This window comes from Triticum aestivum, chromosome 1A (assembly GCF_018294505.1).
Source record: "Triticum aestivum cultivar Chinese Spring chromosome 1A, IWGSC CS RefSeq v2.1, whole genome shotgun sequence".
Lineage (NCBI taxonomy): Eukaryota > Viridiplantae > Streptophyta > Magnoliopsida > Poales > Poaceae > Triticum > Triticum aestivum.
In genome coordinates, this window is record NC_057794.1 from 18,445,075 (window position 1) to 18,589,253 (window position 144,179).

Here is a 144,179-nt window from a genome sequence, read left to right on the forward strand (position 1 = left end):
TAATCTAGATTATTGACTCTAGTGCAAGTGGGAGACTGAAGGAAATATGCCCTAGAGGCAATAATAATGTTATTATTTTATTTCCTTATATCATGATAAATGTTTATTATTCATGCTAGAATTGTATTATCCGGAAACATAATACTTGTGTGAATACATAGACAAACCAAATGTCACTAGTATGCCTCTACTTGACTAGCTCATTAATCGAAGATGGTTATGTTTCCTAACCATAGACATGTGTTGTCATTTGATTAATGGGATCACATCATTAGGAGAATGATGTGATTGACATGACCCATTCCATTAGCTTAGCACCCGATCGTTTAGTATGTTGCTATTGCTTTCTTCATGACTTATACATGTTCCTATGACTATGAGATTATGCAACTCTCGTTTACCGGAGGAACACTTTGTGTGCTACCAAATGTCACAACGTAACTGGGTGATTATAAAGGAGCTCTACAGGTGTCTCCAAAGGTGAATGTTGGGTTGGGGTATTTCGAGATTAGGATTTGTCACTCCGATTGTCGGAGAGGTATCTCTGGACCCTCTCGATAATGCACATCGCATAAGCCTTGCAAGCATTACAACTAATGAGTTAGTTGGAAGATGATGTATTACAAAACGAGTAAAGAGACTTGCCGGTAACGAGATTGAACTAGGTATTGAGATACCGACGATTGAATCTCGGGCAAGTAACATACGATGACAAAGGGAACAACGTATGTTGTTATGCGGTCTGACCGATAAAGATATTCGTAGAATATGTAGGAGCCAATATGAGCATCCAGGTTCCGCTATTGGTTATTGACCGGAGATGTGTCTCGGTCATGTCTACATTGTTCTCGAACCCGTAGGGTCCGCACGCTTAAGGTTTCGATGACAGTTATATTATGAGTTTATGAGTTTTGATGTACCGAAGTTAGTTCGGAGTCCCGGATGTGATCACGGACATGACGAGGAGTCTCCAAATGGTCGAGACATAAAGATTGATATATTGGACGACTATATTCGGACACCGGAAGTGTTCCGGGTGATTTTGGAGAAAACCGGAGAGCCGGAGGGTTACCGGAACCCCCCGGGGAGAAGTAATGGGCCATATGGGCCTTAGTGGAGATAGAGAGGGGCAGCCAAAGGTGGGCCGCGCGCCTCCTCCCCCCTGGTCCGAATTGGACTAGGAGAGGGGGGGCGGCGCCCCCCTTTCCTTCTTCCTCCCCACTTCTTTCCGCCTCCTAGTAGGAGTCCTACTCCTACTAGGAGGAGGACTCCTCCTTGGCGCGCCATAGGGGCCGGCCGGCTTCCTCCCCTTGATCCTTTATATACGGGGGCAGGGGGCACCCCTAGACACACAAGTTGATGCACGTGATCATATTATTAGCCGTGTGCGGTGCCCCCTTCCACCATAATCCTCGATAATATTGTAGCGGTGCTTAGGCGAAGCCCTGCGACGGTAGTACATCAAGATCGTCACCACGCCGTCGTGCTGATGGAACTCTTCCCCGACACTTTTCTGGATCGGAGTCCAGGGATCGTCATCGAGCTGAACGTGTGCTAGAACTCGAAGGTGCCGTAGTTTCGGTGCTTGATCGGTCGAGCCGTGAAGACGTACGACTACATCAACCGCGTTGTCATAACGCTTCCGCTGTCGGTCTACAAGGGTACGTAGATCATACTCTTCCCTCGTTGCTATGCATCACCATGATATTGCGTGTGCGTAGGAAATTTTTTGAAATTACTACGTTCCCCAACAGGAGGAGAGAGGAGGGGGAGGGGACGTCCGGAGGAGGAGGTGGAGGGGCCGGACGGAGGAGGAGGAGGGAGGGCCGGTGGGAGGAGGGCTGCCGGCGGAGGAGGGAGGAGGGGGCAGCCGGAGGAGGAGGGAGGAGGGGCGGCTCGAGGCGGAGGGAGGAGGGTGCGGTGGGAGGAGGAGGGAGGAGGGCGCGGTGGGAGGAGGGAAGGAGGGAGTACCTCGGTGGAGGACGGACGATGGGTATCGGCGCGGGCGAGAGTGACTGAGAGGGAGAGTGAGTGAGAGAGGGTCGGCCGCGTGGGGAGGATAAGGTAGGGTTAGTAGTAGTGCGTGTGCGAGAAAAGCGCTACAACTAAGGAGAATTGCAGTAGCGCTGGGCGAGGATACGTGCTACTGCTAAGTTGGGCTAGCCATGTGCGCCCAGTTCAAACATAGAAGCAACGCTTTTTACTAGTACGCGCTACTGCTAAAGTTATAGCAGTAGCGTGGTTTATTTACAGGCGCTGCTACTAAGTAGCAGTAGCGCATGATTTTGTCCAGCGCTACTGCTAAGATGCTGTGTATAAGGTTTTCCCTAGTAGTGGGTATTTACTTTTTGATCAAACGAATCAGTTATGTTTATGTTTATGTTGAAGCAACATTAATATGAAAAGGGAAAATGATGCAAAAACTCAACCTCATGACAATTGTACAAAAAACCTAGTTTGCAGGAACAGGTGATGCGATTGCCACAATACAACTGGCCAGGCAACTGGATAGGTGGTCAAGTCTAGAGAAAAATGGGTGAAGGTAAACAATTATTCTTTTCAATGCTTTTTTCACAAAATAATGACCAACCACGTGAGTTCTTGCTACCACAAAGGGTGTGTGTTACTTACTGTTGCTCTATACATCTAGAGATGAAGCAACGTGGCGAAAGCTGAAGTCAGAGCATAGGTGTGTTGTTAGGAAACTGATTGCACATGACATTGCAAACTATTTATTAATAGATTGTTGTTTACACTAAAAGAAAAAAAGACATGAATGGTGTATTGTCCAATTTTTTTGGGTGGTGGACGAGAGCGGGTTGTACTATTTTCATGCAATGATATCCTCATCATGCTGGAGTCGAAGCACCCCCCCGGTTTGGAGCAGTGAAATATGTATGAGGGGACCCACTATCTCAACGACAAAGAGAGGGGCAAACTATCACCGCCATTTTCCCCTTAGTTGGACAAGTTAGGAGGGAGTGAACCATGACTCTTTGATGATACGTGTGTTGCACGTGCACGCTTACTAGTTATCAATGAAAAGATACATTGATTCACTTTACATCTGAGTGCGGCATTTCGGTGCCTAGACTCATCTGCACCTGGTTAGAAAAAAATCACAAAAAAATAAAAAAAAATCCAAATGTTTTTTCATGGTAGAAAATTCATCGCGCGGGGTCCGCTCCAATTTTTAGATTATTTGGACATCTGAGCAGCTCTCAGCAAAAAAGACAAATTGGGTCAGAACAATGCATGAACAGTAGACATTTTTACAGACCCTGAATTTGTCTTTCTTTGCCTAGAGCTTCTCATATGTCCAAATGATTTAGAAATTGGAGCGGACCCCACGCATCAAATTATCTACCACACATAAAAAATTGGAATTTTTAAAAAATTTATAGTATTTGTTTTGATTTTTTTCATGAGGGTGGGTGCAGCCGAGCCTGAGCTCAGAAGTGGATTACCCAGCCGCTCTCTCGCGGGGAAATTTCATCATTAAGGCTCTCCCGCGGGAACACGGAACCGGCGGCGGGCCATGCACGACGAGTCTCTCGATACCCTCTTTAGTGGAATTCTTCACACGTATCAGAAAAAGATCATGGAGGAACAAGAAGAAAAAACATAGAAGGAGAACCCCATCAATTTGTAGTGATGCAAAAATAAAAAGGTACCATGTGTTCTTCAAATTTCCTTGCAGTGGATCAAGCAACAACTGCAGCAGCTTCCTCTCGCACCAGCCACCCCTACCTCCCCTTTCCCTGCTCTCACGCAAGGCGAAGAGGGAAGCGACCAAGCACTAGTAGAAAATAGGGCTTTGGTTTGGGCAGGGCAAGCCCATTAGTCCCGGTTCAGTCACGAACCGGGACCCATGGGGGCATTCGTCCCGGTTCGTTAGCCCAGGGGTCCGGCCGGGGCCTCGTGGGCATTGGTCCCGGTTCGTGGGGACCCATTTGTCCCGGTTCTAGGCACGAACCGGGACCAATGGGCCTCGCTCCTGGCCCACAACCATTGGTCCCGATTCCAGCCATGAACCGGGACAAATGAGTTGCCTATATATACCCCATCGCCTCGGCAGAGCACTCCATAGTGCTCTGTTTTTTCTGGCCGGCGAGGGGAGGGCATTTGGGTGCTGTAGCGCCCCGAGACCGATGTGCCAGGTGTCCTCCAGTTATTCGCTGTTGTTGCCTTGTCATTGCTTGCATGTCATGCATTGCATATCATGTCATCATGTGCATTTCATTTGCATACATGTTCGTCTCATGCATCCGAGCATTTTCCCCGTTGTCCATTTTGCAATCCGGCGCTCCTATGTCACCCGGTGTCCCTTTCTACCTCTTTTCGTGTGCGGGTGTTAAACGTTTTCGGATTGGACCGAGACTTTTCATGCGGCCTTGGTTTACTACCGGTAGACCGCCTGTCAAGTTTCGTGCCATTTGGACTTCGTTTGATACTCCAACGGTTAACCGAGGGACCGAAAAGGCCTCGTGTGTGTTGGAGCCCAACGCCCCTCCAAAGTGGCCCAAAACCCACCTAAACCTCCTCCATCATCTCGTCGTTCGATCACGATTGCATGGCCGAAAACCGCACCTCATTTGGAGCTTCCTAGCTCCCTCTACCTATAAAAGAGCATCCCTCCCCGAAATTCCGGATCATTTCACCCCTAACCCTAGATCCCTTCATCCTCGCGCCACCGGACAAACATCCCGCCAATGGACTGAAGGAAATATGCCCTAGAGGCAATAATAAAGTTATTATTTATTTCCTTATGTCATGATAAATGTTTATTATTCATGCTAGAATTGTATTAACCGGAAACATAATACATGTGTGAATACATAGACAAACAGAGTGTCACTAGTATGCCTCTACTTGACTAGCTCGTTAATCAAAGATGGTTATGTTTCCTAACCATGGACAAAGAGTTGTTATTTGATTAACGGGATCACATCATTGGATGAATGATCTGATTGACATGACCCATTCCATTAGCTTAGCACCCGATCGTTTAGTATGTTGCTATTGCTTTCTTCATGACTTATACATGTTCCTACGACTATGAGATTATGCAACTCCCGTTTGCCGGAGGAACACTTTGTGTGCTACCAAACGTCACAACGTAACTGGGTGTTTATAAAGGTTCTCTACAGGTGTCTCCAAAGGTACATGTTGGGTTGGCGTATTTCGAGATTAGGATTTGTCACTCCGATTGTCGGAGAGGTATCTCTGGGCCCTCTCGGTAATGCACACCACATAAGCCTTGCAACATTACAACTAATGAGTTAGTTGTGAGATGATGTATTACGGAACGAGTAAAGATACTTGCCGGTAACGAGATTGAACTAGGTATTGAGATACCGACGATCGAATCTCGGGTAAGTAACATACCGATGACAAAGGGAACAACGTATGTTGTTATGCGGTCTGACCGATAAAGATCTTCATAGAATATGTGGGAGCCAATATGAGCATCCAGGTTCCGCTATTGGTTATTGACCGGAGACGTGTCTCAGTCATGTCTACATTATTCTCGAACCCGTAGGGTCCGCACGCTTAAGGTTTCGATGACAATTATATTATGAGTTTATGCATTTTGATGTACCGAAGTTTGTTCGGAGTCCCGGATGTGATCACAGACATGACGAGGAGTCTCGAAATGGTCGAGACATAAAGATTGATATATTGGAAGCCTATATTTGGATATCGGAAGTGTTCCGGGTGAAATCGGGATTTTACCGGAGTACCGTGAGGTTACCGGAACCCCCCGGGAGGTATATGGGCCTTGATGGGCTTTAGTGGAAGAGAGGAGAGATGGCCAGGGTTGGGCCGCGCGCCCCCCCTAGTCCGAATAGGACAAGGAGAGGGGGGCGGCGCCCCCCCTTCCTTCTCTCTCTCCTCCTCCCCCCTCCCGAATCCTATTCTAACTAGGAGGGGGGGGGATCCTACTCCCGGTGGGTGTAGGACTCCTCTTGGCGCGCCCTACTCCTGGACGGCCGCACCCCCCTTGATCCTTTATATACGGGGGCAAGGGGCACCCAAGACACACAAGTTGATCCACGTGATCATATTCTTAGCCGTGTGCGGTACCCCCTTCCACCATAGTCCTCGATAATATTGTAGCGGTGCTTAGGAGAAGCCCTGCGACGGTAGTACATCAAGATCGTCACCATGTCGTCGTACTGACGGAACTCTTCCCCGACACTTTGCTGGATCGGAGTCCGGGGATCGTCATCGAGCTGAACGTGTGCTAAAACTCGGAGGTGCCGTAGTTTCGGTGCTTGATCGGTCGGGCCGTGAAGACGTATGACTACATCAACCGCCTTGTGCTAACGCTTCCGCTGTCGTTCTACAAGGGTATTTAGATCACACTCTCCCATCTCGTTGCTATGCATCACCATGATCTTGCGTGTGCGTAGGAATTTTTTTGAAATTACTACGTTCCCCAACAGTGGCATCCGAGCCTAGGTTTTATATGTTGATGTTATATGCACGAGTAGAACACAAGTGAGTTGTGGGCGATATAAGTCATACTGCTTACCAGCATGTCATACTTTGGTTCGGCGGTATTGTTGGACGAAGCGGCCCAGACCGACATTACGCGTACGCTTACGCGAGACCGGTTCTCCCGACGTGCTTTGCACAAAGGTGGCTAGCGGGTGACAGTTTCTCCAACTTTAGTTGAACCAAGTGTGGCTACGCCCGGTCCTTGCGAAGGTTAAAACAACACCAAGTTGACAAACTATCGTTGTGGTTTTGATGCGTAGGTAAGATTGGTTCTTGCTTAAGCCCGTAGCAGCCATGTAAAACTTGCAACAACAAAGTAGAGGACGGCGAACTTGTTTTTGCAGGGCATGTTGTGATGTGATATGGTCAAGACATGATGCTAAATTTTATTGTATGAGATGATCATGTTTTGTAACCGAGTTATCGGCAACTGGCAGGAGCCATATGGTTGTTGCTTTATTGTATGCAATGCAATCGCGCTGTAATGCTTTACTTTATCACTAAGCGGTAGCGATAGTCGTGGAAGCATAAGATTGGCGAGACGACAATGATGCTAAGATGGAGATCAAGGTGTCGCGCCGGTGACGCTGGTGATCACGACGGTGCTTCGAAGATGGAGATCACAAGCACAAGATGATGATGGCCATATCATATCACTTATATTGATTGCATGTGATGTTTATCTTTTATGCATCTTATCTTGCTTTGATTGACGGTAACATTATAAGATGATCTCTCACTAATTATCAAGAAGTGTTCTCCCTGAGTATGCACCGTTGCGAAAGTTCTTCGTGCTGAGACACCACGTGATGATCGGGTGTGATAGGCTCTACGTTCAAATACAACGGGTGCAAAACAGTTGCACACGCGGAATACTCAGGTTATACTTGACGAGCCAAGCATATACAGATATGGCCCCGGAACACGGAGACCGAAAGGTTGAGCGTGAATCATATAGTAGATATGATCAACATAGTGATGTTCCCCAATGAAACTACTCCATCTCACGTGATGATCGGACATGGTTTAGTTGATTTGGATCACGTAATCACTTAGAGGATTAGAGGGATGTCTATCTAAGTGGGAGTTCTTTAAATATGATTAAATTGAACCTAAATTTATCATGAACTTAGTACCTGATAGTATCTTGCTTATTTATGTTTGATTGTAGATAGATGGCCCGTGCTGTTGTTCCGTTAAATTTTAATGCGTTCCTTGAGAAAGCAAAGTTGAAAGATGATGGTAGCAATTACACGGACTGGGTCCGTAACTTGAGGATTATCCTCATTGCTGCACAGAAGAATTACGTCCTGGAAGCACCGCTGGGTGCCAGGCCTGCTGCTGGAGCAACACCAGATGTTATGAACGTCTGGCAGAGCAAAGCTGATGACTACTCGATAGTTCAGTGTGCCATGCTTTACGGCCTAGAATCGGGACTTCAACGACGTTTTGAACGTCATGGAGCATATGAGATGTTCCAGGAGTTGAAGTTAATATTTCAAGCAAATGCCCGGATTGAGAGATATGAAGTCTCCAATAAGTTCTATAGCTGCAAGATGGACGAGAACAGTTCTGTCAGTGAGCATATACTCAAAATGTCTGGGTATAATAATCACTTGATTCAATTGGGAGTTAATCTTCCAGATGATTGCGTCATTGACAGAATTCTCTAATCACTGCCGCCAAGCTACAAGAGCTTCGTGATGAACTATAATATGAAAGGGATGAATAAGACTATTCCCGAGCTCTTCGCAATGCTGAAAGCTGCGGAGGTAGAAATCAAGAAGGAGCATCAAGTGTTGATGGTCAACAAGACCACTAGTTTCAAGAAAACAGGCAAAGGAAAGAAGAAGGGGAACTTCAAAAAGAATAGCAAGCAAGTTGCTACTCAAGAGAAGAAACCCAAAACTGGACCTAAGCCTGAAACTGAGTGCTTCTACTGCAAGCAGACTGGTCACTGGAAGCGGAACTGCCTCAAGTAAAGAGACTTGCCGGTAACGAGATTGAACTAGGTATTGAGATACCGACGATCGAATCTCGGGTAAGTAACATACCGATGACAAAGGGAACAACGTATGTTGTTATGCGGTCTGACCGATAAAGATCTTCGTAGAATATGTGGGAGCCAATATGAGCATCCAGGTTCCGCTATTGGTTATTGACCGGAGACGTGTCTCAGTCATGTCTACATTACTCTTGAACCCGTAGGGTCCGCACGCTTAAGGTTTCGATGACAGTTATATTATGCGTTATGCATTTTGATGTACCGAAGTTTGTTCGGAGTCCTGGATGTGATCACGGACATGACGAGGAGTCTCAAAATGGTCGAGACATAAAGATTGATATATTGGAAGCCTATATTTGGATATCGGAAGTGTTCCGGGTGAAATCGGGATTTTACCGGAGTACCGGGAGGTTACCGGAACCCCCCGGGAGGTATATGGGCCTTAATGGGCTTTAGTGGAAGAGAGGAGAGATGGCCAGGGTGGGCCACGCGCCCCCCTAGTCCGAATAGGACAAGGAGAGGGGGGGGGGGGCGCCCCCCTTCCTTCTCTCTCTCCTCCTTCCCCCTCCCGAATCCTATTCCAACTAGGAAAAGGGGGGGAATCCTACTCCCGGTGGGAGTAGGACTCCTCCTGGCATGCCCTCCTCCTGGCCGGCCGCACCCCCCCCCCTTGATCCTTTATATACGGGGGCAATGGGCACCCCAAGACACACAAGTTGATCCACGTGATCATATTCTTAGCTGTGTGCGGTACCCCCTTCCACCATAGTCCTCGATAATATTGTAGCGGTGCTTAGGCGAAGCCCTGCGACGGTAGTACATCAAGATCGTCACCACGCCGTCGTGCTGACAGAACTCTTCCCCGACACTTTGCTGGATCGGAGTCCGGGGATCGTCATCGAGCTGAACGTGTGCTAAAACTCAGAGGTGCCGTAGTTTCGGTGCTTGATCGGTCGGGCCGTGAAGACGTACGACTACATCAACCGTGTTGTGCTAACGCTTCCGCTGTCGGTCTACAAGGGTACGTAGATCACACTCTCCCATCTCGTTGCTATGCATCACCAGGATCTTGCGTGTGCGTAGGAATTTTTTTGAGATCACTACGTTCCCCAACACGGACACATCGACTTCGCCGTCCGCCGCCACGTGGCGTTGTCTGATTCGCGCCGCCCGTGTTCCCACTTCGCCGCGCCGCCGGACCCGCCCGAGGCCCATCGCCAGCCCGCCTCTGGGCCGAACCGGGCCAGATCCCGCGCGCCGCCCGAGCCACCCCGCTACGACCACCGCACCACCGCCGCCGGCGAGCGCCGCCACCGGGCCGCTCCGTCTCCGGCGACCGCGCCACCGCCGGCGCGCCCGCCTCGCTCCGCTTCGGAGAACCCCGCACTCGAGCCCGGCCTTCTCACGCCTCCTCACCCGCTCGCAGTGCGCCGCCGCTCGTCGTCGCCATCACCGGCGACCTCCATCACCGGAGCAGCCGCCGGGTCACGAACCGCTGACCTCCTGCGCCGCCCTGCGCCCCTACCTCGCCACCCGTCACCTCCCAGACGAGCTCCAGCTCGAATCCGGCGAGATCCGGTGGAGGAAGCCCCGGATCCGACCTCCCCGGCCTTCTCCGGCCAACTCCGGTGGAATTCCGGCGAGATCCGCCGCCCGCGTTGACTTTCCGCGAGGTCCAAATTTTCCCAAAGTCATTTTGTCCCACTAACTATTAGGCATTTTCATCATGGCATAACTATGTATCCGTGGCTCCGATTTGCGCATGTAGCATATCAAAATGTTTGTCTCAGAGAGTACATCATTTCATCTCATTGCATCATTTTCTTTTGAGCTCATCTTGATGCCTGAAATGCTGTTGGAAGAGGGCTATTTGAGATAATTGTCAGATCTGCTGCATCAAATAGCTATTTGTCATTTTTGCCATGATTAATGTATGCATGATATGCTCCTAAGCTCTACATGTGTTTTGTTATCTGCCATGCCATCTTTACCGAGGTGCTTGCCATGTATTTTTGTGGTATTTGTGGTTACTAGCACACGCTTGCAAAGTAGCATAATCGGTAATGCTGATTTCAGGGACTTAAAATTTCTCTAAGTCCTTGTCCTGATTTTGTCGGTATGCTATATGTTCATGTTGTTTCCTAGTGATCCGTGCCTCTTTTGACGATGATCAGTAAGGATGATTTGTTAACATTGTGGTGCTATATCCATCCTTGTCTTTGTTTGCATTTATGGAGCACCGTAGCTTGAGTCAATCGAGCTCTACTTTTGCTATATCGTGAATCCTGGCAGATTGTTGACTTGTTAGTGATTTTGCCGAGCATGTTGTTATTGATCCGTGCATGCTATGTTGTTGTTCTCGCCATGTCTAGATTCTATGATATGTATTCTTGATGGGTGTATGCTTAGTTTGTCATGCCATGCTCTGTAGTGAGTGCATCGAGCTCGTAAACATGCTTACTCGTTAACATATTTGCATGCTTCAGTTTTTCACTAAGTCTGTAATCTGTTTATGTTTTTGCCATGTTCACATGCTTGCAATTGTATTTTCTGACCCCTTTTGGATCAAGGTCACTAAGGGACTTTTGTTAAGTGCTTTGAGTAGCTTCATGCCATGCTTTTATTTGCCATGCTTAGTTCCTGTAGCATATAGTTTTCATGCTCCAAAGTATGCTTCCTGATGATAAATTCCAGACTTGTGTTAATTTCACCAAGTCTGAAACCTGTTATCATTTGCATTTTTGCCATGCTTGTTTGAACCCGTTAATGGATGAATTAGCCGTAGCTCAGTGTTCATCTTTTGTCAAGAATCATGAGTGGATCCCTGCCATGTATTTTGTTGTCATGTTTGAGTGTTGTAGCATATTTATCTTGTTGCATTTATATGGCTACTTGCTGTTTATCGCAGACCGGTGCCATATTTGTTTTGCTTGCCATTTCCAAACCGTGCATCCGATTTCGGTGACCTTTATATCGATTTCAACCGAAATCACCTCACCTTTCCGGTGGCACTCTTGGATTTCCATGTAGAGTCCAGGTTCAATCATTCCTTTGCACATCATGCATATGTATCACATACCCCATCCCGCATATCATACCATGATCATGTATTGGTTGTTTACTATGTTGTGTGCTTCTTTCCGGTGTTGCTTCTTTGGGTTGGTTCCGATGATGTCGCGTTTGTGAGGACCCGTTCGGCTACGTCCGCTTGTCTTCTTCATGGACTCGTTCTTCTTCCTTGCGGGATTTCAGGCAAGATGACCATACCCTCGAAATCACTTCTATCTTTGCTTGCTAGTTGCTCGCTCTTTTGCTATGCCTATGCTGCGATACCTACCACTTGCTTATCATGCCTCCCATATTGTTGAACCAAGCCTCTAACCCACCTTGTCCTAGCAAACCATTGATTGGCTATGTTACCGCTTTGCTTAGCCCCTCTTATAGCGTTGTTAGTTGCAGGTGACGATTGAAGTTTGTTCCTTGTTGGAACATGGAGATGTTGTTCCTTGTTGGAACATGTTTACTTGTTGGGATATCACAATATCTCTTATTTAATTAATGCATCTATATACTTGGTAAAGGGTGGAAGGCTCCGCCTTATGCCTGGTGTTTTGTTCCACTCTTGCCGCCCTAGTTTCCGTCATATCGGTGTTATGTTCCCGGATTTTGCGTTCCTTACGCGGTTGGGTTATAATAGGAACCCCTTGACGGTTCGCCTTGAATAAAACTACTCCAGCAATGCCCAACATTGGTTTTACCATTCGCCACCTAGCCTTTTCTTTTCCCTTGGGAGTCGCGCTCCTGAGGGTCATCATTATTTTAACCCCCCGGGCCAGTGCTCCTCTAAGTGTTGGTCCAAACTAGAGCCCCTTGCAGCGCTACCTCGGGGAAACTCGAGGGCTAGTTTTAGTTGTACGGACTGCTCATCTGAGTGTGCCCTGAGAACGAGATATGTGCAGCTCCTATCGGGATTTGTCGGCACATTCAGGCGGTGTTGCTGGACTTGTTTTACCATTGTCGGAATGTCTTAAGAGAAGGAATATCATTCGTTGACCGTGAGAGCTTGTGATGGGCTAAGTTGGGACACCCCTGCAGGGATTTGAACTTTCCATAGCCGTGCCCGCGGTTATCGACAGATGGGAATTTGTTAATGTCCGGTTGTAGAAAACCTGAAGTTGACCTTAATTAAAATACATTAACCGCGTGTGTAACCATGATGGTCTCTTCTTGGCGGGGTCCGGGAAGTGAACACGGTGTTGGAGTTATGCTTGACGTAGGTTGTTCTAGGATCACTTCTTGATCATAGTTGTTCGATCGTGCTTTGCCTTCTCTTCTCGCTCTATTTTGCGTATGTTAGCCACCATATATGCTAGTCACTTGCTGCAGCTCCACCTCATACATTTTACCTTACCCATAAGCTTAAATAGTCTTGATCGCGAGGGTGTGAAATTGCCGAGTCCCCGTGACTCACAAATACTTCCAAAACCAGCTTGCAGGTGCCGATGAGTCCGTGCAGGTGACGCAACCAATCTCAGGAGGAGCTCGATGAAGATCTTGTCCTTTGTGTTGTTTCGTTCTAGTTGATCAGTAGTGGAGCCCAGTTGGGGTCGATCGGGGATCTGTGTAGCATTTGGGGTAGTCTTCTTTTATTTTGGTTCCGTAGTCGGACCTTGATTGTATTGGATGTTGTAATGTTTTATTCATGTAATTGTGTGAAGTGGCGATTGTAAGCCAACTATGTATCTTTTTCCCTTATGTATTACGCGGGTTGTTTGCGAAGATTACCTCACTTGCGACATTGCTTTCAATGCGGTTATGCCTCTAAGTCGTGCTTTGACACGTGGGAGATATAGCCGCAGCGAGGGTGTTACAAGTTGGTATCAGAGCCTTCCCCGAACTTAGGAGCCCCCTGCTTGATCGAATCGCTGATGTTATTGAGTCTAGAAATGTTTTGAGTCATTTAGGAATTATATATATCGGAGAGTTAGGACTTCTTTTTACTCATCAGTCCCTTCGTCGCTCTGGTGAGGCATCCTTTGACTCTTCTCTTCTCAAATTTCACTAAAAAAAATTTAGGATCACGCGGATATCTTGGAATCGTTCCAATGGTTTTATGGCGAGAACATTGTTCTTGGTGCCTCCTGTCATTTAGGGGTTGTGGCAGTGTCCCGGTGAGTTGAGCTCCGAGGTGTTGTCGTCACAATTTTATCGTTGCAGTTCTGGAATACCTGAGTTTAGTTTCGCCGACATCGAAAAACTCTTTTATGCAGTTGTTGGTGAGATAACCTCGACACCACCAAGTACTGGGGCGGGAGTTCGGGAGTATTGCCATAACTCGTATAACGAATGCTTTTCGAAGGTTGAGGTAGACGATTTCCGAAGGTTTCTTGGTTATGTGTTGAAGGATGGATACAGCTGGATGTAGGATTTGCTAGTTTTGGGTGAGATATTATGCTTCCCCTGTATCCCCAACACCTGCTTGCATAACCGGAAAATTTCAGGAGTTTTTAAGTGGGAATTCAAGTAGCTCTTAGGATATCTTTCCGACAGATGTATGATATGAAATTGGGGTTCGACGTCTAGTGGTCCGCCTATCCACGGTTGGTTTTACAGTGGTCTCGTTGTGTCTTAAAGAGTCCTTGGCTATGCCAACTCGGGGACGCTTCCTATGTCATGTGCACTGCCTTGTACATGATGGTGCTGTACAATCGAGCCCGTGTAGGCCCCACCATGAAAACTTCGGACGAAATCTCTAACATATGTTTGTTCCGGCTTATTCTGCAAGCCAATCCTTTGTTTTGCATTGAGTTGTGGTATTCGAGTTGCTTCATTGTCAAGTGTTTGATTCCATACCTTCCCCAAATGGTGTTCTCATACTCCGATGTGAATACTAATCCTTCATGATAATCGAGATTGTCATGTCAATCCTTTTTAAACCGGTGTGCTTCTCTTCAAGTGGATCCGATCATTGCAACATCCGCAAGATCAAGCATCAGTTCTTCTCAACGGTGTTTGTTTCATCCTTCCTAAGTTGCCTTTGTTTTCCCACCCTCCCACCCTTTTCCCTTCAAGAACTCGGATTTCTTAATTCGTTATCCATTTTAGGGATGGGAAGTCTCTTCTTTCTTTTCAATCAATGTTCTTATCCGGTGATGCTCATTAAGATACTAACGGAGCCTCAAGCTCATCATTATTCATTCTCTTTTCTTCTCCGGTGGACCAATTCAAGCTTTTGGTGTTGATCATATCCCTTTTTCCTCATTTCAAATACCTTCTCTTGCCGGTGCTCCTCATATTCATTCATTTCTCGCTATTCTATTGTTCCGGAGAGCTAAAGATATCTCAAAGATTCATGTTTCCACTCTGCATTCATTCAAGATCCTTTGAGGTTGTTATCTCATTCAAGTCATTTAATTCAACCGGTGCAACCTCTCTTTCAAATCATTCAACGGTGTTTTTCTTTTGAGTGGGCCCTAACCCACAGGTCTTTTCCCAGGATCTTACCCGACTCTTCTTATTTTCCCGGAGCTATCCTCAAATTTCTTTTCGATTTGACGTAAGAACGATTTATCATCAGTCAAATGCCTTTCTCCATGATCTTTCAAATTCTTTTCACCATTGGCTCAACCTTTCCATTCTTCATTCTGGAGTGTCTCAACAATTCATGGTGTTGTTTCTCATCATCATTCTCTGCGTTTGAAGACTGAAGAAGAGTTTCTCTTAAATCTTGCTCCATTCTCTTCAAGACTCGTGATTATAGCTTGTTGCCATCCTCTCATAATTATTTTCGATTGTGGGAATTCTTTTCACCCATCCGGTGCAATTCAGGAGTCTTTTCAGGTTGATTATCCGGAGTCCATCAATTCAGGTTTATTCATTCTCAGCTTTCAGTTATCATTCTGCAATCTTACCGGTGCTTCGTTCAAGTGATCGCTAATCGGCTCATGATCTCTTCGTTCTCATGTATCTAAATCCTCTCAAGAATCTTTGTTCATTTTATAATTCTTCCCGGTGTTTCTTTATCTTCTCTTCATTCATTTTCAATTCTTATGGTGGTTCGTTCAAGATGTCTCTTCCTTCATTATCATATCAATTCATTCGTTCTTTTCGATCCCGACCGGTGATTCATTGAAGATCTTACCAAGTTTGCGCTATATCTCTCTTAATCCTTTCTACGTAAATAAGTAGTGTGCCAAATCCATTGGTGGTCATCAATTTAATTGGTGAAGGATAAGCATAATGCAATTCTTATTCTTGTTTCATCCTAATGATTAATTCCCTATTCCGGAGGTTCATCAAAATTCTTGATCTAAATTATCCATCTTATCTTTTTCCCGGAGTTCCTACCTCTCGCAATTATATCACCACGGAGATCTATCTAAATCATTACAAGGTTTCACCTTGTGTTTCCAACTTCTCTTTCTTTTCGTTATCCTTTTGTTACCGGAGTTCTTCATGGAGGTTCTACATGATGGTTCATCAAGGATTTAATTCCTTCTCGAAGTTTTTCATCGAGATTCTTTTCTAAGGAGCTCAAGCATTCTTCATCTTGCTATCCGGAGTGCAATTCTTTTTTCCATATCATCGTAGGTGGTATCATGTCATTCTTGATAATTTGAGTTCATCTTTCATGATTCAGATGTTGTTAAGAATGAGATATTTGAAATCCATCAACCTCTTCGTTGGAGTTATCTTGGATTATATTTCACCTAAAGCTTTCCCTAAGGATTGTTGCTAATTAGGGTGCTTGTTAATGATCCAAGTTCTTCATTTATCCTCCCGGTGAGATGGTTTCTCGTCTCCTTGTTCTTTCCAATCAAATCTATTCCGTGAGTGGCAAGTTGTCACCTCATAATTTTGAGATATCTTCTATAAGTCCATATCAAGCTTATCTTTTCGTTGTTGGTTTTTCCAACAACTCCGTTCTAACCTTTTCCCAAGGATGCATGTTCAAGCTCTTTTGTGGCAGAAATTGGCATTTTCTTCTCCATTCTCCCATTTCAATTATCTATCCTCTATTCTTTTGTTCCAGAGGCATTATGATGTTGCTCTTTTCAACACATCATCTCGTTTTAACTAGAGTGCTTGCATGTACTTCTGGTCCTTTGCAGCCTTTTGTGTCTTTCAACATACAGGGTTCTCGTGTTGTGCCTTGTTCTTCTTTTCTAACGGAGGTTATCAACTTTATTCATCTTCGTTGTATTCTTTCTTTCAATTTGTTCAACTTTTCAAGGTTCTTTGGTCTCACTCGTTTGTCAAAGAAGCAACTTAGCCTTACCTCTTCTCTTTCTCTTCCGTTTTCCCTCCGGTGCCATTCTAGATCTCGGGATGAGATCCTCTTGTAGTGGTGGAGTGTTGTAGCGCCCCGAGACCAATGTGCCACGTCTCCTCCAGTTATTCGCTATTGTTGCCTTGTCATTGCTTGCGTTTCATGCATTGCATATCATGTCATCATGTGCATTTCATTTGCATACATGTTCGTCTCATGCATCCGAGCATTTTCCCCGTTGTCCGTTTTGCAATCCGGCGCTCCTATGTCACCCGGTGTCCCTTTCTACCTCTTTTCATGTGCGGGTGTTAAACGTTTTCGGATTGGACCGAGACTTGTCATGCGGCCTTGGTTTACTACCGGTAGACCGCCTGTCAAGTTTCGTGCCATTTGGACTTCGTTTGATACTCCAACGGTTAACCGAGGGACCGAAAAGGCCTCGTGTGTGTTGCAGCCCAACACCCCTCCAAAGTCACCCAAATCCCACCTAAACCTCCTCCATCATCTCGGTCGTTCGATCATGATCGCGTGGCCGAAAACGGCACCTCATTTGGAGCTTCCTAGCTCCCTCTACCTATAAAAGAGCACCCCTCCCCGAAATTCCAGATCATTTCGCCCCTAACCCTAGATCCCTTCATCTCGCGCCACCGGACAAACATCCCGCCGACAGACACGTGCGACTTCGCCGTCCGCCGCCATGTGGCGTCGTCTGATTCGCGCCGCCCGTGTGCCCACTTCGCCGCGCCGCCGGACCCGCCCGAGGCCCATCGCCGGCCCGCCTCTGGGCCGAACCGGGCCGGATCCCGCGCGCCGCCCGAGCCGCCCTGTTACGGCCGCCGCACCACCGCCGCCGGCGAGCGCCGCCACCGGGCCGCTCCGTCTCCGGCGACCGCGCCACCCGCCGGCGCGCCCGCCTCGCTCCGCTTCGGAGAACCCCGCACTCGAGCCCGGCCTTCTCCACGCCTCCTCACCCGCTCGCAGTGCGCCGCCGCTCGTCGTCGCCATCACCAGCGACCTCCATCGCCGGAGCAGCCGCCGGATCACGAACCGCTGACCTCCTGCGCCGCCCCGCGCCCCTACCTCGCCACCCGTCGCCTCCCAAACGAGCTCCAGCTCAGATCCGGCGAGATCCGGTGGAGGAAGCCCCAGATCCGACCTCCCCGGCCTTCTCCGGCCAACTCCGGTGGAATTCCGGCGAGATCCGCCGCCCGCTTTGACTTTCCGCGAGGTCCAAATTTTCCCAAAGCCATTCTGTCCCAGTAACTTTTAGGCATTTTGAAAATGGCATAACTCTGCATCCGTGGCTCCGATTTGCGCATGTAGCATAACAAAATGTTCGTCTCAGAGAGTACATCATTTCATCTCATTGCATCATTTTCTTTTGAGCTCATCTTGATGCCCGAAATGCTGTTGGAAGAGGGCTATTTGAGATAATTGTCAGATCTGCTGCATCAAATAGCTATTTGTCATTTTTGCCATGATTAATTTGTGCATGATATGCTCCTGAGCTCTACATGTGTTTTGTTATATGCCATGCTATCTTTACAGAGGTTCTTGCCATGTATTTTTGTGATATTTGTGGTGACTAGCACAAGCTTGCAAAGTAGTGTAATCAGTAATGCTGATTTCAGGGACTTAGAATTTCTCTGTCATTTTCCTGATTTTGTCGGTATGCCATATGTTCATGTTGTTTCCTAGTGATCCGTGTCTCTTTTGAGGATGATCAGTAAGGATGATTTGTTAAAATTGTGGTGCTATATCCATCCAGGTCTTTGTTTGCATTTATGGAGCACCGTAGCTTGAGTCAATCGAGCTCTACTTTTGCTATATCGTGAATCCTGGCAGATTGTTGACTTGTTAGCGATTTTGCCGAGCATGTTGTTATTGATCCGTGCATGCTATATTGTTGTTCTTGCCATCTATAGCTTCTATGATATGTATTCTTGATGGGTGTATGCTTAGTTTGTCATGCTATGCTCTGTAGTGAGTGCATCGAGCTCGTAAACATGCCTACTCGTTAACAGATTTGCATGCTCCAGTTTTTCACCAAGTCTGTAATCTGTTTATGTTTTTGCCATGTTCACATGCTTGCAATTGTATTTTCTGATCCCTTTCGGCTCAAGGTCACTAAGGGACTTTTGTTAAGTGCTTTGAGTAGCTTCATGCCATGCCTTGCTTTGCCATGTTAATTTCCTGTAGAATATTGTTTACATGCTCCAAAGTATGCTTCCTGATGATAAATTCCAGACTTGTGTTAATTTCACTAAGTCTAAAACCTGTTATCATTTGCATTTTCGCCATGCTTGTTTGAACCTGTTAATGGATGAATTAGCCGTAGTTCAGTGTTTTTCTTTTGTCAAGCATCATGAATGGATCCCTGCCATGTATTTTGTTGTCATGTTTGAGTGTTGTAGCATATTTATCTTGTTGCATTTAGATGGCTACTTGCTGTTTATCGCAGACCGGTGCCATATTTGTTTTGCTTGCCATTCCCAAACCGTGCATCCGATTCCAGTGATCTTTATATCGATTTCAACCGAAATCACCTCACCTTTCCAGTGGCAATCTTGGATTTCCAAGTCGAGGCCAGGTTCAATCATTCCTTTACACATCATGCATATGCATCACATACCGCATCCCACATATCATACCATCATCATGTATTGGTTGTTTACTATGTTGTGTGCTTCTTTCCGGTGTTGCTTCTTCGGGTTGGTTCTGATAACGTCACGTTTGTGAGGACCCATTTGACTATGTCCATTTGTCTTCTTCATGGACTCGTTCTTCTTCCTTGTGGGATTTCAGGCAAGATGACCATACCCTCGAAATCACTTCTATCTTTGCTTGCTAGTTGCTCGCTCTTTTGCTATGCCTATGCTGCGATACCTACTACTTGCTTATCATGCCTCCCATATTGTTGAACCAAGCCTCTAACCCACCTTGTCCTAGCAAACCATTGATTGGCTATGTTACCGGTTTGCTCAGCCCCTCTTATAGCGTTGTTAGTTGCAGGTGAAGATTGAAGTTTGTTCCTTGTTGGAACATGGAGATGTTGTTCCTTGTTGGAACATGTTTACTTGTTGGGATATAACAATATCTCTTATTTAATTAATGCATCTATATACTTGGTAAAGGGTGGAAGGCTCGGCCTTATGCCTGGTGTTTTGTTCCACTCTTGCTGCCCTAGTTTCCGTCATATCGGTGTTATGTTCCCAGATTTTGCGTTCCTTACGCGGTTGGGTTATAATGGGAACCCCTTGACAGTTTGCCTTGAATAAAACACCTCCAGCAATGCCCAACATTGGTTTTACCATTCGCCACCTAGCCTTTTCTTTTCCCTTGGGAGTCGCACTCCTGAGGGTCATCATTATTTTAACCCCCCGGGCCAGTGCTCCTCTAAGTGTTGGTCCAAACTAGAGCCCCTTGCAGTGCCACCTCGGGGAAACTCGAGGGCTAGTTTTAGTTTTACGGACTGCTCATCTGAGTGTGCCCTGAGAACGAGATATGTGCAGCTCCTATCGGGATTTGTCGGCACATTCGGGCGGTGTTACTGGACTTGTTTTACCATTGTCGAAATGTCTTGTAACCTGGATGCCGAGTCTGATCGGAATTTCTTGGGAGAAGGAATATCCTTCGTTGACCGTGAGAGCTTGTGATGGGCTAAGTTGGGACACCCCTGCAGGGATTTGAACTTTCAAAAGCCGTGCCCGCGGTTATGGGCATATGGGAATTTGTTAATGTCCGGTTGTAGAAAACTTGAAGTTGACCTTAATTAAAATACATCAACCGCGTGTGCAACCGTGATGGTCTCTTCTCGGCGGGGTCCAGGAAGTGAACACGGTGTTGGAGTTATGCTTGACGTAGGTTGTTCTAGGATCACTTCTTGATCATAGTTGTTCGATCGTGCTTTGCCTTCTCTTCTTGCTCTCTTTTGCGTATGTTAGCCACCATATATGCTAGTCGCTTGCCGCAGCTCCACCTCATACCTTTTACCTTACCTATAAGCTTAAATAGTCTTGATCGCGAGGGTGTGAAATTGCTGAGTCCCCGTGACTCACAGATACTTCCAAAACCAGCTTGCAGGTGCCGATGAGTCCGTGCAGGTGACGCAACCAAGCTCAGGAGGAGCTCGATGAAGATCTTGTCCTTTGTGTTGTTTTGTTCTAGTTGATCAGTAGTGGAGCCCAGTTGGGGTCGATCGGGGATCTGTGTAGCATTTGGGGTAGTCTTCTTTTATTTTGGTTCCGTATTCGAACCTTGATTGTATTGGATGTTGTAATGCTTTATTCATGTAACTGTGTGAAGTGGCGATTGTAAGCCAACTATGTATCTTTTTCCCTTATGTATTACATGGGTTGTTTGCGAAGATTACCTCACTTGCGACATTGCTTTCAATGCGGTTATGCCTGTAAGTCGTCCTTCGACACGTGGGAGATATAGCCACATCGAGGGTGTTACAGGTGCTCTAGCTCACCTCCTATGGCACATGAGGTGTTCTATGAAATGTCTGATCCACACTAGTTAATCGTTCTCCTCTCGAAACTCGACCTCCGAGCTCCATTTTCTCCGAGATTTGTCTAGGTTTAGCGGTCCGTCATGTTCCATCTCCGTCTTCACCGCCGTCGATCGCCTGATAACCCACAAGTGTAGGGGATCGCAACAGCTTTCAAGGGTAGAGTATTCAACCCAAATTTATTGATTCGACACAAGGGGAGCCAAAGAATATTCTCAAGTATTAGCAACTGAGTTGTCAATTCAGCCACACCTGGATAACTTAATATCTGCAGCAAAGTATTTAGTAGCAAAGTAGTATGATAGTAGTGGTAACGGTAACAAAAGAGTAATGAAAGCAAAAGTAATATTTTTGGTGTTTTGTAGTGATTGTAACAATAACAACGGGAAAGTAAATAAGCGAGAACCAGTATATGGAAAGCTCGTAGGCATTGGATCGGTGATGGATAATTATGCCGGATGCGGTTCATCATGTAACAGTCATAACATAGGGTGACACAGAACTAGCTCCAATTCATCAATGTAATGTAGGCATGTATTCCGAATATAGTTATACGTGCTTATGGAAAAGAACTTGCATGCCATATTTTGTCCTACCCTCCCGTGACAGCGGGGTCCTAATGGAAACTAAGGGATATTATGGCCTCCTTTTAATAGAGAATCGGAACAAAGCATTAGCACATAGTGAATACATGAACTCCTCAAACTATGGTCATCACCAGGAGTGGTCCCGATTATTGTCACTTCGGGGTTGCCGGATCATAACACATAGTAGGTGACTATAGACTTGCAAGATAGGATCAAGAACACACATATATTCATGAAAACATAATAGGTTCAGATCTGAAATCATGGCACTCTGGCCCTAGTGACAAGCATTAAGCATAGCAAAGTCATAGCAACATCAATCTCAGAACATAGTGGATACTAGGGATCAAACCCTAACAAAACTAACTCGATTACATGATAGATCTCATCCAACCCATCACCGTCCAGCAAGTCTAAGATGGAATTACTCACGCACGGTGGTGAGCATCATGAAATTGGTGATGGAGGATGGTTGATGATGACGACGGCGACGAATCCCCCTCTCTGGAGCCACGAACGGACTCCAGATCAACCCTCCCAAGAGGTTTTAGGGCTTGGCGGTGGCTCCATATCGTAAAACGCGATGATTTATTCTCCTTGGTTTTTTTCTCCCTGAAAGCAAAAATATAGAGTTGTAGTTGGCGTCGGAGGAGCCTCAGGGGGCCCACGAGGTAGGGGGCGCCCTAGGGGGGTGCACCCTCGTGGACAGGGTGTGGGCCCCCTGGTCTTCATCTTTGGTGAGGATTTTTATTATTTTTAACTAGACGATCCATGGATTTTCAGGTCATTCTGAGAACTTTTGTTTCTGCACATAAATAACACCATGGAAAGTTTTCTGAAAACAACGTCAGTTCGGGGTTACTTCCATTCAAATCATGCAAATTAGAGTCCAAAACAAGGGCAAAAGTGTTTGGAAAGTTAGATACGACGGAGACGTATCAACTCCCCCAAGCTTAAACCTTTGCTTGTCCTCAAGCAATTTAGTTGATAAACTGAAAGTGATAAAGAAAAACTTTTACAAACTCTGTTTACTCTTGTTGTTGTGAATATGTAAAGCCAGCATTCAAGTTTTCAGCAAAGATCATGACTAACCACATTTGCAATAATTTTCAGGTCTCATGTTTACTCATATCAATAGGATAATGAACTAGAGAGCCATAATAATAAATCTCGGATGACAACACTTTCTCCAAACAATCATAATATGATATAACAGGATGGTATCTCGCTAGCCCTTTCTGAGACCGCAAAAAATAAATGCAGAGCACCTTTAAAGATCAAGGACTGACTAGACATTGTAATTCATGGTAAAAGAGATCCAATCATAGTCACACCCAATATAAATTAATAGTAATGAATGCAAATGACAGTTGCACTCTCCAGCTAGTGCTTTTTAATAAGAGGGTGATGACTCAACATAAAAGTAAATAGATAGGCCCTTCTCAGAGGGAAGCAGGGATTTGTAAAGGTGCCAGAGCTCGGTTTGGAGATAGATATAAATAATATTTTGAGCGGCATACTTTCATTGTCAACATAACAACTAAGAGATGGCGATATCTTCCATGCTAAACACATTATAGGCGGTTCCCAAACAGAATGGTAAATTTTATACTCCCCCTCCACAAACAAGCATCAATCCATGACTTGCTCGAAACAATGAGTGTCTCCAACTAGCAACAGTCCCAGGGGGAGTTTTGTTTGCAATTAATTTTGATTTAGTTTGCATAAAGCATGGGACTGGGCATCCCGGTGACCAGCCATTTTCTCGTGAGTGAGGAGCGGAGTCCACTCCTCTTGAGAATAACCCGCCTAACATGGAAGATAAGGGCATCCCTGGTTGATACATGAGCTATTCGAGCATACAAAACAGAATGTTTATTTGAAGGTTTAAACCTTCAAATAAACATTCTGTTTTGTATGCTCGAATAGCTCATGTATCAACCCCACTATATAGGAAGGTATAGGAAGGTAGATACCGTATATGGAAGGTATAGTGGACTCATATGGCGTAACTTTGGGGTTTAAGGGATTGGATGCACAAGCAGTATTCCCGCTTAGTACAAGTGAATGCTAGCAAAAGACTGGGAAGCGACCAACTAGAGAGCGACAACAGTCATGAACATGCATTAAAATTAATAAACATTGGATGCAAGAATGAGTAGGATATAATCCACCATGAACATAAATATCATGAAGGCTATGTTGATTTGTTTCAACTACATGTGTGAACATGTGCCAAGTCAAGTCACTTAAATCATCCAAAGGAGGATACCACCCCACTATACCACATCACAACCATTTTACTAGCATGTTGGCACGCAAGGTAAACCATTATAACTCATAGCTAATCAAGCATGGCACAAGCAACTATGATCTCTAATTGTCATTGCAAACATCTTTAAGCTGAATCAGGAACGATGAACTCATCATATTTACAAAAACAAGAGAGGTCGAGTTCATACCAGCTTTTCTCATCTCAGTCAGTCCATCATATATCATCATAATTGCCTTTCACTTGCACGACTAAACGATGTGAATAATAATAAGAGTGCACGTGCATTGGACTAAGCTGGAATCTGCGAGCATTCAATAAACAGGAGAAGACAAGGCAATATGGGCTCTTGGTTATATCAACAATAATGCATATAAGAGCCACTTCAACAATTTAATCATGGTCTTCTCCTATCGACCCCCAAAGAAAAGAAACGAAATAAAACTATTTACACGGGAAAACTCCAAACAAGCAAAAGAAGAATGGGAAATATTTTTGGTTTTTTTTTAATTATTACTATTACAGCAAGAAAAGTAAACTAACTAATTTTTTTGGTTTTTCTTAAGGTTTAACAAACACACAAGAAGAAAGCTGGAAAAAGAAAATAAACTAGCATGAATATTACAGTGAAAGAGTATGAGCACCGACATCTAGCAATGGGTGTGTGTAAACATAAATGTAATGTCGGTGGGAAATACGTACTCCCCAAGCTTAGGCTTTTGGCCTAAGTTGGTTCATTGCCAGGGATGGCCTAGCGGATACCCGTAGGTGTAGCTGGGGTCGTATTGTGATGCAACGTTTATCGCCTCCTGAGCTGCAGTGTGGCGGCAAGCTGCCTCCGCTCTCCTCTCGTACTCATCCGCCTCCTCTCTGGTAATAATATATCTTCCTTTTTCCTGGTGATCAAACAAGGTAGGAGCAGGGAGAGTAATACAGACAACACGCCATTTGTCAAAGATTAGTCGATACAGGAGAGGTGATTCATTCCTCTCGACAAACTGGTGGGAGACCATAGAATTATAATCTAAATAAGTTGGAGGCAACTCCATATCATCATCATGAACGTCTACCTCAAGAAAATTAGCTAAGCGGGTGCATAAATTCCTCCAAAGAATTCTCCATTATATCTATTATGATGCAACCTACGTGCTACAATGGCTCCCATATGATAAGTTTGGTCTCCTAACACAGCACTCCTAAGAATACTGAGGTCAGGCACACACATATGACATGCTTCATCCTTACCAGTTATGCACCTACCTATGAAGAGAGCAAAATAATGTATAGCAGGAAAGTGAATGCTCCCTATGGTAGGTCGTGCTATATCTCTAGATTCCCCTACAGTCATACCAGCAAGAAAATCTCTAAATTCAGATTTACGAGGATCACTAGCACTACCCCATTGTGGAAGTTTGCAAGCAAAAGTAAAATCCTCTAAGTCCATGGTATAAGATTTGTCATAAAGATCAAACATGCCTGTTGGAGAATTACGTGAAGATGAAAATTCAAACCTCCTCACAAATGAACTAGTGAGTTCATGGTACTTTGGGCATTTTTTTGTCTCAAAGCTCACAAGATCGGCGTTACACAAATATGTGTTAAATTCCTCTTTGATTCCCGCTCGATCAATAAAATTTTTCGATGGCCATTCACAAGGGCGCACTAGAGCGTTCCTTGGGGGCTCCTCATCAGCATCACACATTGCAAGCCTGGGTCCTTTCCTTGAAGAACCACCTTGGAACATTTTCCTAAGCATATTGCTTTCTCTGAAAAATTTCTGAAATTTTTAGTAACTTCAAACAAAAGTGAGCCAAGCTCAACAAAATTGATAGCAAATACTCCTACAAGTGCCTAGAGCCTGTATCAAGCATTAGAACAACTTGGAACCATATAAATTTGACATGCAAGCTCAAGAACATGGTCACCTATGCAGCACAAATTTGCAATGAATAAAGCACTAGAGCGAAAAATAATTGGACTAATGGAGGAGTCACATACCAAGGAACAATCTCCCCAAGCAGTTTTATGAGAGGTGCTTTGAGCAAGGAGATCGAAAATCACAGAAAAGTGAGCTAGAACTCGTGCTTGAACCAGATATTCGTGTTTGTGGGAGGAAGAAGAAGAGGATGGGTGCAGGAATAAGTGGAGGAGGGCCACCGTGGGCCCACGAGGCAGGGGGCGCGCCCTCCACCCTCGTGGCCAGGTGGCAGCTCCCCCCGCAGTGTTTTCAGTACCATAAATCCTCATATATTCCAGAAAAAATCATATTAAATTGGCATGGCATTTGGAGGAATTTTATTTTGGGGGTATTTTTATATTGCATGGATAAATCAGAAAACAAAAGAAAAATACTATTTTTACTTCATTTCAACTAAATAACATAAAGTATAAAGAGGGTATAGAAGGTTGTGCCTTCTAGTTTCATCCATCTCATGCTCATCAAAAGGAATCCACTAACAAGGTTGATCAGGTCTTGTTAACAAACTCATTCCGATTAACATGAAACCAGAGAAATTTCGAATAACACTATGTTACCTCAACGGGGATATGCACATCCCCAATAATAAGTATATCATATTTCTTCTTGAGAGTAGGAAGAGGGAATTCAAAACCTCCAAATATAATCGATTGGAATTTTTCCAATAGAATTGATACTATGAACTTGAGGTTGTTTCCTCGAAAAGTGTACCGTATGCTCATTACCATTAACATGAAAAGTGACATTGCCTTTGTTGCAATCAATAACAACCCCTGCAGTATTTAAAAAAGGTCTTCCAAGAATAATAGACATACTATCGCCCTCGGGAATATCAAGAATAACAAAGTCCGTTAAAATAGTAACATTTGCAACCACAACAGGCACATCCTCACAAATACCGACAGGTATAGTAGTTGATTTATCAGCCATTTGCAAAGATATTTTAGTAGGTGTCAACTTATTCAAATCAAGTCTATGATATAAAGAGAGAGGCATAACACTAACACCGGCTCCAAGATCACATAAAGCAGTTTTAACATAGTTTCTTTTAATGGAGCATGGTATAGTAGGTACTCCTGGATCTCCAAGTTTCTTTGGTATTCCACCCTTAAAAGTATAATTAGCAAGCATGGTGGAAATTTCAGCTTCCGGTATCTTTCTTTTATTAGTGACAATATCTTTCATATACTTAGCATAAGGATTCATTTTGAGCATATCAGTCAATCGCATACACAAAAAGATAGGTCTAATCATTTCAGCAAAGCGCTCAAAGTCCTCATCATCCTTTTTCTTGGATGGTTTGGGTGGAAAAGGCATGGGTTTCTAAACCCATGGTTCTCTTTCTTTACCATGTTTCCTAGCAACAAAGTCTCTCTTATCATAACGTTGATTCTTTGATTGTGGGTTATCAAGATCAACAGCAGGTTCAACTTCTACATCATTATCATTACTAGGTTGAGCATCATCATGAACATCATCATTAACATTTTCACTAGGTTCATGTTCATTACCAGATTGTGTTTCAGCATCAGACATAGAGATATCATTTGGATTCTCAGGTGGTTCAACAATAGGTTCACTAGAAGTTTGCAAAGTCCTATCATTTTTTTTCTTCCTTTTAGAAGAACTAGGTACATCAATATTATTTCTCTGAGAATCTTGCTCAATTCTATTAGGGTGGCCTTCAGGATACAAAGGTTTTAGGACTATCAGTAGCGCGGGCAGGAGCGCTACTGGTACGGCGCTATAACCTAAGGTTAGCAGTAGCGTTGGTTAACCCACGCTACTGCTACACCGACTTAGTAGTAGCGCTTTCTCGACGCGGCGCTACTGGTAATTCCTAGTAGCGCTTCTTCCAGCCTGCGCTATTCCTATTATTCCGTATTTTATTTATTTTTTATTTCATGTTGTATTCATACACCTCTAAACAAGTTTTCATACAGCAGCAAGTTAGAGATTGTTTTTACATCATAATGAGTTATTACATCGTTGGGTGAAAGAACCGTGGACTAGTTTCAAGTGGATGGACATCCACTTGAAACTAATCCGCGGTTCTTTCACGCAATGATATAATAAATATCACCATCATCATCATCATCATATCATTAACAACTTATCATTATAATACATCATTGTCATATAACACCTCCTCATGATCATCGTTTTCATCGATGAGACATCACATAGCAAGTTGGTCACTAGTCATAATCACAACTACTCCTCATCATCAACTCCTCATAGGACCTACTACATTCTCTTAGGACCTACTATATTCTCAAAGGTAAAATAGCAAAAAACAAGATAGCCCCTGGCTCTCCATTATGGAGAATGCAGATTATCCTGTCTCCAATTCTTGCCTTTCGCTTAATGTTGCTTCCAAGAACCTCCTTACGAATGTCCAAACATTTTTTCCACTCTTTGATTAGCATGTGTTCACTGGTTTCAGAAATCCGATATGCACAGGTGAGATCCGTAGGATGACCTGGCTGTATGTTCAGAACTCAATCCATCGGAATTTTCTGTTGAAAAACATAGTAATAACTTCGTAGTTAGCAATGATGTACTAGTTTTAGAAGTATACAAAAGATGCACGGATGTCATAATAGTAAAAAATCTTACCAGGGTATCTCCATAGAAGTTATCGTGGTTCAACACGTGCACTAGTGGCACGTATTCACCATAATTTGGAGGAGTTCGATAATAGGTATTGTAATTCTCAAAGAAAGTACAAAATGCGATCAGATGATTTTTCTCCTTATAAGTTAATTCGAAGCCATCGTGTAGTGGATTTTGTCTACCATCTTCTGCACATTCTTTGAAGAATGAAAATAAGCTGTCAGTGGAAATAAGTTGTCAACTATTTTGAAATAAACAATATAAATTAGTTAATAACTATGTTTGAGAAACTCACATAGCGGTAGAATCGGAAGCGTATCAACAAGGACCCATATGTCCATATTGTTTTACTCGATGTCAGGATCACCAAGATCCATGGTGACAATCATACCCTTATAAAAACCACACATTTTGCAAAGTGCTTCCCAATTTTGGCAACCAAAATGGGTTACGCTCTGAGAATTGTACATATTTACTTCAAAATCCATATCATGATGGGTCCTTAGATGTATTTTCTTTGTTTCAAAATTTTCATGGTCTTCAAAACCCATCCTCTCCAAGAAAATAGCGTCTTGCATGGCATGGGATAAGCTAGTCGAATTGTAAAAGATGAAAATTACATGTTGAAATAGTTGAAGTCGTGCTTAATTACGAAGAAACACTTGTCATCGTTGTGTACCGTTTTAACGTCGAAGGTCTCCTCGAGCTTAATGCTGAAGCGCCGATCATCGTCCAGGTGAGGGCACCTGTCTTACAGACCTCGATCGTCGTGGCTCCAGCTGCACTCCCCCGGGAGACTTTCGTCACCCGAGTACAACATTTCCTACGTTCATAATTCAAAGATTAAACTTGTATAATTAAATATATGTACTAAAAAACCTAAATTAGATCATTATTTTTTGAGAAAATCCAGGCCACTCGATATTTCGTACATATTCTAGCACAAGTCATGCCAGAATTCACGGAAAAATCCGGCATGACCTTTGCTAAAAAAGGACATATCGAGTGCCTGAAATTTGTCGGAATGGAAATTAATCAACACTCTGGCAAAACATAGGCCACTTGGAGGTGTAACCTAAACATGACGGGCCACTTGGGCAACCACATATCCTATTTGAGCAACACAGGATATACATGTTTTTATCTACGTCATATATATCTTATAGGACTCATATTGACATGCAGATTTGGCTGGTCTCACCTCGAGGTCGGAGGGGGTCAGTGACAGGGACGACGGCGGGGATGATGGAGGGGCTCCTTGATTTCTGCAAAAGCAAAAACCCTATAAGTTATCACTAAATACATCCTGAATAATTGCTTAAACTAAAAAAATAACAACAAATATGACATGTTCAACTAGTTCTATTAATTCAACTAGTTCTTACTAAATATAAACTTACTATAAATAGAAAAAAACTAGGTTCTTTCTAAAAATAAAGTAGTTCAACTAGTTATATTAATTTTCTTACTAAAAATACATTATTTCTATTAATGCAACTAGTTCAACTAGTTTATTAATTTACTTACTAAACTAGTTCAACTAAAACTAAACTAGTACAACTAGTTTATTAATTTAGTTACTAATTATTTTAAACACTTACTAAATAAACTAGTTCTATTAAGCACTTACTATAAATAAACAAGTTCTATTAAGCACTTACTAAATAAACTAGCTCTATTAATCACTTAATATAAATAAACTAGTTATATTAATCACTTACTAAATAAACTATTTCTATTAAACACTTGCTAAAAATTCTACTACGCTAGTTCTATCCTAATTCTATTTTATTCAAAACACCTAAAATAGTCAAAAAAAATTATTCTATTAAAAAACCTACATTCTACAATTTCTACATTCTAAAATCTACATTTAAATTACCTACAGTTTGCAAGAACAGAGACAAGGGAGGGAGGGAGGTGAAGGAAATATGCCCTAGAGGCAATAATAATGTTATTATTTTATTTCCTTATATCATGATAAATGTTTATAATTCATGCTAGAATTGTATTATCCGGAAACATAATACTTGTGTGAATACATAGAAAAACCAAACGTCACTAGTATGCCTCTACTTGACTAGCTCGTTAATCGAAGATGGTTATGTTTCCTAACCATAGACATGTGTTGTCATTTGATTAATGGGATCACATCATTAGGAGAATGATGTGATTGACATGACCCATTCCATTAGCTTAGGAGCCGATCGTTTAGTATGTTGCTATTGCTTTCTTCATGACTTATACATGTTCCTATGACTATGAGATTATGCAACTCCCGTTTACCGGAGGAACACTTTGTGTGCTACCAAACGTCACAACGTAACTGCGTGATTATAAAGGAGCTCTACAGGTGTCTCCAAAGGTGAATGTTGGGTTGGTGTATTTCGAGATTAGGATTTGTCACTCCAATTGTTGGAGAGGTATCTCTGCGCCCTCTCGGTAATGCACATCACATAAGCCTTGAAAGCATTACAACTGATGAGTTAGTTGCAAGATGATGTATTACGAAACGAGTAAAGAGACTTGCCGGTAACGAGATTGAACTAGGTATTGAGATACCGACGATCGAATCTCGGGCAAGTAACATACCGATGACAAAGGGAACAATGTATGTTGTTATGCGGTCTGACCGATAAAGATCTTCATAGAATATGTAGGAGCCAATATGAGCATCCAGGTTCCGCTATTGGTTATTGACCGGAGACGTGTCTCGGTCATGTCTACATTGTTCTCGAACCCGTAGGGTCCGCACGCTTAAGGTTTCGATGACAGTTATATTATGAGTTTATGAGTTTTGATGTATCGAAGTTAGTTCGGAGTCCCGGATGTGATCACAGACATGACGAGGAGTCTCGAAATGGTCGAGACATAAAGATTGATATGTTGTACGGCTATATTCGGACACCGGAAGTGTTCCGGGTGATTTCAGAGAAAACCGGAGAGCCGGAGGGTTACCGGAACCCCCCGGGAGAAGTAATGGGCCATATTGGCCTTGGTGGAGAGAGAGAGGGGCGGCCAAAGGTGGGTCGCGCGCCTCGTCCCCTCCTGGTCCGAATTGGACTAGGAGAGGGGGGGCGGCGCCCCCCTTTGCTTCTCCCTCCCCACTTCTTTCCCCCTCCTAGTAGGAGTCCTACTCCTACTAGGAGGAGGACTCCTCCTTGGCACGCCATAGGGGCCGGCCGGCTTCCTCCCCTTGATCCTTTATATACAGGGGCAGGGGGCACCCCTAGACACACAAGTTGATCCGCGTGATCATATTCGTAGCCGTGTGCGGTGCCCCCTTCCACCCTAATCCTCGATAATATTGTAGCGGTGCTTAGGCGAAGCCCTGCGACGGTAGTACATCAAGATCGTCACCACGCCGTCGTGCTGACGGAACTCTTCCCCGACACTTTGCTGGATCGGAGTCCGGGGATCGTCATCGAGCTGAACCTGTGCTAGAACTCGGAGGTGCCGTAGTTTCGGTGCTTGATCGGCCGAGCCATGAAGACGTACGACTACATCAACCGCGTTGTCATAACGCTTCCGCTGTCGGTCTACAAGGGTACGTAGATCACACTCTTCCCTCATTGCTTTGCATCACCATGATCATGCGTGTGCGTAGGAAATTTTTTGAAATTACTATGTTCCCCAACAGTGGTATCAGAGCCAGGTTTTATGTGTTGATGTTATATGCACGAGTAGAACACAAGTGAGTTGTGAGCGATATAAGTCATACTGCTTACCAGCATGTCATACTTTGGTTCGGCGGTATTGTTGGACGAAGCGGCCCGGACCGAAATTACGCGTACGCTTACGCGAGACCGGTTCTCCCGACGTGCTTTGCTCAAAGGTGGCTAGCGGGTGACAGTTTCTCCAACTTTAGTTGAACCGAGTGTGGCTACGCCCGGTCCTTGTGAAGGTTAAAACAACACCAACTTGACAAACTATCGTTATGGTTTTGATGCGTAGGTAAGATTGGTTCTTGCTTAAGCCCGTAGCAGCCACGTAAAACTTGCAACAACAAAGTAGAGGACGTTTAACTTGTTTTTGCAGGGCATGTTGTGATGTGATATGGTCAAGACATGATGCTAAATTTTATTGTATGAGATGATCATGTTTTGTAACCAAGTTATCGGCAACTGGCAGGAGCCATATGGTTGTCGCTTTATTGTATGCAATGCAATTGCACTGTAATGCTTTACTTTATCACTAAACGGTAGCGATAGTCGTGGAAGCATAAGATTGGCGAGACGACAACGATGCTATGATGGTGATCAAGGTGTCGCACCAGTGACGAGGGTGATGACGACGGTGCTTCGAAGATGGAGATCACAAGCACAAGATGATGATGGCCATATCATATCACTTATATTGATTGCATGTGATGTTTATCTTTTATGCATCTTATCTTGCTTTGATTGACGGTAGCAGTTTAAGATGATCTCTCACTAATTATCAAGAAGTGTTCTCCCTGAGTATGCACCGTTGCGAAAGTTCTTCGTGCTGAGACACCACGTGATGATCGGGTGTGATAGGCTCTATGTTCAAATACAACGGGTGCAAAACATTTCATGCAGAATACTCAGGTTATACTTGACGAGCCAAGCATATACAGATATGGCCCCGGAACATGGAGACCGAAAGGTTGAGCGTGAATCATATAATAGATATGATCAACATAGTGATGTTCCCCAATGAAACTACTCCATCTCACGTGATGATCGGACATGGTTTAGTTGATTTGGATCACGTAATCACTTAGAGGATTAGAGGGATGTCTATCTAAGTGGGAGTTCTTAAGTAATAAGATTAATTGAACCTAAATTTATCATGAACTTAGTACCTGATAGTATCTTGCTTGTTTATGTTCGATTGTAGATAGATGGCCCGTGCTGTTGTTCCGTTGAATTTTAATGCGTTCCTTGAGAAAGCAAAGTTGAAAGATGCTGGTAGCAATTACACGGACTGGGTCCGTAACTTGAGGATTATCCTCATTGCTGCACAGAAGAATTACGTCCTGGAAGCACCGCTGGGTGCCAGGCCTGCTGCTGGAGCAACACCAGATGTTATGAATGTCTGGCAGAGCAAAGCTGATGACTACTCGATAGTTTAGTGTGCCATGCTTTACGGCTTACAATCGGGACTTCAACGATGTTTTGAACGTCATGGAGCATATGAGATGTTCCAGGAGTTGAAGTTAATATTTCAAGCAAATGCCCGGATTGAGAGATATGAAGTCTCCAATAAGTTCTATAGCTGCAAGATGGAGGAGAACAGTTCTGTCAATGAGCATATACTCAAAATGTCTGGGTATAATAATCACTTGATTCAATTGGGAGTTAATCTTCCACATGACTGCGTCATTGACAGAACTCTCCAATCACTACCACCAAGCTACAAGAGCTTCGTGATGAACTATAATATGCAAGGGATGAATAAGACTATTTCTGAGCTCTTCGCAATGCTGAAAGCTGCAGAGGTAGAAATCAAGAAGGAGCATCAAGTGTTGATGGTCAACAAGACCACTATTTTCAAGAAAAAGGGCAAAGGGAAGAAGAAGGAGAACTTCAAAAAGAACAGCAAGCAAGATGCTACTCAAGAGAAGAAACCCAAACCTGGACCTAAGCCTGAAGCTGAGTGCTTCTACTACAAGCAGACTGGTCACTGGAAGCGGAACTGCCCCAAGTATTTGGCAGATAAGAAGGATGGCAAGGTGAACAAAGGTATATGTGATATACATGTTATTGATGTGTACCTTACTAATGCTCGCAGTAGCACCTGGGTATTTGATACTGGTTCTGTTGCTAATATTTGCAACTCGAAATAGGGACTACGGATTAAGCGAAGATTGGCTAAGGACGAGGTAACGGTGCGCGTGGGAAATGGTTCCAAAGTCGATGTGATCGCAGTCAGCACGCTGCCTCTACATCTACCTTCGGGATTAGTATTAGACCTAAATAATTGTTATTTGGTGCCAGCGTTATGAACATTATATCTGGATCTTGTTTTATGCGAGACGGTTATTCATTTAAATCAGAGAATAATAGTTGTTCTATTTATATGAGTAATATCTTTTATGGTCATGCACCCTTAAAGAGTGGTATATTCTTATTAAATCTCGATAGTAGTGACACACATATTCATAGTGTTGAAGCCAAAAGATGCAGAGTTGATAATGATAGTGCGACTTATTTGTGGCACTGCCATTTGGGTCATATCGGTGTAAAGCGCATGAAGAAACTCCATACTGATGGGCTTTTGGAACCACTTGATTATGAATCACTTGGTACTTGCGAACCGTGACTTATGGGTAAGATGACAAAAACACCGTTCTCCGGTACTATGGATAGAGCAACAGATTTGTTGGAAATCATACATACAGATGTATGTGGTCCGATGAATGTTGAGGCTCGTGGCGAATATCGTTATTTTCTCACCTTCACAGATGACTTAAGCAAATATGGGTATATCTACTTAATGAAACATAAGTCTGAAACGTTTGAAAAGTTCAAAGAATTTCAGAGTGAAGTTGAAAATCATCGTAACAAGAAAATAAAATTCCTACGATCTGATCATGGAGGAGAATATTTGAGTTACGAGTTTGGTGTACATTTGAAACAATGTGGAATAGTTTCGCAACTCACGCCACCCGGAACACCACATCGTGATGGTGTGTCCGAACGTCGTAATCATACTTTACTAGATATGGTGCGATCTATGATGTCTCTTACTGTTTTACCGCTATCGTTTTGGGGATATGCTCTAGAGACGGCCGCATTCACGTTAAATAGGGCACCATCAAAATCCGTTGAGACGACGCCTTATGAACTGTGGTTTGGCAAGAAACCAAAGTTGTCGTTTCTGAAAGTTTGGGGCTGCGATGCTTATGTGAAAAAGCTTCAACCTGATAAGCTCAATCCCAAATCGGAGAAATGTGTCTTCATAGGATATCCAAAGGAAACTATTGGATACACCTTCTATCATAGATCCGAAGGCAAGACTTTTGTTGCTAAATTCGGAAACTTTCTGAAGAAGGAGATTCTCTCGAAAGAAGTGAGTGGGAGGAAAGTAGAACTTGACGAGGTAACTGTACCTGCTCCCTTATTGGAAAGTAATACATCACAGAAACCTATTTCTATGACACCTACACCAGTTAGTGAGGAAGCTAATGATAATGATCATGAAACTTCAGAACAAGATACTACTGAACCTCGTAGATCAACTAGAGTAAGATCCGCGCCAGAGTGGTACGGTAATCTTGTTCTGGAAGTCATGCTACTAGATCATGATGAACCTACGAACTATGAAGAAGCGATGGTGAGCCCAGATTCCGCAAAATGGCTTGAAGCCATGAAATCTGAGATGGGATCCATGTATGAGAACAAAGTATGGACTTTGGTTGACTTGCCGAATGATCGGCAAGCAACTGAGAATAAATGGATCTTCAAGAAGAAGACTGACGCTGACGGTAATATTACTGTCTACAAAGCTCGACTTGTCGCAAAAGGTTTTCGGCAAGTTCAAGGGATTGACTACAATGAGACCTTCTCACCCATAGCGATGCTTAAGTCTGTCCGAATCATGTTAGAAATTGCCGCATTTTATGATTATGAAATTTGGCAAATGGATGTCAAAACTGCATTCCTGAATGGATTTATGCAAGAAGAGTTGTATATGATGCAGCCGGAAGGTTTTGTCGATCCAAAGGAAGCTAACAAAGTGTGCAAGCTCCTGCGATCCATTTATGGACTAGTGCAAGCCTCTCGGAGTTGGAATAAACACTTTGATAGTGTGATCAAAGCATTTGGTTTTATACAGACTTTTGGACAAGCCTGTATTTACAAGAAAGTGAGTGGGAGCTCTGTAGCATTTCTGATATTATATGTAGATGACATATTACTAATTGGAAATGATATAGAATTTCTGGATAGCATAAAAGGATACTTGAATAAATTTTTTTCAATGAAAGACCTCGGTGAAGCTGCCTACACATTGGGCATCAAGATCTATAGAGACTGATCGAGACGCTTAATTAGACTTTCACAAAGCACATACCTTGACAAAGTTTTGAAAAAGTTCAAAATGGATCAAGCAAAGAAAGGATTCTTGCCTATGTTACAAGGTGTGAAATTGAGTAAGACCCAAAGTCCGACCAATGCAGAAGATAGAGAGAAAATGAAAGATGTTCCCTATGCTTCAGCCATAGGCTCTATCATGTATGCAATGCTGTGTACCAGACCTGATGTGTGTCTTGCTATAAGTCTAGCAGGGAGGTACCAAAGTAATCCAGGAGTGGATCACTGGACAGCGGTCAAGAACATCTTGAAATACCTGAAAAGGACTAAGGATATGTTTCTCATATATGGAGGTGACAAAGAGCTCATCGTAAATGGTTACGTTGATGCAAGCTTTAACACTGATCAGGACGATTCTAAATCGCAAACCGGATACGTGTTTACATTAAACGGTGGAACTGTTAGTTGGTGCAGTTCTAAACAAAGCGTTGTGGCGGGATCTACATGTGAAGCAGAGTACATAGCTGCTTCGGAAGCAGCAAACGAAGGAGTCTGGATGAAGGAGTTCATATCCGATCTAGGTGTCATACCTAGTGCATCGGGTCCAATGAAAATCTTTTGTGACAATACTGGTGCAATTGCCTTGGCAAAGGAATCCAGATTTCACAAGAGAACCAAGCACATCAAGAGACGCTTCAATTCCATCCGGGATCTAGTCCAGGTGGGAGACATAGAGATTTGCAAGATACATACGGATCTGAATATAGCAGACCCGTTGACTAAGCCTCTTCCACGAGCAAAACATGATCAACACCAAAGCTCCATGGGTGTTAGAATCATTACTGTGTAATCTAGATTATTGACTCTAGTGCAAGTGGGAGACTGAAGGAAATATGCGCTAGAGGCAATAATAATGTTATTATTTTATTTCCTTATATCATGATAAATGTTTATTATTCATGCTAGAATTGTATTATCCAGAAACATAATACTTGTGTGAATACATAGACAAACCAAACGTCACTAGTATGCCTCTACTTGACTAGCTCGTTAATCGAAGATGGTTATGTTTCCTAACCATAGACATGTGTTGTCATTTGATTAATGGGATCACATCATTAGGAGAATGATGTGATTGACATGACCCATTCCATTAGCTTAGCACCCGAACGTTTAGTATGTTGCTATTGCTTTCTTCATGACTTATACATGTTCCTATGACTATGAGATTATGCAACTCCCGTTTACCGGAGGAACACTTTGTGTGCTACCAAACGTCACAACGTAACTGGGTGATTATAAAGGAGCTCTACAGGTGTCTCCAAAGGTGAATGTTGGGTTTGCGTATTTCGAGATTAGGATTTGTCACTCCAATTGTTGGAGAGGTATCTCTGCGCCCTCTCGGTAATGCACATCACATAAGCCTTGCAAGCATTACAACTGATGAGTTAGTTGCAAGATTGAACTAGGTATTGAGATACCGACGATCGAATCTCGGGCAAGTAACATACCGATGACAAAGGGAACAACGTATGTTGTTATGCGGTCTGACCGATAAAGATATTCGTAGAATATGTAGGAGCCAATATGAGCATCCAGGTTCCGCTATTGGTTATTGACCGGAGACGTGTCTCGGTCATGTCTACATTGTTCTCGAACCCGTAGGGTCCGCACGCTTAAGGTTTCGATGACAGTTATATTATGAGTTTATGAGTTTTGATGTACCGAAGTTAGTTCGGAGTCCCGGATGTGATCACGGACATGACGAGGAGTCTCCAAATGGTCGAGACATAAAGATTGATATATTGGACGACTATATTCGGACACCGGAAGTGTTCCGGGTGATTTCGGAGAAAATCGGAGAGCCGGAGGGTTACCGGAACCCCCCCGGGAGAAGTAATGGGCCATATGGGCCTTAGTGGAGATAGAGAGGGGCAGCCAAAGGTGGGCCGCGCGCCTCCTCCCCCCTGGTCCAAATTGGACTAGGAGAGGGGGGGCGGCACCCCCCTTTCCTTCTCCCTCCCCACTTCTTTCCGCCTCCTAGTAGGAGTCCTACTCCTACTAGGACTAGGAGGAGGACTCCTCCTTGGCGCGCCATAGGGGCCGGACGGCTTCCTCCCCTTGATCCTTTATATACGGGGGCAGGGGGCACCTCTAGACACACAAGTTGATCCAGGTGATCATATTATTAGCCGTGTGCGGTGCCCCCTTCCACCATAATCCTCGATAATATTGTAGCGGTGCTTAGGCGAAGCCCTGCGACGGTAGTACATCAAGATCGTCACCACGCCGTCGTGCTGATGGAACTCTTCCCCGACACTTTTCTGGATCGGAGTCCAGGGATCGTCATCGAGCTGAACGTGTGCTAGAACTCGAAGGTGCCGTAGTTTCGCTGCTTGATCGGTCGAGCCGTGAAGACGTACGACTACATCAACCGCGTTGTCATAACGCTTCCGCTGTCGGTCTACAAGGGTACGTAGATCATACTCTTCCCTCGTTGCTATGCATCACCATGATATTGCGTGCGCGTAGGAAATTTTTTGAAATTACTACGTTCCCCAACAGGAGGAGAGAGGAGGGGGAGGGAACGTCCGGAGGAGGAGGGGGAGGGGCCGGCCGGAGGAGGAGGAGGGAGGGGCGGTGGGAGGAGGGCTGCCGGTGGAGGAGGGAGGAGGGGGCAGCCGGAGGAGGAGGGAGGAGGGGCGGCTCGAGGCGGAGGGAGGAGGGTGCGGTGGGAGGAGGAGGGAGGAGGGCGCGGTGGGAGGAGGGAAGGAGGGAGTACCTCGGTGGAGGACGGACGATGGGTATCGGCGCGGGCGAGAGTGACTGAGAGGGAGAGTGAGTGAGAGAGGGTCGGCCGCGTGGGGAGGATAAGGTAGGGTCAGTAGTAGTGCGTGTGCGAGAAAAGCGCTACAACTAAGGAGAATTGCAGTAGCGCTGGGCGAGGATACGCGCTACTGCTAAGTTGGGCTAGCCATGTGCGCCCAGTTCAAACATAGAAGCAACGCTTTTTACTAGTACGCGCTACTGCTAAAGTTATAGCAGTAGCGTGGTTTATTTACAGGCGCTGCTACTAAGTAGCAGTAGCGCATGATTTTGTCCAGCGCTACTGCTAAGATGCTGTGTATAAGGTTTTCCCTAGTAGTGGGTATTTACTTTCTGATCAAACGAATCAGTTATGTTTATGTTTATGCCGAAGCAACATTAATATGAAAAGGGAAAATGATGCAAAAACTCAACCTCATGACAATTGTACAAAAAACCTAGTTTGCAGGAACAGGTGATGTGATTGCCACAATACAACTGGCCAGGCAACTGGATAGGTGGTCAAGTCTAGAGAAAAATGGGTGAAGGTAAACAATTATTCTTTTCAATGCTTTTTTCACAAAATAATGACCAACCATGTGAGGGCTTGCTACCACAAAGGGTGTGTGTTACTTACTGTTGTTCTATACATCTAGAGATGAAGCAACGTGGCGAAAGCTGAAGTCAGAGCATAGGTGTGTTGTTAGGAAACTGATTGCACATGACATTGCAAACTATTTATTAATAGATTGTTGTTTCCACTAAAAGAAAAAAAGACATGAATGGTGTATTGTCCAATTTTTTTGGGTGGTGGACGAGAGCGGGTTGTACTATTTTCATCCAATGATATCCTCATCATGCTGGAGTCGAAGCACCCCCCCGGTTTGGAGCAGTGAAATATGTATGAGGGGACCCACTATCTCAATGACAAAGAGAGGGGCAAACTATCACCGCCATTTTCCCCTTAGTTGGACAAGTTAGGAGGGAGTGAACCATGACTCTTTGATGATACGTGTGTTGCACGTGCACGCTTACTAGTTATCAATGAAAAGATACATTGATTCACTTTACATCTGAGTGCGGCGTTTCGGTGCCTAGACTCATCTGCACCTGGTTAGAAAAAAATCACAAAAAAATCAAAAAAAATCCAAATGTTTTTTCATGGTAGAAAATTCATCGCGCGGGGCCCGCTCCAATTTTTAGATTATTTGGACATCTGAGCAGCTCTCAGCAAAAAAGACAAATCGGGTCAGAACAATGCATGAACAGTAGACATTTTTACAGACCCTGAATTTGTCTTTCTTTGCCTAGAGCTTCTCATATGTCCAAATGATTTAGAAATTGGAGCGGACCCCACGCATCAAATTATCTACCACACATAAAAAATTGGAATTTTTAAAAAATTTATAGTATTTGTTTTGATTTTTTTCATGAGGGTGGGTGCAGCCGAGCCTGAGCTCAGAAGTGGATTACCCAGCCGCTCTCTCGCGGGGAAATTTCATCAGTAAGGCTCTCCCGCGGGAACATGGAACCGGCGGCGGGCCATGCACGACGAGTCTCTCGATACCCTCTTTAGTGGAATTCTTCACACGTATCAGAAAAAGATCACGGAGGAACAAGAAGAAAAAACATAGAAGGAGAACCCCATCAATTTGTAGTGATGCGAAAATAAAAAGGTACCATGTGTTCTTCAAATTTCCTTGCAGTGGATCAAGCGACAACTGCAGCAGCTTCCTCTCGCACCAGCCACCCCTACCTCCCCTTTCCCTGCTCTCACGCAAGGCGAAGAGGGAAGCGACCAAGCACTAGTAGAAAATAGTGCTTTGGTTTGGGCAGGGCAAGCCCATTAGTCCCGGTTCAGTCACGAACCGGGACCCATGGGGGCATTCGTCCCGGTTCGTTAGCCCAGGGGTCCGGTCGGGGCCTCGTGGGCATTGGTCCCGGTTCGTGGGGACCCATTTGTCCCGGTTCTAGGCACGAACCGGGACCAATGGGCCTCGCTCCTGGCCCACAACCATTGGTCCTGATTCCAGCCATGAACTGGGACAAATCAGTTGCCTATATATACCCCATCGCCTCGGCAGAGCACTCCATAGTGCTCTGTTTTTTCTGGCCGACGAGGGGAGGGCATTTGGGTGCTGTAGCGCCCCGAGACCGATGTGCCAGGTGTCCTCCAGTTATTCGCTGTTGTTGCCTTGTCATTGCTTGCATGTCATGCATTGCATATCATGTCATCATGTGCATTTCATTTGCATACATGTTCGTCTCATGCATCCGAGCATTTTCCCCGTTGTCCATTTTGCAATCCGGCGTTCCTATGTCACCCGGTGTCCCTTTCTACCTCTTTTCGTGTGCGGGTGTTAAACGTTTTCGGATTGGACCGAGACTTTTCATGCGGCCTTGGTTTACTACCGGTAGACCGCCTGTCAAGTTTCGTGCCATTTGGACTTCGTTTGATACTCCAACGGTTAACCGAGGGACCGAAAAGGCCTCGTGTGTGTTGCAGCCCAACACCCCTCCAAAGTGGCCCAAAACCCACCTAAACCTCCTCCATCATCTCGGTCGTTCGATCATGATCGCGTGGCCGAAAACCGCACCTCATTTGGAGCTTCCTAGCTCCCTCTACCTATAAAAGAGCATCCCTCCCCGAAATTCCGGATCATTTCGCCCCTAACCCTAGATCCCTTCATCCTCGCGCCACCGGACAAACATCCCGCCAATGGACTGAAGGAAATATGCCCTAGAGGCAATAATAAAGTTATTATTTATTTCCTTATATCATGATAAATGTTTATTATTCATGCTAGAATTGTATTAACCGGAAACATAATACATGTGTGAATACATAGACAAACAGAGTGTCACTAGTATGCCTCTACTTGACTAGCTCGTTAATCAAAGATGGTTATGTTTCCTAACCATGGACAAAGAGTTGTTATTTGATTAACGGGATCACATCATTGGATGAATGATCTGATTGACATGACCCATTCCATTAGCTTAGCACCCGATCGTTTAGTATGTTGCTATTGCTTTCTTCATGACTTATACATGTTCCTATGACTATGAGATTATGCAACTCCCGTTTGCCGGAGGAACACTTTGTGTGATACCAAACGTCACAACGTAACTGGGTGTTTATAAAGGTTCTCTACAGGTGTCTCCAAAGGTACATGTTGGGTTGGCGTATTTCGAGATTAGGATTTGTCACTCCGATTGTCGGAGAGGTCTCTCCTGGCCCTCTCGGTAATGCACATCACATAAGACTTGCAACGTTGCAACTAATGAGTTAGTTGTGAGATGATGTATTACGGAACGAGTAAAGATACTTGCCGGTAACGAGATTGAACTAGGTATTGAGATACCGACGATCGAATCTCGGGTAAGTAACATACCGATGACAAAGGGAACAACGTATGTTGTTATGCGGTCTGACCGATAAAGATCTTCATAGAATATGTGGGAGCCAATATGAGCATCCAGGTTCCGCTATTGGTTATTGACCGGAGACGTGTCTCAGTCATGTCTTCATTATTCTCGAACCCGTAGGGTCCGCACGCTTAAGGTTTTGATGACAGTTATATTATGAGTTTATGCATTTTGATGTACCAAAGTTTGTTCGGAGTCCTGGATGTGATCACGGACATGACGAGGAGTCTCAAAATGGTCGAGACATAAAGATTGATATATTGGAAGCCTATATTTGGATATCGGAAGTGTTCCGGGTGAAATCGGGATTTTACCGGAGTACCGTGAGGTTACCGGAACCCCCCGGGAGGTATATGGGCCTTAATGGGCTTTAGTGGAAGAGAGGAGAGATGGCCAGGGTTGGGCCGCGCACCCCCCTAGTCCGAATAGGACAAGGAGAGGGGGGGGGGGCGCCCCCCTTCCTTCTCTCTCTCCTCCTTCCCCCTCCCGAATCCTATTCCAACTAGGAAAAGGGGGGGAATCCTACTCCCGGTGGGAGTAGGACTCCTCCTGGCGTGCCCTCCTCCTGGCCGGCCGCACCCCCCCCCTTGATCCTTTATATACGGGGGCAATGGGCACCCCAAGACACACAAGTTGATCCACGTGATCATATTCTTAGCTGTGTGCGGTACCCCCTTCCACCATAGTCCTCGATAATATTGTAGCGGTGCTTAGGCGAAGCCCTGCGACGGTAGTACATCAAGATCGTCACCACGCCGTCGTGCTGACGGAACTCTTCCCTGACACTTTGTTGTATCGGAGTCCGGGGATCGTCATCGAGCTGAACGTGTGCTAAAACTCGGAGGTGTCGTAGTTTCGGTGCTTGATCGGTCGGGCCGTGAAGACGTACGACTACATCAACCGCCTTGTGCTAACGCTTCCGCTGTCATTCTACAAGGGTATGTAGATCACACTTTCCCATCTCGTTGCTATGCATCACCATGATCTTGCGTGTGCGTAGGATTTTTTTTGAAATTACTACGTTCCCCAACAAGTGGCATCCGAGCCTAGGTTTTATATGTTGATGTTATATGCACGAGTAGAACACAAGTGAGTTGTGGGCGATATAAGTCATACTGCTTACCAGCATGTCATACTTTGGTTCGGCGGTATTGTTGGACGAAGCGGCCCAGACCGACATTACGCGTACGCTTACGCGAGACCGGTTCTCCCGACGTGCTTTGCACAAAGGTGGCTAGCGGGTGACAGTTTCTCCAACTTTAGTTGAACCAAGTGTGGCTACGCCCGGTCCTTGCGAAGGTTAAAACAACACCAAGTTGACAAACTATCGTTGTGGTTTTGATGCGTAGGTAAGATTGGTTCTTGCTTAAGCCCGTAGCAGCCACGTAAAACTTGCAACAACAAAGTAGAGGACGGCTAACTTGTTTTTGCAGGGCATGTTGTGATGTGATATGGTCAAGACATGATGCTAAATTTTATTGTATGAGATGATCATGTTTTGTAACCGAGTTATCGGCAACTGGCAGGAGCCATATGGTTGTTGCTTTATTGTATGCAATGCAATCGCGCTGTAACGCTTTACTTTATCACTAAGCGGTAGCGATAGTCGTGGAAGCATAAGATTGGCGAGACGACAATGATGCTACGATGGAGATCAAGGTGTCGCGCCGGTGACGCTGGTGATCACGGCGGTGCTTCGAAGATGGAGATCACAAGCACAAGATGATGATGGCCATATCATATCACTTATATTGATTGCATGTGATGTTTATCTTTTATGCATCTTATCTTGCTTTGATTGACGGTAACATTATAAGATGATCTCTCACTAATTATCAAGAAGTGTTCTCCCTGAGTATGCACCGTTGCGAAAGTTCTTCGTGCTGAGACACCACGTGATGATCGGGTGTGATAGGCTCTACGTTCAAATACGACGGGTGCAAAACAGTCGCACACGTGGAATACTCAGGTTATACTTGACGAGCCAAGCATATACAGATATGGCCCCGGAACACGGAGACCGAAAGGTTGAGCGTGAATCATATAGTAGATATGATCAACATAGTGATGTTCCCCAATGAAACTACTCCATCTCACGTGATGATCGGACATGGTTTAGTTGATTTGGATCACGTAATCACTTAGAGGATTAGAGGGATGTCTATCTAAGTGGGAGTTCTTTAAATATGATTAAATTGAACCTAAATTTATCATGAACTTATTACCTGATAGTATCTTGCTTATTTATGTTTGATTGTAGATTGATGGCCCGTGCTGTTGTTCCGTTAAATTTTAATGCGTTCCTTGAGAAAGCAAAGTTTAAAGATGATGGTAGCAATTACACGGACTGGGTCCGTAACTTGAGGATTATCCTCATTGCTGCACAGAAGAATTACGTCCTGGAAGCACCGCTGGGTGCCAGGCCTGCTGCTGGAGCAACACCAGATGTTATGAACGTCTGGCAGAGCAAAGCTGATGACTACTCGATAGTTCAGTGTGCCATGCTTTACGGCCTAGAATCGGGACTTCAACGACGTTTTGAACGTCATGGAGCGTATGAGATGTTCCAGGAGTTGAAGTTAATATTTCAAGCAAATGCCCGGATTGAGAGATATGAAGTCTCCAATAAGTTCTATAGCTGCAAGATGGAGGAGAACAGTTCTGTCAGTGAGCATATACTCAAAATGTCTGGGTATAATAATCACTTGATTCAATTGGGAGTTAATCTTCCAGATGATTGCGTCATTGACAGAATTCTCCAATCACTGCCACCAAGCTACAAGAGCTTACTGATGAACTATAATATGAAAGGGATGAATAAGACTATTCCCGAGCTCTTCGCAATGCTGAAAGCTGCGGAGGTAGAAATCAAGAAGGAGCATCAAGTGTTGATGGTCAACAAGACCACTAGTTTCAAGAAAACAGGCAAAGGAAAGAAGAAGGGGAACTTCAAAAAGAATAGCAAGCAAGTTGCTACTCAAGAGAAGAAACACAAAACTGGACCTAAGCCTGAAACTGAGTGCTTCTACTGCAAGCAGACTGGTCACTGGAAGCAGAACTGCCTCAAGTAAAGAGACGTGCCGGTAACGAGATTGAACTAGGTATTGAGATACCGACGATCGAATCTCGGGTAAGTAACATACCGATGACAAAGGGAACAACGTATGTTGTTATGCGGTCTGACCGATAAAGATCTTCGTAGAATATGTGGGAGCCAATATGAGCATCCAGGTTCCGCTATTGGTTATTGACCGGAGACGTGTCTCAGTCATGTCTACATTATTCTTGAACCCGTAGGGTCCGCACGCTTAAGGTTTCGATGACAGTTATATTATGAGTTTATGCATTTTGATGTACCGAAGTTTGTTCGGAGTCCTGGATGTGATCACGGACATGACGAGGAGTCTCGAAATGGTCGAGACATAAAGATTGATATATTGGAAGCCTATATTTGGATATCGGAAGTGTTCCGGGTGAAATCGGGATTTTACCGGAGTACCGGGAGGTTACCGCAACCCCCCGGGAGGTATATGGGCCTTAATGGGCTTTAGTGGAAGAGAGGAGAGATGGCCAGGGTGGGCCACGCGCCCCCCCTAGTCCGAATAGGACAAGGAGAGGGGGGGGGAGCCCCCCTTCCTTCTCTCTCTCCTCCTTCCCCCTCCCGAATCCTATTCCAACTAGGAAAAGGGGGGGAATCCTACTCCCGGTGGGAGTAGGACTCCTCCTGGCGTGCCCTCCTCCTGGCCGGCCGCACCCCCCCCCCTTGATCCTTTATATACGGGGGCAATGGGCACCCCAAGACACACAAGTTGATCCACGTGATCATATTCTTAGCTGTGTGCGGTACCCCCTTCCACCATAGTCCTCGATAATATTGTAGCGGTGCTTAGGCGAAGCCCTGCGGCGGTAGTACATCAAGATCGTCACCACGCCGTCGTGCTGACGGAACTCTTCCCCGACACTTTGCTGGATCGGAGTCCGGGGATCGTCATCGAGCTGAACGTGTGCTAAAACTCAGAGGTGCCGTAGTTTCGGTGCTTGATCGGTCGGGCCGTGAAGACGTACGACTACATCAACCGCGTTGTGCTAATGCTTCCGCTGTCGGTCTACAAGGGTACGTAGATCACACTCTCCCATCTCGTTGCTATGCATCACCAGGATCTTGCGTGTGCGTAGGAATTTTTTTGAGATCACTACGTTCCCCAACACGGACACGTCGACTTCGCCGTCCGCCGCCACGTGGCGTTGTCTGATTCGCGCCGCCCGTGTGCCCACTTTGCCGCGCCGTCGGACCCGCCCGAGGCCCATCGCCAGCCCGCCTCTGGGCCGAACCGGGCCAGATCCCGCGCGCCGCCCGGGCCACCCCGCTACGGCCGCCGCACCACCGCCGCCGGCGAGTGCCGCCACCGGGCCGCTCCGTCTCCGGTGACCGCGCCACCGCCGGCGCGCCCGCCTCGCTCCGCTTCGGAGAACCCCGCACTCGAGCCCGGCCTTCTCACGCCTCCTCACCCGCTCGCAGTGCGCCGCCGCTCGTCGTCGCCATCACCGGCGACCTCCATCACCGGAGCAGCCACCGCGTCACGAACCGCTGACCTCCTGCGCCGCCCCGCGCCCCTACCTCGCCACCCGTCACCTCCCAGACGAGCTCCAGCTCGGATCCGGCGAGATCCGGTGGAGGAAGCCCCGGATCCGACCTCCCCGGCCTTCTCCGGCCAACTCCGGTGGAATTCTGGCGAGATCCGCCGCCCGCGTTGACTTTCCGCGAGGTCCAAATTTTCCCAAAGTCATTTTGTCCCACTAACTTTTAGGCATTTTCATCATGGCATAACTCTGTATCCGTGGCTCCGATTTGCGCGTGTAGCATATCAAAATGTTTGTCTCAGAGAGTACATCATTTCATCTCATTGCATCATTTTCTTTTGAGCTCATCTTGATGCCTGAAATGCTGTTGGAAGAGGGCTATTTGAGATAATTGTCAGATCTGCTGCATCAAATAGCTATTTGTCATTTTTGCCATGATTAATGTATGCATGATATGCTCCTGAGCTCTACATGTGTTTTGTTATCTGCCATGCCATCTTTACCGAGGTGCTTGCCATGTATTTTTGTGGTATTTGTGGTTACTAGCACACGCTTGCAAAGTAGCATAATCGGTAATGCTGATTTCAGGGACTTAGAATTTCTCTAAGTCCTTGTCCTGATTTTGTCGGTATGCTATATGTTCATGTTGTTTCCTAGTGATCCGTGCCTCTTTTGACGATGATCAGTAAGGATGATTTGTTAACATTGTGGTGCTATATCCATCCTTGTCTTTGTTTGCATTTATGGAGCACCGTAGCTTGAGTCAATCGATCTCTACTTTTGCTATATCGTGAATCCTGGCAGATTATTGACTTGTTAGTGATTTTGCCGAGCATGTTGTTATTGATCCGTGCATGCTATGTTGTTGTTCTCGCCATGTCTAGATTCTATGATATGTATTCTTGATGGGTGTATTCTTAGTTTGTCATGCTATGCTCTGTAGTGAGTGCATCGTGCTCGTAAACATGCTTACTCGTTAACAGATTTGCATACTTCAGTTTTTCACTAAGTCTGTAATCTGTTTATGTTTTTGCCATGTTCACATGCTTGCAATTGTATTTTCTGACCCCTTTTGGATCAAGGTCACTAAGGGACTTTTGTTAAGTGCATTGAGTAGCTTCATGCCATGCTTTTATTTGCCATGCTTAGTTCCTGTAGCATATAGTTTTCATGCTCCAAAGTATGCTTCCTGATGATAAATTCCAGACTTGTGTTAATTTCACTAAGTCTGAAACCTGTTATCATTTGCATTTTTGCCATGCTTGTTTGAACCCGTTAATGGATGAATTAGCCGTAGCTCAGTGTTCATCTTTTGTCAAGCATCATGAGTGGATCCCTGCCATGTATTTTGTTGTCATATTTGAGTGTTGTAGCATATTTATCTTGTTGCATTTATATGGCTACTTGCTGTTTATCGCAGACCGGTGCCATATTTGTTTTGCTTGCCATTTCCAAACCGTGCATCCGATTCCGGTGACCTTTATATCGATTTCAACCGAAATCACCTCACCTTTCCGGTGGCACTCTTGGATTTCCATGTAGAGGCCAGGTTCAATCATTCCTTTGCACATCATGCATATGTATCACATACCCCATCCCGCATATCATACCATGATCATGTATTGGTTGTTTACTATGTTGTGTGCTTCTTTCCGGTGTTGCTTCTTTAGGTTGGTTCCGATGACGTCGCGTTTGTGAGGACCCGTTCGACTACGTCCGCTTGTCTTCTTCATGGACTCGTTCTTCTTCCTTGCGGGATTTCAGGCAAGATGACCATACCCTCGAAATCACTTCTATCTTTGCTTGCTAGTTGCTCGCTCTTTTGCTATGCCTATGCTGCGATACCTACCACTTGCTTATCATGCCTCCCATATTGTTGAACCAAGCCTCTAACCCACCTTGTCCTAGCAAACCATTGATTGGCTATGTTACCACTTTGCTCAGCCCCTCTTATAGCGTTGTTAGTTGCAGGTGACGATTGAAGTTTGTTCCTTGTTGGAACATGGAGATGTTGTTCCTTGTTGGAACATGTTTACTTGTTGGGATATCACAATATCTCTTATTTAATTAATGCATCTATATACTTGGTAAAGGGTGGAAGGCTCGGCCTTATGCCTGGTGTTTTGTTCCACTCTTGCCGCCCTAGTTTCCGTCATATCAGTGTTATGTTCCCGGATTTTGCGTTCCTTACGCGGTTGTGTTATAATAGGAACCCCTTGACGGTTCGCCTTGAATAAAACTACTCCAGCAATGCCCAACATTGGTTTTACCATTCGCCACCTAGCCTTTTCTTTTCCCTTGGGAGTCGCGCTCCTGAGGGTCATCATTATTTTAACCCCCCGGGCCAGTGCTCCTCTAAGTGTTGGTCCAAACTAGAGCCCCTTGCAGCGCTACCTCGGGGAAACTCGAGGGCTGGTTTTAGTTGTACGAACTGCTCATCTGAGTGTGCCCTGAGAACGAGATATGTGCAGCTCCTATCGGGATTTGTCGGCACATTCAGGCGGTGTTGCTGGACTTGTTTTACCATTGTCGAAATGTCTTGTAACCTGGATGCCGAGTCTGATCGGAATGTCTTGGGAGAAGGAATATCATTCGTTGACCGTGAGAGCTTGTGATGGGCTAAGTTGGGACACCCCTGCAGGGATTTGAACTTTCCATAGCCGTGCCCGCGGTTATGGACAGATGGGAATTTGTTAATGTCCGGTTGTAGAAAACCTAAAGTTGACCTTAATTAAAATACATTAACCGCATGTGTAACCATGATGGTCTCTTCTCGGCGGGGTCCGGGAAGTGAACACGGTGTTGGAGTTATGCTTGACGTAGGTTGTTCTAGGATCACTTCTTGATCATAGTTGTTCGATCGTGCTTTGCCTTCTCTTCTCGCTCTATTTTGCGTATGTTAGCCACCATATATGCTAGTCACTTGCTGCAGCTCCACCTCATACATTTTACCTTACCCATAAGCTTAAATAGTCTTGATCGCGAGGGTGTGAAATTGCCGAGTCCCCGTGACTCACAAATACTTCCAAAACCAGCTTGCAGGTGCCGATGAGTCCGTGCAGGTGACGCAACCAAGCTCAGGAGGAGCTCGATGAAGATCTTGTCCTTTGTGTTATTTCGTTCTAGTTGATCAGTAGTGGAGCCCAGTTGGGGTCGATCGGGGATCTGTGTAGCATTTGGGGTAGTCTTCTTTTATTTTGGTTCCGTAGTCGGACCTTGATTGTATTGGATGTTGTAATGTTTTATTCATGTAATTGTGTGAAGTGGCGATTGTAAGCCAACTATGTATCTTTTTCCCTTATGTATTACACGGGTTGTTTGCGAAGATTACCTCACTTGCGACATTGCTTTCAATGCGGTTATGCCTCTAAGTCGTGCTTTGACACGTGGGAGATATAGCCGCAGCGAGGGTGTTACAAGTTGGTATCAGAGCCTTCCCCGAACTTAGGAGCCCCCTGCTTGATCGAATCGCTGATGTTATTGAGTCTAGAAATGTTTTGAGTCATTGAGGAATTATATATATCGGAGAGTTAGGACTTCTTTTTACTCATCAGTCCCTTCGTCGCTCTGGTGAGGCATCCTTTGACTCTTCTCTTCTCAAATTTCACTAAAAAAAATTTAGGATCACGCGGATATCTTGGAATCGTTCCAATGGTTTTATGGCGAGAACATTGTTCTTGGTGCCTCCTGTCATTTAGGGGTTGTGGCAATGTCCCGGTGAGTTGAGCTCCGAGGTGTTGTCGTCACAATTTTATCGTTGCAGTTCTGGAATACCTGAGTTTAGTTTCGCCAACATCGAAAAACTCTTTTATGCAGTTGTTGGTGAGATAACCTCGACGCCACCAAGTACTGGGGCGGGAGTTCGGGAGTATTGCCATAACTCGTATAACGAATGCTTTTCGAAGGTTTCTTAGTTATGTGTTGAAGGATGGATACAGCTGGATGTAGGATTTGCTAGTTTTGGGTGAGATATTATGCTTCCCCTGTATTCCCAACACCTGCTTGCATAACCGGAAAATTTCAGGAGTTTTTAAGTGGGAATTCAAGTAGCTCTTAGGATATCTTTCCGACAGATGTATGATATGAAATTGGGGTTCGACGTCTAGTGGTCCGCCTATCCACGGTTGGTTTTACAGTGGTCTCGTTGTGTCTTAAAGAGTCCTTGGCTATGCCAACTCGGGGACGCTTCCTATGTCATGTGCACTGCCTTGTACATGATGGTGCTGTACAATCGAGCCCGTGTAGGCCCCACCATGAAAACTTCGGACGAAATCTCTATCATATGTTGGTTCCGGCTTATTCTGCAAGCCAATCCTTTGTTTTGCGTTGAGTTGTGGTATTCGAGTTGCTTCAATGTCAAGTGTTTGATTCCATACCTTCCCCAAATGGTGTTCTCATACTCCGATGTGAATACTAATCCTTCATGATAATCGAGATTGTCATGTCAATCCTTTTTAAACCGGTGTGCTTCTCTTCAAGTGGATCCGATCATTGCAACATCCGCAAGATCAAGCATCAGTTCTTCTCAACGGTGTTTGTTTCATCCTTCCTAAGTTGCCTTTGTTTTCCCACCCTCCCACCCTTTTCCCTTCAAGAACTTGGATTTCTTAATTCGTTATCCATTTTAGGGATGGGAAGTCTCTTCTTTCTTTTCAATCAATGTTCTTATCCGGTGATGCTCATTAAGATACTAACGGAGCCTCAAGCTCATCATTATTCATTCTCTTTTCCTCTCCGGTGGACCAATTCAAGCTTTGGTGTTGATCATATCCCTTTTTCCTCATTTCAAATACCTTCTCTTGCCGGTGCTCCTCATATTCATTCATTTCTCGCTATTCTATTGTTCCGGAGAGCTAAAGATATCTCAAAGATTCATGTTTCCACTCTGCATTCATTCAAGATCCTTTGAGGTTGTTATCTCATTCAAGTCATTTAATTCAACCGGTGCAACCTCTCTTTCAAATCATTCAACGGTGTTTTTCTTTTGAGTGGGCCCTAACCCACAGGTCTTTTCCCAGGATCTTACCTGACTCTTCTTATTTTCCCGGAGCTATCCTCAAATTTCTTTTCGAATTGACGTAAGAACGATTTATCATCAGTCAAATGCCTTTCTCCAAGATCTTTCAAATTCTTTTCACCATTGGCTCAACCTTTCCATTCTTCATTCTGGAGTGTCTCAACAATTCATGGTGTTGTTTCTCATCAACATTCTCTTTGTTTGAAGACTGAAGAAGAGTTTCTCTTAAATCTTGCTCCATTCTCTTCAAGATTCGTGATTCTAGCTTGTTGCCATCCTCTCATAATTATTTTCGATTGTGGGAATTCTTTTCACCCATCCGGTGCAATTCAGGAGTCTTTTCAGGTTGATTATCCGGAGTCCATCAATTCAGGTTTATTCATTCTCAGCTTTCAGTTATCATTCTGCAATCTTACCGGTGCTTCGTTCAAGTGATCGCTAATCGGCTCATGATCTCTTCGTTCTCATGTATCTAAATCCTCTCAAGAATCTTTGTTCATTTTATAATTCTTCCCGGTGTTTCTTTATCTTCTCTTCATTCATTTTCAATTCTTACGGTGGTTCGTTCAAGATGTCTCTTCCTTCATTATCATATCAATTCATTCGTTCTTTTCGATCCCGACCGGTGATTCATTGAAGATCTTACCAAGTTTGCGCTATATCTCTCTTAATCCTTTCTACGTAAATAAGTAGTGTGCCAAATCCATTGGTGGTCATCAATTTAATTGGTGAAGGATAAGCATAATGCAATTCTTATTCTTGTTTCATCCAAATGATTAATTCCCTATTCCGGAGGTTCATCAAAATTCTTGATCTAAATTATTCATCTTATCTTTTTCCCGGAGTTCCTACCTCTCGCAATTATATCACCACGGAGATCCATCTAAATCATTACAAGGTTTCACCTTGTGTTTCCAACTTCTCTTTCTTTTCGTTATCCTTTTGTTACCGGAGTTCTTCATGGAGGTTCTACATGATGGTTCATCAAGGATTTAATTCCTTCTCGAAGTTTTTCATCGAGATTCTTTTCTAAGGAGCTCAAGCATTCTTCATCTTGCTATCCGGAGTGCAATTCTTTTTTCCATATCATCGTAGGTGGTATTATGTCATTCTTGATAATTTGAGTTCATCTTTCATGATTCAGATGTTGTTAAGAATGAGATATTTTAAATCCATCAACCTCTTCGTTGGAGTTATCTTGGATTATATTTCACCTAAAGCTTTCCCTAAGGATTGTTGCTAATTAGGGTGCTTATTAATGATCCAAGTTCTTCATTTATCCTCCCGGTGAGATGGTTTCTCGTCTCCTTGTTCTTTCCAATCAAATCTATTCCGTGAGTGGCAATTTGTCACCTCATAATTTTGAGATATCTTCTATAAGTCCATATCAAGCTTATCTTTTCGTTGTTGGTTTTTCCAACAACTCCGTTCGAACCTTTTCCCAAGGATGCATGTTCAAGCTCTTTTGTGGCAGAAATTGGCATTTCCTTCTCCATTCTCCTATTTCAATTATCTATCCTCTATTCTTTTGTTCCAGAGGCATTATGATGTTGCTCTTTTCAACACATCATCTCGTTTTAACCAGAGTGCTTGCATGTACTTCTGGTCCTTTGCAGCCTTTTGTGTCTTTCAACATACAGGGTTCTCGTGTTGTGCCTTGTTCTTCTTTTCTAACGGAGGTTATCAACTTTATTCATCTTCGTTGTATTCTTTCTTTCAATTTGTTCAACTTTTCAAGGTTCTTTGGTCTCACTCGTTTGTCAACGAAGCAACTTAGCCTTACCTCTTCTCTTTCTCTTCCGGTTTTCCCTCCGGTGCCATTCTAGATCTCGGGATGAGATCCTCTTGTAGTGGTGGAGTGTTGTAGCGCCCCGAGACCAATGTGCCAGGTCTCCTCCAGTTATTCGCTATTGTTACCTTGTCATTGCTTGCGTTTCATGCATTGCATATCATGTCATCTTGTGCATTTCATTTGCATACATGTTCGTCTCATGCATCCGAGCATTTTCCCCGTTGTCCGTTTTGCAATCCGGCGCTCCTATGTCACCCGGTGTCCCTTTCTACCTCTTTTCGTGTGCGGGTGTTAAACGTTTTCGGATTGGACCGAGACATGTCATGCGGCCTTGGTTTACTACCGGTAGACCGCCTGTAAAGTTTCGTGCCATTTGGACTTCGTTTGATACTCTAACGATTAACCGAGGGACCGAAAAGGCCTCGTGTGTGTTGCAGCCCAACACCCCTCCAAAGTGGCCCAAAACCCACCTAAACCTCCTCCATCATCTCGATCGTTCGATCATGATCGCGTGGCCGAAAACCGCACCTCATTTGGAGCTTCCTAGCTCCCTCTACCTATAAAAGAGCACCCCTCCCTGAAATTCCGGATCATTTCGCCCCTAACCCTAGATCCCTTCATCTCGCGCCACCAGACAAACATCCCGCCGACAGACACGTGCCGCCCGTGTGCCGCCACGTGGCGTCGTCTGATTCGCGCCGCCCGTGTGCCCACTTCGCCGCGCCGCCGGACCCGCCCGAGGCCCATCGCCGGCCCGCCTCTGGGCCGAACCGGGCCAGATCCCGCGCGCCGCCCGAGCCGCCCCGCTACGGCCGCCGTACCACCGCCGCCGGCGAGCGCCGCCATCGGGCCGCTCCGTCTCCAGCGACCGCGCCACCCGTCGGCGCGCCCGCCTCGCTCCGCTTCGGAGAACCCCGCACTCGAGCCCGGCCTTCTCCACGCCTCCTCACCCGCACGCAGTGCGCCGCCGCTTGTCGTCGCCATCACCAGCGACCTCCATCGCCGGAGCAGCCGCCGGATCACGAACCGCTGACCTCCTGCGCCGCCCCGCGCCCCTACCTCGCCACCCGTCGCCTCCCAGACGAGCTCCAGCTCAGATCCGGCGAGATCCGGTGGAGGAAGCCCCAGATCCGACCTCCCCGGCCTTCTCCGGCCAACTCCGGTGGAATTCCGGCGAGATCCGCCGCCCGCTTTGACTTTCCGCGAGGTCCAAATTTTCCCAAAGCCATTCTGTCCCAGTAACTTTTAGGCATTTTGAAAATGGCATAACTCTGCATCCGTGGCTCCGATTTGCGCGTGTAGCATAACAAAATGTTCGTCTCAGAGAGTACATCATTTCATCTCATTGCATCATTTTCTTTTGAGCTCATCTTGATGCCCGAAATGCTGTTGGAAGAGGGCTATTTGAGATAATTATCAGATCTGCTGCATCAAATAGCTATTTGTCATTTTTGCCATGATTAATTTGTGCATGATATGCTCCTGAGCTCTACATGTGTTTTGTTATATGCCATGCTATCTTTACAGAGGTTCTTGCCATGTATTTTTGTGATATTTGTGGTGACTAGCACAAGCTTGCAAAGTAGCGTAATCGGTAATGCTGATTTCAGGGACTTAGAATTTCTCTGTCATTTTCCTGATTTTGCCGGTATGCCATATGTTCATGTTGTTTCCTAGTGATCCGTGCCTCTTTTGAGGATGATCAGTAAGGATGATTTGTTAAAATTGTGGTTCTATATCCATCCAGGTCTTTGTTTGCATTTATGGAGCACCCTAGCTTGAGTCAATCGAGCTCTACTTTTGCTATATCGTGAATCCTGGCAGATTGTTGACTTGTTAGCGATTTTGCCGAGCATGTTGTTATTGATCCGTGCATGCTATGTTGTTGTTCTTGCCATCTATAGCTTCTATGATATGTATTCTTGATGGGTGTATGCTTAGTTTGTCATGCTATGCTCTGTAGTGAGTGCATTGAGCTCGTAAACATGCCTGCTCGTTAACAGATTTGCATGCTCCAGTTTTTCACCAAGTCTGTAATCTGTTTATGTTTTTGCCATGTTCACATGCTTGCAATTGTATTTTCTGATCCCTTTCGGCTCAAGGTCACTAAGGGACTTTTGTTAAGTGCTTTGAGTAGCTTCATGCCATGCCTTGCTTTGCCATGTTAATTTCCTGTAGCATATTGTTTACATGCTCCAAAGTATGCTTCCTGATGATAAATTCCAGACTTGTGTTAATTTCACTAAGTCTGAAACCTGTTATCATTTGCATTTTTGCCATGCTTGTTTGAACCTGTTAATGGATGAATTAGCCGTAGTTCAGTGTTTTTCTTTTGTCAAGCATCATGAATGGATCCCTGCCATGTATTTTGTTGTCATGTTTGAGTGTTGTAGCATATTTATCTTGTTGCATTTAGATGGCTACTTGCTGTTTATTGCAGACCGGTGCCATATTTGTTTTGCTTGCCATTCCCAAACCGTGCATCCGATTCCGGTGATCTTTATATCGATTTCAACCGAAATCACCTCACCTTTCCAGTGGCAATCTTGGATTTCCAAGTTGAGGCCAGGTTCAATCATTCCTTTACACATCATGCATATGCATCACATACCGCATCCCACATATCATACCATGATCATGTATTGGTTGTTTACTATGTTGTGTGCTTCTTTCCGGTGTTGCTTCTTCGGGTTGGTTCTGATAACGTCGCATTTGTGAGGACCCGTTTGACTACGTCCGTTTGTCTTCTTCATGGACTCGTTCTTCTTCCTTGTGGGATTTCAGGCAAGATGACCATACCCTCGAAATCACTTCTATCTTTGCTTGCTAGTTGCTCGCTCTTTTGCTATGCCTATGCTGCGATACCTACTACTTGCTTATCATGCCTCCCATATTGTTGAACCAAACCTCTAACCCACCTTGTCCTAGCAAACCATTGATTGGCTATGTTACCGCTTTGCTCAGCCCCTCTTATAGCGTTGTTAGTTGCAGGTGAAGATTGAAGTTTGTTCCTTGTTGGAACATGGAGATGTTGTTCCTTGTTGGAACATGTTTACTTGTTGGGATATAACAATATCTCTTATTTAATTAATGCATCTATATACTTGGTAAAGGGTGGAAGGATCGGCCTTATGCCTGGTGTTTTGTTCCACTCTTGCTGCCCTAGTTTCCGTCATATCGGTGTTATGTTCCCAGATTTTGCGTTCCTTACGCGGTTGGGTTATAATGGGAACCCCTTGACAGTTTGCCTTGAATAAAACACCTCCAGCAATGCCCAACATTGGTTTTACCATTCGCCACCTAGCCTTTTCTTTTCCCTTGGGAGTCACACTCCTGAGGGTCATCATTATTTTAACCCCCCGGGCCAGTGCTCCTCTGAGTGTTGGTCCAAACTAGAGCCCCTTGCAGTGCCACCTCGGGGAAACTCGAGGGCTAGTTTTAGTTTTACGGACTGCTCATCTGAGTGTGCCCTGAGAACGAGATATGTGCAGCTCCTATCGGGATTTGTCGGCACATTCGGGCGGTGTTGCTGGACTTGTTTTACCATTGTCGAAATGTCTTGTAACCTGGATGCCGAGTCTGATCGGAATTTCTTGGGAGAAGGAATATCCTTCGTTGACCGTGAGAGCTTGTGATGGGCTATGTTGGGACACCCCTGCAGGGATTTGAACTTTCGAAAGCCGTGCCCGCGGTTATGGGCATATGGGAATTTGTTAATGTCCGGTTGTAGAAAACCTGAAGTTGACCTTAATTAAAATACATCAACCGCGTGTGTAACCGTGATGGTCTCTTCTCGGTGGGGTCCGGGAAGTGAACACGGTGTTGGAGTTATGCTTGACGTAGGTTGTTCTAGGATCACTTCTTGATCATAGTTGTTCGATCGTGCTTTGCCTTCTCTTCTCGCTCTCTTTTGCGTATGTTAGCCACCATATATGCTAGTCGCTTGCCGCAGCTCCACCTCATACCTTTTACCTTACCTATAAGCTTAAATAGTCTTGATCGCGAGGGTGTGAAATTGCTGAGTCCCCGTGACTCACAGATACTTCCAAAACCAGCTTGCAGGTGCCGATGAGTCCGTGCAGGTGACGCAACCAAGCTCAGGAGGAGCTCGATGAAGATCTTGTTCTTTGTGTTGTTTCGTTCTAGTTGATCAGTAGTGGAGCCCAGTTGGGGTCGATCGGGGATCTGTGTAGCATTTGGGGTAGTCTTCTTTTATTTTGGTTCCGTATTCGGACCTTGATTGTGTTGGATGTTGTAATGCTTTATTCATGTAATTGTGTGAAGTGGCGATTGTAAGCCAACTATGTATCTTTTTCCCTTATGTATTACATGGGTTGTTTGCGAAGATTACCTCACTTGCGACATTGCTTTCAATGCGGTTATGCCTCTAAGTCGTCCTTCGACACGTGGGAGATATAGCCGCATCGAGGGTGTTACAGGTGCTCTAGCTCACCTCCTATGGCACATGAGGTGTTCTATGAAATGTCTGAGCCACACTAGTTAATCGTTCTCCTCTCGAAACTCGACCTCCGAGCTCCATTTTCTCCGAGATTTGTCTAGGTTTAGCGGTCCGTCATGTCCCATCTCCGTCTTCACCGCCGTCGATCGCCTGATAACCCACAAGTGTAGGGGATCGCAACATCTTTCAAGGGTAGAGTATTCAACCCAAATTTATTGATTTGACACAAGGGGAGCCAAAGAATATTCTCAAGTATTAGCAACTGAGTTGTCAATTCAGCCACACCTGGATAACTTAATATCTGCAGCAAAGTATTTAGTAGCAAAGTAGTGTGATAGTAGTGGTAACGGTAACAAAGGAGTAATGAAAGCAATAGTAATATTTTTGGTATTTTGTAGTGATTGTAACAATAACAACGGGAAAGTAAATAAGCGAGAACCAGTATATGGAAAGCTCGTAGGCATTGGATCGGTGATGGATAATTATGCCGGATGCGGTTCATCATGTAACAGTCATAACATAGGGTGACACAGAACTAGCTCCAATTCATCAATGTAATGTAGGCATGTATTCCGAATATAGTTATACGTGCTTATGGAAAAGAACTTGCATGCCATATTTTTTCCTACCCTCCCGTGGCAGCGGGGTCCTAATGGAAACTAAGGGATATTAAGGCCTCCTTTTAATAGAGAATCGGAACAAAGCATTAGCACATAGTGAATACATGAACTCCTCAAACTATGGTCATCACCAGGAGTGGTCCCGATTATTGTCACTTCGGGGTTGCCGGATCATAACACATAGTAGGTGACTATAGACTTGCAAGATAGGATCAAGAACACACATATATTCATGAAAACATAATAGGTTCAGATCTGAAATCATGGCACTCTGGCCCTAGTGACAAGCATTAAGCATAGCAAAGTCATAGCAACATCAATCTTAGAACATAGTGGATACTAGGGATCAAACCCTAACAAAACTAACTCGATTACATGATAGATCTCATCCAACCCATCACCGTCCAGCAAGCCTAAGATGGAATTACTCACGCACGGCGGTGAGCATCATGAAATTGGTGATGGAGGATGGTTGATGATGACGACGGTGACGAATCCCCCTCTCTGGAGCCACGAACGGACTCCAGATCAACCCTCCCGAGAGGTTTTAGAGCTTGGCGGTGGCTCCGTATCGTAAAACGCGATGATTTATTCTCCTTGGTTTTTTTCTCCCTGAAAGCAAAAATATAGAGTTGTAGTTGGCGTCGGAGGAGCCTCAGGGGGCCCACGAGGTAGGGGGCGCCCTAGGGGGGTGCACCCTCGTGGACAGGGTGTGGGCCCCCTGGTCTTCATCTTTGGTGAGGATTTTTATTATTTTTAACTAGACGATCCATGGATTTTCAGGTCATTCTGAGAACTTTTGTTTCTGTACATAAATAACACCATGGAAAGTTTGCTGAAAACAGCGTCAGTTCGGGGTTACTTCCATTCAAATCATGCAAATTAGAGTCCAAAACAAGTTCAAAAGTGTTTGGAAAGTTAGTTACGACGGAGACGTATCAACTCCCCCAAGCTTAAACCTTTGCTTGTCCTCAAGCAATTCAGTTGATAAACTGAAAGTGATAAAGAAAAACTTTTACAAACTCTGTTTGCTCTTGTTGTTGTGAATATGTAAAGCCAGCATTCAAGTTTTCAGCAAAGATCATGACTAACCACATTTGCAATAATTTTCAGGTCTCATGTTTACTCATATCAATAGGATAATGAACTAGAGAGCCATAATAATAAATCTCGGATGACAACACTTTCTCCAAACAATCATAATATGATATAACAGGATGGTATCTCGCTAGCCCTTTCTGAGACCGCAAAAAATAAATGCAGAGCACCTTTAAAGATCAAGGAGTGACTAGACATTGTAATTCATGGTAAAAGAGATCCAATCATAGTCACACCCAATATAAATTAATAGTAATGAATGCAAATGACAGTTGCACTCTCCAGCTAGTGCTTTTTAATAAGAGGGTGATGACTCAACATAAAAGTAAATAGATAGGCCCTTCTCAGAGGGAAGCAGGGATTTGTAAAGGTGCCAGAGCTCGGTTTGGAGATAGATATAAATAATATTTTGAGCGGCATACTTTCATTGTCAACATAACAACTAAGAGATGGCGATATCTTCCATGCTAAACACATTATAGGCGGTTCCCAAACAGAATGGTAAATTTTATACTCCCCCTCCACAAACAAGCATCAATCCATGACTTGCTCGAAACAATGAGTGTCTCCAACTAGCAACAGTCCCAGGGGGAGTTTTGTTTGCAATTAATTTTGATTTAGTTTGCATAAAGCATGGGACTGGGCATCCCGGTGACCAGCCATTTTCTCGTGAGTGAGGAGCGGAGTCCACTCCTCTTGAGAATAACCCGCCTAACATGGAAGATAAGGGCATCCCTGGTTGATACATGAGCTATTGGAGCATACAAAACAGAATGTTTATTTGAAGGTTCAGCCATTTTCTCGTGAGTGAGGAGCGGAGTCCACTCCTCTTGAGAATAACCCGCCTAACATGGAAGATAAGGGCATCCCTGGTTGATACATGAGCTATTCGAGCATACAAAACAGAATGTTTATTTGAAGGTTTAAACCTTCAAATAAACATTCTGTTTTGTATGCTCGAATAGCTCATGTATCAACCCCACTATATAGGAAGGTATAGGAAGGTAGATACCGTATATGGAAGGTATAGTGGACTCATATGGCGTAACTTTGGGGTTTAAGGGATTGGATGCACAAGCAGTATTCCCGCTTAGTACAAGTGAATGCTAGCAAAAGACTGGGAAGCGACCGACTAGAGAGCGACAACAGTCATGAACATGCATTAAAATTAATAAACATTGGATGCAAGAATGAGTAGGATATAATCCACCATGAACATAAATATCATGAAGGCTATGTTGATTTGTTTCAACTACATGTGTGAACATGTGCCAAGTCAAGTCACTTAAATCATCCAAAGGAGGATACCACCCCACTATACCACATCACAACCATTTTAATAGCATGTTGGCACGCAAGGTAAACCATTATAACTCATAGCTAATCAAGCATGGCACAAGCAACTATGATCTCTAATTGTCATTGCAAACATCTTTAAGCTGAATCAGGAACGATGAACTCATCATATTTAAAAAAACAAGAGAGGTCGAGTTCATACCAGCTTTTCTCATCTCAGTCAGTCCATCATATATCATCATAATTGCCTTTCACTTGCACGACTGAACGATGTGAATAATAATAAGAGTGCACGTGCATTGGACTAAGCTGGAATCTGCGAGCATTCAATAAACAGGAGAAGACAAGGCAATATGGGCTCTTGGTTATATCAACAGTAATGCATATAAGAGCCACTTCAACAATTTAATCATGGTCTTCTCCTATCGACCCCCAAAGAAAAGAAACGAAATAAAACTATTTACACGGGAAAACTCCAAACAAGCAAAAGAAGAATGGGAAATATTTTTGGGTTTTCTTTTTAATTATTACTACTACAGCAAGAAAAGTAAACTAACTAATTTTTTTGGTTTTTCTTAAGGTTTCTAACAAACACACAAGAAGAAAGCTGGAAAAAGAAAATAAACTAGCATGAATATTACAGTGAAAGAGTATGAGCACCGACATCTAGCAATGGGTGTGTGTAAACATAAATGTAATGTCGGTGGGAAATACGTACTCCCCAAGCTTAGGCTTTTAGCCTAAGTTGGTTCATTGCCAGGGATGGCCTAGCGGATACCCGTAGGTGTAGCTGGGGTCATATTGTGATGCAACGTTTATCGCCTCCTGAGCTGCAGTGTGGCGGCAAGCTGCCTCCGCTCTCCTCTCGTACTCATCCGCCTCCTCTCTGGTAATAATATATCTTCCTTTTTCCTGGTGATTAAACAAGGTAGGAGCAGGGAGAGTAATACAGACAACACGCCATTTGTCAAAGATTAGTCGATACAGGAGAGGTGATTCATTCCTCTCGACAAACTGGTGGGAGACCATAGAATTAAAATCTAAATAAGTTGGAGGCAACTCCATATCATCCTCATGAACGTCTACCTCAAGAAAATTAGCTAAGCGGGTGCATAAATTCCTCCAAAGAATTCTCCATTATATCTATTATGATGCAACCTACGTGCTACAATGGCTCCCATATGATAAGTTTGGTCTCCTAACACAGCACTCCTAAGAATACTGAGTTCAGGCACACACATATGACATGCTTCATCCTTACCAATTATGCACCTACCTATGAAGAGAGCAAAATAATGTATAGCAGGAAAGTGAATGCTCCCTATGGTAGCTCGTGCTATATCTCTAGATTCCCCTACAGTCATACCAGCAAGAAAATCTCTAAATTCAGATTTACGAGGATCACTAGCACTACCCCATTGTGGAAGTTTGCAAGCAAAAGTAAAATCCTCTAAGTCCATGGTATAAGATTTGTCATAAAGATCAAACATGCCTGTTGGAGAATTACGTGAAGATGAAAATTCAAACCACCTCACAAATGAACTAGTGAGTTCATGGTACTTTGGGAATTTTTTTGCCTCAAAGCTCACAAGATCGGCGTTACGCAAATATGTGTTAAATTCCTCTTTGATTCCCGCTCGATCAATAAAAATTTTCGATGGCCATTCACAAGGGCGCACTAGAGCGTTCCTTGGGGGCTCCTCATCAGCATCACGCATTGCAAGCCTGGGTCCTTTCCTTGAAGAACCACCTTGGAACATTTTCCTAAGCATATTGCTTTCTCTGAAAAATTTCTGAAATTTTTAGTAACTTCAAACAAAAGTGAGCCAAGCTCAACAAAATTGATAGCAAATACTCCTACAAGTGCCTAGAGCCTGTATCAAGCATTAGAACAACTTGGAACCATATAAATTTGACATGCAGCACAAATTTGCAATGAATAAAGCACTAGAGCGAAAAATAATTGGACTAATGGAGGAGTCACATACCAAGGAACAATCTCCCCAAGCAGTTTTATGAGAGGTGCTTTGAGCAAGGAGATCGAAAATCACAGCAAAGTGAGCTAGAACTCGTGCTTGAACCAGATATTCGTGTTTGTGGGAGGAAGAAGAAGAGGATGGGTGCAGGAATAAGTGGAGGAGGGCCACCGTGGGCCCACGAGGCAGGGGGCGCGCCCTCCACCCTCGTGGCCAGGTGGCAGCTCCCCCCGCAGTGTTTTCAGTACCATAAATCCTCATATATTCCAGAAAAAATCATATTAAATTGGCATGGCATTTGGAGGAATTTTATTTTGGGGGTATTTTTATATTGCACGGATAAATCAGAAAACAGACAGAAAAATACTATTTTTACTTCATTTCAACTAAATAACATAAAGTATAAAGAGGGTATAGAAGGTTGTGCCTTCTAGTTTCATCCATCTCATGCTCATCAAAAGGAATCCACTAACAAGGTTGATCAGGTCTTGTTAACAAACTCATTCCGATTAACATGAAACCGGAGAAATTTCGAATAACAACTATGTTACCTCAACGGGGATATGCACATCCCCAATAATAAGTATATCATATTTCTTCTTGAGAGTAGGAAGAGGGAATTCAAAACCTCCAAATATAATCGATTGGAATTTTTCCAATAGAAGTGATACTATGAACTTGAGGTTGTTTCCTCGAAAAGTGTACCGTATGCTCATTACCATTAACATGAAAAGTGACATTGCCTTTGTTGCAATCAATAACAACCCCTTCAGTATTTAAAAAAGGTCTTCCAAGAATAATAGACATACTATCGCCCTCGGGAATATCAAGAATAACAAAGTCCGTTAAAATAGTAACATTTGCAACCACAACAGGCACATCCTCACAAATACCGACAGGTATAGTAGTTGATTTATCAGCCATTTGCAAAGATATTTTAGTAGGTGTCAACTTATTCAAATCAAGTCTATGATATAAAGAGAGAGGCATAACACTAACACCGGCTCCAAGATCACATAAAGCAGTTTTAACATAGTTTCTTTTAATGGAGCATGGTATAGTAGGTACTCCTGGATCTCCAAGTTTCTTTGGTATTCCACCCTTAAAAGTATAATTAGCAAGCATGGTGGAAATTTCAGCTTCCAGTATCTTTGTCTTATTAGTGACAATATCTTTCATATACTTAGCATAAGGATTCGTTTTGAGCATATCAGTCAATCGCATACACAAAAAGATAGGTCTAATCATTTCAGCAAAGCGCTCAAAGTCCTCATCATCCTTTTTCTTGGATGGTTTGGGTGGAAAAGGCATGGGTTTCTGAACCCATGGTTCTCTTTCTTTACCATGTTTCCTAGCAACAAAGTCTCTCTTATCATAACGTTGATTCTTTGATTGTGGGTTATCAAGATCAACAGCAGGTTCAACTTCTACATCATAATCATTACTAGGTTGAGCATCATCATGAACATCATCATTAACATTTTCACTAGGTTCATGTTCATTACCAGATTGTGTTTCAGCATCAGACATAGAGATATCATTTGGATTCTCAGGTGGTTCAACAATAGGTTCACTAGAAGTTTGCAAAGTCCTATAATTTTTTTTCTTCCTTTTAGAAGAACTAGGTACATCAATATTATTTCTCTGAGAATCTTGCTCAATTCTATTAGGGTGGCCTTCAGGATACAAAGGTTCCTGAGTCATTCTACCAGTTCTAGTAGCCACTCTAATAGCATAATCCTTTTTCTTACTATTCATTTCATTGAGCAAATCATTTTGAGCTTTAAGTACTTGTTCTACTTGAGTATTAACCATACAAGCATGTTTGCTAACAAGTTTAAGTTCACCTCTAATATTAGCCATATAGTCACCTAAGTGTTTAATCATATAAGCATTTTGTTTTAATTGTCTACCAAAATAAGCATTAAAATTTTCTTGTTTGACAATAAAATTATCAATTTCATCTAAGCATTGTCTAGTAGACTTATAGTGAGGAATATCACCTTCATCAAATCTATAGAGAGAATTTACCTTTACTACATGTGTCGGGTTATCGAGACCAGGAGGTTCTTCAATAGGTAATGAATTAAGATCATATGTTTCTTCAATAGGCGGTAGATTAAGACCATGTATTTCTTCAATAGGAGGTAAATTCTTAACATCTTCAGCTTTAATACCTTTTTCTTTCATAGATTTCTTTGCCTCTTGCATATCTTCAGGACTGAGAAATAGAACACCTCTCTTCTTAGGAGTTGGTATAAGAATAGGCTCAGTAGTTGGCTCAGGGGCTGGCTCAGGAGGTGCCCAATTATTTTCATTTGTCAACATATTATTCAATAGAATTTCAGCTTCATCCGGTGTTCTTTCCCTGAAAAGAGAACCAGCACAACTATCTAGGTAATCTCTGGAAGCATCGGTTAGTCCATTATAAAAGATATCAAGTATTTCATTTTTCTTAAGAGGATGATCAGGCAAAGTAATAAGTAACTTGAGAAGCCCCCCCCCCCCAAGCTTGTGGGAGACTCTCTTCTTTAATTTTCACAAAGTTGTATATTTCCTTTAGAGCAGCTTGTTTCTTATGAGCAGGGAAATATTTAGCAGAGAAGTAGTAAATCATATCCTGGGGACTACGCACACAACTAGGATCAAGAGGATTAAACCATATCTTAGCATCACCCTTTAATGAGAACGGAAATATTTTAAGGATATAAAAGTAGCAAGATCTCTCATCATTAGTGAACAGGGTGGCTATATCATTTAATTTAGTAAGATGTGCCACAGCAGTTTCAGATTCATAGGCATGAAAAGGATCAGATTCAACCAAAATAATTATATCAGGATCAATAGAGAATTCATAATCCTTATCGGTAACTGATACGTCTCCATCGTATCTACTTTTCCAAACACTTTTGCCCTTGTTTTGGACTCTAACTTGCATGATTTGAATGGAACTAACCCGGACTGACACTGTTTTCACCAGAATTGCCATGATGTTGTTTTATGTGTAGAAAACAAAAGTTCTCGGAATGACCTGAAACTCCACGGAATGTCTAGTTAAAAATAATAAAAAATCCTTGCCAAAGATGAAGACCAGGGGGCCCACACCCTGTCCATGAGGGTGGGGGGTGCCCCCCCTAGGGCGCGCCCCTACCTCGTGGGCCCCCCTAGAGCTCCTCCGACGCCAACTCCAAATCTATATATTTGCTTTCGGGGAGAAAAAATCAAGGAGAAGAAATCATCACATTTTACAATACGGAGCCGCCACCAAGCCCTAAAACCTCTCGGGAGGGCTGATCTGGAGTCCGTTCGGGGCTCCGGAGAGGGGGATTCGTCGCCGTCGTCATCATCAACCATCCTCCATCACCAATTTCATGATGCTCATCGCCGTGCGTGAGTAATTCCATCATAGGCTTACTGGTCGGTGATGGGTTGGATGAGATCTATCATGTAATCGAGTTAGTTTTGTTAGGGCTTGATCCCTAGTATCCACTATATTTTGAGATTGATGTTGCTATGACTTTGCTATGCTTAATGCTTGTCACTAGGGCCTAAGTGCCATGATTTCAGATCTGCACCTATTATGTTTTCATGAATATATGTGTGTTCTTGATCCTATCTTGCAAGTCTATAGTCACCTAATATGTGTTATGATCCGGCAACCCCGAATTGACAATAATCGGGACCACTCTCGGTGATGACCATAGTTTGAGGAGTTCATGTATTCACTATGTGCTAATGCTTTGTTCCGGTTCTCTATTAAAAGAAGGCCTTAATTTCCCTTAGTTTCCATTAGGACCCCGCTGCCACGGGAGGGTAGGACAAAAGATGTCATGCAAGTTCTTTTCCATAAGCACGTATGACTATATTCGGAATACATGCCTACATTACATTGATGAATTGGAGCTAGTTCTGTGTCACCCTATGTTATAACTGTTACATGATGAACCGCATCCGACATAATTATCCATCACCGATCCAATGCCTACGAGCTTTCCATATACTGGTTCTTGCTTATTTACTTTCCCGTTGCTATTATTACAATCACTATAAAACACCAAAAATACTACTTTTGCTTTCATTACTCTTTTGTTCCGTTACCACTACTATCATATTACTTTGCTACTAAATACCTTGCTGCAGATATTAAGTTATCCAGGTGTGGCTGAATTGACAACTGAGTTTCTAATACTTGAGAATATTCTTTGGCTCCCTTTGTGTCGAATCAATAAATTTGGGTTGAATACTCTACCCTCGAAAGCTGTTGCGATCCCCTACACTTGTGGGTTATCAAGACTAATTTTTGGCGCCGTTGTCGGGGAGCATAGCTCTATTATTTGAGTCACTTGGGATTTATATTTGCTGGACACCATCAAGAATTTGAAAGACGCTAAGACAACAATTTATCCCTCAACTACGAGGGGAGGTTAGGAACTGCCATCTAGCTCTACACTTGATTCACCTTCTGTTTTGAGTAAGCTTGAGACACCTAAACCTGCCTCTGCTATTCGTTCTGATATGTCACATGTTATTGATGATGCCACTTCTGCTATGAATGATATTATGATGAAACTACTTCTATGCTTGATACTACTGTGCCAATTAGTGAATTTCTTGATGAACAAATTGCTAGGGATAGAGAGAAAGAAATTATTGAATCTGATTAGAATGATGAAAGTGATGATGAAGATAGGCATGTTATTCCTAAGGGTTATGTTTTTGATAAAGAAGCTTCTGCAACTATTTTAGCTTGCAAAGATAGTCGTGAACTCAAGAGGCTATTAATTAAATGGAACAAGGAATCTCTTAGAGATAGAATGAAACCTGACCCTGCTGTCGCTACTTCACCTATTTTTGTTGCCGATAAGGATTATGAATTCTCTGTTGATCCCGATATAATTACTTTGGTTGAATCTGAACCTTTTCATGGCTATGAATCTGAAACTGTCGTGGCACATCTTACTAAATTAAATGATATAGCCACCCTGTTCACTAATGATGAGAGATCTCGCTACTTTTATATCCTTAAAATATTTCCGTTCTCATTAAAGGGTGATGCTAAGATATGGTTTAATTCTCTTGATCCTGGTTGTGTGCGTAGTCCCCAGGATATGATTTTTTACTTCTCTGCTAAATATTTCCCTGCTCATAAGAAACAAGCTGCTTTAAAGGAAATATACAACTTTGTGCAAATTGAAGAAGAGAGTCTCCAACAAGGTTGGGGGAGGCTTCTCAAGTTACTTAATGCTTTGCCTGATCATCCTCTTAAGAAAAATGAAATACTTGATATCTTTTATAATGGACTAACCGATGCTTCCAGAGATTACCTGGATAGTTGTGCTGGTTCTCTTTTCAGGGAAAGAACACCGGATGAAGCTGAAACTCTATTAATAATATGTTGACAAATGAAAATAATTGGGCACCTCCTGAGCCAGCTCCTGAGCCAGCCCCTGCTCCAATTACTGAGCCTATTCCTAAACCAACTCTGAAGAAGAAATGTGTTCTTTTTCTCAGTCCTGAAGATATGCAAGAGGCAAAGAAATCTATGAAAGAGAAAGGTATTAAAGCTGAAGATGTTAAGAATTTACCTCCTATTGAAGAAATTCATGGTCTTAATTTACCGCCTGTTGAAGAAACATATGATTTTAATTCATTACCTATTGAAGAACCTCCTGATCTTGATAACCTGACATAGGTAGTAAAGGTAAATTCTCTCTATAGATTTGATGAAGGTGATATTCCTCACTATAAGTCTGTTAGACAATGCTTTGATGAGTTCGATAATTTTATCGTCAAACAAGAAAACTTCAATGCTTATTTTGGTAGACAATTAAAACAAAATTCCTATATGATTAAACACTTGGGTGATTATATGGCTAATATTAGAGGTGAACTTAAACTTGTTAGCAAACATGCTTCTATGGTTACCACTCAGGTAGAGTGGCTACTAGAACTGGTAGAATGACTCAGGAACCTTTGTATCCTGAAGGCCACCCTAAGAGAATTGAACAAGATTCTCAGCGAAATAATATTGATGCACCTAGTTCTTCTAAAAGGAAGAAAAAGAAAAATGATAGGACTTTGCAAACTTCTAGTGAACCTATTGCTGAACCACCTGAGAATCCAAATCATATCTCTATCTCTGATGCTAAAACACAATCTGGTAATGAACATGAACCTAATGAAAATGTTAATGATGATGTTCATGATGATGCTCAACCTAGTAATGATAATGATGTAGAAATTGAACCTGTTGTTGATCTTATTAACCCACAATCAAAGAATCAACGTTATGACAAGGGAGACTTTGCTGCTAGGAAACATGGTAAAGAAAGGGATCCATGGGTTCAGAAACCCATGCCTTTTCCTCCCAAACCATCCAAGAAAAAGGATGATGGGGATTTTGAGCGCTTTGCTGAAATGATTAGACCTATCTTTTTGCGTATGCGATTAACTAATATGCTCAAAATGAATCCTTATGCTAAGTATATGAAGGATATTGTCACTAATAAAAGAAAGATACTGGAAGCTGAAATTTCCACCATGCTTGCAAATTATACTTTTAAAGGTGGAATACCAAAGAAACTTGGAGATCCAGGAGTGCCTACTATACCATGCTCCATTAAAAGAAACTATGTTAAAACTGCTTTGGGTGATCTTGGAGCCGGTGTCAGTGTTATGCCTCTCTCTTTATATTGTAGACTTGATTTGAATAAGTTGACACCTACTGAAATATCTTTGCAAATGGCTGATAAATCAACTGCTATACCGGTCGGTATTTGTGAGGATGTGCCTGTTGTGGTTGCAAATGTTACTATTTTAACGGACTTTGTTATTCTTGATATTCCTGAGGACGATAGTATGTCTATTATTCTTGGAAGACCTTTTTTGAATACTGCAGGGGCTGTTATTGATTGCAACAAAGGCAATGTCACCTTTCATCTTAATGGTAATGAGCATACGGTACACTTTCCGAGGAAACAACCTCAAGTTCATAGTATCAATTCTATTGGAAAAATTCCATCGATTATATTTGGAGGTTTTGAATTTCCTCTTCCTACTGTCAAAAAGAAATATGATATTCTTATTATAGGGGATGTGCATATCCCCGTTGATGTAACATAGTGATATTCGTAATTGCTCCGGTTCCATGTTAATCGGAATGAGTTTGTTAACAAGACTTGATCAACCTTGTTAGTGGATTCTTTTTTATGAGCATGAGACGGATGAAACTAGAAGCACAAACTTTTGTACCTTCTTTATACTTTCTGTTATTTAGTTGAAATAAAGTAAAAACATTATTATTCTATCTGTTTCCTGATTTATCCGTGCAATATAAAAATACCCCAAAAATAAAAGTCCTGCAAATGCCATGCCAATTTAATATGATTTTTTCGGGAATATTTGAGGATTTATGGTACTGAAAGCACCGCGGGGGGAGCTGCCACCTGGCCATGAGGGTGGAGGACGCGCCCTACCCCCCAGGGCATGCCCCTGCCTCGTGGGCCCATGGTGGCCCTCCTCCACTTATTCCTGCACCCATCCTCTTTTTCTTCCTCCCACAAACACGAATATCCAACTCAAGCACGAGTTCTAGCTCACTTTGCTGCGATATTCGATCTTCTTGCTCAAAGCACCTCTCACAAAACTGCTTGGGGAGATTGTTTCTTGGTATGTGACTCCTCCATTGGTCCAATTAGTTTTTGCTCTAGTGCTTTATTCATTGCAAATTTGTGCTGCATAGGTGACCATGTTCTTGAGCTTGCATGTCAAATTTATATAGCCTCCAGGCACTTGTAGGAGTAGTTGCTATCAATTTTATTGAAGTTGGTTCACTTTTTCTTTGAAGTTACTAAAAATTTCAGAATATTTCAGAAAATAATGAAGAGACTTTTGAGGGGCTCATCGAGCCGAAGCTCGAAGGAAAAACAAAATGAAGAAGCACAGAGGCCCAAATATAATTTACCTCGTACCGCGGAGGTCCGGCCGTGTGAATGGCCTTCCGATAACTTCTTGAGACAAGCAGGGATTTATGAGGATTTCTATTCATTGACTGAGAATGTTGGCCTCACCGACTTCCTCCGTGACCAACGTCATCAGTATCTCTTACTCACTAATACTTTGGTGCAAAACTTCTACTATTTTCCTAAGGAATCACCCCCTTCAGTAGAGTTTCATTTATATGACCTTGTTAAGAAGATGCCATTAACTGAATTTTGCAAGGTTTGCAAAATACCCTCCGAGGGTACCTTAGATGAACCACATTGTAAGGATGTGGAAGAATTTATTAACACCATCACCGTGGGAGAAACCAGGAAGGTTTCTGATGCAAGAATCACTAGCATACATTTTCCTGTTTTACGCTACTTTGTCTTATTTGCTAGTCATTGCTTGATTGGTCGCGGAAACTGTGGAAACCTTAGTGTTCCTGATATTATAATTTTGTTCCATGGTTTTGTACCGCGATAACACTGTTAGTATGGGCGGAATTATTGCGAAACGGTTAAGTTAGAACCGTACTAAAGGCCCCATCTTTGGAGGTACTTATGCTTGGCGCCTAGCTGCACATTTTAACATACCTATTAGGCTTTATGATAAAGAAGAAAAATTGCTGCCTGGTGCTTATTTAGATTATAAGAGTATGCTAGCGCATGATTTTATTGTTAAAGGTAGGGAAGGAGAGCTTAAATATAAACTGTATTTCAATAAACATCATCCTGAGACTATTACCTTGCCTGCTCCTTCCTTGTTTAATTTTGAAGGACCGTATCTCGTTACGTGGGCTGCCGTTCAAGCCTACCGGTATCCTGCACCAGCCCCGGAACCGGAACCACAATATGAGCCTCCAAGACAGTCTGTTTATTCTTGGGATCCGGAGGTGGTTGCCAGCCAATGGCAGTCAGAGTCTTCTTCATCGCAGTACGACCCCAGCTACACCTATGGGTATCCGCCAGGCCATCCCTGGCAATAAACCAACTTAGGCCAAAAGCCTAAGCTTGGGGGAGTACGTATTTCCCACCGACATTACATTTATGTTTACACACACTCATTGCTAGATGTCGGTGCTCATACTCTTTCACGGTAATATCCATGCTAGTTTATTTTCTTTTTCCCGCTTTCTTCTTGTGTGTTTGTTAAACCTTAAGAAAAACCAAAAAAATAGTAGTAGTTTACTTTTCTTGCTGTAGTAGTAATAATTAAAAAGAAAACCCAAAAATATTTCCCGTTCTTCTTTTTGCTTGTTGGGAGCTTTCCCGTGTAAATAGTTTTATTTTTATTTTCTTTGGGGGTCGATAGGAGAAGACCATGATCAAATTGTTCGGCGTCAGGAAAAACTATGCAATAAAGGAACGCCATGAGTCATTCTGGCATCCGAATACTTACGATTTCGCCAGGGGCTTGGCCCTGTGCGGCCTCTCCTCTTCGCCGTCGTTGGCGTTGGTGGAGTAGTCCGGAAGAAGCGTTTTCCCCTTCTTGGACCCTCCGGCCTCCCCAGTTGGGGCGGCCTTCCTTTTCTTTTCTCCCCTCGCTGGAGGGGGAGAGGCCTCTTCTTCCTCCTCCTCGTCTTCACGGGAGGAGTGCGTCTCGGAGCCGTCGGACGACGACTCTGACACCACCAGATGCCAGGAACTCTTTCGAGTTCCCGCGAACTTCTTCTTGGCCTTCTTCTCCGGCACCACTTAGGGTGCCGGAACCAGCAGCCCCCTCAAGCGGGTGTCTGCTGGGTCTTCGGGCAAAGGAGCCGGACAGTTGATCTGTTCGGACGTCTCCTGCCATTCCTACTAAAGGTAAGGGAGTTTAGATCCCGCATAAAGTCAAACTATGAAAAATAAATATCCTATAAAAGGTAAAAACGGCTTACCGCGCCGGCTTGACGCTGCGCGCTGAAACCGCGATCCTCAGTAGCGGATGCGGGAGCTTCGGCACCCTTGAATAGCACCTTCCAGGCATCTTCGTACGTTGTGTCGAAGAGCCTGCTCAGGGTTTGATACTGGGCCGGATTGAACTCCCACAAGCTGAAAGCCCGTTGTTGTCATGGGAGTATCCGGCGTATGAGCATGACCTGGACTACACTGACAAGCTTGAGCTTCTTTTCCACCAGGTTTTGGATGCATGTTTGGAGTCCGGTCAGCTCTCCCTTTTTGCCCCGCGATAGGCCCGTCTCCTTCTAGGAGGTGAGCTGTGTAGGAGCTCCGGATCGGAACTCGGGGGCTGCGACCCATTTAGGGTCACGCAGCTCGGTGATGTAGAACCACCCCGATTGCCACCCCTTTAGGGTCTCCATGAAAGAGCCCTCGAGCAATAGGACGTTGGGCATTTTGGCCACCATGGCACCTCCGCACTCCGCCTGGCAGCCGCGCACTACCTTCGGCTTGACGTTAAAGGTCTTCAGCCATAAACCGAAGTGGGGTGGGATGCGGAGGAAGGCCTCGCACACGATGATGAAAGCCGAGATGTTGAGGATAAAGTTTGGGGCCAGATCATGGAAATCTAGGCCTTGGTAGAACATGAGACCCCAGACAAATGGGTGGAGAGGAAAACCTAGTCCGCGGAGGAAATGGGTGAGGAACACCACCCTCTCATGGGCCCTTGGGGTGGGAAGGAGCTGCCCCTTTTCGGGAAGCCGATACATGATGTCGTCAAACAAGTATCCGGCCTTCCTCAGCTTTTTGATGTGTCCCTCCGTTACGGAGGAGACCATCCACTTGCCTCCCGCTCCAGACATGGCTGGAGAAGGTTGAGGTGGGGAATGCGAACTTGGGCGCTGGAGATCGAGTATGCGAAAATGGATGAGAAAAGGAGGAAGAAGGCGTAGGTGAAAAGGTGGATCCTTATCCCCTTATATGGGTGGACGAAAACTGCGTGCCCCCACCAGCCTGGTAAAACTCGCTTATCTCCCAAGCGCCATAATCAATGGCGCGGTTGGGTTACCCACGCCCGTATTGATGAGAATCCCGAAGTAAGGGGACACGATCTCTGCTTCGACAAGACGTGCCAAGGAAACCGCCTCGCTAAACACGCTGAGGTGGGACAACAAAACGATTCGAGTAAAGGCTTGGCCGTGGTGTGGTGTCACGCCATGAAATGCGTCAGCAGATTAGATTTGTGTAAATACTACTCTCTCTCTATGGCAGTGTGTGGAATTTATTTTGCAGAGCCGGACACTATCCTTGTGATTCAAATTCTTATATGAAGTATTCGGAGGAGGAACCCGCCTTGCAATGCCGAAGACAATTTGCGCGCCGGACTCGTCATCATTGATGCCTGGTTCAGGGGCTACTGAGGGAGTCCTGGATTAGGGGGTGTCCGGATAGCCGGACTATAACCGTTGGCCGGACTCCTGGACTATGAAGATACGAGATTGAAGACTTCGTCCGTGTCCGGATGGGATTTTCCTTGGCGTGGAAGGCAAGCTTGGCGATGCGGATATGTAGATCTCCTTCCGTTGTAACCGACTCTGTGTAACCCTAACCCTCTCCGGTGTCTATATAAACTGGAGGGTTTTAGTCCGTAGGACGAACAACAATCATACCATAGGCTAGCTTCTAGGGTTTAGCCTCTCTGATCTCGTGGTAGGTCTACTCTTGTACTACCCATATCATCAATATTAATCAAGAAGGAGTAGGGTTTTACCTCCATCGAGAGGGCCCGAACATGGGTAAAAACATCGTGTCCCTTGTCTCCTGTTACCATTCGCCTAGGCGCACAGTTTGGGACGCCCTACTCGAGATCCGCCGGTTTTGACACCGACACCCGTTTTGCGGTATGCCACACCCCTCCTGATGAACAGGACCCCCGTTTCGACCGTAGTGCTTGAACACAAGTCTGTTTCGTCCGTTTTGCGGTACGCCACACCCCTCCCGATGAACAGGACCCCCGTTTCGACCGTAGGAGGTCCGTTTCATCCGTTTTGCGGTACGCCACACCCCTCTCGATCAACAGGACCCCCGTTTCGACCGAGGAGGTCCGTTTCCTCCGTTCTGCGGTACGCTAGGCCTCATTTCCATCGCCTGTTCTGTACAACCCTCCCGATGAACACGACCATGTTGGGGAACATAGTAATTTCAAAAAAAATTCCTACGCACACGCAAGATCATGATGATGCATAGCAACGAGAGGGGAGAGTGTGATCTACGTACCCTTGTAGACCGACAGCGGAAGCGTTAGCACAACGCGGTTGATGTAGTCGCGCGTCTTCACGGCCCGACCGATCAAGCACCGAAACTATGGCACCTCCGAGTTCTAGCACACGTTCAGCTCGATGACGATCCCCGAACTCTGATCCAGCAAAGAGTTGGGGAAGAGTTTCGTCAGCACGACGGCGTGGTGACGATCTTGATGTACTACCGTCGCAGGGCTTCGCCTAAGCACCGCTACAATATTATCGAGGATTATGGTGGAAGGGGGCACCACACACGGCTAAGAATATGATCACGTGATTCAACTTGTGTGTCTAGGGGTGCCCCCTGCCCCCGTATATAAAGGATCAAGGGGAGGAGGTCGGCTGGCCCCTATGGCGCCCCAAGGAGTCCTCCTCCTAGTAGGAGTAGGACTCCTACTAGGAGGGGGAAAGAAGTGGGGAGGGAGAAGGAAAGGGGGGCGCCGCCCCCCTTCTCCTAGTCCAATTCGGACCAGGGGGGAGGAGGCGCGGAGCCCACCTTTGGCTGTCCCCCTCTCTCTCTCTCCACTAAGGCCCATATGGCCAATTGCTTCTCCCGGGGGGGGGGGTTCCGGTAACCCTCCGGCTCTCCGGTTTTCTCCGAAATCACCCGAAACACTTCCGGTGTTCGAATATAGCCGTCCAATATATCAATCTTTATGCCTCGACCATTTCGAGACTCCTCGTCATGTCCGTGATCACATCCGGGACTCCGAACTAACTTCGGTACATCAAAACTCATAAACTCATAATATAACTATCATCGAAACCTTAAGTGTGCGGACCCTACGGGTTTGAGAACAATGTAGACACGACCGAGACACGTCTCCGGTCAATAACCAATAGCGGAACCTGGATGCTCATATTGGCTCCTACATATTCTACGAAGGTCTTTATCGGTCAGACCGCATAACAACATACGTTGTTCCCTTTGTCATCGGTATGTTACTTGCCCGAGATTCGATCGTCGGTATCTCAATACCTAGTTCAATCTCGTTACTGGCAAGTCTCTTTACTCGTTTCGTAATACATCATCTCGCAACTAACTCATTAGTTGTAATGCTTGCAAGGCTTATGTGATGTGCATTACCGAGAGGGCCCAGAGATACCTCTCCGACAATCGGAGTGACAAATCCTAATCTCGAAATACGCCAACCCAACATTCATCTTTGGAGACACCTGTAGAGCTCCTTTATAATCACCCAGTTACGTTGTGATGTTTGGTAGCACACAAAGTGTTCCTCCGGTAAACGGGAGTTGCATAATCTCATAGTCATAGGAACATGTATAAGTCATGAAGAAAGCAATAGCAACATACTAAACGATCGGGTGCTAGGCTAATGGAATGGGTCATGTCAATCACATCATTCTCCTAATGATGTGATCCCATTAATCAAATGACAACACATGTCTATGGTTAGGAAACATAACCATCTTCGATTAACAAGCTAGTCAAGTAGAGGCATACTAGTGACACTTTGTTTGTCTATGTATTCACACATGTATTATGTTTCCGGTTAATACAGTTCTAGCATGAATAATAAACATTTATCATGAAATAAGGAAATAAATAATAACTTTATTATTGCCTCTAGGGCATATTTTCTTTAGACGACGCATTCCATTGCCCCCATGAACACGACGACGACGCTGTTTCTCCGTTCCGACCCAGCCATGTACACGAGCCATGGTTGTACATATGCGCGAGTAGGCGTTCGAGACCCCGCCTGTATGTACACATACGTGGCCGTATTTTCTTCCTTGTACCCTGGCCGCTGTACATACATGTACATGCTACGTGCGCGCCTCTACTACGACACGTGCATGCCTCTACATGGACTAGTATATATGTATGTGTTGGGGATCGTAGTAGAAATTTAAAATTTTCTAAGCATCACCAAGATCAATCTATGGAGTAACCTAGCAATGAGGGGAAGGGGAGTGCATCTACATACCCTTGTAGATCGCTAAGCGGAAGCGTTGCAAGAATGCGGATGAAGGAGTCGTACTCGTAGCGATTCAGATCGCAGTTGGTTCCGATCTAAGCGCCGAACCACGGCGCCTCCACGTTCAACACACATGTAGCCCGGTGATGTCTCCCACGCCTTGATCCAGCAAGGGGAGAAGGAGAGGTTGGGGAAGACTCCGTCCAATAGCAGCACAAAGGCGTGGTGGTGGTGGAGGAGCGCGGAACTCCAGCAGGGCTTCGCCAAGCACTACGAGAGACAAGGAGGGAGAGAGGTAGGGCTGCGCCAAGAGGGAGATCAAATCATGTGTTGGGCAGCCCCCATACCTCAAGTATATATAGGGGGAGGGGAGGGGCTGCGACCCCACCTAGGGTTCCCTCCCTAGGGGTGGCGGCAGCCCCCAGATCCCATCTGGGAGGCGGCCAAGGGGGGAGAGAGGGGGCGCACCTAGGGTGGGCCTTAGGGCCCATCTGCACCTAGGGTTTGCCCCCTCTCCTCTTGAGGGCGCCTTGGGCCTTGTTGGGGAGGGGGGTGCACCAGCCCACCTAGGGCTGATCCCCTCCCACACTTGGCCCATGCAGCCTTCTGGGGTTGGTGGCCCCACCTGGTAGACCCCCGGACCCTCCCGGTGGTCCCGGTACGTTACCGATAGTACCTGAAACTTTTCCAGTGACCAAAACGGGACTTCCCATATATAAATCTTTACCTCCGGACCATTCCGGAACTCCTCATGACGTCCGGGATCTCATCCGGGACTCCGAACAACATTCGGTAACTGCGTACATACTTTCCTTATAACCCTAGTGTCATCGAACCTTAAGTGTGTAGACCCTACGGGTTCGGGAACCATGTAGACATGACCGAGACAACTCTCCGGCCAATAACCAATAGCGGGATATGGATACCCATGTTGGCTCCCACATGTTCCACGATGATCTCATCGGATGAACCACGATGTCAAGGATTCAATCAATCCCGTATACAATTCCCTTTGTCTACTGGTATAGTACTTTCCCAAGATTCAATCGTCGGTATCCCGATACCTTGTTCAATCTCTTTACCGGCAAGTCTCTTTACTCATTCCGTAACACATCATCCCGTGATCAACTCCTTGATCACATTGTGCCATTGTGATGATGTCCTACCGAGTGCCCCCAGAGATACCTCTCCGTCACACGGAGTGACAAATCCCAGTCGCGATTCGTGCCAACCCAATAGACACTTTTGGAGTTACCCGTAGTGCACCTTTATAGCCACATAGTTACGTTGTGACGTTTGGTACACACAAAGAATTCCTACGGTATCCGGGAGTTGCACAATCTCATGGTCTAAGGAAATGATACTTGACATTTAGAAAAGCTTTAGCATACGAACTACACGATCTTGTGCTAGGCTTAGGATTGGGTCTTGTCCATCACATCATTCTCCTAATGATGTGATCCCATTATCAATGACATCCAATGTCCATGGTCAGGAAACCGTAACCATCTATTGATCAACGAGCTAGTCAACTAGAGGCTTACTAGGGACGTGGTGTTGTCTATGTATCCACACATGTATCCGAGTTTCCCATCAATACAATTCTAGCATGGATAATAAACAAGGAAATATAATAATAACTAATTTATTATTGCCTCTAGGGCATATTTCCAATAGTCTCCCACTTGCACTAGAGTCAATAATCTAGTTCACATCGCTATGTGATTAACACTCAAGGTCACATCCCCATGTGACTAGCACCCAAAGAGTTCTGGGTTTGATCATGTTATGCCTGTGAGAGATGTTATAGTCAATAGGTCTGAACCTCCCAGATCCGTGTGTGCTTTACAAATCTCTATGTCATCTTGTAGATGCAGCTACCACGCTCTATTTGGAGCTATTCCAAATAAATGTTCTACTATACAAATCCGGTTTACTACTCAGAATCATCCAGATTAGTGTCAAAGATTGCATCGGCATAATCCTTTACGACGAACTCTTTTACCACCTCCATAATCGAGAAAATTCCTTAGCCCACTAGTTACTAAGGATAACCTTGACCGTTGTCCTATGATCCATTCCTAGATCACATTTGTACCCCTTCAGGTGTGGTACACAACATAGCATACTTTAGAGCCTACGTCTTAATCATAGGGGACAACCTTCGTTCTTTCTCTCTATTCTGCCGTGGTCAAGTTTTGAGTCTTACTCAATACTCATACCTTATAACACAGCCAAGAACTCCTTCTTTGCCGATCTATTTTTGAACTCCTTCAAAATCTTGTCATGGTATGTGTTCGTTTGAAAGTACTATTAAGCGATTTTGATCTATCCTTATAGATCTTGATGCTCAATGTTCAAGTATCTTAATCCAGGTTTTCCATTGAAAAATACTTTTCAAATAACCCTGCATGCTTTCCAGAAATTCTACATCATTTCTGATAAACAATATGTTAACAACATATACTCATCAAAATTCTATAGTGCTCCCACTCACTTCTTTGGAAATATAAGTTTCTCATAAACTTTGTATAAATCCAAAATCTTTGATCATCTCATCAAAGCGTACATTCCGATTCCGATATGCTTACTCCAGTCCTTAGAAGGATTGCTAGAGCTTTGCATACTTGTTAGCATCTTTCAGGATTGACAAAACCTTCTGGTTGTATCTGAAGGAAATATGCCCTAGAGGCAATAATAAAGTTATTATTTATTTCCTTATTTCATGATAAATGTTTATTATTCATGCTAGAATTGTATTAACCGGAAACATAATACATGTGTGAATACATAGAGAAACAAAGTGTCACTAGTATGCCTCTACTTGACTAGCTCATTAATCGAAGATGGTTATGTTTCCTAAGCATAGACATGTGTTGTCATTTGATTAATGGGATCACATCATTAGGAGAATGATGTGATTGACATGACCCATTCCATTAGCTTAGCACCCGATCGTTTAGTATGTTGCTATTGCTTTCTTCATGACTTATACATGTTCCTATGACTATGAGATTATGCAACTCCCGTTTACCGGAGGAACACTTTGTGTGCTACCAAAAGTCACAACGTAACTGGGTGATTATAAAGGAGCTCTACAGGTGTCTCCAAAGATGAATGTTGGGTTGGCGTATTTCGAGATTAGGATTTGTCACTCCGATTGTCGGAGAGGTATCTCTGGGCCCTCTCGGTAATGCACATCACATAAGCCTTGCAAGCATTACAACTAATGAGTTAGTTGCGAGATGATGTATTACGAAACGAGTAAAGAGACTTGTCAATAACGAGATTGAACTAGGTATTGAGATACCGACGATCGAATCTCGGGCAAGTAACATATCGATGACAAAGCGAACAACGTATGTTGTTATGCGGTCTGACCGATAAAGATCTTCGTAGAATATGTAGGAGCCAATATGAGCATCCAGGTTCCGCTATTGGTTATTGACCAGAGACGTGTCTCGGTCATGTCTACATTATTCTCGAACCCGTAGGGTCCGCACACTTAAGGTTTCGAAGACAGTTATATTATGAGTTTATGAGTTTTGATGTACCGAAGTTAGTTCGGAGTCCCGGATGTGATCACGGACATGACGAGGAGTATCGAAATGGTCAAGACATAAAGATTGATATATTGGACGGCTATATTGGGACACCGGAAGTGTTCCGGGTGATTTTGGAGAAAACCGGAGAGCCGGAGGGTTACGGGAACCCCCCCAGGAGAAGCAATGGGCCATATGGGCCTTAGTGGAGAGATAGAGGGGCAGCCAAAGGTGGGCCGCGCGCCTCCTCCCCCCTGGTCCGAATTGGACTAAGAGAGGGGGGCGGCGCCCCCCTTTCCTTCTCCCTCCCCACTTCTTTCCCCCTCCTAGTAGGAGTCCTACTCCTACTAGGAGGAGGACTCCTCCTTGGCGCGCCATAGGGGCCGGCCGGCCTCCTCCCCTTGATCCTTTATATACGGGGGCAGGGGGCACCCCTAGACACACAAGTTGATCCACGTGATCATATTCTTAGCCGTGTGCGGTGCCCCCTTCCACCATAATCCTTGATAATATTGTAGCCGTGCTTAGGCGAAGCCCTGCGACGGTAGTACATCAAGATCGTCACCACGCCGTCGTGCTGACGGAACTCTTCCCTGACACTTTGCTGGATCGGAGTTCGGGGATCGTCATCGAGCTGAACGTGTGCTAGAACCCGGAGGTGCCATAGTTTCGGTGCTTGATCGGTCGGGCCGTGAAGACGTACGACTACATCAACCGCGTTGTGCTAACGCTTCCGCTGTCGGTCTACAAGGGTACGTAGATCACACTCTACCCTCTCTCGTTGCTATGCATCACCATGATTTTGCGTGTGCGTAGGAAAATTGTGAAATTACTACGTTCCCCAACAGTGGCATCCGAGCCTAGGTTTTATGTGTTGATGTTATATGCACGAGTAGAACACAAGTGAGTTGTGGGCGATATAAGTCATACTGCTTACCAGCATGTCATACTTTGGTTCGGCGGTATTGTTGGACGAAGCGGCCTGGACCGACATTACGCGTACGCTTACGCGAGACCGGTTCTCGCGACGTGCTTTGCACAAAGGTGGCTAGCGGGTGACAGTTTCTCCAACTTTAGTTGAACCGAGTGTGGCTACGCCCAGTCCTTGCGAAGGTTAAAACAGCACCAACTTGACAAACTATCGTTGTGGTTTTGATGCGTAGGTAAGATTGGTTCTTGCTTAAGCCCGTAGCAGCCATGTAAAACTTGCAACAACAAAGTAGAGGATGTCTAACTTGATTTTGCAGGGCATGTTGTGATGTGATATGGTATGAGATGATCATGTCTTGTAACCAAGTTATCGGCAACTGGCAGGAGCCATATGGTTGTCGCTTTATTGTATGCAATGCAATTGCGCTGTAATTCTTTACTTTATCACTAAGCGGTAGCGATAGTCGTGGAAGCATAAGATTGGCGATAAGACAACGATGCTACAATGGTGATCAAGGTGTCGCGCCGGTGACGATGGTGATCACGACGGTGCTTCTAAGATGGAGATCACAAGCACAAGATGATGATGGCCATATCATATCACTTATATTGATTACATGTGATGTTTATCTTTTATGCATCTTATCTTGCTTTGATTGACGGTAGCATTTGAAGATGATCTCTCACTAATTATCAAGAAGTGTTCTCCATGAGTATGCACCGTTGCGAAAGCTCTTCGTGCTGAGACACCACGTGATGATCGGGTGTGATAGGCTCTATGTTCAAATACAACGGGTGCAAAACAATTGCAAACGCAGAATACTCTGGTTATACTTGACGAGCCAAGCATATACAGATATGGCCTCGGAACACAGAGACCGAAAGGTCGAGCGTGAATCATATAGTAGATATGATCAACATAGCGATGTTCACCAATGAAACTACTCTATCTCACGTGATGATCGGACATGGTTTGGTTGATTTGGATCACGTAATCACTTAGAGGATTAGAGGGATATCTATCTAAGTGGGAGTTCTTTAAATCTGATTAAATTGAACCTAAATTTATCATGAACTTAGTACCTGATAGTATCTTGCTTGTTTATGTTTGATTGTAGATAGATGGCCCGTGCTGTTGTTCCGTTGAATTTTAATGCGTTCCTTGAGAAAGCAAAGTTGAAAGATGATGGTAGCAATTACGCGGACTGGGTCCGTAACTTGAGGATTATCCTCATTGTTGCACAGAAGAATTACGTCCTGGAAGCACCGCTAGGTGCCAGGCCTGCTGCTGGAGCAACACCAGATGTTATGAACATCTGGCAGAGCAAAGCTGATGACTACTCGATAGTTTAGTGTGCCATGCTTTACGGCTTAGAATTGGGACTTCAACGACGTTATGAACGTCATGGAGCATATGAGATGTTCCAGGAGTTGAAGTTAATATTTCAAGCAAATGCCCGGATTGAGAGATATGAAGTGTCCAATAAGTTCTATAGCTGCAAGATGGAGGAGAACAGTTCTGTCAGTGAGCATATACTCAAAATGTCTGGGTATAATAATCACTTGATTCAATTGGGAGTTAATCTTCCAGATGATTGCGTCATTGACAGAATTCTCCAATCACTGCCACCAAGCTACAAGAGCTTCGTGATGAACTATAATATGCAAGGGATGAATAAGACTATTCCGGAGCTCTTCGCAATGCTGAAAGCTGCAGAGGTAGAAATCAAGAAGGAGCATCAAGTGTTGATGGTCAACAAGACCACTAGTTTCAAGAAAAAGGGCAAAGGGAAGAAGAAGGGGAACTTCAAAAAGAACAGCAAGCAAGTTGCTACTCAAGAGAAGAAACCCAAACCTGGACCTAAGCCTGAAACTGAGTGCTTCTACTACAAGCAGACTGGTCACTAGAAGCGGAACTGCCCCAAGTATTTGGCGGATAAGAAGGATGGCAAGGTGAACAAAGGTATATGTGATATGCATGTTATTGATGTGTACCTTACTAATGCTCGCAGTAGCACCTGGGTATTTGATACTGGTTCAGTTGCTAACATTTGCAACTCGAAACAGGGACTACGGATTAAGTGAAGATTGGCTAAGGACGATGTGACGATGCGCGTGGGAAATGGTTCCAAAGTCGATGTGATCGCAGTCGGCACGCTACCTCTACATCTACCTTCGGGATTAGTATTAGACCTAAATAATTGTTATTTGGTGCCAGCGTTAAGCATGAACATTATATCTGGATCTTGTTTGATGCGAGACGGTTATTCATTTAAATCAGAGAATAATGGTTGTTCTATTTATATGAGTAATATCTTTTATGGTCATGCACCCTTAAAGAGTGGTCTATTCTTATTAAATCTTGATAGTAGTGACACACATATTCATAATGTTGAAACCAAAAGATGCAGAGTTGATAATGATAGTGCAACTTATTTGTGGCACTGCCGTTTGGGTCATATTGGTGTAAAGCGCATGAAGAAACTCCATACTGATGGGCTTTTGGAACCACTTGATTATGAATCACTTGGTACTTGCGAACCGTGCCTTATGGGTAAGATGACAAAAACACCATTCTCCGGTACTATGGAGAGAGCAACGGATTTGTTGGAAATCATACATACAGATGTATGTGGTCCGATGAATATTGCGGCTCGTGGCGGATATCGTTATTTTCTCACCTTCACAGTTGACTTGAGGAGATATGGGTATATCTACTTAATGAAACATAAGTCTGAAACGTTTGAAAAGTTCAAAGAATTTCAGAGTGAAGTTGAAAATCATCGTAACAAGAAAATAAAATTCCTACGATCTGATCGTGGATGAAAATATTTGAGTTACGAGTTTTGTGTACATTTGAAACAATGTGGAATAGTTTCGCAACTCACGCCACCCAGAACACCACAGCGTAATGGTGTGTCCGAACGTCGTAATCGTACTTTACTAGATATGGTGCAATCTAAGATGTCTCTTACTGATTTACCGCTAGCATTTTGGGGATATGCTCTAGACACGGCCGCATTCACGTTAAATAGGGCACCATCAAAATCCGTTGAGACGACGCCTTATGAACTATGGTTTGGCAAGAAACCAAAGTTGTCATTTTTGAAAGTTTGGGGTTGCGATGCTTATGTGAAAAAGCTTCAACCTGATAAGCTCGAACCCAAATCAGAGAAATGTGTCTTCATAGGATATCCAAAGGAAACTATTGGATACACCTTCTATCACAGATCCGAAGGCAAAACTTTTGTTGCTAAATTCGGAAACTTTCTAGAGAAGGAGTTTCTCTCGAAAGAAGTGAGTGGGAGGAAAGTAGAACTTGACGAGGTAACTGTACCTGCTCCCTTATTGGAAAGTAGTATATCACAAAAACCAGTTTCTATGACACCTACACCAATTAGTGAGGAAGCTAATGATAATGATCATGAAACTTTAGAACAAGATACTAATGAACCTCGTAGATCAACCAGAGTAAGATCCGCGCCAGAGTGGTACGGTAATCCTGTTCTGGAAGTCACGCTACTAGATCATGATGAACCTACGAACTATGAAGAAGCGATGGTGAGCCCAGATTCCGCAAAATGGCTTGAAGCCATGAAATCTGAGATGGGATCCATGTATGAGAACAAAGTATGGACTTTGGTTGACTTGCCCAATGATCGGCAAGCAATTGAGAATAAATGGATCTTTAAGAAGAAGACTGACGCTGACGGTAATGTTACTGTCTACAAAGCTCGACTTGTCGCAAAAGGTTTTCGGCAAGTTCAAGGGATTGACTGCGACGAGACCTTCTCACCCGTAGCGATGCTTAAGTCTGTCCGAATCATGTTAGCAATTGCCGCATTTTATGATTATGAAATTTGGCAAATGGATGTCAAAACTGCATTCCTGAATGGATTTCTGCAAGAAGAGTTGTATATGATGCAGCCGGAAGGTTTTGTCGATCCAAAGGGAGCTAACAAAGTGTGCAAGCTCCAGCGATCCATTTATGGACTGGTGCAAGCCTCTCAGAGTTGGAATAAACGCTTTGATAGTGTGATCAAAGCATTTGGTTTTATACAGACTTTTGGAGAAGACTGTATTTACAAGAAAGTGAGTGGGAGCTCTGTAGCATTTCTGATATTATATGTAGATGACATATTACTAATCGGAAATGATATAGAATTTCTGAATAGCATAAAGGGATAATTGAATAAAAGTTTTTGGATGAAAGACCTCGGTGAAGCTGCCTACATATTGGGCATCAAGATCTATAGAGATAGATCGAGACGCTTAATTGGACTTTCAGAAAGCACATACCTTGACAAAGTTTTGAAAAAGTTCAAAATGGATCAAGCGAAGAAAGGATTCTTGCCTATGTTACAAGGTGTGAAATTGAGTAAGACCCAAAGTCTGACCAATGCAGAAGATAGAGAGAAAATGAAAGATGTTCCCTATGCTTCAGCCATAGGCTCTATCATGTATGCAATGCTGTGTACCAGACCTGATGTGTGTCTTGCTATAAGTCTAGCAGGGAGGTACCAAAGTAATCCAGGAGTGGATCACTGGACAGCGGTCAAGAACATCTTGAAATACCTGAAAAGGACTAAGGATATGTTTCTCATATATGGAGGTGACAAAGAGCTCATCGTAAATGGTTACGTTGATGCAAGCTTTAACACTGATCAGGACGATTCTAAATCGCAAACCGGATACGTGTTTACATTAAACGGTGGAACTGTTAGTTGGTGCAGTTCTAAACAAAGCGTTCTGGCGGGATCTACATGTGAAGCAGAGTACATAGCTGCTTCGGAAGCAGCAAACGAAGGAGTCTGGATGAAGGAGTTCATATCCGATCTAGGTGTCATACCTAGTGCATCGGGTCCAATGAAAATCTTTTGTGACAATACTGGTGCAATTGCCTTGGCAAAGGAATCCAGATTTCACAAGAGAACCAAGCACATCAAGAGACGCTTCAATTCCATCCGGGATCTAGTCCAGGTGGGAGACATAGAGATTTGCAAGATACATACAGATCTGAATGTTGCAGACCCGTTGACTAAGCCTCTTCCACGAGCAAAACATGATCAGCACCAAAGCTCCATGGGTGTTAGAATTATTACTGTGTAATCTAGATTATTGACTCTAGTGCAAGTGGGAGACTGAAGGAAATATGCCCTAGAGGCAATAATAAAGTTATTATTTATTTCCTTATTTCATGATAAATGTTTATTATTCATGCTAGAACTGTATTAACCGGAAACATAATACATGTGTGAATACATAGACAAACAAAGTGTCACTAGTATGCCTCTACTTGACTAGCTCATTAATCGAAGATGGTTATGTTTCCTAACCATAGACATGTGTTGTCATTTGATTAATGGGATCACATCATTAGGAGAATGATGTGATTGACATGACCCATTCCATTATCTTAGCACCCGATCGTTTAGTATGTTGCTATTGCTTTCTTCATGACTTATACATGTTCCTATGACTATGAGATTATGCAACTCCCGTTTACCGGAGGAACACTTTGTGTGCTACCAAACGTCACAACATAACTGGGTGATTATAAAGGAGATCTACAGGTGTCACCAAAGATGAATGTTGGGTTGGCGTATTTCGAGATTAGGATTTGTCACTCCGATTGTCGAAGAGGTATCTCTGGGCCCTCTCGGTAATGCACATCACATAAGCCTTGCAAGCATTACAACTAATGAGTTAGTTGCGAGATGATGTATTACGAAACGAGTAAAGAGACTTGCCGGTAACAAGATTGAACTAGGTATTGAGATACCGATGATCGAATCTCGGGCAAGTAACATACCGATGACAAAGGGAACAACGTATGTTGTTATGTGGTCTGACCGTTAAAGAGCATCCAGGTTCCACTATTGGTTATTGACCGGAGACGTGTCTCGGTCATGTCTACATTGTTCTCGAACCCATATGGTCCGCACACTTAAGGTTTCGATGACAGTTATATTATGAGTTTATGAGTTTTGATGTACCGAAGTTAGTTCGGAGAGCCGGATGTGATCCCGGACATGACGAGGAGTCTCGAAATGGTCGAGACATAAAGATTGATATATTGGACGGCTATATTCGGACACCAGAAGTGTTCCGTGTGATTTCAGAGAAAACCAGAGAGCCGAAGGGTTACCGGAACCCCCCTGGGAGAAGCAATGGGCCATATGGGCCTTAGTGGAGAGAGAGAGAGGGGCAGCCAAAGGTCGGCCGGGCGCCTCCTCCCCCCTGGTCCGAATTGGACTAGGAGAGGGGGGGCGGCGCCCCCCTTTCCTTCTCCCTCCCCACTTCTTTCCCCCTCCTAGTAGGAGTCCTACTCCTACTAGGAGGAGGACTCCTCCTTGGCGCGCCATAGGGGCCGGCTGGCCTCCTCCCCTTGATCCTTTATATACGGGGGCAGGGGCACCCCTAGACACACAAGTTGATCCACGTGATCATATTCTTAGCCGTGAGCGGTGCCCCCTTCCATCATAATCCTCGATAATATTGTAGCGGTGCTTAGGCGAAGCCCTGCGACGGTAGTACATCAAGATCATCACCACGCCGTCGTGCTAACGGAACTCCTCCCCGACACTTTGCTGGATCAGAGTTCGGGGATCGTCATCGAGCTGAACGTGTGCTATAACTCGGAGGTGCCGTAGTTTCGGTGCTTGATCGGTCGGGTCGTGAAGACGCACGACTACATCAACCGCGTTGTGCTAACGCTTCCGCTGTCGGTCTACAAGGGTACGTAGATCACACTCTCCCCTCTCGTTGCTATGCATCACCATGAGCTAGCGTGTGCGTAGGAAAATTTTGAAATTACTACGTTCCCCAACAGTATCACATACAACCTTTCCTCTAGAAAATCGTTGAGGAAACAATGTTTTGACGTCCTATCTACAAGATTTCATAAATAATGCAGTAACTGCTAACATGATTCCAATGGACTCTTAGCATCTCTACGAGTGAGAAAGTCTCATCGTAGTCAACTCCTTGAACTTGTCGGGAAACATCTTAATGACAAGTCGAGCTTTCTTAATGGTGACATTTACCATCATTGTCCGTCTTCCTTTTAAAATCCATCTGCACCCAACAACCTTACGACCATCAAGTAGTTCTTTCAAAGTCTATACTTTGTTTTATACATGGATCCTCTCTCGGATTTTATGGCCTCGAGCCATTCGTCGGAATCTGGGCCCACCATCGCTTCTCCATAGCTCGTAGGTTCATTGTTGTCTAGCAACATGACTTCCAAGACAGGATTACGTACCACTCTGAAGTAGTACACATCCTTGTCGACCTATGAGGTTTGGTAGTGACTTGATCCGAAGTTTCATGATCACTATCATAAGCTTCCACATCAATTGGTGTAGTTGCCACAGGAACAACTTCCTGTGCCCTGCTACACACTAGTTGAAGTGGCGGTTCAATAACCTCATCAAGTCTCCACCATCCTCCCACTCAATTCTTTCGAGAGAAACTTTTCCTCGAGAAAGGACCCGATTCTAGAAACAATCCCTATTGCTTTCGGATCTGAGACAGGAGGTATACCCAATTGTTTTTGGGTGTCCTATGAAGATGCATTTATCCGCTTTGGGTTCGAGATTATCAGCCTAAAACCTTTTCACATAAGCATTGTAGCCCCAAACTTTTAAGAAATGACAGCTTAGGTTTCTCTAAACCATATGGTGTTGTCTCAACAGAATTGTGTGGTGCCCTATTTAAAGTGAATGCGGTTGTCTCTAATGCCTAACCCATAAACGATAGTGTTAATTTGATAAGAAACATCATGGTATGGACCATATCCAATTAGGGTGCAGTTATGATGTTCGGACACACCATCACACTATGGTGTTCCAGACGGTATTAGTTGTGAAACAATTTCCACAATTTCTTAATTGTGTGCCAACCTCGTAACTCAGATATTCATCTCTATGATCATATCATAGATATTTTATCCTCTTGTCACAACGATCTTTCAACTTCACCCTGAAATTACTTGAACCTTTCAATAATTCAGACTCGTGATTCATCAAGTAAATATACTCAGCATCTACTCAAATCATCTGTGAAGTAAGGACATAACGATATCCACTACATGCCTCAGCACTCATTGGAGTGTACATATCAAGATGTATTACTTCCAACAAGTTGCTTTCTTGTTCCATCTTACTGAAAATGAGGCCTTTCAGTCATGTTGCCCATGCGGTATGATTTGCATGTCTCAAGTGATTCAAAATCTAGTGAGCCCAAACGATCCATATGTATGGAGTTTCTTCATGCATATCTACCAATAGACATGGTTCACATGTCTCAATATTTTCAAAAACGAGTGAGTCCAAAGATCCATTAACATGGAGCTTCTTCATGCGTTTTTTACCAACATGACTCAAATGGCAGTGCCACAAGTATGTGGTGCTATCGTTACTATCTTATATCTTTTGGCATGAACATGTGTATCACTACGATCGAGATTCAATAAACCATTCATTTTAGGTGCAATACCATTGATGGTATTATTCAAATAAACAGAGTAACCATTATTCTTCTTAAATGAATAACCGTATTGCGATACACTACAGGAATCAGCTATTTTGCCGTCTGCCACGGCGGACGGCAAATGCATGAACGGCGAACGGCAAAGGCCTTTGCCGTCAGCCGCGGACGGCAAAAGGCTCCGGCAAAGTAGGCTACGGTAAACAGCTACTTTGTCGTCTACTTCCTGGCGGCTGACGGCAAAGGCCCTTTGCCGTCTGCGGCGGACGACAAAGAGAGCGGACGGCAATAATTGCGCTGTCAGTCCGTTAAGTGGCTAACGGCAGGCCTTCGCCGTCCGCCGTATGATGTCATCTACACGTCACTACATGGCAGGTTCTTTGCCGTCTGCCACTGATGGCAAAGTGCAGGTTCTTTGCCGTCTGCCACTGATGGCAAAGTCTTTGCCGTCTGCCACTGTAGGCAAACTGACCAAATGGGTCAGCTCCCATGAAGCACAGCTGGATGCCACGTGTCTTCTTTGCCGTCCGCGGCAGACGGCAAAGAGCCCGTTGCCGTCGGTGGCAGACGGCAAAGAGCCTGCATATTGGCTCTTTTATCTGTTTTTTATTAAATCCAACAATTTTCATCACAAATATATATGACATACATAGATATATTTCAAAAGGCCATTACAGAGAAAACATATAAGATATCCAACACATAACTTCATCATCCAACCATATATATTACATGCATAGTTCCATCATACATAACAAGTTCAACATAGAGGCATCCAACCATATATATATTACAATAGTTTCATCCAACGATACATGCATAGTTCAACGATACAAAAGAAACAGAGAAAGGGATAAGGAGCACTCCATCTATGCAAGCTTTCGTCAGGTGAATGAAATCTGCAAAATGAAAAATAAGAAAGCTAGAACAAGAAGAGTAGAATAAGAAGAAGAGTAGAACAAGAAGAAGACTAGAACAAGAAGAGTAGAACAAGAAGAAGACTAGAACAAGAAGAGTATGTCATTTATGAGCTAACTTACGTGAAATGGATCATATATGAGCTAACTAAGTTGAAATGGGTCGTTTATGAGCTAGCTAAGGTGAAATGGATCATTTATGAGCTAACTTAGTTGAAATGGGTCGTTTATGAGCTAAGTAAGGTCAAATGGATCGTTTTTGAGGTAACTAAGGTGAAATGGATCGTCTTTTAGCTAACTTAGGTGAAATGGATCATTGATGAGCTAACTTAGTTGAAATGGATCGTTTTTGAGCTAACTTAGGTGAAATGGATCATTTATGAGCTAATTTAGTTGAAATGGATCTTTTTGAGCTAACTTAGGTGAAATGGATCATTTAAGAGCTAATTTAGGTGAAATGGATCGTTTTTTAGCTAACTTGGTGAAATGGATCGTTTATGAGCTAAATTAGTTGAAATGGATCGTTTATGAGATAACCTAGGTAAGATGGGTCATTTTGGAGTTAACCTAGGTGAAATGGGTCATTTTAAAGCTAACGTAGGTAAAATGGATCATTTAGGAGCTAATCTAGGTAAAATGGGTCATTTTTGAGCTAACTTGGATGAACTGGATCATTTATAAGCTAACCTAGGTAAAATGGGTCATCTTAGAGCTAACTTAGGTAAAATGGATCGTCTATGAGCTAACTAAGCTAATTATGCAATTTTTGACATAAGTAAGCTAAGTACAGATCGTTTTAGAGCTAACTTAGGTAAAATGGATGGTTTTGGAGGTCAGTAAGCTTATTAAGTCATTTTGGAGGAGAAGAAGCTAAGTCTAGGTCATTATGGTAAGCATTGGAGGAAATAAAGCTAAGTCTAGGTCTTTATGCATGTGTTAAGAAAAACACTAGCTAAACTTACCAAGATCCAGGAGGTGTAGGAGTGGGGTGGCTCGTGTCGGTAGCTGGATAAGGATCGTGCGCTGCTTGTTATAAATATGCAAATGCATGCATATTTATAACTATGACGCTTTCGAACGGGAGACACATATTGGTTACACATACTGATGATTCAAGACACATATATAGCTAGCTATCAAGTTTCATCGGAATAGATCAAATAATTAATGGGGGAGGAGGACTTGTCATTTGTGCTCACCCACGAATGAAGGGGCAGAGCTCGTCAAACGCACGGCGAGGTCGTCGAACACCAAACCTCGCAGCGATGAAACAACTGCACATTTAAAACTACACGATCAACACAATTATATATGATGTTTTTCATAACAAAATCAAAAAATATATGACCTAAATAATAATTCACAAATATATGACCCCCTTCGGCCTTTGTAAGGCCAAAGAACACCTTTTCGGGAGGTGTCGGTGGTCGGGGTGTCCTGTCGGTGTCGGGGTACCGTGTCGGGGTCGGGGTGCTGTTTCGGGGTCGGGGTGTCGTGTCGATGTCGGGGTAGTGCCGTGTCGGTGTCGGGGTGTTGTTTCGGGGTCGGGGTGTGGTGTCGGGGTCAGGGTGTTGGGTCAGGCTCGGGGTCGGGGTGTCGGGTCAGGCTCGGGGGGTCGGGGTGTTGGGGTCGGGGTCAGGGTGTCGGGGTCGGGGTCGGGCTCGGGGTGTCGGGGTCGGGGTCTCGGGGTCGGGGTGCCGGGTCGGGGTCTTTTTTCCTTTTCTTCTTCTTCCTCTTCTTTCTTCCTTTTCTTCCTTTTCTTCCTTTCCTTCCTTTTCTTCCTTCTTCTTCTTCTTCTTCCTCCTTTCCTTTTTCCTCTTCTTCTTCTCCTCCTCTCCTGTTTTTTTCTTCTTCTTCTTCTTCCTCTTCTTCTTTTTTCTTCTCCTCCTCCTCTTCTTCTTCTTCCTTTCCTTTTTCCTCTTCTTCTTCTCCTCCTCTCCTATTTTTTTCTTCTTCTTCTTCCTCTTCTTCTTTTTTCTTCTCCTCCTCCTCTTCTTCTTCCTCCTTTCCCTTTTCCTCTTCTTCTTCTCCTCCTCTCCTGTTTTTTTCTTCTTCTTCTTTTCTTTCCTAAAACTGAACTAAACCTAAAACTAAACATAAACCTAAAACTAAAAAAACAGAGAAAAAGGAAAAAACTAAATCTAAACCTAAAACTAAACTAAGACTAAACCTAAACCTAAAACTAAAACTAAAACTAAAACTAAATCTAAACTAAACATAAACCTAAACTTAAAAAACAGAAAAAAAGGAAAAACAGAGGAGAGGTAGAGATCACCTGGGCCGGTGGAGGAGGGGGCGGGGCGGCGGCGCCGGGCCCAGGGCGGTGGGGCGCGGGGGGCGGGGGCCGGGGCGCGGCGGCGCTGATACGGCAGGGCGGCGGGGGCGACAGGGCGGGGGGCCGATGGGGCGATGGCGCCGGGCGGCAGTGGCGACAAGGCGGGAGGCCGGTGGAGGAGGGGGGGCGGGCGGCGGCGCCAGGCCCGGGGCGGTGGGGCGCGGGGGGGCCGGGACGCCGGGGGCCGGGGCGCGGCGGCGGTGAGTGGTGGTGGCGGCGGCGCGCGTGTGGGAGCAGGGGAGAGAAACAGAGAGAGAGGGGCAGGGTGGGGGGGGGGCGCCGTTAGATATGTTTAATCTTTGCCGTCTGCCACCTTTGCCGTCCGCTAATGTGCTCTTTGCCGTCCGCTAGCGGACGGCAAAGTGGGGGGGCGTGTTAAGTATTTTTTAACCAGCTCCTCAGTGGGGCCCCTTCCTCTTTGCCGTCTGCTAGCGGACGGCAAAGATTCTTTGCCATCTGCTAGCGGACGACAAAGAACTGGCTAATGGCAAAGGCTTTCTTTGCCATCAGCCAGTTCTTTGCCGTCTGCTTTCGGGTAGCTGATGGCAAAGAGCTTCTTTGCCGTCTGCTAGCAGACGACAAAGAGCTGGCAGATGGCAAAGTAGCTGATTCCAGTAGTGATAAACATAATCCAATCATGTCTATGCTCAACGCAAACACCAAATAACAATTATTTAGGTTTAACACTAATCTCGATGGTAGAGGGAGCAGGCGATGCTTGATCACATCAACCTTGGAAACACTTCCTATACATATCGTCGTCTCACCTTTGGCTAGTCTCCATTTTTTCCATAGCTTTTTATTTCGAGTTACTAACACTTAGCAACCAAACCGGTATCTTAATACCATGGTGCTACTAGGATTATATCCTATATATACTTTTGTCAACCTTGCCAGCCTTCTCATCTACCAAGTATCTAGGGTAGTTCTGCTTCAGTGATTGTTCCCCTCATTACAGAAGCACTTAGTCTCGGATCTTGGGTTCAACCTTGAGTTTCTTCACTAGAGCAGCAACTGATTTGCCGTTTCATGAAGTATCCCTTCTTGCCCTTGCCCTTCTTGAAACTAGTGGTTTTACTAACCATCAACAATTGATGCTCCTACTCGATTTCTACTTTCACGGTGTCAAACATCGCGAATTGCTTAGGATCATCATGTCTATCCATGATATGTTATAGTTCATCACGAAGCTCTAATAGCTTGGTGGCAGTGACTGTCGGTGTCAAACCGGCGGATCTCGGGTAGGGGGTCCCGAACTGTGCGTCTAGGCGGATGGTAACAGGAGACAAGGGACACGATGTTTTTACCCAGGTTCGGGCCCTCTCGATGGAGGTAAAACCCTACTCCTTCTTGATTAATATTGATGATATGGGTAGTACAAGAGTAGACTTACCACGAGATCGGAGAGGCTAAACCCTATAAGCTAGCCTATGGTATGAGTGTTGTTCGTCCTACAGACTAAAACCCTCCAGTTTATATAGACACCGGAGAGGGTTAGGGTTACACAGAGTCGGTTACAACGGAAGGAGATCTACATATCCGCATCGCAAAGCTTGCCTTCCACGCCATGGAAAATCCCATCCGGACACGGGACGAAGTCTTCAATCTTGTATCTTCATAGTCCAGGAGTCCGGCCAATGGTTATAGTCTGGCTATCCGGACACCCCCTAATCCAGGACTCCCTCAGTAGCCCCTGAACCAGGCTTCAATGACGACGAGTCCGACGCGCAAATTGTCTTCGGCATTGCAAGGCGGGTTCCTCCTCCGAATACTTCATATAAGATTTTGAATCACAAGGATAGTGTTTGGCTCTGCAAAATAAATTCCACACACTGCCATAGAGAGAGAGAGTAGTATTTACACAAATCTAATCTGCTGACGCATTTCGTGGCGTGACACCACACCACGGCCAAGCCTTTACTCGAATCGTTTTGTTGTCCCACCTCAGCATGTTTAGCGAGGCGGTTCCTTGGCACGTCTTGTCGAAGCAGAGATCGTGTCCCCTTATTCCGGGATTCTCGTCAATACGGGCGTGGGTAACCCAACCACGCCATTGATTACGGCGCTTGGGAGATAAGCGAGTTTTACCAGGCTGGTGGGGGCACGCAGTTTTCGTTCGCCCATATAAGGGGATAAGGATCCACCTTTTCACCTATGCCTTCTTCCTCCTTTGCTCATCCATTTTCGCATACTCGAGCTCTAGCGCCCAAGTTCGCATTCCCCACCTCAACATTCTCCAGCCATGTCCGGAGCGGGAGGCAAGTGGATGGTCTCCTCCGTAAGGAGGGACACATCAAAAAGCTGAGGAAGGCCGGATACTTGTCTGACGACATCGTGCATTGGCTTCCCGAAAAGGGGCAGCTCCTTCCCACCCCAAGGCCCCATGAGAGGGTGGTGTTGTTGGGGAACGTAGAAATTTCAAAAAAAATCCTACGCACACGCAAGATCATGGTGATGCATAACAATGAGAGGGGAGAGTGTTGTCTACGTACCCTCGTGGACCGACATCAGAAGCATTATGACAATGCGGTTGATGTAGTCATACGTCTTCACGGCCCGACCGATCAAGCAGTGAGACTACGACACCTTCGAGTTCTAGCACACGTTCAGCTCGATGACGATCCTCGGACTCTGCTCCAGCAAAATATCGGGGAAGAGTTCCGTCAGCACGACAGCATGGTGACGATCTTAATGTTCTACTGTCGCAAGGCTTCGCCTAAGCACCGCTATAATATTATCGAGGATTATGGTGGAGGGGGGCACTGCACACGGCTAAGAGAACGATCATGAAGATCAACATGTGTGTCTAGAGGTGCCCCCCTGCCCCTGTATATAAAGGAGCAAGGGGGGAGGAGGCCGGCCCTAGGAGGGGCGCGCCAGGTGTTGGGGATATTACTACTGGGCATAAACTGGCCTATCTGGGCCGGGTTAACTTCGTCAGTAGTTAAGTATGTTAAAGCCCAAGAAGACAGATGAGGGCTCAGGGCCCATGGTCGGTTCAAGGCCTGTAGCCGTAAACTGGCATTAGTAGTTAACTTGTATTGTATGTTAGGAATAAGTAGAGACCAAACCGGACACATCTATGAGCCGGTATTGGGACTCTGTAAGCCGACGGGAGTCACCCGTGTATATAAGGGGACGACCCGGCAGCGGTTCAAGAACAGCAGACAACAACTCGAGACATAAGCGAAGCTTGTTTGCTCCCTAGTCATCGAAACCTCATCAATTCCATCACAACTAGACGTAGGCTTTTACCTTCATCGAAGGGGCCGAACTAGTATAAACTCTCTTGCGTCTCTGTGTCCGCTTTAACCCCTTCAAGCTAACCCGTCGTGATGGCTCCACGACTAAGTCCTTTCTCTAGGACATCTGCCGTGACAAAGCCACGACAGTTGGCGCCCACCGTGGGGCTATCACACGATGGTTTCCTGTTCTTGGAGGGCCGCTTTGAAGGACTCGAGGGCTACGCGGTAGGCCGGATGACTAAGAGTCGCCGCGGCAAGTTCTACATCGACGACGCAGGCTGGGGCCACGAGGCCGGCTCAATTGAGTATGGGTACTGGGTCCCCTTTGGAGGCATTCACGTTTTCATTGGCAAGATCGATGAACCAGGCCCCGAGCCGGACATCTGCATCAACCTCGTCGAGACGGCTCAGCGTGCGCGATCCGCCTGGGTTAAACCGGCCATGAAGCGTGCCTTCGTGGGAGTCATCCATGGAGGAAGTTATGAGGATGGATCGGAATCTCGCGGCGATACCGTCGTTTGTTCCGATGACGAGTCATCGACCGGAGAAACCGAATCTCTTTATCAGCTACAAGACGGCCGGATTGGGGGCTGTTCCGATGGCGACAGTATTCCGGACCCCTCTGATCTGCCCAACCGGGTTGGAATATTCATGACTGGCACACAAGTAGCGCTTCATTCTTCGACCGCTACAGCAACAACCTCCGGTTCAGCAGCAGCGACGGCTGCCAGGGTAGGAGGCCCTGTGCGCCCGCCGGCTCAAGTTCTATCAGAGCTGTTTGATGCATTGGTTGTGCTTATGGCGGAGGCTAATCCGGCGGATCAGGGCGTTCACAACACCGAGATTGCAAAAGTGAAGGAACAGATCACCCAGGCCAAGGCAGATCTGGCAGCTGAGGACACCAGGATGGCCATGGAGCGGGCCGCTTTAGACGCACAAGCCTACATGCTCATGTTGGACCAGAGTGCATCGGAGGAAGTCATGAGGAGGAAGTACCGATCCCGTTTGCCTCCGGTTTTTTAGGCCAGAGACCTTTTCAACACTCCAGGAGTAGGAACCGGCAATCCGCTGGAGGGAAACCGGGCGGAAGCTCCTGGGACCGGGGCACCGGTTCAGCCTCGTCAGATGGACCCGCCTCGTCAAAACACCGTTATACCTCAGGATGTTTTAACACCTCCGGGTCACTACTCCAACCCGATGGACAATCTCGTTGCCGCTGCTGCACGGCTGGAGGCCATTCCAATCGAAGGTGATTCGCTGCAGGCAGTAGAGACGCGACGGGTCAAGGAGCTTCTGATGACAGCTTTGGTCCAACAGGAAGCGTACTCGTACAGTCGTGACCGGATCCACTCGACCCCCCGTCCAAGCCGGAGCTATAGCAGACATATGGATGAACCGGCAGTGTCGAGTAACGAACGACGTGGAGCACCCCATGGCAACAACCCGACGAGTGGTGCTGATAACACTCCGGAAGTGGTGAACCGGGCCCGAGCGTGCAGGGAGGCCGAGTTAGCCACACAGCATCAGGATCGGCAGCTCACGTTGTTCGTCCAACCATCGCGATCGAACCTGGTGTTACTTCTAGTTCTTTGGGGGTGCTTTGCCTTATCCCCGCTTTACGCAAGGGCCCCTGCAAGGTACCAAATTACACGGCGAATCAGCCACCGGAGACATGGGTGGAGAGCTATGAAATGGCCATGGAGATGCTTGATGTGGATGACGCGGCGTGTGCGAAATACTTCACCATGATGCTTGAAGGAACGGCCCGTACTTGGTTAAAAAGCTTGCCGGCTAATTCTATTAGTTCATGGGCCCAATTACGAGCCCGGTTTATCAGCAATTTCAAGGATACATGTAAACAGCCTATGTCGATAGTGGACTTAGCTGCATGCGTCCAGGAGGAAGGAGAGTCAACGACTCATTGGGTGCGCCAGGTTTCACAAGTGTTGCACCCATCAGACCGCATCGACGCTGACACCGCAGTGTTAACCCTAGAAGGCAAATGCCGGTTTGGGCCCCTGAAGCTGAAGTTGGGACGGATGAAGCGTCATTGCACTGACATGGGGACCCTCATGGCCGCTTTATTATGCAGGAGTTCAAGAATTCTAATAATTTTCGGTATGATCATGAATCTGGCGGTGGCTCAGGATCCGGGCCGGGTTACGATGGAGGAAGTTCCGGTTCAGGATTTAATGGTAATCCGGGCGGACATAATGGTCAAAATAGTCAGAACAACCAGGGTGGTTACAACCAACAGCAGCAACAGTCAGGTTACCAGAGCAACTCAAAGCAGTTGAGTAGTGGGCAGTACCATGTCTTCACCACTAGCTTGGACAAGCGAGACCGGAAGGTTCAGAGGCGGGCGATCAACTCTGTTGAACCGGCCATACCCCGTTATCTACGTTGGTCTGAACATCCAATCATATGGAGCAGAGAGGATCACCCTCCCCAGGTCGATAATCCGGGTCAGTTGGCTCTGGTGGTGGCGCCTCAGGTGGGAGGTTATAAGTTCACCAAGGTGCTCATGGATGGAGGTAGCAGCATTAATATCTTGTACTATGAGACCTTTCGTCGTATGGGACTGATAGATAAAAATCTTAAACCGTCTAATACGGTGTTCCACGGTGTAGTACCTGGCAGATCAGCATATCATGTTGGTAAGATAGCTCTAGAAGTGGCCTTTGGGGATGATCATGATTCCAGGTCGGAGACATTGATGTTTGAAGTGGTGAAAATCCAAAGTCCGTATCACGCCCTATTTGGGCGACCGGCCTACGCCAAGTTTATGGCACGGCCCTGTTATGTGTATTTGTAGCTCAAGATGCCGGGTCACAAGGGGACAATAACGGGTCACGGAAGCCGCAAAATCGCTTTGGAGTGCGAGGAAGGTGATGTGGCCTATGCAGAGTCGGTTTGTGCCACCGAGGAGCTGAAGTATTGTAAGGACAATGTTGATCCGGCGGACATGACTCCATTAAAGAAGCCAACTACGGAGCATGATCTAGCCCTGAAGTTCAAATCGGCAGCAGAATCTAAGCTTGTTGACTTTGTACCTAGCGATTCGTCCATGCAGTTCAACATCAGTGCTAATTTGGATCCGAAATAGGAAAGCGCGCTCATCGAGTTTATCCGTGAGAATCGGGACATTTTTGCATGGAAGCCCTCTGACATGCCAGGTGTACCGAGGCAACTCGTGTTGGAAATATGCCCTAGAGGCAATAATAAAAGTATTATTATATTTCATTGTTCATGATAATTGTCTTTTATTCATGCTATAACTGTATTATCCGGAAATCGTAATACACGTGTGAATACTTAGACCACAATATGTCCCTGGTAAGCCTCTAGTTGACCAGCTTGTTGTGATCAACAGATAGTCATGGTTTCCTGACTATGGACATTGGATGTCGTTGATAACGGGATCACATCATTAGGAGAATGATGTGATGGACAAGACCCAATCCTAAGCATAGCATAAAAGATCGTGTAGTTCGTTTTGCTAGAGCTTTGCCAATGTCGAATATCTCTTCCTTAGACCATGAGATCGTGTAACTCCCGGATACCGTAGAGTGCCTTGGGTGTATCAAACGTCACAACGTAACTGGGTGACTATAAAGGTGCATTACAGGTATCTCCGAAAGTAGCTGTTGGGTTGACACGGATCGAGACTGGGATTTGTCACTCCGTATGACGGAGAGGTATCTCTGGGCCCACTCGGTAATGCATCATCATATTGAGCTCAATGTGACCAAGGTGTTGGACACGGGATCATGCATTACGGTACGAGTAAAGTGACTTGCCGGTAACGAGACTGAACAAGGTATTGGGATACCGACGATCGAGTCTCGGGCAAGTAACGTACCGATTGACAAAGGGAATTGCATACAGGGTTTGATCGAATCCTCGACATCGTGGTTCATCCGATGACAACATCGAGGAGCATGTGGGAGCCATCATGGGTATCCAGATCCCGCTGATGGTTATTGACTGAGAGCGTCTCGGTCATGTCTGCATGTCTCCCGAACCCGTAGGGTCTACACACTTAAGGTTCGGTGACGCTAGGGTTATGAAGATATGTATATGCAGAAACCCGAATGTTGTTCGGAGTCCCGGATGAGATCCCGGACGTCACAAGGAGTTCCGGAATGGTCCGGAGGTAAAGAATTATATATAGGAAGTGCTATTTCGGGCATCGGGACAAGTTTCGGGGTTATCGGTATTGTACCGGGACCACCGGAAGGGTCCCGGGGGTCCACCGGGTGGGGCCACCTGTCCCGGGGGGCCACATGGGCTGTAGGGGGTGCGCCTTGGCCTTCATGGGCCAAGGGCACCAGCCCCTATAGGCCCATGCGCCTAGGGTTTCCCCCTAGGAGGAGTCCTAGTGGTGGAAGGCACCCCTAGGTGCCTTGGGGGGGAGGGAAACCTCCCCTAGGCCGCCGCCCCCCCTAGTAGATCTCATCTACTAGGGCCGGCGCCCCCCCTGGCACCCCTATATATAGTGGGGGAGAGGAGGGACTTCATACACCAGCCCCTGGCGCCTCCATCTCCCCCCGTTACGTCTCTCCCTCGTAGTCTCGGCGAAGCCCTGCTGCTGTGACGCCCTGCATCCACCACCACGCCGTCGTGCTGCTGGATCTTCATCAACCTCTCCTTCCCCCTTGCTGGATCAAGAAGGAGGAGACGTCTCCCGTCCCGTACGTGTGTTGAACGCGGAGGTGCCGTCCGTTCGGCGCTGGTCATCGGTGATTTGGATCACGTCGAGTACGACTACATCATCACCTTGCAAGCTTCCGCACGCGATCTACAAGTGGTATGTAGATGCAAACTCTCTCCCTTGACTCGTTGCTTAGATGAACTCATAGATGGATCTTGGTGAAACCGTAGGAAAAATTTTAATTTTCTGCAACGTTCCCCAACAGTGGCATCATGAGCTAGGTCTATGCGTAGTTCTCTTTGCACGAGTAGAACACAATTTTGTTGTGGGCGTGGATTTTGTCATCTTACTTGCCTCTACTAGTCTTTTCTTGCTCAACGGTATTGTGGGATGAAGCGGCCCGGACCAACCTTACACGTACGCTTACGTGAGACCGGTTCCACCGACTGACATGCACTAGTTGCATAAGGTGGCTGGCGGGTGTCTGTCTCTCCCACCTTAGTTGGAGCGGAATCGATGAACAGGGCCCTTATGAAGGGTAAATAGAAGTTGACAAAATCACGTTGTGGTAATTCGTAGGTAAGAAAACGTTCTTGCTAGAACCCAATTGCAGCCACGTAAAAGATGCAACAACAATTAGAGGACGTCTAACTTGTTTTTGCAGCGATTGATCATGTGATGTGATATGGCCAGAAGTTGTGATGAATGATGAATTGTGATGTATGAGATCATGTTCTTTGTAATAGGATTCACGACTTGCATGTCGATGAGTATGACAACCGGCAGGAGCCATAGGAGTTGTCATTATTTTTTGTATGACCTGCGTGTCATTGAATAACGTCATGTAAACTACTTTACTTTATTGCTAAACGTTAGTCATAGAAGTAGAAGTAGTCGTTGGCGTGACAACTTCATGAAGACACGATGATGGAGATCATGGTGTCAAGCCGGTGACAAGATGATCATGGAGCCCCGAAGATGAAGATCAATGGAGCTATATGATATTGGCCATATCATGTCACAACTATATAATTGCATGTGATGTTTATTATGTATTATGCATCTTGTTTACTTAGGACGACGGTAGTAAATAAGATGATCCCTTATAAAATTTCAAGAAGTGTTCTCCCCTAACTGTGCACCGTTGCTACAGTTCGTCGCTTCTAAGCACCACGTGATGATCGGGTGTGATGGATTCTTACGTTCACATACAACGGGTGTAAGACAGTTTTACACAGCGAAAACACTTAGGGTTAACTTGACGAGCCTAGCATGTGCAGACATGGCCTCGGAACACGGAGACCGAAAGGTCGAACACGAGTCGTATGGAAGATACGATCAACATGAGAATGTTCACCGACGATGACTAGTCCGTCTCACGTGATGATCGGACACGGGCTAGTCGACTCGGATCGTGTAACACTTAGATGACTAAAGGGATGTCTAATCTAAGTGGGAGTTCATAATTTGATTAGAACTTTATTATCATGAACTTAGTCTAAAACCTTTGCAAATATGTCTTGTAGATCAATGGCCAACGCTAATGTCAACATGAACTTCAACGCGTTCCTAGAGAAAACCAAGCTGAAAGATGATGGCAGCAACTATACGGACTGGGTCCGGAACCTGAGGATCATCCTCATAGCTGCCAGGAAACAATATGTCCTAGAAGGACCGCTAGGTGACGCTCCCGTCCCAGAGAACCAAGACATTATGAATGCTTGGCAGTCTCGTGCTGATGATTACTCCCTCGTTCAGTGCGGCATGCTTTACAGCTTAGAACCGGGGCTCCAAAAGCGTTTTGAGCACCACGGAGCATATGAGATGTTCGAAGAGCTGAAACTAGTTTTTCAAGCTCATGCCCGGGTCGAGAGATATGATGTCTCCGACAAGTTCTACAGTTGTAAGATGGAGGAAAACAGTTCTGTCAGTGAGCACATCCTGAAGATGTCTGGGTTGCACAACCGTATGACCCAGCTGAACATTAACCTCCCAGATGAGGCGGTCATTGACAGAATCCTCCAGTCGCTCCCACCAAGCTACAAGAGCTTTGTGATGAACTACAACATGCAGGGGATGGAAAAGACCATTCCTGAAGTGTTCTCGATGCTGAAGTCAGCAGAGGCTGAAATCAAGAAAGAACATCAAGTGTTGATGGTCAATAAGACCACTAAGTTCAAGAAGGGCAAGGGTAAGAAGAACTTCAAGAAGGACGGCAAAGATGTTGCCGCGCCTGGTAAGCCAGTTACCGGGAAGAAGTCAAAGAATGGACCCAAGCCTGAGACTGAGTGCTTTTATTGCAAGGGGAAGGGTCACTGGAAGCGGAACTGCCCCAAATACTTAGCGGATAAGAAGGCCGGCAACACCAAAGGTATATTTGATATACATGTGATTGATGTGTACCTTACCAGTAATCGTAGTAACTCCTGGGTATTTGATACCGGTGCCGTTGCTCATATTTGTAACTCACAGCAGGAGCTGCGGAATAAACGGAGACTGGCAAAGGACGAGGTGACGATGCGCGTCGGGAATGGTTCCAGAGTCGATGTGATCGCCGTCGGCACGCTGCCTCTACATTTACCTACGGGATTAGTTTTGAACCTTAATAATTGTTATTTAGTGCCAAGTTTGAGCATGAACATTGTATCAGGATCTCGTTTAATACGAGATGGCTACTCATTTAAGTCTGAGAATAATGGTTGTTCGATTTATATGAGAGATATGTTTTATGGTCATGCTCCGATGATCAATGGTTTATTCTTAATGAATCTCGAGCGTAATATTACACATGTTCATAGTGTAGATGCCAAAAGATTTAAAGTTGATAACGATAGTCCCACATACTTGTGGCACTGCCGCCTTGGTCACATTGGTGTCAAGCGCATGAAGAAGCTCCATGCCGATGGACTTTTAGAGTCTCTTGATTATGAATCATTTGACACGTGCGAACCATGCCTCTTGGGCAAAATGACCAAGACTCCGTTCTCCGGAACAATGGAGCGAGCAACCAACTTGTTGGAAACCATACATACCGATGTGTGCGGTCCAATGAGCGTTGAGGCTCGCGGAGGATATCATTATGTTCTCACTCTCACAGATGACTTGAGTAGATATGGGTATGTCTACTTAATGAAACACAAGTCTGAGACCTTTGAAAAGTTCAAGGAATTTCAGAATGAGGTAGAGAATCAACGTGACCGAAAGATAAAATTCTTACGATCAGATCGTGGAGGAGAATACTTAAGTCACGAATTTGGTACACACTTAAGGAAATGTGGAATCATTTCACAGCTCACGCCGCCTGGAACACCTCAACGAAACGGTGTGTCCGAACGTCGTAATCGCACTCTATTGGATATGGTGCGGTCTATGATGTCTCTTACCGATTTACCGCTATCATTTTGGGGATACGCTCTAGAGACAGCTACATTCACTTTAAATAGGGCACCGTCTAAATCCGTTGAGACGACACCGTATGAATTATGGTTTGGAAAGAAACCTAAGCTGTCGTTTCTAAAAGTTTGGGGATGCGATGCTTATGTCAAGAAACTTCAACCTGAAAAGCTCGAACCCAAGTCGGAAAAATGTGTATTCATAGGATACCCTAAGGAAACTGTAGGGTATACCTTCTACTTAAGATCCGAAGGCAAGATCTTTGTTGCCAAGAACGGATGCTTTCTGGAAAAAGAGTTTCTCTCGAAAGAAGTAAGTGGGAGGAAAGTAGAACTCGATGAAGTACTACCTCTTGAGCGGGAAAGTGGCGCAGCGCAGGAAACCGTTCCTGTGATGCCCACACCAACTGAGGAGGAAAACAATGATAATGATCAAGGTACTTCGGATCAAGTTACTGCTGAACTTCGTAGGTCCACAAGGACACGTTCCGCACCAGAGTGGTACGGCAACCCTGTCCTGGAAATCATGTTGTTAGACAACAATGAACCTTCGAACTATGAAGAAGCAATGGCGGGCCCGGATTCCAACAAATGGCTTGAAGCCATGAAATCCGAGATAGAATCCATGTATGAAAACAAAGTATGGACTTTGACAGACTTGCCCGATGATCGGCGAGCGATAGAAAACAAATGGATCTTTAAGAAGAAGACGGACGCGGATGGTAATGTTACCATCTATAAGGCTCGACTTGTCGCTAAGGGTTATCGACAAGTTCAAGGGATTGACTACGACAAGACTTTCTCTCCCGTAGCGAAGCTGAAGTCCGTCCGAATCATGTTAGCAATTGCCGCATACTATGATTATGAGATATGGCAGATGGACGTCAAAACTGCATTCCTTAATGGGCATCTTAAGGAAGAACTGTATATGATGCAGCCGGAAGGTTTTGTCGATCCTCGGAACGCTAACAAAGTATGCAAGCTCCAGCGATCCATTTATGGACTGGTGCAAGCATCTCGGAGTTGGAACATTCGCTTTGATGAGATGATCAAAGCGTTTGGGTTTATGCAGACTTATGGAGAAGCCTGCGTTTACAAGAAAGTGAGTGGGAGCTCTGTAGCATTTCTCATATTATATGTAGATGACATACTCTTGATGGGAAATAATATAGAATTTCTGGACAGCATTAAGGCCTACTTGAATAAGTGTTTTTCAATGAAGGACCTTGGAGAAGCTGCTTATATATTAGGCATCAAGATCTATAGAGATAGATCGAGACGCCTCATAGGTCTTTCACAAAGCACATACCTTGATAAGATTTTGAAGAGATTCAGAATGGATCAGTCCAAGAAGGGGTTCTTGCCTATGTTACAAGGTATGAGACTGAGATCAGCTCAGTCACCGACCACGGCAAAAGATAAAGAAGAGATGAGTGTCATCCCCTATGCTTCAGCCATAGGATCTATTATGTATGCCATGTTGTGTACCAGACCCGATGTAAACCTTGCCGTAAGTTTGGTAGCAAGATACCAAAGTAATCCCGGCAAGGAACACTGGACAGCGGTCAAGAATATCCTGAAGTACCTGAAAAGGACGAAGGACATGTTTCTCGTTTATGGAGGAGACGAAGAGCTCGTCGTAAAGGGTTAGGTCGACGCTAGCTTTGACTGAGATCTGGATGACTCTAAGTCACAAACCGGATACGTGTATATGTTGAATGGTGGAGCAGTAAGCTGGTGCAGCTGCAAGCAGAGCGTCGTGGCGGGATCTACGTGTGAAGCGGAGTACATGGCAGCCTCGGAGGCAGCACCAGAAGCGATTTGGGTGAAGGAGTTCATCACCGACCTAGGAGTCATACCCAATGCGTCGGGGCCGATCAAACTCTTCTGTGATAACACTGGAGCTATTGCCCTCGCCAAGGAGCCCAGGTTTCACAAGAAGACCAGGCACATCAAGCGTCGTTTCAACTCCATCCGTGAAAATGTTCAAGATGGAGACATAGAGATTTGCAAAGTGCACACGGATCTGAATGTCGCAGATCCGCTGACTAAACCTCTCTCGCGTGCAAAACATGATCAACACCAGAACTCTATGGGTGTTCGATTCATCACAATGTAACTAGATTGGTGACTCTAGTGCAAGTGGGAGACTGTTGGAAATATGCCCTAGAGGCAATAATAAAAGTATTATTATATTTCATTGTTCATGATAATTGTCTTTTATTCATGCTATAACTGTATTATCCGGAAATCGTAATACACGTGTGAATACTTAGACCACAATATGTCCCTGGTAAGCCTCTAGTTGACCAGCTTGTTGTGATCAACAGATAGTCATGGTTTCCTGACTATGGACATTGGATGTCGTTGATAACGGGATCACATCATTAGGAGAATGATGTGATGGACAAGACCCAATCCTAAGCATAGCATAAAAGATCGTGTAGTTCGTTTTGCTAGAGCTTTGCCAATGTCGAATATCTCTTCCTTAGACCATGAGATCGTGTAACTCCCGGATACCGTAAGAGTGCCTTGGGTGTATCAAATGTCACAACGTAACTGGGTTACTATAAAGGTGCATTACAGGTATCTCCGAAAGTAGCTGTTGGGTTGACACGGATCGAGACTGGGATTTGTCACTCCGTATGATGGAGAGGTATCTCTGGGCCCACTCGGTAATGCATCATCATATTGAGCTCAATGTGACCAAGGTGTTGGACACGGGATCATGCATTACGGTACGAGTAAAGTGACTTGCCGGTAACGAGACTGAACAAGGTATTGGGATACCGACGATCGAGTCTCGGGCAAGTAACGTACCGATTGACAAAGGGAATTGCATACAGGGTTTGATCGAATCCTCGACATCGTGGTTCATCCGATGACAACATCGAGGAGCATGTGGGAGCCATCATGGGTATCCAGATCCCGCTGATGGTTATTGACTGAGAGCGTCTCGGTCATGTCTGCATGTCTCCCGAACCCGTAGGGTCTACACACTTAAGGTTCGGTGACGCTAGGGTTATGAAGATATGTATATGCAGAAACCCGAATGTTGTTCGGAGTCCCGGATGAGATCCCGGACGTCACAAGGAGTTCCGGAATGGTCCGGAGGTAAAGAATTATATATAGGAAGTGCTATTTCGGGCATCGGGACAAGTTTCGGGGTTATCGGTATTGTACCGGGACCACCGGAAGGGACCCGGGGGTCCACCGGGTGGGGCCACCTATCCCGGGGGGCCACATGGGCTGTAGGGGGTGCGCCTTGGCCTTCATGGGCCAAGGGCACCAGCCCCTATAGGCCCATGCACCTAGGGTTTCCCCCTAGGAGGAGTCCTAGTGGTGGAAGGCACCCCTAGGTGCCTTGGGGGGGAGGGAAACCTCCCCTAGGCCGCCGCCCCCTAGTAGATCTCATCTACTAGGGCCGGCGCCCCCCCTGGCACCCCTATATATAGTGGGGGAGAGGAGGGACTTCATACACCAGCCCCTGGCGCCTCCATCTCCCCCCGTTACGTCTCTCCCTCGTAGTCTCGGCGAAGCCCTGCTGCTGTGACGCCCTGCATCCACCACCACGCCGTCGTGCTGCTGGATCTTCATCAACCTCTCCTTCCCCCTTGCTGGATCAAGAAGGAGGAGACGTATCCCGTCCCGTACGTGTGTTGAACGCGGAGGTGCCGTCCGTTCGGCGCTGGTCATCGGTGATTTGGATCACGTCGAGTACGACTACATCATCACCTTGCAAGCTTCCGCACGCGATCTACAAGTGGTATGTAGATGCAAACTCTCTCCCTTGACTCGTTGCTTAGATGAACTCATAGATGGATCTTGGTGAAACCGTAGGAAAAATTTTAATTTTCTGCAACGTTCCCCAACAACTCGCTGAGCACACCCTTAATGTGGATCCTAAATACAAACTGGTGAAATAGTTCCTCCGCTGGTTTAACAAAGAAAGACGCAAGGCAATTGGAGAAGAGGTAGCCAGGCTCTTAGCAGCTGGTTTTATTGTTGAAGTTTTTCACCCTAAGTGGCTTGCCAATCCGGTGCTGGTCCTTAAGAAAAACGACACCTGGCGCATGTGTGTGGATTACACAGATCTTAATAAAGCTTGTCCAGCAGATCCTTTTGCCCTCCCCCGTATTGATCAAATTATTGAAGCTACGGCGGGTTGTGAGCGTTTAAGTTTCTTGCATGCATATTCTGGCTATCATCAGATCAAAATGGCAGTTAAGGACCAGGAGAAAACGGCATTCATAACTCCCTTTGGAGCCTTCTGCTATGTGTCTATGCCCTTTGGGCTCAAGAGTGCCCAGGCAACTTATCAATGTTGTGTGCAAAATTGTCTACACAAACAGATTGGCTGTAATGTACACGCCTACGTGGATGATATCGTGGTTAAATATAGGGAGAAGGAGACTCTGATTGGTGATTTAAAGGAAACCTTTGATAACCTGAGGACATACAAGATGATGCTTAATCCGGACAAATGCGTATTTGGTGTACCGGCGGGCAAGTTATTAGGCTTCCTGGTGTCCAATAGGGGAAATGAGGCTAATCCGGAGAAGATCACAGCCATCACCTCCCTGGCTAAACCGAAGTGTATCAATGATGTTCAATGCCTGGCAGGCCGGATTGCCGCGTTAAGCCAGTTTATCAGTCGTCTTGGTGAGAAGGCAATTCCTTTGTATCAGATGTTGAAGAAGACGGATCAGTTTGTTTGGAGTTCTGCTGCTGATGAAGCATTTGAGGACTTAAAGCGGCAATTGGCCAATCCGCCTGTGCTCGCCGCTCCCATTGACAAGGAGCCGTTACTGCTATATGTTGCTGCTAATGCTCGGGCGGTCAGCGCGGCTATTGTGGTGGAGCGAAAGGAGGCAGATAAGGAGCATCTGGTTCAACATCCAGTCTATTATATCAGCGAGGTGCTCATTGAGTCCAAGCAAAGGTATCCGCATTGGCAGAAGCTGGTGTATGGAGTTTTTATGGCAAGCCGGAAGCTTAAACAATACTTCCAAGGGCATCCAATTACGGTGGTCAGTTCTGCTCCTTTGGGGGATATCATCCAGAACCGGCAAGCAATTGGCTGGATTGCCAAGTGGGCTATAGAGCTTGGGCCGCACGATTTGAAGTATGTGCCTCGGACGGCGATTAAGTCTCAAGCACTTGTTGATTTTATCAATGATTGGACGGAAATGCAAGCACCTGAAGAAAAGCCGGATCACACATATTGGACCATCCATTTTGACGGATCCAGGAAATTGGAAGGTTCGGGGGCTGGAGTCGTATTAACTTCCCCACGAGGTGATAAGTTTTGTTATGTTCTCCGCTTAATGTTCCCTTGTACTAACAATGCAGCTGAGTATGAAGCCTTGCTCCATGGTCTCCGGATGGCTAAGGAGATGAATCTAGGCCGAGTTAAGTGCTTCGGTGACTCGGACCTTGTGGCTCAGCAAGTGTCTGGTACTTGGGACTCCAAGGATCCAATCATGGCAGCATATCGTCGTGAGGTGGATATTGTTGCAGGTCATTTCAAAGGCTATCACGTGGACCACGTGGACCGGCGGAAAAATGAAGTGGCAGACGCTTTAAGCCGGCTGGTCTCTCAGCGCAAACCGGTTCCGCCCAATGTTTTTCTGGATGTGCTGCACAACCCGTCGGTCAAGATCCCTGGTGAAGCGGATTTGGCTATTCCTGATCCGGAAGCTCAATTGGTGGCAGCTCTTCATGTTATTCCGGATTGGATGCTTCCCTACCTGGCGTACAAGAACCGGGGCAAGTTACCAGAGGATGAGACTCTGGCCATACAGATAATCCGGCGATCCAAGTCCATGACTATTATCAACGGCGAGTTGCATCATTACAGTGTGTCAGGAGCATTTCAACGCTGTGTGTCTCCTGAAGAAGGCCGTGAAATTTTGCATGAGATCCACGCAGGAGATTGTGGTCACCATGCCAGTTCAAAATCTCTGGTGGCTAAAGCATTTCGCCATGGTTTCTATTGGTTAACTGCTCATGCTGATGCAGAAGATCTGGTCAGACAATGTGATGGTTGCCAAACGTTCTCAAGACGTGCTCATGTACCAGCTCAAGAATTGAGAATGATTCCAATTACTTGGCCGTTTGCGACTTGGGGGCTGGATATGGTTGGGCCTTTCAAAAGGTCCAAAGATAAGAAGACTCACCTCCTGGTGGCGGTTGACATGTTTACAAACTGGGTGGAGGCAGAACCTGTTAGCAAGTGTGATGCGGCCACGGCGTTTCAGTTCATTAAAAAGTGATTTTCTGGTTTGGCTTTCCACATAGTATCATCACAGATAATGGTACCAATTTGTCCAAAGGTGCCATGAAGGAGTTCTGCGAACGAGAGCACATCCGGCTCAACGTTTCATCAGTGGCACACCCACAGTCCAATGGTCAAGCATAAAGAGCTAATCAAGAGATCTTGAGAGGCATCAAGCCCCGGCTCTTGGTTCCTTTGCAGAGAACGCCGGGTTGTTGGGTAGAAGAATTATCATCTGTGTTATCGAGCATCAATACAACACCCAACTGGTCAACAGGATACACACTGTTCTTCATGGTTTATGGAGCGGAGGCGGTTCACCCCAGTGATATCCGTCATGATTCACCTCGTGTGACGGCTTATATTGAAGCAGCCAACGAAACGGCACGGCAAGATGCTTTGGACCGGTTGGATGAAGAGCGTGATATAGCAGCCGCCCGATCGGCGATTTACCAACAGGATCTTTGTCATTATCACAGTCGCCGAGTCAGAACCAGAACCTTCCAGGAAGGAGATTTGGTGCTTCGGCTCATCCAAGATCAGACTAATATGCATAAGTTATCCCCACCTTGGGAGGGGCCTTTCGTGGTCAGCAAGAATCTGCACAACGGGTCATACTATCTGATCGATATTCGAGAGCATAAGGACTCACGTACATTAGAGGAGGAAACCAACAGGCCGTGGAACATAGCTCATCTTCGGCCTTATTATACCTGAGCCATTGGTTCTACTTACGTACATATTACAACGATGTATATATTATGATTAACTATAATAAACCAGAACCTCAGCTAAAGCGGGGTATCTGTTCTTTTACATCATGTGTGGTTACACGGAGTTGTTCTAAAGCGGCCTCCGGTTTACCCCTTGAGTTCGCTTTTCTAAAAGCATCGTGTTATATCACTTGGAGGTTTGGTCGTGTCCGAACCAATACCATACCTCTTGATAGGCGAGAGCCACCAGATCACTTGGGGACTTAGTCACGTCTGAACCACTCATGCCTCTTGATCGGCCTAAGGCCACAGAATCACTTGGGGGCTTGGTCGAACCCGAACCATCGCCATGCCACTTGGTCGGCATAAATGCCATGGTTTCATTTGGGGACCTGGCTGACTAGAACCATAGTTACACCTCACGGGAGCTTGGTCGTGTTCGGCCATCGTAACGCCATTTGATCAGCTCAAATAAAGCTTTTTTGCAAATGGTTTTCTCGTTGCTTTTTCTTCGCACATTTCTTTGCAAGATACTTTTTTCTTTTTTATTGCGTTCTTTTTAAACCGACAAAGTTTTTAACAAATCCATTGATGGAACACAGTTCACGTCAATCCGGACACTATTTGCCCGGTTTGATCCTTGTTGTTAACATCCTCTTATGGAGTAACACGGTGTTTATTATAACCCGGCACAGTTTACATGGTAAACCAGCGTCATATATATACAGGAGCTGTTATCTCCTCCAACAATGTGGGTTTGCAAAACTCCGCTTCAAGATTGGCCAAGCCAACTTCACGCTCAACGATGGCAGGTATTATGTATCTCAAAAATTTGGTTATATACTTAATTTTTTTTGGATGTTTTGACTTCATATATGCAGACATCATATTCCGCCTGACGGTACAACCGCGGTGGCACTTGAAGAGTTTCTTATTGCAGAAAGTGCTTTGGAAAATTCATCACCACAGGAAGAACAAATTATGCACGAAGGCATATCAACATCAAAAGTATCAGCTAGCCTATTACAAGGCAACACGGTGCCCATAATAATATCATTGTTTTTTGCAAAGGAGAGGCAGTTTTAAAACTGGCTTCCGGTTCAAGCTTGGTCACCAGCCTGGCCTGATGGTTGTGGGTCATCCTGCGCCGCTTCAGCCTCCGTTTCTCTACCCAGTGGCTGGAAATCAAAAGTTGTCCAGTCAATTCCCATTAATGCTTGAAAAACAGCTTCATCATGGATCAGCAATGACGGGTCAATATCGGGAGCGTATGTATGCTTACGGATTGGAGGGATCATATTTCCCGATTCATGGATTGGTGCAGCTATTCGCTTGTTCTGATTGTCATATTGGGCTTGATAATGAGACAAGTCTGCTTCTTCTGCCAATTAACAAGCTAGCGGACGTACCTCCCGGTTTATTGCTCGCAGATCCGCTTCACCAAATTCTGACCCGTCTTCCTTCAAGCTGGGATAGCCCTGAGCCGCTTCAATAGGATCAAAATCCGGCACCCAGGCTTTTGCCCGGATTAAGGCATTGATCGCACCGGTTCGAGCAGCAGATTTCTTCAGCTCTTCAACCCGGGCAGGAAGGACCGACAGAGTGTCTTGAATCAAAGTGGGCACCGGTTTGTTATGGGATGCGGTACAGATGATCCCCTGGGCACCAGTATACAATTGTTCAACCAATGTATAGGCGGCTTTCAGTTTCTTCCGCACATCTGACCCCAAGTGACCAATGCGTGTCCCTGAATACCATAAAGGGTTAATAAACCGGCAACTCTGTAAGAAGGCAGAGCCAATTCAGAAGTCAAACTGACTTACCAAAGATAGCAGTAGTCATGGCATGCACGTGCTGCTTTATGCTGGTCAGTTCATCCGCCACTGGTTTTAGTGCAGCCTCGGCATCCTTTGCTCGTTTGATTAAAGCGGACTTTTCAGTGGCCCAATCCGCCCGCTTCTTCTTGAAGCTCTCCTTAAGTTGTTCCATGGCGCTTAAAGCGTTGGTTAATTCCTCTTTTGCTTTAGAGGTTTCAGCTTGTTGGGTTTTCAGGTTTTCTTGGAGATCGGCGACTTGGCTTTCTTTCGTTTTCAGCTCCGCCTGCATGCAGACAGTTATATTCTTCGACAAAACGGTACAAGGATTGAAGTACCAATCACATAACAAGTTATGCACTTAGCACTTGGGGGCTAATGCATATTCAATTGCTTACAAAGTCCCAAGATCAATACAAGTATTCAACTTGGCACTTGGGGGCTAATGGCTATTTGCTCATATATATATATATTCTGATGCGGTAATCTCAATTACTTAAAGTACCGGTTTAACTACGCTAAGTTGAACCAGCCCTTGGGGGCTACATCGGCGAATTTCGAAGTATTAAGATTTATGTTAGTAAGTCCCGGTTTGAAAGAAGATTACAAACCGGCCCTTGGGGGCTAGGAGAGTCAGCAAGTATTGAAGCGTACAAGTAGGAAAGAGCATATGGAAGTTACCTCGTATTTATCCTTCATCATATTAACCAGACTGGCTTCATAGTCACGGCTTGTATACAGCCGGTTCAGGTAGCCGGAATGGATATCTTGGGCGTTCAGAGCAGCATAAGTTGCCAGATCAACATTCCACTTGCCTTTACCAAAGGCAGCAAATTCTTCCTTGGCAGAATGTTTGGACAAAGCAATAGGATTGCTTGGCTCGGTATGGCCAGTTCCAGTAATGACAACCTCGTCCTCCTGAGTATCGCCGGTTTGCACTGGGGCTGTTGGCTTGTCAGTAGGTTTTGCTGGACCGGTGGATGTCTCAATACGGATGGAGCCTGTGGGCTGATTGACAGGACCTGAGGCATCAGTAGGTCTTTCTTCAGCAATAAGATCATCGTCTGGCTGCGGTGGATCGTTGGGTATATCCTCAGGAATAGCCGCTTCAAGATGGGGTGTCTTGCGTGGCTCAAGAACGACATCTTCTTCGGCCACTTTGTCCAGGCGGGCCTTCTTGCTTGGCCTAGGTTTGGCCCTGAAAAGAATAACAAAATCAAATACAGCATATGTTATAAGGCGATGTGCTGCAAGTATCATACTAAGTATAGCTTACCCAAGCACCGTTTTGAGCGGTGGCAGCTGAGTAATCGGAGTCCTCTGTACGGAGTCAGATGGATTAAGAGGTTGACGAAAGCAGCCCACTTTAGGACAATCACTGACAAGCAAATTAGAGACCTCTGTACGGCGTTTCCGAACCGGACTGTTCGGTAAACCGGCGGAGGAAACTACCTGGCCGCTGTGCCGGGTTGTGCGACAAGCTTCGTGCTGTTGGGTCTTCATAAGAAATTTGGGATCCAAATAAGCAAGAGGATGAGAAAATTTAACTTTCCGGTTTGCCTGACGGATTTTTAGCGAAGGCAAAGGTTCTGAATCGGAAGAGAGAATAATTACCTCTGCAGCATCAGCGTGGCTGGCTTCGGCATCATCCTGACAAATATCATCATCAATAAGACGCATGAAAAATAAGCCAAGTGAGTCAAGCTCTACCTCAAGGTCCCGATTATCCACATCATCATCAGGGGCCATATTAGAAGATGCAGTAGTTCTTTTCCTATGGGTAGTCTTCTTTACAGCTTTAGTCTTTTGCCGGGTTGCTCTTTCCGGTTTGTCTGGTTTTTTCGGTTTCTCCTACGGCAATTTCTTGCTCCAAAACGGATCATTGCCCTGATTACACAGACACTGATATTAAACAATGACCAGATATATCAATAACATATTCAGCAAAAGGAAAAATCAAGGTCTTACAGCTAGTGGTTTGTTCGTGGCACAGAAGGGAAGCAGGCCGTTTTTAGTACAGATATGTTCTGGTTCACTCAACATCTTATTCACAGTTTCTGTGATTTCTTCATTGGTGAGCTGGATTTTGGAATGACACAGTGGGTCATCAACATTGCCGGTATACTCGCACATCAAACCGGAGCGCTGACTAAGGGGCAGTATGCTCCAGGGAATCCAACAGCGAGCGAGATCAACCCATGTTAAACCGTTGGCAATAAAGGCTTTGAGATTCGACAGTTGAGGAGCATATTTGTTTCTCTCCTGGGCAGTCAATCTTTGCGGAAAAGGGTGTGTATTTCTGAGCCGCTCCGGACGAAAGCCGGGCAAGGGATTCTCACCAGCAGGGGAGGTGTCTTTGTAGTAGAACCATGTCTGATTCCACTCTTTGGGGTGACTGTGTAGTTTGGCGTGAGGGTATGTGACCTCTTTCCTTTTCTGGATCGCCACGCCACCCAACTCCGTATTGGAGCCGTCAGTAAACTCAGTATGGCGGTTTAGATGGAAAAGGTCTCGGAACAATTCCACTGTGTGCTCCTCTTGAAAGAACGCTTCATAGAGCACTTGGAAGTGACACATATTTGTAACAGAATTGGGGCCAGTATCTTGTGGATGGAGTTGGAAATCTGCCAAAACATCTCGGTAAAATTTAGAACCGGGTGGCTTAAAGCCCCGAGCTAAGTGATCTACAAAAACAATAACTTCTCCTTCTTGAGGAGTGGGAAGGCATTCTTTGCCAGGAGCCCTCCAATGGATGGTATCTTTGCTGCCTAAAGCGCCGATCAGGACTAGATCGTCCAGCTGAGCCTCTGTGACGCGAGAAGGAACCCGATTGCATTCATATACTTGCTTGGCCATGATGGAATCTACAAGGTAGAAGATCCTGGTTCAAAAATGCATTTGATCAAGGTACATTGGTATGTGCAATGTTAAACCGGAGACAGATCTATCTGAACCGGAGTTTTATGAAGCAACAACATCTGGCGGTTCAACAAGGGGACTAATGGTATATACCGGTTTGGCAATTTTTTCCTACAAGGTTAAACCACCGGGTTCAAACATTGAAGCAGATGAGTAAGTTTATAGAAACAGATTTCGTAAGATTTATCTACAGCGATGGATCTGAAGCAAGTTCAGAAAAAAGATAAATATTCAGAGGTCCAAAAAGGAGCAGTACCGAATCAATGAGCAAGACATACATACAGATCTATGGTTTTGATATGTGTAAGTGAAGGCGAAAGGTAAACAACTACCATTGCAAAGAATAAAGATTTGCAGAGCCATCTAAAGATCTATCGTATGAGCAAGAGGCAGATGATGAACACTGAAGAACTGTGAAACCCTAGGTCAAATCTGCGGGGGAAAGGATAGAAGATTTACCGAAGCTGAGGAGGACGCGGAATGTTGCCGCGATGCTCTGGTGTGCTCAGGTTGATGCAGCGGCCAAGGTTGAGGCAGAGGTCGACGGTGGCGGCGGAGCTCCGAGGCTGGCGACGCGAGGAAGACGAAGAAGGCACGAAGGGGAGAAAAGAAATGACCCTTCGGTCCTATTTATAAGGAGAAAGAACATGTGTCAGGCACGACAATCAAGGGGCCACGAAACGGAGCTGTCGCCTCAATTTCCGCAGATCTATTAAACAAAGAAGCATAATGGATAGCTTCGTTATGACAGGTGACATCACTCCGGTTTCCAGCAGTCAGAGAAGATGACATCATGGCGGTTTACCAATTTATGAGAAGATGTTGAAGATGAAGCTTTTGTTAAAGGATTGACATCAACCCGTTCAAATCAATCTGGGGCCTAATGTTGGGGATATTACTACTGGGCATAAACCGGCCTATCTGGGCCGGGTTAACTTCGTCAGTAGTTAAGTATGTTAAAGCCCAAGAAGACAGATGAGGGCTCAGGGCCCATGGTCGGTTCAAGGCCTGTAGCCGTAAACCGGCATTAGTAGTTAACTTGTATTGTATGTTAGGAATAAGTAGAGACCAAACCGGACACATCTATGAGCCGGTATTGGGACTCTATAAGCCGATGGGAGTCACCCATGTATATAAGGGGACGTCCCAGCGGCGGTTCAAGGACAACAGACAACAACTCGAGACATAGGCGAAGCTTGTTTGCTCCCTAGTCATCGAAACCCCATCAATTCCATCACAACTAGACGTAGGCTTTTACCTTCATCGAAGGGGGCGAACTAGTATAAACTCTCTTGCGTCCCTGTGTCCGCTTTAACCCCTTCAAGATAACCCTTCGCGATGGCTCCACGACTAAGTCCTTTCTCTAGGACATCTGCCGTGAAAAAGCCACGACACCAGGGGAGTAGGATTCCTACTCCTAGTTGGAGTAGGTTTCCTCCTTTCCTAGTCCAACTAGGAGAAGGGGGGAAAGGGGGGAAGAGGGGAAGGAAGGGAGAGAGGGGCCGCGCCCCAAACCCCTTGTCCAATTCAGACTGGGCTTGGGAGGGGCGCGCGCCACCTCCTGGTCCTTCCCACTAAGGCCCATTAAGGCCCATTGCTTCTTCCTCATTTTCCCGTAAGTCCCCGGTACCTCCGAAAATACCCGAATCACTCGGAACTTTCCGATGTCCGAATATATTCGTCCAATATATCAATCTTTACGTCTCGACCATTTCGAGACTCCTCGTCATGTCCCCGATCTCATCCAGGACTCCGAACTCCTTCGGTACATCAAAACTTATAAACTCATAATATAACTATCATTGAAACCTTAAGCGTGCGGACCCTACGGGTTCGAGAACAATGTAGACATGACCAAGACATGTCTTCGGTCAATAACCAATAGCGGAACCTGGATGCTCATATTGGCTCCCACATATTCTACGAAGATCTTTATCGGTCAGACCGCATAACAGCATACGGTGTTCCCTTTGTCATCGGTATGTTACTTGCCCGAGATTCGATCGTCGGTATCTTAATACCTAGTTCAATCTCGTTACCGGCAAGTCTCTTTACTCATTCCGTAATACATCATCTCACAACTAACTCATTAGTTGCAATGCTTGCAAGGCTTATGTGATGTGCATTACCGAGAGGGCCCAGAGATACCTCTCCGACAATCGGAGTGACAAATCCTAATCTCGAAATATGCCAACCCAACATGTACCTTTGGAGACACCAGTAGAGCTCCTTTATAGTCACCCAGTTACGTTGTGACGTTTGGTAGCACACAAAGTGTTCCTCCGGCAAACGGGAGTTGCATAATCTCATAGTCATAGGAACATGTATAAGTCATGAAGAAAGAAATAGCAACATACTAAACGATCGGGTGCTAAGCTAATGGAATGGGTCATGTCAATCACATCATTCTTCTAATGATGTGATCCCGTTAATCAAATAACAGCTCTTTTGTTCATGGTTAGGAAACACAACCATCTTCGATTAACGAGCTAGTCAAGTAGAGGCATACTAGTGACACTCTGTTTGTCTATGTATTCACACATGTATTATGTTTCTGGTTAATACAATTCTAGCATGAATAATAAACATTTATCATGATATAAGGAAATAAATAATAACTTTATTATTGCCTCTAGGGCATATTTCCTTCAGTCTCCCACTTGCACTAGAGTCAATAATCTAGTTCACATCGCCATGTGATTCAACACTAATAGTTCACATCACCATGTGATTAACACCCATAGTTCACATCGTCATGTGACCTATACCCAAAGGGTTTACTAGAGTCAGTAATCTAGTTCACATTGTTTATGTGATTAACACCCAAAGAGTACTAAGGTGTGATCATATTTTGCTTGTGAGATAAATTTAGTCAACGGGTCTCTCACATACAGATCCGTAAGTATTTTGCGAATTCTATGTGTATAATGCTCTGCATGAAGCTACTCTAGCTAATTGCTCCCACTTTCAATATGTATCTAGATCGAGACTTAGAGTCAACCAGATCTATGTCAAAACTTGCATCGACGTAACTTTTACGATGAACCTTTTGTCACCTCTATAATTGAGAAATATTTCCTTATTCCACTAAGGATAATTTTGACCGTTGTCCAGTGATCTACTCTTAGATCACTATTGTACTCCCTTGCTTAACACAGTGTAGGGTATACAATAGATCTGGTACACAACATGGCAGACTTTCATTCTCTTTCTATCTTCTGCCGTGATTGGGCTTTGAGTCTTACTCAATTTCACACCTTGTAACACAGCCAAGAACTCTTTCTTTGACTGATCCATTTTGAACTACTTCAAAATATTGTCAAGGTATGTACTCATTGAAAAAAACTTATCAAGTGTCTTGATCTATCTCTATAGATCTTGATGCTTAATATGTAAGCAGCTTCACCAAGGTCTTTCTTTGAAAAACTTCTTTCAAAACACTCCTTTATGCTTTGCAGAATAATTCTACATTATTTCCCATCGACAATATGTCATTCACATATACTTATCAGAAATGTTGTAGTGCTCCCACTCACTTTGTTGTAAATACAAGCTTCACCGCAAGTCTGTATAAAACTATATGCTTTGATCATCTCATCAAAGCGCACATTCCAACTCCGAGATGCTTGCACCAGTCCATAGATGGATCGCTGGAGCTTGCACATTTTGTTAGCACCTTTAGGATTGACAAAACCTTCTGGTTGTATCATATACAACTCTTCTTTAATAAATCCATTAAGGAATGCAGTTTTGTTTATCCATTTGCTAGATTTCATAAAATGCAGCAATTGCTAACATGATTCGGACAGTCTTAAGCATAGATACGAGTGAGAAACTCTCATCGTAGTCAACACCTTGAACTTGTCGAAAACCTTTTGGGACAATTCTAGCTTTGTAGATAGTAACACTACTATCAGCGTCCGTCTTCCTCTTGAAGATCCATTTAATCTCAATGGCTCACCGATCATTGGGCAAGTCAATCAAAGTCCATACTTTGTTCTCATACATGGATCTCATCTCAGATTTCATCGCCTCAAGCCATTTCGCGGAATCTGGGCTCATCATCGCTTCCTCATAGTTCGTAGGCTCGTCATGGTCAAGTAACATGACCTCTAGAACTGGATTACCGTACCACTCTGGTGCGGATCTCACTCTGGTTTACCTACGAGGTTCGGTAGTAACTTGATCTGAAGTTACATGATCATCATCATTAGCTTTCTCACTAATCAGTCTAGTAGTCGCAGGAACAGATTTCTGTGATGAACTACTTTCCAATAAGGGAGCAGGTACAGTTACCTCATCAAGTTCTACTTTCCTCCCACTCACTTCTTTCGAGAGAAACTCCTTCTCTAGAAAGGGTCCATTCTCAGCAACAAATATATTGCTTTCAGATCTGTGATAGAAGGTGTACCCAACATTTTCTTTTGGGTATCCTATGAAGACGCACTTCTCCGATTTGGGTTAGAGCTTATAAGGTTGAAACTTTTTCACATAAGCATTGCAACCTCAAACTTTAAGAAATGACAGCTTAGGTTTCTTGCCAAACCATAGTTCATACGGTGTCATCTCAACGGATTTAGATGGTGCCCTATTTAATGTGAATGTAGCTGTCTCTAATGCATAACCCCAAAACGATAGCGGTAAATCTGTAAGAGACATCATAGATCGCACCATATCAAGTAAAGTACAATTACGACGTTCAGACACACTATTACACTGTGGTGTTCCAGGTGGCGTGAGTAGTGAAACTATTTCACATTGTTTTAAGTGAAGGCCAAACTCGTAACTCAAATATTTTACTTCTGCGATCATATCGTAGAAACTTTTATTTTTGTTACGATGATTCTCCACTTCACTCTGAAATTCTTTGAACTTTTCAAATATTTAAGACTTGTGTTTCATTAAGTAGATATACTCATATCTGCTCAAATCATCTGTGAAGATCAGAAAATAATGATACCTGCTGCGAGCTTCAATATTCATCGGACCACATACATCAGTATGCATGATTTCCAACAAATCTGTTGCTTGCTGCATTGTTCCGGAGAACGGAGTCTTAGTCATCTTGCCCATGAGGCATGGTTCATAAGCATCAACTGATTCATAATCAAGTTATTCCAAAAGTCCATCAGCATGGAGTTTCTTCATCCGCTTTACACCAATATGACCTAAACGGCAGTGCCACAAATAAGTTGCACTATCACTATTAACTTTGCATCTTTTGGTTTCAATATTATGAATAAGTGTATCACTACGATCGAGATCCAACGAACCATTTTCATTGGGTGTGTAACCATATATGTAAACAGAACAACAATTTATTCTCTTACTTAAATGAATAACCGTATTGCAATAAACATGATCAAATCATATTCATGCTCAACGCAAACACCAAATAACACTTATTTAGGTTCAACACTAATCCCGAAAGTATAGGGAGTATGCGATGATGATTATATCAATCTTGGAACCACTTTCAACACACATCGTCACTTCACCCTTAACTAGTCTCTGTTTATTCTGCAACTCCCGTTTCGAGTTACTAATCTTAGCAACTGAACTAGTATCAAATACTGAGGGGTTTCTATAAACACTAGTAAACTACACATCAATAACAAGTATATCAAATATACTTATGTTCACTTTGCCATCCTTCTTATCCGCCAATCACTTGGGGTAGTTCTGCTTCCAGTGTCCAGTCCCTTTGCAGTAGAAGCACTTAGTCTCTGGCTTAGGACCAGACTTGGGCTTCTTCACTTGAGCAGCAACTTGCTTGCTGTTCTTCTTGAAGTTCCCCTTCTTCCCTCTGCCCTTTTCTTGAAACTAGTGGTCTTGTCTACCATCAACACTTGATGTTTTTCTCGATTTCTACCTTCGTCAATTTCAGCATTACGAAGACCTTGGGAATCGTTTCCGTTATCCCTTGCATATCATAGTTCATCACGAAGTTCTACTAACTTGGTGATGGTGACTAGAGAATTCTGTCAATCACTATTTTTATCTGGAAGATTAACTCCCACTTGATTCAAGCAATTGTAGTACCCAGACAATCTGAGCACATGCTCACTAGTTGAGCGATTCTCCTCCATCTTTTAGCTATAGAACTTGTTGGAGACTTCATATCTCTCAACTCGGGTATTTTCTTGAAATATTAACTTCAACTCCTGGAACATCTCATATGGTCCATGATGTTCAAAACGTCTTTGAAGTCCCGATTCTAAGCCGTTAAACATGGTGCACTAAACTATCAAGTAGTCATTATATTGAGCTAGCCAAACATTCATAACGTCTACATCTGCTCCTACAATAGGTCTGTCACCTAGTGGTGCATCAAGGACATAATTCTTCTATGCAGCAATGAGGATAAACCTCAGATCACAGATCCAATCCGCATCATTGCTACTAACATCTTTCAACACAATTTTTTCTAGGAACATATCAAAATAAACATATGAAAGCAACAACGCGAGCTATTGATCTACAACATAGATATGTTAATACTACCAGGACTAAGTTCATGATAAATTAAAGTTCAATTAATCATATTACTTAAGAACTCCCACTTAGAAAGACATCCCTCTAATCTTCTGAGTGATCACGTGATCCAAATCAACTAAACCATGTCCGATCATCACGTGAGATGGAGTAGCTTCATTGGTGAACATCACTATGTTGATCATATCTACTATATGATTCACGCTCGACCTTTCGATCTCCGTGTTCCGAGGCCATATCTGTATATGCTTGGCTCGTCAAGTATAACCTAAGTATTCCGCGTGTGCAACTGTTTTGCACCCGTTATATTTGAACGTAGAGCCTATCACACCCGATAATCACATGCTGTCTCAGCATGAAGAACTTTCGCAACGGTGCATACTCAGGGAGAACACTTCTTGATAATTAGCGAGAGATCATCTTAAAATGCTACCATCAATCAAAGCAAGATAAGATGCATAAAACACATGTAATCAAAATATGTGACATGATATGGCCATCTTCATCTTGTGCCTTTGATCTCCATCTCCAAAGTATCGTCATGATTTCCATCGTCACCGGCATGACACCATGATCTCCATCATCTTGATCTATATCAATGTGTCGTCACATGGTCGTCTCGCCAACAACTGCTCTTGCAACTATTGCTATCGCATAGCAATAAAGTAAAGCAATTATTTGGCGCTTGCATCTTATGCAATAAAGAGACAACCATAAGGCTTCTGCCAGTTGCCGATAACTTAAACAAAACATGATCATCTTATACAACAACTTATATCTCATCACGTCTTGACCATATCACATCACAACATGCCCTGCAAAAACAAGTTAGACGTCCTCTACTTTGTTGTTGCAAGTTTTACGTGGCTGCTACGGGCTTAAGAAAGAACCAATCTTACCTACGCATCAAAACCACAACGATAGTTTGTCAAGTTGGTGCTATTTTAACCTTCACAAGGACCGGGCGTAGCCACACTCGGTTCAACTAAAGTTGGAGAAACTGACACCCGCCAGCCACCTGTGTGCAAAGCACGTCGGTAGAACCAGTCTCGCATAAGCTTACGCGTAATGTCGGTCCAGGCCGCTTCATCCAACAATACCGCCGAACCAAAGTATGACATGCTGGTAAGAAGTATGACTTATATCGCCCACAACTCTCTTGTGTTCTACTTGTGCACAACATCAACGCATAAAACCTAGGCTCTGATACCACTGTTGGGGAACGTAGTAATTTCAAAAAAATTCCTACGCACACGCAAGATCATGGTGATGTATAGCAACAAGATGGGAGAGTGTTGTCTACGTACCCTCGTAGACCGACAGCGGAAGCGTTATGACAACGCAGTTGATGTAGTCGTACATCTTCACGGCCCGACCGATCACGCACCGAAACTACGGCACCTCCGAGTTCTAGCACACGTTCAGCTCGATGACGATCCCCGGACTCCGATCCCACAAAGTATCGGGGAAGAGTTCCGTCAGCACGACGGCATGGTGACGATCTTGATGTTCTACTGTCGCAGGGCTTCGCCTAAGCACCGCTACAATATTGTCGATGATTATGGTGGAGGGGGGCACCGCACACGGCTAAAAGAACGATCATGAAGATCAACTTGTGTGTCTTGAGGTGCCCCCCTGCCCCCGTATATAAAGGAGCAAGGGGGGAGGAGGTCGGCCCTAGGAGGGGCGCGCTAGGGGAGTAGGATTCCTACTCCTAGTTGGAGTAGGTTTCCTCCTTTCCTAGTGCAACTAGGAGAAGGGGGAAAGGGGGAAGAGGGGAAGGAAGGGAGAGAGGGGCCGCGCCCCAAACGCCTTGTCCATTCGGACTGGGCTTGGGAGGGGCGTGCGCCACCTCCTGGTCCTTCCCACTAAGGCCCATTAAGGCCCATTGCTTCTTCCTCGTATTCCCGTAACTCCCCGGTACCTCCAAAAATACCCGAATCACTCGGAACCTTTCCGATGTTCGAATATAGTTGTCCAATATATCAATCTTTACGTCTCGACCATTTCGAGACTCCTTGTCATGTCCCTGATCTCATCTGGGACTCCGAACTCCTTCGGTACATCAAACTTATAAACTCATAATATAACTATCATCGAAACCTTAAGCGTGCGGACCCTACGGGTTCGAGAACAATGTAGACATGACCGAGACATGTCTTTGGTCAATAACCAATAGCGGAACCTGGATGCTCATATTCGCTCCCACATATTCTACGAAGATCTTTATCGGTCAGACCGCATAACAACATACGGTGTTCCCTTTGTCATCGGTATGTTACTTGCCCGAGATTCGATCGTCGGTATCTTAATACCTAGTTCAATCTCGTTACCGGCAAGTCTCTTTACTCGTTCCGTAATACATCATCTCATAACTAACTCATTAGTTGCAATGCTTGCAAGGCTTATGTGATGTGCATTACCGAGAGGGCCCAGAGATACCTCTCCGACAATCGGAGTGACAAATCCTAATCTCGAAATACGCCAACCCAACATGTACCTTTGGATACACCTGTAGAGCTCCTTTATAATCACCCAGTTACGTTGTGACGTTTGCGTTGGAAATATGCCCTAGAGGCAATAATAAATTGGTTATTTCCTTGTTCATGATAATCATTTATTATCCATGCTATAATTGTATTGATAGGAAACTCAGATACATGTGTGGATACATAGACAACACCATGTCCCTAGTAAGCCTCTAGTTGACTAGCTCGTTGATCAATTGATGGTTACGGTTTCCTGACCATGGACATTGTATGTCGTTGATAACGGGATCACATCATTAGGAGAATCATGTGATGGACGAGACCCAATCCTAAGCCTAGCACAAAGATCGTGTAGTTCGTATGCTAAAGCTTTTCTAATGTCAAATATCATTTCCTTAGACCATGAGATTGTGCAACTCCCGGATACCGTAGGAATGCTTTGGGTGTGCCAAACGTCACAACGTAACTGGGTGGCTATAAAGGTACACTACAGGTATCTCCGAAAGTGTCTGTTGGGTTGGCATGAATCGAGACTGGGATTTGTCACTCCATGTGACGGAGAGGTATCTCTGGGCCCACTCGGTAGGACATCATCATATGCGCAATGTGACCAAGGAGTTGATCACGGGATGATGTGTTACAGAACGAGTAAAGAGACTTGCCGGTAACGAGATTGAACAAGGTATCGGATACCGACGATCGAATCTCGGGCAAGTACAATACCGCTAGACAAAGGGAATTGAATACGGGATTGATTGAATCCTCGACATCGTGGTTCATCCGATGAGATCATCGTGGAACATGTGGGAGCCAACATGGGTATCCAGATCCCGTTGTTGGTTATCGGCCGGAGAGGTGTCTCGGTCATGTCTGCATGGTTCTCGAACCCATAGGGTCTACACACTTAAGGTTCAATGATGCTAGGGTTATAGGGAATAGATATACGTGGTTACAAAATGTTGTTCGGAGTCCCGGATGAGATCCTGGACATCACGAGGAGTTCCGGAATGGTCTGGAGGTAAAGATTTATATATGAGAAGTCCTGTTTTGGTCACCGGAAAAGTTTCGGGTGCTATCGGTAACGTACCGGGACCACCGGGAGGGTCCCGGGGGTCCACCAGTTGGGGCTACCTGCCCCAGAGGGCTGCGTGGTCCAAGTGTGAGAGGGGACCAGCCCTAGGTGGGCTGGTGTGCCCCCCACCAGGGCCCAAGGCGAAGAGAGAAGGGAAAGGGGGAAACCCTAGGCTCAGATGGGCCTAAGGCCCACCAGGTGGTGCGCCCCCCCCCCCTCTCTCCCCTTTGGCCGCCCCCCTAGATGGCCGCCACCCGTAGGGGTGGAAACCTAGGTGGGGGCGCAGCCCCTCCCTTTCCCCTATATATAGTGGGGTCTTGGGCTGCCATACACACGAGAACATCTCCTTCTTGGCGCAGCCCTACCCCTCTCCCTCCTCGTCTCTTGCGGTGCTTGGCGAAGCCCTGCTAGAGTACCACGCTCCTCCACCACCACCACGCCATCGTGCTACTGCTGGACGGAGTCTTCCCCAACCTCTCCCTCTCACCTTGCTGGATCAAGGCATTGGAGACGTCACCGGGCTGCATGTGTGTTGAACGCGGAGGTGCCGTCTGTTCGGCACTAGGATCATTGGTGATTTGGATCACGGCGAGTACGACTCCATCAACCCCGTTCACTTGAACGCTTCCGCTTAGCGATCTACAAGGGTATGTAGATGCACTCTCCTTCCCCTCATTGCTAGATTACTCCATAGATTGATCTTGGTGATGCATAGAAAATTTTGAATTTGTGCTACCACAACCCAAAGTGGCATCATGAGCTAGGTCTATGCGTAGTTTCTATGCACTAGTAGAACACAAAGTAGTTGTGGGCGTCGATTTTGTCAATTTACTTGTCGTTACTAGTCTTATCTTGATTCGGCGGCATTGTGGGATGAAGCGGCCCGGACCAACCTTACACGTACGCTTACGTGAGACTGGTTCTACCGACTGACATGCACTAGTTGCATAAGGTGGCTGGCGGGTGTCTATCTCTCCCACTTTAGTCGGATCGGATTCGATGAACAGGGTCCTTATGAAGGGTAAATAGAAATTGGCAATTCATGTTGTGGTTTTGGCATAGGTAAGAAACGTTCTTGCTAGCAACCTATAGTAGCCACGTGAAAAACTTGCAACAACAATTAGAGGACGTCTAACTTGTTTTTGCAGCAAGTGTTTTGTGATGTGATGTGGCCAAAGGATGTGATGAATGATATATGTGATGTATGAGATGATCATGTTCTTGTAATAGGAATCACGACTTGCATGTCGATGAGTATGACAACCGGCAGGAGCCATAGGAGTTGTCTTAATTTATTTATGACCTGCGTGTCAGCATAAACGTCATGTAATTACTTTACTTTATTGCTAACCATTAGCGGTAGTAGTAGAAGTAATAGTTGGCGAGACAACTTCATGAAGACACGATGATGGAGATCATGATGATGGAGATCATGGTGTCATGCCGGTGACGATTATGATCATGGAGCCCCGAAGATGGAGATCAAAAGGAGCAAAGTGATGATGGACATATCATGTCACTATTTGATTGCATGTGATGTTTATCATGTTTTTACATCTTATTTGCTTAGAACGACGATAGCTTAAATAAGATGATCCCTCACTAAAATTTCAAGAAAAGTGTTCTCCCTAACTGTGCACCTTTGCGAAGGTTCGTTGTTTCGAAGCACCACGTGATGATCGGGTGTGATAGATTCTTACGTTCGAATACAATGGGTGTTGACGAGCCTAGCATGTACAGACATGGCCTCGGAACACATGCGAAACGCTTAGGTTAACTTGACGAGACTAGCATGTACAGACATGGCCTCGGAACATGGAGGACCAAAAGGTCGAACATGAGTTGTATAGAAGATGCGATCAACATGAGATGTTCACCGATGATGACTAGTCCGTCTCACGTGATGATCGGACATGGCCTAGTCGATTCGGATCATGTATCACTTAGATGACTAGAGGGATGTCTATCTGAGTGGGAGTTCATGAAATAATCAGATGAACTCAATTATCATGAACATAGTCAAAAGGACTTTGCAAATTATGTCGTAGCTCATGCTTTAGTTCTACTATTTTAGATATGTTCCTAGAGAAAATTTAGTTGAAAGTTGATAGTAGCAATTATGCAGACTAGATCCGTAAATAGAGGATTGTCCTCATTGCTGCGCAGAAGGATTATGTCCTTAATGCACCGCTCAGTGAGCTGACCCACGAATGTCGGTTGTGGATGTTGCGAACATCTGACATACATGTTTTGATGACTACATGATAGTTCAGTGTGTAATGCTAAATGGTTTAGAATTGAGGCACCAAAGATGTTTTTGAAACATCGCAGAACATATGAGATGTTCCAAGGACTGAAATTGGGATTTCAGTCTAGTGCCCACGTCAAGAGTTATGAGACCTTTGACAAGTTTCTTAAGCCTGCAAACTAAGGAGAAAAGCTCAACCGTTGAGCATGTGCTCAGATTGTATGAGTACAACAATCGCTTGAATCGAGTGGGAGTTAATCTTCCAGATGAGATAGTGATGGTTCTCCAAAGTCACTGTCACCAAGCTACTGGAGCTTCGTGATGAACTATAACATATCAGGGATAGATATGATCCTTGATCTATTCGCGACACCGCGAAAGTAGAAATCAAAAGGGAGCATCAATTGTTGATGGTTAGTAAAACCACTAGTTTCAAGAAGGGCAAGGGCAAGAAAGGGATACTTCATGAAACAACAAATCAGTTGTTGCTCTAGTGAAGAAACCCAAAGTTGAACCCAAGCCCGAGACTAAGTGCTTTTGTAATAAGGGGAACGGTCACTGAAGTAGAAGCACCCTAGATACTTGGTAGATAAGAAGGCTGACAAGGTTGATAGAAGTATGTATTGGACATATATTAAATGTGTACTTTACTAGTACTCCTAGTAGCAGCAGGGTATTAGATACCGGTTCGGTTACTAAGTGTTAGTAACTCGACATAAAAGGCTACAGAATAAACAGAGACTAGCCAAAGGTGAGACGACGATAGGTGTTGGAAGAGTTTCCAAGGTTGATGTGATCAAACATCGCACGCTCCGTCTACCATCGGGGTTGGTGTTAAACCTAAATAATTGTTATTTGGTGTTTGCGTTGAGCATGGACATGATTAGATTATGTTCATCGCAATGCGGTTATTCATTTAAGGAGAATAATGGTTACTCTGTTTATTTGAATAATACCTTCAATGGTCTTACACCTAAAATGAATGGTTTATTGAATCCCGATCATAGTGATACACATGTTCATGCCAAAAGATATAAGATAGTAATGATAGTACCACATACTTGTGGCACTGCAATTTTAGTCACAATGGTATAAAACGCATGAAGAAGCTCCATGTTGATGGATCTTTGGACTCGCTTGATTCTGAATCATTTGAGACATGCAAATCATACCACATGAGCAAGATGACTGAAAGGCCTCATTTTCAGTAAGATGGAACAAGAAAGCAACTTGTTGGAAGTAATACATCTTGATGTGTGCAGTCCAATGAGTGCTGAGGCATGTAGTGGATATTGTTATATTCTTACTTCACAGATGATTTGAGCATATGATGAGTATATTTACTTGATGAATCATGAGTCTGAATTATTGAAAGGTTCAAGTAATTTCAGGGTAAAGTTGAAGATCGTCGTGACAAGAGGATAAAATATCTATGATATGATCATAGAGATGAATATCTGAATTACGAGTTTGGCACAGAATTAAGACATTGTGGAAATTGTTTCACAACTAATACATACTGGAACACCATAGTGTGATGATGTGTCCGAACATCATAACTGCACCCTATTGGATATGATGCATACCATGATGTCTCTTATCGAATTACGACGATAGTTTATGGGTTAGGCATTAGAGACAACCACATTCACTTTAAATAGGGCACCACGTAATTCTGATGAGATGACACCGTATGAACTATGGTTTAGAGAAACCTAAGCTGTCATTTCTTAAAAGTTTGGGGCTGCAACGCTTATGTGAAAAAGTTTCAGGCTGATAAGCTCGAACCCAAAGCGGATAAATGCATCTTCATAGGACATCCAAAACAGTTGGGTATACCTCCTGTCTCAGATCCAAAAGCAACAGGGATTGTTTCTCGGATCGGGTCCTTTCTTGAGGAAAAGTTTCTCTCGAAAGAATTGAGTGGGAGGAAGATAGAACTTGATAAGGTTGTTGAACCTTTACTTCAACCAGAGAGTAGCGCAGCACATGAAAAATGTTTCTGTGGCACCTGCCTCAGTTGAAGAGAAAGCTAATGATGATGATCATGGAGCTTCAGATCAAGTTACTATCGAACGTCATGGGTTGACAAGGGTGTGTACAACTTCTAAGTGGTAACCCTGTCTTAAAGGTCACGTTGTTGGACAACGATGAACCTATGAGCTATGGAGAAGCGATGGTGGGCCCGAATTCCAAAAATTGGCTCGAGGCCACAAAATCCGAGAGAGGATCCATGTATGAAAACAAAGTGTAGACTTTGGAAGAACTACTTGATGGTCGTAAGGCTGTTAGGTACATGTAGATTTTAAGAAGAAGACGGACGTGGACGGTAATGTCATCGTCTATGAACCTCAACTTGTGGCGAAGAGTTTTTCACAAGTTCAAGCAGTTGACTACGATGAGATATTCTCACCCGTAGCGATGCTTAAGTCCGTCGGAATCATGTTAGCATAAGTTGCATTTATGAAATCCGGCAGATGGATGTCCAAACAAGTTTCCTTACCAGTTTTCATAAGGAAAGGTTGTATGTGATACAATCAGAAAGGTTTTGTCGATCCTAAGGATGCTAAAAGGTATGCTAGCTCCAGCGATCCTTCCATGGACTAGAGCAAGCATCTTGGAGTCGGAATATATACTTTGATGGAGTAATCAAAGTTTATGGGTTTATACAAAGTTTGTTAGAAACATGTATTTACAATAAAGTGAGTGGGAGCACTACAACATTTCTGATAAGTATATGTGGATGACATATTGTTGATCCGAAATGATGTAGAATTTCTAGAAAGCATATAGGGTTATTTGAAAGGTGTTTTTCAATGGAAAACCTGGATTAAGCTACTTGAACATTAAGCATCAAGATCTATAAGGATAGATAAAAAATGCTTAATGGTACTTTCAAATGAGCACATACCTTGACATGATCTTGAAGGTGTTCAAGATGGATCAGCCAAAGAAGGAGTTCTTGCCTGAGTTGTAAGGTATGAAGTTAAGACTTAAAGCTCGACCACGGTAGAAGAAAGAGGAAGGACGAAGGTCGTCCCCTATGCTTTTGTGATAGGCTCTATACGGTATGCCATGCTGAGTACCGCACCTGATGTGTGCCTTGCCACATGTCTGGCAAGAGGGTACAAAGGTGATCTAGGAGTAGATCACCAGATAGCGGTCAAAATTATCCTTAGAGGAATAAGGATATGTTTCTCGGTTATGGAGGTGATAAAGAGTTCGATGTAAAGAGTTACGTCGATGCAAGCTTAACACCTATCTGGATAGCTCTGAGTAGAGATACCGGATACGTATAATGGAGCAAAAATTTAGAATAGCTCCAAGTAGAACCGTTATTTGAAATGGCTCCAAATATAGCGTAGAGATTTGCAAAGTACATACGGATCTGAATGTGACAGACCCATAGACTACAACCTCTCTCACAAGTAACATGATCAAACCCAGAACTCATTGAGTGTTAATCACATAGTGATGTGAACTAGATTATTGAACTCTAGTAAACTCTTTGGATGTTGGTCACATGGCGATGTGACCTGTGAATGTTAATCACATGGTGATGTGAACTAGATTATTGACTCTAGTGCAAGTGGGAGACTATTGGAAATATGCCCTAGAGGCAATAATAAATTGGTTATTTCCTTGTTCATGATAATTGTTTATTATCCATGCTATAATTTATTGATAGGAAACTCAGATACATGTGTGGATACATAGACAACACCATGTCCCTAGTAAGCCTCTAGTTGACTAACTCGCTGATCAATTGATGGTTACGGTTTCCTGACCATGGACATAGGATGTCGTTGATAACGGGATCACATCATTAGGAGAATCATGTGATGGACAAGAACCAATCCTAAGCCTAGCAAAAAGATCGTGTAGTTTGTATGCTAAAGCTTTTCTAATGTCAAGTATCATTTCCTTAGACCATGAGATTATGCAACTCCCGGATACCGTAGGAATGCTTTGGGTGTGCCAAACGTCACAACGTAGCTGGGTGGCTATAAAGGCACACTATGTGTATCTCCGAAAGTGTCTGCTGGGTTGGCACGAATCGAGACTGGGATTTGTCACTCCGTGTGACGGAGAGGTATCTCTGGGCCCACTCGGTAGGACATCATCATATGCGCAATGTGAGCAAGGAGTTGATCACGAGACGATGTGTTACGGAACGAGTAAAGAGACTTGCCGGTAACGAGATTGAACAAGGTATCGGATACCGATGATCGAATCTCGGGCAAGTACAATACCGCTAGACAAAGGGAATTGAATACGGGATTGATTGAATCCTCGACATCGTGGTTCATCCGATGAGATCATCGTGGAACATGTGGGAGCCAACATGGGTATCCATATCCCGCTGTTGGTTATTGGCCGGAGAGGTGTCTCGGTCATGTCTGCATGGTTCCCGAACCCGTAGGGTCTACACATTTAAGGTTCGATGACGCTAGGGTTATAGGGAATAGATATACGTGGTTACCGAATATTGTTTCGAGTCTCGGATGAGATCCCGGACATCACGAGGAGTTCCGGAATGGTCCGGAGGTAAAGATTTATATATGGGAAGTCCTGTTTTGGTCACCGAGAAAGTTTCGGGTATTATCGGTAACGTACCGGGACCACAGGGAGGGTCCTGGGGGTCCACCAGGTGGGGCTACCTGCCCAAAGGGCTGCGTGGGCCAAGTGTGAGAGGGAACCTGCCCCAGGTGGGCTGGTGCGCCCCCCCACCAGGGCCCAAGGCGAAGAGAGAAGGGAAAAGAGGGAAACCCTAGGCTCAGATGGGCCTAAGGCCCACCTAGTGGTGCGCCCCCCCCCTCTCTCCCCCCTTGGCCGCCCCCCTAGATGGGATCTAGGGCTGGCCGCCACCCCTAGGGATGGAAACCTAGGTGGGGGCGCAGCCCCTCCCTTTCCCCTATATATAGTGGGGTTTTGGGCTGCCATACACACGAGAACATCTCCTTCTTGGCGCAGCCCTACCCCGCTCCCTCCTAGTCTCTTGCGGTGCTTGGCGAAGCCCTACTAGAGTACCACGCTCCTCCACCACCACCACGCCGTCGTGCTGCTGCTGGACGGAGTATTCCCCAACCTCTCCCTCTCACCTTGCTGGATCAAGGCATGGGAGACGTCACCGGGCTGCATGTGTGTTGAACGCGGAGGTGCCGCCCGTTCGGCACTAGGATCATTGGTGATTTGGATCACGGCGAGTACGACTCCATCAACCCCGTTCACTTGAACGCTTCCGCTTACCGATCTACAATGGTATGTAGATGCACTCTCCTTCCCCTCGTTGCTAGATTACTCCATAGATTGATCTTGGTGATGCGTAGAAAATTTTGAATTTCTGCTACCATAACCCAACAGTTTGGTAGCACACAAAGTGTTCCTCCGGCAAACGGGAGTTGCATAATCTCATAGTCATAGGAACATGTATAAGTCATGAAGAAAGCAATAGCAACATACTAAATGATCGGGTGCTAAGCTAATGGAATGGGTCATGTCAATCACATCATTCTTCTAATGATGTGATCCCGTTAATCAAATAACAACTCTTTTGTTCATGGTTAGGAAACATAACCATCTTCGATTAACGAGCTACTCAAGTAGAGGCTTACTAGTGACACTCTGTTTGTCTATGTATTCACACATGTATTATGTTTCCGGTTAACACAATTCTAGCATGAATAATAAACATTTATCATGATATAAGGAAATAAATAATAACTTTATTATTGCCTCTAGGGCATATTTCCTTCAGGTGTTCCTCACCCATTTCCTCCGCAGACTAGGTTTTCCTCTTCATCCATTTGTCCGGGGTCTCATGTTCTACTACGGCCTAGATTTCCATGATCTGGCCCAAACTTTATCCTCAACATCTCGGCTTTCATCGTCGTGCGCGAGGCCTTCCTCCGCATCCCACCCCACTCCGGTTTATGGCTGAAGACGTTTAACGTCAAGCCGAAGGTAGTGCGCGGCTGTCAGGCGGAGTGCGGAGGTGCCATGGTGGGCAAAAATGCCCAACGTCCTATGGCTCGAGGGCTCTTTCGTGGAGACCCTAAAGGAGTGGTAATCGGGGTGGTTCTACATCACCAAGCCGCATGAACCTAAATGGGTCGCAGCCCCCGAGTTCCGATCCGGAGCTCCTACGCGGCTCACCTACTGGAAGGAGACGGGCCTATTGTGGGGCAAAAAGGGAGAGCTGACCAGACTCCAAACATGCGTCCAAAACCTGGTGGACAAGAAGCTCAAGCTTGTCAATGTAGTCCAGGTCATGCTCATCCGTCAGATACTCCCATGCCAAGAACGGGCTTTCAACTTGTGGGAGTTCAATCCGGCCCAGCACCAAACCCTGAGCAGTCTCTTCGACACAATGTACGAAGATGCCTGGAAGGTGCTATTCAAGGGAGCCGAAGCTCCTCCATCCGCTACTGAGGATCACGGTTTCAGCGCGCAGCGTCAAGCCGGCGCGGTAAGCTGTTTTTACCTTTTATAGGATATTTATTTTTCATAGTGTGACTTTATGCGGGATCTAAACTCCCTTACCTTTGACAAGACTGGCAGGAGACGTCCAGACAGATCAACTGTTCGGCTCCTTTGCCTGAAGACCCAGCGGATGCCCGCTTGACGGGGCTGCTGGTTTCGGCACCCTACGTGGTGCCGGAGAAGAAGGCCAAGAAGAAGGCCGCAGGAACTCGAAAGAGTTCCCGGAATCTGGTGGTGTTGGAGTCGTCGTCCGACGGCTCCGAGACGCACTCCTCCCGTGAAGACGGGGAGGAGGAGGAAGAGGCCTCTCCCCCTCCAGCGGGGGGAGGAAAGAAAAGGAAAGCCGCCCCAACTGGGGAGGCCGGAGGGTCCAAGAAAGGGAAAACCCTTCTTCCGGACTACTCCACCAATGCCGACAACGGCTAAGAGGAGTGGCCGCACAGGGCCAAGCCCCTGGCGAAATCATAAGTATTTGGATGCCAGAATGACTCATGGTGTTCCTTTATTGCATAGCTTTTCCTCACGCCGAATATATTTGTGTAGTCTGCCCAAAGACCGGTTCGACGTATCGTCGAGCGGTTCCCTGGATTCGTCGGATGTGAACAGTACTTCACTTCTGGCCGCCTCCTCCCCTCACCCTACGGATAATGCCGAGGCGTTGTCCCAGGAGGCTCCAGGCCAGGAGGAGGTGGTCCTGGAGGCGCCGCAAGGCGACCTCCTGGACTCCAGGCGCCAAGGGGACAAAAACCCCAAGGGCTCCAAGTCCGGCCCTGGGTCAGAGACCGCACCGGAACCATCAAAGGTTCCGGAGTCCGGCAGGCGGCCCCCTAAGAAGGGCAAGCCTACAATGTCGGTGACCTCCGCTAACCGGAGGCACCGGATAACTTGCTGGAGGTGCTTAACAGCGCCTCCATCGACGAGGAGCACCGCACTATTATGAGTGCGGTGATTCAGAAGGTTCAGTCTGCTAAGGGAGGGCTGACCGAAGCCTGTGCCAGCCTGTTGACAGGCTTTGAGGTATGTAAAAAACATGTAAAAATATTACCGCATAGACAGTAGCCCCTGATGCTCTGTTTGGCGTTCGGAAAGAAAAGCTGAATAGAGGATCTAATAACATTCGCAGGAGTCTAACAAAATCAATATGCGTATGCAGGCTTCACTGCTGGCATCCGCCGCATTGACTGCGGAGGTGGAGACGCTGAAGCACAGCCTCGAGCGGTCCGAGCAAGAGCTCGGCCTTGCCAAGAAGCAGCTCGAGGACAAAGAAGGTAAGAGATACCTTTTTGTTTTTTTAAATATATATAAAAGGTGCAATTGCAAGAAAATGACAGGATTAATGTGGCTATTGTAGGGGCCACAACTGAGGTGGCGACCCTTAAGCAGGCGCTGTCCGAGGCCGAAAAGAAGGCGGCCACGGAGCGCACCGAGCGGGAGAAGCATGAGGCGCAGGTTGGCGAGGTGCGGCAAGAGCTACAAGCTTTCATGAAAAAACATGAGTTTGGAGTTTGACTCGAAGAAGCGAGAGTCTGAGCTCGCGACGGCCATTGAAAGTGCCAAGTCTGCCAAGGCCGAAGCCCAGAAGGCCCTCCAAGAAGTTGAGGCGATGAAGAAGATAGCGGTGGGTAAGGCTTTCTTTAGGCAAAGCGAGCATGTGAAAGTGAATTATTTGTTACTTACCAAAATTCGGAGCTCTCCAGGAGCATTCACAGATTTGCCCCGCAGCGTATCCGATGCCGCCGCCTTCTATTGAGCCGAGGAGGGCAGCTCGACAGAGAAGGTGTTCTGGTCTCAGTACGCTGAGGCCGGACACCTGGTGCCTTTGAGCGACCAGTTGAAGCAACTGGTCGAGCTCCACAAGGTGGCCGAACAGGCCCTGAAGGGCTTTATAGTTCGGCTGTGGCCTGGAGAGGCCCTGCCTGGGAGCTTCTTCGAGCTGGTGAGGCGGCTGGTGGGTGCCTGTCCGAGGCTTGAGGTTGTCAAGCGCTCCGTCTGCATCAAGGGTGCCCGAAGGGCCCTTGCCCGTGCTAAGGTGCACTGGGGCAAATTGGATGCCGTGAAGCTTGTGGAGGACGGGCCGCCGCAGGGCAAGGAGCATCGCCACCCCGAGATGTATTATGAGGGTGTCTTGAAGGGTGCCCTCCTTGTGGCGGATGAATGCTTGAAAGATGTAATATTTGAGTGAAACTTTGTTCGTTTTATCCTGTGCGCTGAAAACTTGTTCATATGTGCTATGCAATGCTTGTTTAATTGAAAATATTACCTTCTGTGCGGCCGTTTATTATATTTGAGAGATGGCGAGTCGTCGGCTTCTGCCCCCATGCCACGAGTGCTGGGGTGTTCGGGATAAACCTGAGCACTCTTTTTCCCATTCTTGGGTCCTTCAAGGGAGGTGCTCAGCACAACGAACAAGGCAATCGTACTATAATGCGTTATCACTCTCACTTAGCCATAGAATTCTATAATTTTAAATTTCGGAGAAGCCCCTAGTATTCGGAAGACCGAGTTAGGGGCGCTATACATGCCTAGGTCGGACAAAGCCAGCTCCTCGCTCTAAGCGGCATAAGTCTTTAAGGACTCGAAACCTTCCCGAACAGCGACCAGCTCTCGTCCTATCATGACAGTCAGTTTTAGCTTTCTCTACTGAGGTGCTTAGGCCCAGCTCAACTGGGGAACAATCGCAGTAGTTCTCCCAGCGCTACCTTAGCCGATATAGCGGAACGTAAGGTACCAAAACATGGGAGCTGGGCAAACCCAACTATTGACCAAAGACATGATTCGGAGCTGATGCATATAATGCTATAAGATTGGAGGGCCACACTTGTGAAAGTGTTCGGACTTCTCACACCGTATTATGGGGTGCTTGAGCCCCTGGCGTATTGGCCGTACCAAAGTGTATGGGTGCTAAATGCCATAACTGAACATATATATTTAAAAAGAAATGAATAGAGAATGCAGTAATAAGCTGAAGCTAAGCATTGTTTATTTTAAAATGTTGCTGTAAAACCAGAATGATACAAATAATGCGATAAGCAAGAGATGGGACTATTTGACATGTCCCCCTCCAGGGGCGAGCTGCGAGATGATATGTAAGACAGGTATTTTGCTCGTTATAGAGACCACCTGGGAATTCGGCGTAGCTTCCTGCCTCCTTGGTTGTTGCATCGTGTGTTCGGCGATTTTATTGCCGGATAGGCCTTCCGGATGATGGAGTCCTGAAAGTAAGAAAAAATAACGAGATCGGGAGCCCCTAGTGCGGTTGAGCCGTATTTAGGGCATGCCGAGGCCATGCCCCTCCCCCTGTGCCCATGGAATTTTCAGAGCGTAGTTATGTACGCGTAGTACTAATTTCACGGTTTCGCGAGGGCTGGGGTTGGGGCCGTATTGCTACGCTTGTTCGGAACGTGCCAGGCGGTCTTGTTGTAGGTTACTCCGGGCGCGCTTGACGGTGTCCAGATGTTTAAAAGCCGGGCTGGAGAATTGCCTTGAGAGGCTACTCTGTACTTCCGCTGCCAGTGCCGCCATATGCTCCTCCGTTCAGAGAGAGCGTTCGGTGTTTCCATTGACCGTAATGACTCGTCGAGGGCCTGGCATCTTGAGCTTGAGGTATGCGTAGTGCGGCACCGCATTGAACTTTGTGAATGCGTTTCGTCCAACTAGTGCGTGATAGCCGCTGTGGAACGGGACTATGTCGAAGATTAACTCCTCGCTTCGGAAATTATCCGGGGATCCGAAGACCACTTCAAGTGTAACTGAGCTTGTATAGTTGGCCTCTACACCTGGTATGACGCCTTTAAAGGTCGTTTTTGTGGGTTTAATCCTTGAGGGATCTATGCCCATTTTCCACACTGTATCCTGATAAAGCAGGTTCCGGCTGCTGTCGCCGTCCATAAGGACTCTAGTGAGGTGAAATCCATCAATGATTGGGTCAAGAACCAATGCGGCGAATCCGCCATGACAGATGCTAGTGGGGTGGTCCCTTCGATCAAAAGTGATTGGGCAAGAGGACCATGGGTTGAACTTTGGGGCGACTGGCTCTAACGCATATACGTCCTTGAGTGCACGCTTCCGCTCCCGCTTGGGAATGTGGGTTGCGTATATCATGTTCACCATCCGCACTTGTGGGGGGAAACCCTTCTATCCACTATTGTTCGGTGGCCGGGGCTCTCATCGCTATGCAGCCCCTTGTCTCTGTTTTCGGCATGTAACATGCCTGCCTGCTTGAACACCCAATAATCCCTGTTGGTGTGATTGGCTGGCTTTTCGAGGGTGCCATGTATCTAACACGAGCGATCGAGTATTCGGTCCAAACTGGACGGGCCCGGAGTATTTCTCTTGAATGGCTTTTTCGCTGATCGGTTTTAGAGCCTCTGAATCCGGCGTTAACTGTCATATCCTCACCAATGTCGCTGTTAATGCGGCGCTTGTGCTTGTTGTGATGCGACCTACCATTGCCTGAATTACCAGGGCTCTTGGTCATGTTATTACTACGAGCTAGCCAGCTGTCTTCTCCCGCGCAAAAGCGGGTCATGAGTGTCGTGAGGGCGGCCATGGATTTCGGCTTTTCCTGTCCTAGGTGCCGGGCAAGCCACTCGTCACAGATGTTATGTTTGAAGGCTGCTAGGGCCTCTACATCCGGACAGTCGACGATTTGATTTTTCTTTGTTAAGAACCGTGTCCAGAATTGTCTGGCAGATTCATCTGGCTGCTGAATTATGTGGCTCAGGTCATCGGTGTTTGGTGGTCGCACATAGGTGCCCTGGAAATTGTCGAGGAATGCGGATTCCAGGTCCTCCCAACAACCAATTGATTATGCTGGCAAGCTGTTATGCCAATGCCGAGCTGGTCCTTTAAGCTTGAGTGGGAGGTATTTGATGGCATGCAGATCGTCACCGCGGGCCATGTGGATATGGAGATAGTCCTTGATCCATACCGCAGGGTCTGTTGTGCCATCGTATGATTTGATGTTTACGGGTTTGAAACCCTCTGGGATTTGATGATCCATTACTTCATCTGTGAAGCATAGTGGGTGTTCGGCGCCTCTATACTGGGCTATATCACGACGTAGCTCAAATGAGCTTTGTCTGTTGTGTTCGGCCCGGCCGGATTTGCTGTATCCGGCGTGACGGTTATCGTCTCGAGTCGTGGGGCGCCCACGCAATCCATAGATCGATCTTGTTTGCCTTGACTTGTCCTCCAACATATCGTGCAGGTCTAGCGCGTTTCCCCGTGCCTTGGTATTTTTTGAGCGGCACCGGGGTGCGGCTTGAGCGAAGGGCTGTGAGGCCTCTCTGTCACGGCCACGAGGTGGCCGATCGGCCGCGTCATGCGCTGGTGATGTAGGTTTAGGTGCTTCCTCCTCTAATCGGGGTAGCAGCCTGCGCTTTGGCTGGCTCTTGGAGGGGCGTTCGAGTTCATACTCTTCGGCTGCCAGGATTTCAGTCCATCTCTCGGCTAGCAAGTCTTGATCGGCTCTAAGATGTTGCTGTTTTTTCTTGAGGCTGCTCGCCGTGGCCATAAGCCTGCGCTTAAAGCGCTCTTGTTCAGCGGGATCTTCGGGCACGACAAATTCGTCATCGCCGAGGCTTGCCTCGTCTTTGGAGGGAGGCATGTAATTGTCATCCTCTTCCTCACTGTCTGCCGCCCTCTCAGGAGGGCTGGCTTCTCCATCCTCCTGCGCTGAATCTTGTTGGAGGGAGTTGTCTTCGGCACTGTCCGGGGTGTTATTGTCTCCGGTGCCGGTTTCACCGTTTTTGCTTTGGCGGGACTTAGAGCGGCGCCGCTGACGCTGGCGCTTTGGTTGCTTCTTGGAGGGGTCATCCCCCGTTGTTCCGTCGCCATTGGCTTCTTTCACTACTAGGAAAAGGCCTACTAATGGCACACCAGTTTTGCCTACTAATGGCGCATCACTGGTGCGCCGTTAGAAGCACGCCACTAGTAATTTTTACTAATGGCGCACCACTGGTGCGCCATTAGTATCTGGTATACTAATGGCGCACCACCAAGTGCGCCATTAGTATATAACACCATGCGCCATTAGTGTGCCTCCCAGGGGCCATATTTAACCATGTGCTTTGGCACACTAATGGCGCACTGCGGATAGATGCGCCATTAGTATACTTGGCATACTAATGGCGCACTCTGTCTTGATGCGCCATTAGTATCCTTTGGCATACTAATGGCGCACTCTGTCTTGATGCGCCATTAGTATCCTTTGGCATACTAATGGCGCACCTTGTGGTGATGCGCCATTAGTATGAATATTTGGTTTTTTTTACTTTTCTGATTTTTGCACAGGTTACAAAATATATTATTTGACAGAATATAGACAGTAGCACACAGCAACAGCAGATTCATCGAATACAATAGAAGATTAGTCTCCGAATACAATTCATCATATTAGTCTCCGAATTCAAAAGACCGAACAAAGATAAAACATTACAAGTCTCGAGACCGCGAGTATCGAGTTTGTCTTCACATTACAAGTCGATATCAATCATCTAAACTACCATCACATAGAAGAGAGCTGCGGTCATCACGATGAGCATCATCGCGATCAAACTGGTCTTCATCCGGTTCCTCCAACGCTCCCTCCTCTCTCCCGCTAGATAGCGGGCGTATCTAGATTCGGCCTCCGCCCTAGTGGTGTACCCTTTGTAACTGTTACCGCTGAAACGGTGAACCTGTCTCCGACACTCCTCCCAGTCGTCGTAGACTCCGGGAACCTTACCCTTGTACACGACATACGACGGCATCTCTATGCACAAGCCAAACAACAGACAATACATACATAAGCAATATATAAGTATGCAACAAAAGGATCGGAAGAGAAAAGCAAGACATTAATAGCACGATTCATGGTCCTACTAATAAATAGCATCGATTACATCTAAGTTGAACGACTGTCCAAACCAAAGAGACATACAATTCATTAAAGTTTAATTACAACATGAGCCAATCAATGTTTCAGAACTACACATCACTACTTTCGACTCGACTCATGGACAGGAGCGTGGATGAAGCCGCCGTCTGTCGTGATGGTCATGAAATCGCGGGCGTTGTCAGCCTGCATTTGTAGCATTCCGTCTATCTCAATGTTGGACGGTTGATATCTGAGGAAGAACTGCCCCGAGGTATGAAGGACATCTTGATGGATGATGTCCGCAAACTCCGACTGGATGCGAAAGAATTCTTGTCTGATGTCCGCGTCCTGGATTGCCGACAAGCTCGCGGCCCAATCTTTGAGATTATTTGGTAGCAGAAGGTGATGATGGTCCCTTACGATCGCCCGCATGTGATGGAGGGCGTAGTAGGCATCCTTCTGACCGCCAGGCGGCTGCTTGACGCAGCAGAACGTCGTATTGTGGGCGAACACGTGCTTGCCGTACTTACGAACTGCCCTGATGAAGGTGCCTCCAGATTTGGCGTAGCCAGGGAGAACATCATCAAGAACTTTCTTGATATTTGTGTAGTCTATCTTGGAGTTACGGTTCGGGTCGAAATACGTGGCCATGGAATATTTCGGGCTTAAGAGGATGAGTGTGCAATGTGTGTCACTGCACAGAACACGGAATGTTAGAAAAAAAAGAACGATCGAAATCTAAGAAATCATATGTTACGGGGCGGTTAAGGGATGACTTACTCGGGAAAGTAAGCCACAAGGAAGTTATCCTTATCTGGGTTTGCCAGAATGACGTCTTCGAGGTGTGAACTCGCGACTTGGCGGTCCCCAGCGCTGCTCAAGAGCTTGGCACGCATGTAGAAGGGGTCGACGATCACGATGTCCGGGGTCTTGTCTCTAATGATCCGCATCTCCATACTCAGCGAAAACAGCCGAACGAAGGTGTAGTGCAGCGGATGAAGGTTGAACATAGCAAAGATGTCATCAAACCGCAGGACGATCGTACCCCCGATGGCGCCATCCACAAAGCCCTTGCCCTCTGGCACCTTGGCCACGAAAACCGGGTATGCCACATCATTCTCTCTGAGACGCCGCTTCTCCAAAGAAAGAACACTGTCGTGCAGACTCCGCATAGCACCGGTTGCAGCATTGAGCATATTTGTCGGTAGCATCGCCCTACCCGCCACATGCACCCTCCTCGAGATATCCTTAGGTGAAGGTGGCCCGTCCTGAGCACGGATCGTACTCGGTGCCGGCTGGCTCGCACCGGCGCCCTTTTTAGTCGGCCGTTTCCGGCCCTTCTTCTTGATCTGCTGTAATGGGACCGAGTTCTGCTCACAGACCGC